The sequence below is a fragment of the Bos indicus genome, chromosome 18 (assembly GCF_029378745.1).
Source record: "Bos indicus isolate NIAB-ARS_2022 breed Sahiwal x Tharparkar chromosome 18, NIAB-ARS_B.indTharparkar_mat_pri_1.0, whole genome shotgun sequence".
NCBI classification, from domain to species: Eukaryota; Metazoa; Chordata; class Mammalia; order Artiodactyla; family Bovidae; genus Bos; species Bos indicus.
The window spans coordinates 17,277,558-17,421,736 of record NC_091777.1 but is presented as its reverse complement, the minus strand read 5'-3'; the positions used below and the strand labels follow the sequence as shown (position 1 = coordinate 17,421,736).

The window sequence follows — 144,179 nt, the reverse complement described above, 5'->3', positions numbered from 1 at the left end:
TCGAACACTTTCTAACACCATACACAAAAATAAACTCAAAATGGATTAAAGATCTAAATGTAAGACCAGAAACTATAAAACTCCTAGAGGAAAACATAGGCAGAACACTCTCTGACATAAATCATAGCAAGATCCTCTATGACCCACCTCCCAGAGTAATGGAAATAAAAGCAAACATAAACAAAGGGGACCTAATTAAACTTAGAAATTTTTCCACAATGAAGGAAACTATAAGCATGTGAAAAGGCAGCCTTCAGAATGGGAGAGAACAATAGCAAACAAAGCAACTGACAAAGAATTAATCTCCAAAATCTCTAAAACCCAGCCTACAAGCAGCTCATACAGCTCAATACCAGATGCTAATTTTTTTTAACCATCGGCTTTTGCGTCTCTTGGGTCTGAATCTTTCACCATTTTCTCTCTCTGCAGCCTCTCCTATTTTCTCTGTCACAGAAGTACACAGAACCATAGCATTCTTATAAATCCCTTTGTCCTAGTCACCATCCCGCCAGTTCTGTGATCTAGCCCCTCACTAGCGCCCCCCACCCCCATCTTCTCTCTTTATCTCTCTCTTCTGCTGACTCTTCTTCCTCCTTCCTTTCCCTGAACATTAACATTCCCTAATGCCCTTTTGTTTCTCCGTACACTCTTGTCCTTGAAACTCACTATCGCCCATGGTTTTAACTATCCCTTGTAGGTAGATGATACCCCAGAGCATATGCTTCTCTCAAGTTCCAGTCCCAAATTTCTCCTGTCCAACTGGATACCCCAGAGGCTGCTTAGCATGTCCTGTCTGCATTTAGCCTCCGTCTCCCAATCTGCTTATCATCCTGTTATCATCAAGATTCCAGGGACTCTGACTCTCCCCTCTCCCTCAACTCACATGTCCATTTTGCCACTAAGCCCCTTGGATTCACCATCACGACAGTGTTACTAATCTACTATGAGAGTCTATGAACTGGTCTTTCTATCTCCGGAGAACCCAGTCCACTCCTTCCTGCTGAGCATGCCTGGACTAATCCTTGAACAGCAGGGCTCTGATTATGTTACTCTCTGCCTCAGAACTTTGAAGGGCTCCTCCTGGTTACGGACTTTCAGCGGGGCATCCCAGGGTCTCACAATGTGAGAGATTATGGTGCTTTAATGTTTAACCTACAATAGGCTTGACCTCTTGAGATGAAGACCTGAGATGAAATCCTGAATGTGTCACTTACTAATAATGTGACCCTGGGCAAGGAGCCTCACCTCTATAAGCCTGTGTTTTCTTATCTCCAAAGGCGAATAGCATTACTTCCAATCAGCTGTCCTGACCAGTCAATCCTAAAGGAAATCAACCCTGAGTATTCACTGGAAGGACTGATGCTGAAGCTCCAATACTTTGGCCACCTGATGCGAAGAGCCAACTCATTTGAAAAGACCTGATGTTGGGAAAGATTGAGGGCAGGAGGAGAAGGGGAAGACAGAGGATGAGATGGTTGGATGGCATCTCCGATTCAATGGACATGAGTTTGAGCAGACTCTGGGAGATGGTGAAGGACTGGAAAGCCTGGCGTGCTGCAGTCCATGGGGTTGCAAAGTGTTGGACATGAATGAGCAACAACAATCTTGAGGATTAAATAAGATAATATACATAAAGCTTTTATTCTTATTCAAGTGAAACCAGGAGCTACCTGTAGCTTCAGTCATTACCGTCCCATTTAAAGACATTAGCAAAAAGCGCCTGCTGCAAACTATTTGCTCAGCAAGTCAGTGTTTTCCCAAGGTGTTAACTGACTGTGCATCTCTGGTGTTACTTTTATTGTTTAATTATTTGTTCCAGTCGCTTTTCATTATGACAAGTGACAGCATTTTCAAATGCATATATTTACTATAGAGCCAGCAGTAGCAGAGGTTAGCAAACCTTTTCTGTAAAGGGCCAGAGATTAAATATTTTAGCCTAGGTGGGCCATGTATGGTCTATGTCACAACTACTCAATTCTGTTGTGATAGCACGAAAGCAGCTATGGACCACATATAAATGTCTGGGGATAGGTGTGTCCAAAAAATCCTTTAATGGACACTGAAATGTGGATTAATATAATTTTTACATGGGCTTCCCTGGTGGCTTAGAAGGTGGTAAAGAATCTGTCTGCAACTCAGAAGAGTTGCAGGGTTCAGTCCCTGGGTGGGGAAGATCCCTCGGAGGAGGACATGGCCACCCACTGCAGCATTCTTGCCTTGAGAATCCCATGGACAGTGGAGCCAGAGGGCTACAGTTGCAATGAGTCATACATCACCGAGCAACTAAACACACAATTTTTACATGCCATTAAATATTCTTCTTCTTTCCATGTTTTCCAACCATTTTAAAAAGTAAAATCTATTCTTAGCCGATGGGCCATATAAGAACAGATAATGGGCTAGATGTGGTCTGTGGGGCCATTTGCTGACCCCTGGTACAGAGTGTTCATTACATTTAAACAATAAATGGTGAATTAACAAGAATAGTACGAAGTAAAGAAGAGTAGAGATGATATGTGGATCTGGAGAATATTCTGACAGTGGTGCAAGAATAATCTAAATTGGGGAAACACATCAATAAAAGTTTATGGCCCACAAAGACCTGGTTCAACCTAGCTGTCCAGTTCCATCTCCTCCAAGACCCAGCTAGGCCAGGCTTCTGTCTCCCACATACCCTGAACCTTCCCAAGTCCTTTGTTTTCAAATACCCTCTCTGAGTCATTTTTATTCACAGTACTTCTGACATCAAAAGTGTGGGATTTTCCCACGGCAACAACTAGATCAATTCTCCAGACACCAGCTGGATGTTCAACCCCATCATAACACTGTTCTTGGCCAGGTTCCTCTGTCCATGGGACTTCCTAGGCAAGGATACTGGAGTGGGTTGCCATTTCCTGCTCCAAGGGAACTTTTAGACCCAGGGATTGTACCCGCATCTCCTACATTGGCAGATTCTTTACCACGGAGCCACCAGGGAAGCCCTTACTTCCCATTATCAGTTTATTATAAAGGGTGTGATGAAGGATACAAAAGAACAGCCAGATGGAGGGGTACACAGGAGGAGAAATGGAATGGTCTGGAACACAGGGGCCTCTGTCAGGAACAGAGACCAAATATACAGTTCTTATTTTATCGTATCATCTCTTCCCATCATGCTCATGAAAATCATATCCTATGAGAGCCACATTAAATACCATCTGTTAAAAGCCCTCCAGTGCCTCCTCCCCCACCCCCCATAGATGTTATTTTCCCCCTTCTGCCCCTTCTTTTCATGCCCTCTTCTCTTGGTAAGAGCCTGCAGGCACCTTCATTACTGTACTTGTATTATAGTCATTTGACTGTTTATCTGACTTAAAATCAAGGTTGTTAAGGGCCTGGGACTTTATCTAGCTAGGATTGGGCAGTGCCTGGCACAAAACAGGCACTCAGGAAGCATTTATTGAATTTTGCTTCTTTGAATTGAAAATGGGATTTGACATTATTTTGGCCACTGTGTTGCTGGCATAATGGAGTGGAAGGGATTAGCTCATCCAGTTGCAGTCAGTGGAGCAGGTCTGGTGGCAAGGCCACACCCTCGGGGCACGGCTGGCAGGTGGAGAGTGGCGTTAGGTCTGTGAGGCTGCGAGGCTAGTCTGTATCAGTGAAACCTTCAGGAAGTAGGTCTGAAAAGAGAGAAAAGTAGGGCTTCCTAGAGCTTCCCACACATCCGAGAGGTTAAGCAAAGAGCCCAGAGCAATTCAATTGCTGATTGTCCTGGGCCTCCAGGGAGCCCAGGGCTGAGAAGGGCGTCCGATAGCATCACCGTGCCCCAGTTCTCCGGAGTGAATCAGGCTCTGATGCACTGGCAAAGGGCCTTCATCACGAGACCCATCTCGCAGGTTCCGTACGGACGAGCTTTGTCATTTCTCTGAGGGAATCACTGCCATTTCTCTTCCAAGCTCAAAGCAGCTCCCCCTACCCCATCTAGCCCTCATGAGATGACGATTTAAACAGCTCCAATGACCAGGTTTCAACAGGTGAGGAGAACTGAATAAACAACAGTGACCCAAATAACCTGAGTGGCACCGATGCTTTCTTGAAGCCAGTGGAAGTTTTGCCAAATTAAAGGATGTCAGGATGAGATACTATGAATATCAGTTTCCTTCTCTCTGGCAGTGGAGAGGATTAATTAAATGCTTGTGAAATGCTTTAAAAATTTAAGCTGTTAAGAATTATTGTTCTGTGTAATAGGGAAAAAATAGAATTCTTGGCTCATTAAAGCTGTAATGTTTTAAGCCTGAGTGCTTTTTCCAGGATATCTTTGAGGGCTACATTTTTATTAAAAGGAGGGGAGAAGGAGAAAGAGAAGAAATGTTTCTATAATTTGCATACACACGTGCTGGAAAAATCAACCTGATTAATCAGTGTTTCTGTTGATTAAGACATGAGCTGTGAGAAGCTGTTTCTTATTGCCTACCAAAGAGACAGTTACTAGGAATCAAGTGTTCAAACGTGCAGGGACAGTTTATCAGCAGACACGCACTTGCTTTCTCTCAATGGATTCAGGGATTCCAAGGCTGTGAGACTGAATGCATGTAAACATGGAGTTCCATGTGCTTGGATGGCCTTTTCCATCTTAACATCAGCACGAGGCAACATTCTCCTGCCTTCGCTCTGTTGGCAGATTTGCCCAGGGATGCCTTTGCTTTGTTTCCAGAGGTTCTGTGATATTCAAAAGAGCACCATCCTCAGTGGACCCTCGCCTCTCTTTCAACCCACACTGACTAAGGTCTTAGACTTCCTTTTGTGTCTGTATTGCTATTGTTGCTGCAACAAATGACCACAAATGCAATGACTTAAAACAGCAATGTAGTCTCTTACAGTTCCGATGTCAGCAGTCTAAAATCAGTCTCTCTGGGCTAAAGTCAAGGTGCTGGAAGGGCTAGTTCCTTCTGGCGGATCCAGAGGAGGATCCGCTTCCTTGCATTTCCAGCCTTCTGGAGGCCGTTTGCATTTCCTGGCTCACCCTGATCACTGCTTCCCTCCTCACACCTCCTTTTATCAGACTTTCCTGCTTGCCTCTTTCTTTAGAAGACCCTGTGATTACACAGGATGCCCCGGACAGTCCAGGATAATCTCCTCATCTCAAGACCCTTAACTCAATCATACCTAGGATAATCTCGTTATCTCAAGATCCTTAACTCCATCATACCTGCAAAGTTCCCCTCCCAACATTACAGGGCCGGGGCGGGGGAGGGGGGGAGATTGTTGCATTTGGGGGATCATTATTCTATCTACTACAGCCTCCATCTGCCGGACCCCTTCTGGTTTTTTTTTTTCCTGTCAAGTCAGGCTCTGTTCTAAATGTTTACCATGGATAATTTTCACACTCACCCTAGAAGAGGGGTTCTGTTAACTAAAGATAAGGAAACTTGGACGCAAAAAGTTAGATTACTTGCCTGGGGTCACTAATCTAGTACTCAAGCCTAAACCTCAGAGACTTTGTCCTTAAAGACTTTTATTGACTTTACTGTTTTTAATTATAAAAGTAGGGACTTTTCTGGCAGTCCAGCTTTCACTGCTGTGGCCCCAGGTTCAATTATTGATCGGGGAATTAAGTTCCTGCAAGCCACTCAGCTTGGCCAAAAAAAGAAAAAATTATAAAAGTCAAGCAATATAGGTGATTAAAAATAATTCAAATGAAAATCCTTCTCCCTCTCCTTCACCCCATCATTAGCCATATCCTAACAGTTCTTGTCAACTATAGTGTTTCCAGTAATCACCCCACACCTTAATGTTATAATATGCCTTAATTTTTCAATTAACATAGAGAGTTGTAGGTAGTTGTTCGGATAATATAATGTATACCTTTACTAATTCTTCTACAATTATTCAAATGAAAATGCTGAATTTAAAAATTCTCATAAAAGACCTCAGAGCTCTGGAGAAGAATTCATGTGTAAATACTTGAAGATCAATGTACCTTTGTTGAAATACACAGGCAAAGAGTGAAGGCCTTGGAGCCAGGTGGGCCTGATTGTCAGCTTTCACTTCACTCGTTATTATTAGGTACCCTTGGAAAAGTTACTTTTCCTCTGTATTTCAGTTTCCTTATCCATATGATCGGAGAAGGCAATGGCACTCCACTCCAGTGTTATTGCCTGGAGAATCCCAGGGACGGGGGAGCCTGGTGGGCTGCCGTCTATGGGGTTGCCCAGAGTCGGCCACGACTGAAGTGACTTAGCATATCCATATGATAAGCCCTTCATATATGTTGTTAGCTTTAAAGTAACTAACCTGTAAATTCAAGCACGTTAGGAGTCCAATAAATGCTAGTTCTTCCAAGAAAGAAGGAACAAATGTCTTCTAACAAGGAACGAAAACATATGAACTAAAAATCGTAAACAGATTTCCTAGACAGCCAAGGTTTTAGGACATGGTTCTTGTCTAGTATTTACTCATTTGCTCAGCAAAAATGTTGAGAGCTCTCTATGGCATTGTGCGAGGCCTCGATAGGGACACAATGGTGACTGTGCTGTGCCCCTCCCTGTAAAAGAAAGGCCTAGTGTATTCCTTAGCACAGAACAGGAAATCAACACAGGCGTTTTAAAAAGTCTAACTTCTGGTGACTATAAAGAAAAGATTTGGATCTGTGGAAATAAGTATGTGTGTATTGGGAGGTCAGGGGAGGCAGGGATTGTATCAAGAGGTCTGGATGGGATGGACACTAACTGCATTTCATTGATGTACGACTGATATCTGGAAAGTAATTATTCTTAATACCACTCATCCCCACAGACTGCCAGGTACTTAAAGACCTAAATGATTTTCCTGCTTCTTGCAAAATTTAGTGCCTAGCACATAACATTTTTTGTAAAGAAAGAGATTAAGGGAAAAAGTTGTGGATGAATGCACTTCCTGATCACTGAGGACCTTTCGGCAGTTAGTCCCTACCATGTTTTGGGGTATTTATGTTGTAGCTCCAATTTCTTCTCCACCTGGTTTGTTAGAATTTGTTTTGGATGCTGTTTAATACATTCACCACCCCCACACAGGCACTGACTGTCAACAGGTGTGTCTGATAAAGAAAACATTGTTTCTGCTTTGCGTTAGACATGTCTGACATGTTGGGACCTGCTTCCCTTCTCAAAGCTGATAGGAATCTAGTACTAGGGAGGCATGCTTGCCTGTTTCAAGCCAAGAAAGGCTCCTGGTTTGGCTCGCGGCAGAGCTCAGCTTGGAAGGGAATGCTAATATGTCTTCAGAGCTATCCATGTTGGTTGAATGATAAATGGGTATTAACGAGCTAACGTAAGAGAAGATATTAATAGCAATAGTTTCCTGGGCAAAAGATATCTATGATTGCCTGGAAACAAACACAGCCCATCAGTGATCCGGGAATGATGCTTTTGGCCTTGTGAACCAATCTGTACAAAAATAATTGTATTGACATTAGACACTTAGAAATGAAGTGTATTGTCTTAACTGGTTTTGCCAATTCTTATGGTGTTATCTGGAATCACATGTAATCGTGCAAAGGACAAGTTGCTTTGACTGTATGGAGGGCAGCCAGTGTGCCTTGAATAGCACTAGCACATTCATCAAGTGAGTCAGTGAACTAGTAGAGGCTTGATGGAGGAGGAGTTTGAGAAACAGACCTTCCAAAAACTTGTGGATTTCAGAGGCCCATACAGAAAGCTATCAGTTAGAGCAGGAGCAGGAAAGGGACTTAACAATGGCAGGATTTGTACTTTGGAAAAATGACTGGTGACTGGGAGAGGAGAAGGTGATGCTAAGTTGAGGCTAAGGCTTTGAGCTTTCGGGGGAGCATCTGGAAAGGTACTGTTGCATTGTATTGTTGTATTGGAGGGGCAATAATGAGTTGGGAATTTCGTATAACTGAGGACTTCCCTGGAGAAGGCGATGGCACCCCACTCCAGTACTCTTGCCTGGAAAATCCCATGTACGGAGGAGCCTGGTAGGCTGCAGTCCATGGGGGTCGCTGAGTCGGACACAACTGAGCGACTTCACTTTCACTCTTCACTTTCATGCATTGGAGAAGGAAATTCCAACCCACTCCAGTGTTCTTGCCTGGAGAATCCCAGGGACGGGGAAGCCTGGTGGGCTGCCGTCTATGGGGTCACACAGAGTCGGACACTACTGAAGCGACTTAGCAGCAGCAGCAGAGGAATTCCCTGGCCATCTGGTGGTTAGGACTCGGCGCTTGCACTGCCAGGGGCCTGGATTGGATCCCTGGTCAGGGAACTAAGATCCTGCCAGTTGAGTGGTGTTTCCAAAAAAACAAAAACTAGAAAATATATATATTATTATTATAAAATTTGAATTCATATTTCTTAAGAACATTGGTGTGCCAAAGATTTACACAGGTGCGCCTGAGTGCTCTTAATCCATAGAACAGTTTAAAACAGTCATACAAGAGAATGTGGGAGAAAGAATATGTATATGTATGGATTTTTGGCAAATTTCCATGTGAAAGAAATAATGATATCCAATTTTGAACATGACTCAGTTATTAAAAATCATGGACTAATGCAGTCAGTCAAAACACTTTCTACTTATTCCACTTGCTCCTACTTCATCTCTTGGTAAAATCTCACCAGACATCATGGAAAGAATAGTTCTTTTTGAGAAGATGTCAATAAGTTGGTCTCAGACCTATATTAAATGTCAAGTTACTGTGAATTTATATAAGATCCCCAAATCTAGATACTATGATCAGTGTCTGCTTTATTCATGATTAGCAAAGAAGAAAGTCACATCATTTCCTATCACTAAAGTCTTTATTATGGGTCACCTACAGGATTAGCACTTTACATTCCTTTGGAGCAGAGGAAATTGCCATTTGATGTGATTCAAGGGGACTAGGTAGGCTGAAATATTTTCCCCATCTGGCCTGAAAATATTTGGCACTCATCCTGAAATCCTATCAAGTAGAGGACTATTTGGGTTGGCTTTAGAATTTATAGAAATGCTTTTCTTTAGATTAACTGTCATGGAAGCAGAGTTGACTCCCTATTGAGAAAAGGATGTGTAGTTACTTCACAGTGGAGCTAATTTCCTTCCAATGTTTAAAACTTTAATAGCGCGTTCATGTCCCACCCATATCTGTCAGCCATTCATACCCTCAGTAGGAATGAACTAAACCAGATTAAGCCCCTCCCGAATCTAGATGAAATTAGTGGGGATGAAATTATTCTCATGAGCTAGTTTTGTATAAAAGGGAAAGGAGAGAAGGAAGCAGTAGTTTCAACTTTTCTATAGGAGAGCAGGTACCAACCTAGCCAAGAAAATGAAGTTCAAGAATTCCAGAAACAGAAGTTGCTTCTGACACTTCGTGAGTGAGTTGTGGCGTCTTCAGGCAACACTTTGTCCTGGGCACTCCTGCAGGTTAAAAGAATCCACAGATTTATAAGGTACTCCAGCACGGGGCCAAAGGTATTATAGTGTCATTTTTGGATGGGCAAAATGCTGTTGAATAATGGTCTAACAGGGAGAAGGGACAGGGATATGAGGGGCCAAAATTTGATTTTGGCAAAGCATGATGTTTGGAATTTTGATTGCCACAAAACAATATGCACTGTAACTTATGGGCAATTCAAAGGATTTTCAAGGATAATTTTGATTATACTTACTTTTTTTTAATGGGCAGAGTTTAAACCCTAACTCTGGTAAGCTGTGATGTCACTATATGGTAAGCCTATCTACACATTTGTATGTACCATATGTTTGTTTCATGTCTACCTCTAAAAATTAAAGAAAGGTAGAATGCTCTTCAGACTCTGATGAGACACAAATCGAATCTCAATGGGAGAGGAAGGTAAAGTTTAAAAACTGAGGGAATCTGGGAGTCTCTCTGCTCTCCCTTCTAAGAAAATACCAGGTTTTCTTTGAGACCAATGCTCTCAGCTCTCTTTATAAAGAGGTAGCTTTTGCAAAGGTAGAGAGAATTGTGTCCCACTGGCTTACATCATTCCATGTTTGCTCAGTCACTCAGTCATGTATGACTCTGCGCAGCCCCTTGGGCTGTTGCTTGCCAGGCTCCTCTGTCCATGGAACTTCCCAGGCAAGATTACTGGAGTGGGGTGCCATTTCCTACTCCAGGGGATCTTCCTGACCCAGGGATTGAGCTCGTGTCTCTTGCATCTCCTGCATTGGCCAGCTGATTCCTTACCTGTGGGTCATTTGGGAAGCCTTCCTCATTTCATCTTTTAAAAATTCATTTTATTGAAGTATAGTTGATTTACAATGTTGTGTTAATTTTTGCTGTATCGCAAAGTGATTCAGTATATATATATATATATATATATATATATATATACTTTTTCACATTATTTTCTATTATGGTTTATTATAGGATGTTGGATATAGTTCTCTGTGCTAAAAATAGGACTTTGTTGTTTATCCATTCTATATGTAATAGTTTGTACTTGCTAATTCCAAACTCCCAATCCATCCCTCCCCCTTGGCAACCACAAGTCTGTTTTCTATGTCTGTGAGTCTGTTTCCTTGATAAGTTCATTTGCGTCATATTTCAGATTCCACACTTAAGTGATATCATATGGTATTTTCTTTCTTTCTTTCTTGGCTTACCATGATAATCTCTAGGGCCATCCATGTTGCTGAGCCCTGGTGGCTCAGAGGGTAAAGCACCTGCCAAATGCAGGAGATCGGGGTTCGATCCCTAGGTCGGGAAGATCCCCTGGAGAAGGAAATGGCACCCCACTCCAGTACTCTTCCCTGGAAAATCCCATGGACGGAGGAGCCTGGTAGGCTTACAGTCCATCCATGTTGCTACAATGACATTATTTCTTTTTTATGGCTGAATAGTGTTTCATTCATACTTATCTTTTTTAGTTTATTGAATTCTATCTTAAAAGTATGTACCATATTCCATCTTGTAATGTCCAGTTTTGCCTTAATTGAATTGAAATTGACAAACCTCAAAATGACTGGTGAAAAAAAAAAAAAACCTGGGTTTTCCTCATTAATTCCCCTACTAGGCTCTGTTCTCTGTGACTCCAGAAAATCTGCTAGAACACACATCTCTGCTCCACCCTAAACAGGGGTGGGCTAAGATAGGGTGGGGTGAGGCAGGGCCAGGCCTGTGGGGAATGACCCACAACCTCCTTCCTAAGTCCTGGGCTTCTATTTCCAGCTTCTTTCTGCACATTCCCCAGGTACTTCAAACCTAAGACCTCCAAAACAAGAATTTATTTTTCTTTGTTTCCTCCCTGTCCATCACCATTTACCAAGCTAAAAATCTCAGGATAGGCTTTAGAGCAGAGCATGGAAGAAGGGCTTGGGGTTTGAATCCTGCCTCTGCCACTTAGTAGCTCTGTGACCTTAGGCAAGTTATTTGACCTCTTCATGCCTCGGTTGCCTCATATATCAAATGGGGATGCTAATGGTATTGCTTTATGGAGTTTTTGTGAGGGGTAATGAGGTAATGCATGTGACTGAAACAGAGTAGATGCTTAAGATGGTCACTAGTACAGTCTATCAGGTCACAAGAGAGTCAGACACAACTTAGTGACTAAATAACAACAAAAACTCTTCCTACTATATTTTTGTCATTATCACCAGCCTCAGCTCTTTGATCTCCACATCCTACCCTCCCTAAATCCACCTGATTGCTCTCTAGATCCAATTGTCTCTCCAAGACTCTCAACATGTCTGTTGCTAGCTCTTTGGTTCAGGCCTTTATTTCTTGCCTGGACCCAAGTGTTTTCTCTGGTCACCCTTTGCTCATTTTGGCCAGTTTTAGCCAAACTCTACCTCCCCGTCACACTGTGACTTAGACACACATTTTCCTTTTGTGATTGTCCCTTCCATATCTGACCTCAGTTTGGAAGGATTTTTCATTTTCCTCCTCCTATCTTCTAGCTGAGGCTCAGTTCCAAGTTTATTCCCGAGTAATGAATCCTTTCTTGGCCTCACTAGCTTGAGAAGTGCTGTCCATTACATAATTTGGGCACCTTGGCCCACAAAACCCAGCAGTCTCTGAATTTCATTGACTTTTTCAGCATCACTGTTTACACCACTTACCTGTAACTTGTGCCCCCAGTTCCTTCTCTTACCCCCCAGAAAAAAATTTGCAGTGGAGTTGTTTTCCATTCTAGGAATTGGGCAAGGTTTTCTTCTGAAATAGGGCTTCACTGGTGGCTCAGATAGTGAAGAACCTGCTTGCGATGCAGGAGACCAAGTTCAATCCCTGGGTTGGGAAGATTCCCTGAAGAAGGAAATGGCTACCTACTTCAGTATTCTTGCCTGGAGAATTCCATGGACAGAGGAGCCTAGTGAGCTACATACAGTCCATGGGGTGGCAAAATCGGACACGACTGAGCAACTAACTCACTTTCACCTGAAATGCCTTTCATCTTTTTCAAGTCCTGCACTTTCCAGTAAGTCACCCCCAACCCCCAACTGGTTCAGTTCAGTTCAGTCACTCAGCCATCATGTCTGACTCTTTGCGACCCCATGGACTGCAGTCAGGCTTCCCAGTCCATCACCAACTCCCAGAGCTTGCTCAAACTCGTATCCATCGAGTCAGTGATGCCATCCAACTGTCTCATCCTCGTTATCCCCTTCTCCTCCCACCTTCAATCTTTCCTAGTATCAGGGTCTTTTCCAATGAGTCCGTTCTTTGCATCAGGTGGCCAAAGTATTGGAGTTCCAGCTTCAGGATCAGTCCTTCCAATGAATATTCAGGACTGATTTCCTTTAGGATTGACTGATTTGATCTCCTTGCAGTCCAAGGGACTCTTAAGAGTCTTCTCCAACACCACAGTTCAAAAGCATCAATGCTTCAGTGCTCAGCTTTCTTTATGGTCCAATTCTCACATCCATACATGACTACTAGAAAAACCGTAACACGGACCTTTGTCAGTAAAGTTAATGTCTCTGCTGTCTAAGTTTGTCATAGCTTTTCTTCCAAGGAGCAAGTGTCTTTTAATTTCATGGCTGCAGTCACCATCTGCAGTGATATTGGAGCCCAAGAAAATAAAGTCTGTCACTGTTTCCCCATCTATTTGCCATGAAGTGTTGGGAGTGGATGCCATGATCTTCGCATTTTGAATGTTGAGTTTTAAGCCATCTTTTTCACTCTCCTCTTTCACTTTCATCAAGAGGCTCTTCAGTTCCTCTTTGCTTTCTGCCATAAGGGTGGTGTTATCTGCATATCTGAGGTTATTGAAATCTCTCCCTGCAATTGCAATTTGATTGCAGCTTGTGCTTTACCCAGTCCAGCATTTCGTATGATGTACTTGTTAAATGAACAAGGTGACAATATACAGCCTTGACATACTCCTTTCCCAATTTGGAACCATTCCATTGCTCCATGTCCAATTCTAACTGGTTAATTCCTTCTAATCCTTAAGTTCTTTACTTAGTCACCTGTCATATACCTGGCCTGTTACATACCTTCTTAGCACCAGGGACCGTCTACCACCCCCTTTTTGGTAACATTTTCCTCAGTTGTAGTCATAGATTTGTAAGACTGATGTTTTATGTTCCCCACTAGATAATATTTACATGAATGTAGGACTAGTGGCTCTGTACTCCTAGAACCCAACACTGTGTTGAAGAATGAATAAAAAATGTCTTCACTCAGTAAACTCCAAGCCCGACCAAGCAATGTATAACAGAACCTGTCAGAATTTATTGTTGAAGAAATTACTGCAGGGGCCTATATAATTCACCCAAGTTCTTCAAGTGACTTTTGGGCTTTGGGGACCAGCATATTAGTAGTATAGCTTGCGGTTAAGAACACGTGGTTTTTTACTTTCCCAACCTCAAGAAACACTGTGCTAATGGTCCTGGAGGAAGAGAGTAGCCACAAAAAGCAGGTACTAGGTTGAGAACAGAAGTATCAACAGACACAGTCTACAGATTTGTTGGGGGAAGCTGGAAATTAACAGCTTGCATTAGTACCTAAAGATATTAATAACTGTGTGCCTCTCACTTTCAAGCCGAAAGTTTTGTGTTCTCAGGGGCACTTGCATAAAAACTTCCCATCTAAAATGATTTCCTATTGATAGGAACTTGGACACAATGCGAGACTATTCCCTGGTGCTTTCTAAAGTCTCATATAAAAAGTACTTTTTGTTTTCACACAATACTATTTTTATGGAGGCTCTTACATGGAAATCCAGTTTAAGGTCTGACACTAGCCTTTGCTTTGGTATATACTTTAAGTACCCTGAATGACTTTCATTTCTTAGGAAAAGAAAACCCAGAGTCTCATTCAGCTTCCAGAAGAGGACACGGGGAAGGGCGTGCCACTACCCACTTTTCAGCTAAAATAAGCTTTTGAAACTCGTTCCGCTTTTGCTGAAGGGGCTTGGACCTCTTCCCCTTTAGGGGTGGGGGCCCAGGTCGGTGGCTAAGGCAGCCAGCCCGTTTCTTTTTCCTTTGGGAAAGAGTGGAGTTGCGAAGAGCCGGAGGAGGCGCTGTGTGAAAACAGCAAACAAAACAGGAATGGGTAGACAGCGGGGTCGCCGCGCGGGACGACCCCTTGGGCCGCGGAACAAAGCCCCGCGGGGGGCGCGCAAACCGGGTACCAGACGGGGCAGGGAAGCCCTGCTCCTCCCCAGGAGGGGACGGTTGCGGGGCATGAGCGCGATGTTCAAGTATTTGTTGGTCGCGAGGTCTTCAGTCACAGCAACTGTGCCCGCAGAGCCCGGGCGCCAACCGCCACCCTCGATACCCAGCACCTCGACCCGCGAAAGTCGCCGCCGGCTGCGCGAGCGCCTCTGCGCCTGCGCGCCCGTGGAAGCCCCGCCCCCTCCGGGCCACCGGCGCGCGGGGCCGCGCCTCCTCATGGCGGCCGCCGCAGTGTGTGGTATTTAGCGGGAGCGCGCGGCGGGCTCGAGGACGCGCGAAACGGCGGCGGCGGCGGCGGCCAGGGGGGAGCCGGGGCGGCCGTTGCGGGGCGCACTCTCGAGCGGCAGCGGCGGCCCAGAGTGTCCCGTCGGTGTTGGCACGAGGAGGCGGCGGTGGCGCTGCCCGCGGTGGCGGGGGTTGGCGGCGGCGACAGAGCGCGTTTGAGCCAGGACCGGGGTCCGAGGCGCGCTCTCCGCCCACAGGTAAGTGGGGCCCGGCCTGGAGGGAGGAGCCGGCCGCGAGGGGCTCCGCGGGAGGAGGACTTCCAGGCCCGGTCATGGCGGCGGGCGGGAAGGTCGGCCGGGCCGGGTCGCGCCGCCCGAGAGGGGGTGCGGGCAGCCCCCGGACTTGGCCGCCTTTGTCTCGGCCCGAGCCCGGCGGCCCGGCCGAGCGCCGCCCCCCGCCCCTCCCCTCCCCTGCCCGGCCCTGCCCGCGGAGGCGAGCCGGCTCGCCCCCGCCCCCGGCTCCCGGGGCCCGGCAGGCCCGCGCCGGGGGTCGGCCCCTCGCGGCCGGGCGAGGGCGGGGAAGGGCCTCCTCGCCGACCGGCCCGGCCCCCGCGCGCCTGGGAGGCGGGCCTGGCTGGGGGAGGCGCCCGGCCCTCCCTGCGCCCGGGTGCCGGCCTTTGTTGTGAAGGGTCCCGGGGTTTGCGGCCAACATGGCGGAGGTCAGCTGAGTGCGGGCAGTGGCCGGCCCTTCCCTCCGGCCCCTCCCCGCACCGGCCCGGGGGCAGGACGGGGCGACTCAGCCGTCCTTGGCCTCCCCTGCCTGCCCCCGACCCCGGGAGCGGTCGTCCCCGATTGCGCTGCGTTCTTTCCCGCTCCGGCCTGCGCTTTCATTGTGCGGTGGGAAGAATGCAGCCTCCTCCCTTGTTTATGTCGTTAGAGAGGAGATCGCGTGAACGATTTGCCAGGGAAGCTCCAGCTTTTTATTGTAAACCTTGGTTTTCCTGGGTTTCGTTTGTCGGGTAGTTTTGGGGCCTTTCTGGACGCTCCCAGATTTATTATTTAGGAATGTGGATAATCTGGGCCACAGCGTTGCGTAGGTTTTTCTTTTCCCGTTCCTGGAAAGATTGAGAATTTGCTCTGACATCCAGAGAAGTCCAGTTTGTGTGTTCGGAAAATCAGATGGTGTAGCCGATTTGTCAAAGTCGTAGAAGCCGTGAGCACGGATATAGGGCAGGGACCGGACTGCCCGTTTTTAGCTGTTGAACATTTACCATTTCTTGATAAGGGGCTGTCAAGGGTAAATTGTTAACTCTTGCAGCAGTTGAACGTTGAGAGCGCGGACTCTGAAGTCAGACTACATGCTTTGGTTCCAGTCCTGCCCCACCAGTTTGTGACCTTGGGCAAGATACTTAACCTCTCTTTCTTTAGTTGCAAAATAGGGGTAATAACAGTACCTACCTCGTAGGATTGTTGGGAGAATTGATGAGATAGTAGGTGAGGGGCTTAAGGTTTAGAGCAGTGGCAGGCCCATGGTAAGTGCTCAGTAAATGTTTGCTGCCAAGGCTGTTGTTTAATAACTAAATTTATGAGATTATTTTGGCATGTTGGATATGTTGGAACTGCAAAGGTTTTCTTTTAGTGCATTTTGTTAGTTCGTAAAAATGAAAACAAGAGGTTTAGATGATAAATGTCCAGGCATTTGAAGATGATGGCGTTGGAAAATTTCTGTAGTAAGACATCTGGGTAAGTCTTGTGTGATCTAGAACTTAATCAAATTCATGGGTCAGTTTGCTTTTGAGGTCTTAACTTAGAAAAGTGAAACAGTGAGTTTCTGAGTGTTAGGTGTCTATGGTGTCACCGTCTCGTTTGGACATTACTGAAGAGCAGAGTGTAGTGTGGTGATAAATGTAATAGTCTGGTAATTTTGTTTGGGAGATACTGGCTTAAATTGTGGAGGAGAGGATTTTGGTTAGCTGTTAGAAGTTCATGACAAGTAGATTTTGACCTCAAATGGAGTGTACAACTTGTGTAGTTTTTTTGTTCTGGGAATTAAAATATACAACAGACATTTGTGATCTGGAATAATTAGTTGCAATCCTAAAGTTGGCTTTGCCAAAATATTTTCTTTAACTCTTTCATAGAATTGCTTTGCATGACCCCTCTTGACACTTTGCAGCGTAATTGAACATTTAATAATATTTTAAGCTGAAGTACAATTTAAATGATAGATGAGGAACTTTTCAGGATAAATGTTACACAAGCTACAAATTCAGAAATTTAATTCAATTTAGTGTAATGTATTCTCTCTAAGCTTTGGGAAATTTTTACAAAATTGTTGTAGAGCAATATCTATAATTAAAAAGAACGTTAGGCTACGATTAATTGAAGTTACAAAGGAAACATCTAGCTATGGCAACAGTGACGTAATATGGAGAATAGGATTTTATTTTCAGCTTATACAGTGTTTAGAAAACAGGTCTTACATAAGGAGGGTAAACAAAGTTCAGTAAATTTGCAGAGCAACAACTTTGTATTTTGAAGGAATCAATTTACTTGGTTTCTAGAGATTGAAGTTTTTCTTGGCTTAGATCTGTTTTACAGACTTCAGTTATAATTATGAAATGTCCATATACGTCTTATAAAATGTTTTAAGTTTGGTTATTTTTGCTCTAGACCTCACTACAAACAAAATCAGTATATGAAAACCTCAGACTTCCTACCCACCCCTAAAGAAAAACCTAGGTATAAACTTTTCCTCCCTAAAAAAATCCTTAACGGTTTCTTTAAGAAAGATTTTTCTAATGCATTTTGAGTCATTTGGTTTTCCATGGCTAGAGTTTCTATTGCAAAAGGGCAGGGATTGTGGTCTTTTATTCCTATATCCTCAGTGGCTGACACTCAGTACAGACTTGTTTCCTGACCTACTACTTCTATTAATATATTCTTATGACACTCAGATTTCTTTGCTTGTGAAACCTAGACCCATGTATTTTCTTGCTCATAGGTCTTTTTTTTTTTTTTTTTAATGACTTCTTTTTAGAACAGTTTTAGGTTCACAGCAGAACTGAACAGAAAGTTCAGAGATTTCCCATATACTCTGCCCTACTCATGCATAACTTCCTCCATTATCAACATCTTCCACTACAGTGATACATTTGTTACAATTGATGTACCTACACCTTATCACTCAAAGGTTATGGTTTACATTATGGTTCACTCTTGGTGTTATGTATTACAAGTTTTGACAAATGATATGTATCCACCGTTAATAGTATCACACAGAAATAGTTTCATTGCTCTAAAAATCCTATGTGGTCTACCTGTTCATCCTCCCTCTTCCTTAACCTCTGGCAAGCACTGATCTTTTTACTGTGTCCATAGTTTTGTCCTTTACAGAGTGTTACGTAACTGGAATCATACAGTATGTGCCTCTTTCACATTGGCTGCTAGTCATGTGCATTTAAGTTTCCTTCATGTCTTTTTGCAGCTTGATAGCTTGGTTCTTTTTTAGTGCTGAGTATTACTGTATTGAGTGTACCAGTTTATCTACTCACCTACCAGAAGACATCTTAGTTGCTGCCATGTCTTAGGAATTATGAATAAAACTGCTGTCGACATCTCTGTGCAGGTTTTTGTATGGACATAAGTTTTCAACTCCTTTGGGTAGATAAATACCAGGGAGCATGATTTGCTGGATATGGTAAGAATGTTTAGTTTCTTTCTTTGTCTGTGCTGGGTCTTAGTTGCACCACGTGGGATCTGTTTAGTCACAGCATGTGAACTCTTAGTTGCAGCCTGTGGGATCTAATTCTCTGACCAGGGATCGAACTCAGGCCCCCTGCATTGGGAGCTCGGGGGTTTTAGCCACTGGAACACTAGGGAAGTCCCCGTTTAGTTTTGTAGTAAACTGCCAGACTGCCTTTCAAGTGGCTGTACCATTTTGCATTCCCACCAGCAATGAATGAGAGTTTGTTGCACCAAGTGCCCGCTAGCATTTGGTGTTTTCAGTGTCCTGGATTTTGCCATTCTAAAAGGTGTGTGGTAGTATCTTATTTTTGTTTTCAACTTGCATCTCCCTGATGACAAGTGATGTGGATCACCTTTTCATACGCTCCTTTACCATCTGTATATCTGATGAGGTGTCTGTTAAGGTCTTTTACCCATTTTTTTAATTGACATGTTCATTTTCTTGTTGAGTTTTAAGAGTTGGGCTTTATTTTGGTTAACAGTCCTTTATCAGATACGTCTTTTGCAAATGTTTTCTCCCATCGGTGGTTTATCTTCTCATTCCTTAACCGTGTCTTTCCCTGAAATTTTCCACTTTCACATACCAAGGTGCTTCCGATTTATGTATCCTGAACTAAAACCTTTGTTTCCAACCGTCCAAGGCTCTCATCTTCTGTATCAGTTAGTCATAGAGCCCTGATTTTTCTGCTCTCTGGTTATTGCCAGAGATCTGGCATTGCTTCTCTCCCTCGTTTTCACATGGGCATTCAGTCCTCTTCTACTTTCTAAGTATCTATTTGCTTTTGGTCTCTGCCTCCTCCCTTCAGCTTTCCTGCTGTCATTTGAGGGAGCTTTCTAACATAGGTGACATAAAGCCTTCAGTTTAAAGTCCCAAGTTCCTTGACACTATATAGATAGTAAGTCGACAGTCCCTCCTGAAGCTGGCTTTTGTTACTTTCCTGCCATTTTCAACTACGTACTTGCAAGGGCCTTTGCATACCACATATTCTCTTCCAGCTAAGGTCTGTAATCTCAGCTTGGACATCACTTAACTGATGTGCTCTTCCTGGATGCCCCACCTTGAATTGGGTGTCATCTCTCTGTGTTCCCATAGCACTTTCTGCCGGACCCTACTACAAGATACATTGCACGGAACTGTAATTTTTCTCTTCTGCTTTGCCTTCACAGATATAAACTGCAGTCTCTATGAGGACTTTGCCTTGATCACCCCTGTCTAGAGTTTATTACTGTTGCTGGCATGTAGTTGGTGCTCAGTAGATATTTATTGAATGGCTAATACCTTCACACTGTTTTATTATGCTCTTCTAGCCTTATCCTCCAACATTTCTTCTTTGCCATACCTGATTAAACTGGATTCTTTTTTGATTCTTGAACATTCTCCATACTTAATTAAATGTCTCTGTGCCTTTTCTCATGATTGTACCTGAAGTCCTCAGATAATCTGTCTGTGCTCCTTTGGGCAGATAACTTACCTCTCTAAGGCTTAGTTTCCATTAGCATGTGAGCATCTACTAAGCATATTGCTGCCCCTTGATCCAGTATCCTGGCAGCTAGAGGCAGTGTAGCCAAGTGGTTAAGAGCCAGAGCTGGATGTGTGTCTAGCATCTGTTACTAATTGTTTGTGACCTTAAGCTCTGCAAGAGCAGGGACAATGCCTACTGTTGCATTTAAAAGCACATTACTTAACAGAGAAAGTGCTTACATAATTAAAAAAATTAGTTGTTGAATAAGTTACTTAATTTCTCTATTACTACTTACATTCTGGTAAGGGAAGAAAGTAAAATTACAAACTGTGATATATACTATAAAGGAGAAAAGAGTAATGGTGAGAGGGAGTCTTGCTGTGAGAAATGGTGATATTTGCTGTTTAGTTGCTAGGTTGTGTCCAACTCTTGCGACCTCATGGATTGTAGTCCACCAAGATCCTCTGTCCGTGGGATTTCGCAGGCAAGAATAGTGCAGTGGGTTGCCATTTCCTTCTCCCAGGGATCTGGGAGATCTCCCCAGGATCTCCCAGGGATCAAATCTGTGTTTCCTGCATTGGCAGGCGGATTCTTTACCACTGAGCCACCTGGGAAGCCCTGCATTGCTATTTAAGCTATGTTAAAAGGATAAGGAGTTCTTTGAAGGAGAGAAGGGAGACTATGAGGTTGAAGGAGCAGCAGAAGTAAAGACCCTGAGGCAAAAATGAACATGGACTGTTCCAGGAACTGAGAAAAGAGAGTGTTGCTGGATCAAATGGATGAGGGGGAGAGAGAGGCAAGGATCAGATCCTGCAGAGTCAAAGTAAGGAATGTGAATATTAAGGGTACTGAGAAGCTATCAAAAGGTTTTAATTAAAAGAGTAACAATCTTCTTGTAAGATTGCTTTAGCTCTTTAGGGGGGCTTCGCCGGTGGCTCAGGTGGTAAAGAATCCGCCTGCCAATGCAGGAGCTGCAAGACACGTGGGTTAGGTCCCTGGGTTAGATCCCTGGGTCAGAAAGGTTCCTTGGAGATGGAAATGGCAACCCACTCCAGTATTCTTGCCTGGAAAATTCCAAGGATAGAGTAGCCTGGCAGGCTACAGTCCATGTGGTCGCAAAGAGTCAGACACGACTGAGCACAAATGCCTAGCTCTTTAGAGAATAGAAGGCCATTTCTTTGATCAGGCTTCCCTGGCGTCTCAGTAAAGAAATCTGCCTGCACTGCCGGAGACCCGGGTCCGATCCTTGGGTTGGGAAGATCCTCTGGAGAAGTAAGTGGCAACCCACTCCAGTATTCTTGCCTGGACAGGGGAGCTTGGTGGGCTGCAGTCCATGGGGTCGCAAAGAGTTGGACATGACTGCACAACTAACACATTTACTTAGATCAGGAAGCACAGTAGTTGATTATGACCTGGATTAAGGTGGTGATGGCTGTGAATATGAAGAGAAGTGGATGGATTCGAAATGTATTTTGGGGACAGAATTAACAGGGCTTACTGATGGATTAGATATGAGAGGTGAGGGAAGGAAAGAATTAGGTGGTTTCTGGCTTGAGCAACTGTGAATCATAGTGCTATTTACCAGGAATGAAAGAACTAGGAGGGGGTTCGCAGATAACAATAAAACTCAAAAAACAGAAGGACAGCAAATAAACTTGAAGTTCTGATATGTTGGATTTAAAGGTATCTGTGAGACATCCAGAATGACCAGTGAGGTAGAGGAACATCACAGAAGCCAGATGGGAGATAGTAGAGCATGCTCAGGTGTTAGGGAATGGTCCAGTAGAAAGAGTTGAGTGCGGGAGAGAGGGAAGATACAAGTGCGAAGTCCAAGGGGGTGAGAGGACACTGCCCAGAGGTCTGGGTCACTTCTTCCATTCTAAGAGGGAAGGAAGTGGCAGGTCAGCATTTGATGGCTTCTCTTGTATTTTCTAAAGGAGGTATGAGTGAAGCCATCAGTTGAGTGTTTAATTGGTTAGTGATCACTGTACTACAGCTGGTTGAAGGCATAGCAGAGAGTGAGAAACTGAGCGGAGGGCGGGAGAGAAGATTCTGTAATATGTCACCAGCTGGGACACCTGATGCTTACTGTTCTCAGGAAATTGTAGAATACCTGAAGTATTACTTCTTTGCCCCTACACTGTAAACTCTTTTGAAGACGTATAGGATAACTACGTATAGAAATGTGCTCAAGATTTTAAGGATACAACTTAACGCATTTCACACACTATTGTGACCAGCTCCCATGTATCCCATTACTTTTATTTTGATTTTTGTGGGGAGGGGGAGTAAGTCTTCTAGAACTCTAGGCTGAAAGATACAGGTAATACAGTTCATTAGGGTTCAGTTTATTCTCCAGGTTTGAACCACAGTGACCAAAATGATATTGGCAAAGATCTTTTATTAGGTTTAAGGTTGCCCAGTCGTGTTGAACTTACTTGTGGCTTTTGTTTTTGCTTATTTTGAATAGCAGGGGAGTTGGGAGCATGTGAAAATAGAAAAGAAATAGAGGAAAAATCTTTGGAGAATGAATCTATATTTATAAAGCTGGTACTAACCAGTGAGAAATATTTTCTTCGAAAATGAGAAGAATTTAATACCAGTCTTGAATTTTGTGGGAAGGATTGTACTTGTTATAGTTGTTATTGTCATAATTGACAGGCTTAGCCTAGTAATGGTTGATACAGCAAAATTGTGTTGTACACTAACTTTTGTACTTCAGTTCTTGATTCGACTAAATGAAATAATCTAATTGTTAAAAACTTGCTTTTTCCTGCCTTTGTGTTTTACCTTTTAGCTCTTTTGAGCTCAGCTAAAGTTGAGTTGTGGGTTTTTTTTGTTGTGTCAGGGTCCCTGATTTAGCTTTGTTGGGGACAGCTTTGGATATTTTGTTAATACAGATAGTTTCTGAGTTAATTTCTACAGACATTCTTTTGATTTTGCTTGGAGAGGTGATCAGATAAATTTTGTCTTTTAGAATTAACTTTTAAAGTGCTAAGTTTAAGTTTTTTTTAATATAAACTAAAATATATGTACATGTGTTTGAAATATGTAGGGTTTTAAAAATGTGAAGAGGCTGTTTTTTAAATAATTTTTCCCAATAAGTAAGTATTCATCTATTTGAGGCGTTTTAAGAAAAAAAGCAGTAGACAAAATCAACTCTTGATCTCTTAATGTTTAAATTTGTGTGTGAAATCACTAGCAGTTTGCTAGCAGTAACTTGTGGGGACACAAAATAGGCACTAAATTTAAATCCCCAAAGTAATATATATGTTTTATGGAGCATATGAGAAATATATACAGAAATGCAACCCCCACCTTCCTCATGATCATTCATAATGTGGTAATTGAAAAGTGTAACCATTGTGGACATTTTGGTGCAGTTTCTAGTCTGTGTGTGTTACACATTCTTTTAAGATACACATTTTAAAGTCAGTTTCTTTGATCTGACTTAATCATTGTAGATACTTTCCCTCTAAATGATTACTACTTGTCAGTAACTATACATGTTTGAGGGGCTTCCCTAAACTGCGTAATTCCAAATGATGAAATTTGTGTTTATACTCTGTAGTCTATATATTCTTCCATCTTAATATTTTGTGTATGTATTTGTAGTTCCTTGGTCCCAACTCTAGGCTTTGTGATTTCTGGTTCTGAACTTGACCTCCCTTCCCCCCTTTCTAATTCCTTAAGTCTTTAAACCACATTTGGCAATTTGTATGCCCTTCTCGCTTTCTGTCCCATTACATGGTGTGTATGTACATGCGTACATATATAAAAAGACAACTATCTCTTTTTTCTCTTCTAACATAAATGGGATTGTAATACATTCTGTGGGCTTTTTTTCCCTCTACCTGTTTAAACAATTTGATTCTTATATGTTAATAGGTATAAGTCTGTTTATTTAAAAGAAAAAAAAGGCAGCGTACTATTCTATTGTATGGATCATCATTTAGTCACTTTCTTCATCTAGAGCAGTTTTCAGTTTATTTGCTCTTACAAATAGAGTTGCTGTAAGCATCCATATATATACACCTTTGCCAATGTGTAAGTCATAAGATAGACTCTTGAAAGAAAAGCTAATGGATCAGAGTATACAAACTTTAAATTTTGAAACAAACTGCCAAATATTCTTAGAAACTTTCATAGTGGACATTTCCAACAGTGTAGGGAAAGGATGTTTCCGCAGATCTTAGCCAATCTTTGAAAACAAATTTATATTTGTAATGTCTTAAGTAATGCATGCAGTTTGTGACAATTCATATCAAGTTTTTGAACTTTTTCTTTTAGTCTAGCGTTTTACATGCAAAATAATTCAAAATGAAATATTCCTCTAGGCCTTTTTTTTTTTTTAAAGAAAAACTACCTGCCATATTCCTCTCTAGATGTCTTTTTCCAGAAGCAACTACTTTAACCTCTTTGAAGTGATTATATTTTATTTACGTTCATTGTCTCTAGATAACATGCTTATAATTGTTACTTCAGTATTTCAGTTTTAGGCTCTATTCCTGTTATGTGTTTAACTACCTTTCCTGCCCCTCATATGTACAGACCCTTAGCATTCCTATACTCTCCTAATTTAGTAACATCATAATTTTGTGTTTGCATTATTATGACTGTAAAAGTTACAATTTGAGCCATATAGTAAATGGTTACTTTTTCTTGGACTTATTTGTATAATTTTCCTTGTAGTTCATATTTGTCCTTTCTGCTCTGTTTTCTCTGTGTTTAATCGATTTTAACAAGTATTGCTCTATTACATCTAGCTTTGGATATTATTGCTCAGAAGTCCAAAGCTCTTCTGCTTTCTAATTTATTTATTCAGCTAACATATTTATTGAGCCTGCACTATGTGTCAGGCACTGTGGAAGTGTTTGGGACACATCATTGAACCAGACAAATTCCCATTTTCCAGGTGGTGGAGGAGGGATTACAACAACAACCATATCGCCAACAACCGTAACAGATAAGTAAATTGTATAGCCTGATAGATGGTACTACATTTTATGGACAACAATAGAGTAGAAATGGAGGAGAGCGAAGGAAGAGGAGGAGAGGCAAAGATTGATAACCATGAAGGAGCAAGGGTTAGGAAAAGGGGTCAGTGGGCAGAGTGTGGTCACTGTTTTATTTAAATAGAGGAGACTGGATAGCCCTCATTGAGAAAGAGGTATACAAGCAAAGATTAGAAGGAGGTGAGAGTCCTGTGGATATCTCGGAGAAAAGTATTTTAAGGCAGAGACCCAAAGGAGCAGCCTGCCCTTAGGGAACAAGGATACCAGTCAGCCAGTGAGGAAGGAAGAGGTGGGAAATGAAGTCAGACAGTAACGGGGACATATCATCATTGTGCTGGGTCTTGTAGACTGTTGTAGGATTTATCTTTTACCTGGATATGGGAGATTTTCATAGATTTTTTTTTTTTTTTTCCCTTATTGCTGTGCTCTGAATTGGTGGGTGGGGTGGGAGACAAGGATGGAAGCATAAAGACTGGTTAGAAGGGTATTGCAGTAATCCAGTTGAAAGATAATGATACGATAGTAGTAGAGGTGATGAGGAGTAGATGGATTCTGGATTCATTTCTCAGGGAGGTACAAAATTTCCTGGTGGTTTTACACATGTGATATGTAGAGAAGAATCAAGGATAACGTCAAGACTTTTGGAATGAGTATCTGGAAGGATGAAGTTTCCATGAAGTGAAAGGAACGCTACTGGTTGAGTATTCTGGGAGAAGATAAGGAGTTCAGTTTTGACCACCCTCCTGTAGAAATGTCTGGAGCTTCCCTGGTGGTTCAGATGGTAAAGAAGCCACCTGGAATGCAGGAGATCCAGGTTCAGTCCCTGGGTTGGAAAGATCCCCTGCAGGAGGGAACGGCAACCCATTCCAGTATTCTTGCCTGGAGAATCCTATGAACTGAGGAGTCTGGCAGACTACAGTCTGTGCGGTTGCGAAGAGTTGGACATGACTGAGTGGCTATGCACGCAAGCTGTGGGAATGTCTAGGAGACAGCTGGGTAGTTTAAGACAAATCTGAAGTTTTTTTTTGTTTTTTAATCTGGACAGAAAAATGTTGAGGTCCATGACAATATTAGTGAAATTTTAAAAACACAAGAGTGAATGAGATTACCAAAGTGAAGAAAAGTGGACCATGGACAACTTCCAATATCAAGAGTTTGGGGAGAAGAGCAGGAATCAATAAAGGAGACTGAGGAGCACCTGGTGAGGCAGGAAAACCAAGAGTGTGTAGAGTCAGTGACAGTTTACACAGCAGGAACCAGGGATCTGATGAACTCTGTCTGATGTTGGTGACAGTTCAAAACTTGCAAATTAAATACAAACAAAACTGCAAAACCAGTAAAATTCAAATTACTCTAATTTATGAAAGTATTGACTACTACGTGCAAAGTTGAAGTCTTGAAACAATATGACGTATGGAATTGACTTACGCTGTAGGTTCTTTTTGAGTTGAGCACACCAAAGTTATCCCATAAGTGTGGTCACCACGTGATGCGTTTTCTTACCAGTGTATTAGTGCTTCAGTGAAAACCATGATGTCATCTGGGCTTCACTTCATGCAAATGCATCACTTATGTATTAGGTCCCCCTCTATTTTTCTCTTTAACTTCCCGTAATTAGAGTACTGTTAGTACCAACTTGGAGCCAGTGTGACCATAACTGTAGACAGGAGCATTCAGTTACATTGCTAACAGATGGATTCAGATGATTGAGAATGTGCTAATGCTGTTTTTAAAATAACTAAACCCAAGAGAAATGTGGTACCTGCCCAGAAAATGGAATCTTAGTTTGATGAAATTTAGAGTCTAAGTTAATTCATGTGTTACATCCTTATTCAGAGTAACTAAAATGATTTGGCTACAGTTTGAGATGTGATGCTTCTGTGACCCCATGGACTGTAGCTCGCTGGGCTCCTCTGTCCATCCTTGTCTCCAGGAAAGAATACTGGAGTGGGTAGCCATTCCCTTTTCCAGGGGATCTTCCTGACCTAGGGATCAAACCCAGGTGTCCCACATTGCAGCTGGATTCTTAGCATCTGAGCCATCAGGAAAGCTTCTTTAACTATTTCAAAGGAGTGTAATTTAGTTTGAGTAAGGCTCCATGAATTTTTTAATATGGCATTTCCCCCTATATATTCCATTGTTCTATAAAGGTAGTAATACTGGATGCTTGGGGCTAGTGCACTGGGACGACCCAGAGGGATGGTATGGGGAGGGAGGAGGGAGGAGGGTTCAGGATGGGGAACACATGTATACCTGTGGTGGATTCATTTTGATATTTGGCAAAACTAATACAATTATGTAAAGTTTAAAAATAAAATTAAAAGAAAGAAAAAAGAACTGTTAATCATATAATGTATTAAGACTCTTCAGTGTGACTTTTTATCTCATTTAATTTCTTCATCTCTCAAGCTGTGTGTTCTTTTCTGTTGAGCTTAGTATCACCAACTCTTTGTAGGTTACTGCCAGTGTTGATCTGCTTTAAAATTTTTGTTCTCTGTGTATTTACCTACCATTACTTGTCAAGAAGAAAGGGAAGATGGATGGGTTGTATGTTAAAGTGTAAAACTGGGTACAAAATACAGGGAAGAATTTTGAAAACATAGTTTAACATCAAGATGGAGCAAAAGAACAAAGATCTACTGGAATGTGTGACAGTTTTACATCCTGAGAGAATATAAAGCCCAGTCAGATTAGTAAACAGTTGTATTCAAACTTACGTAACTAAATGATGCGAATGTGGCTGCTTTTATCTAGACACAGTGAGTCTTGGTGATACTGCAGAAGTGATTGTGGTGTAATTCTGACTGGTATAGTTCCAGTAATTTCAAGTGAGTTCCCCAAAATTCTCTTTAGTGATATGTGGTATGACTCTAAAAGGTTGAGCGCCTGTTTAATCTCTTCCTGCTTCTTTTATTCTTGCTGTGCAGCATGTGGAATCTTAGTTTGGTCTTAGTTTCCTGAACAGGGACTGGCCCGAGATCCTTGTAGTGGAAACTCAAGAGTCTTAACCGCTGGACTGCCAGAGAAGTACCCTGCTTCTCTTACTCTTATTTTTCTCCTCTTCTCTTCTTGATTCTTTGATTTGATTTAATGTCTAATGGCTTAATGACTGTTAGGTTATTCCACTTTAATACAAAAAATTCAAAAACAGCTACTTGATATGACTACAGATATAATGTAAAGAATTTAGGGAATTTTTTTTTTGGTCAGTTTTTATGAATATTGAAGTTTAGTTGGATGTGAAGTTGTAATATTCTGTGTAAGAGTGAGAAGATTATACATACTTTTCTTAGGGTTATTTGAAAGAAAATAAGATTCAGGGACAAAGCCAGACAGTCTGGCTCTGTTCTTATTACTACTCAATTTTTCTGATCTTCAGTTTCCTCATCTGCAAAATGGAGATACAGCCTTTATGAGTATAGACTGTATGAAGCTCCTGACATGATGCTTTACAGGTTGGTAGGTGGTCAGTTGGAAATTTCTATCATAGCAGACTTTGTTGTCGTTATCACATTTCAGACACTGTCCCAGGCTGAGGTTATGAAAATGAATACAATAGGTTGAAACAACAATTTTCAGTAAAATCTTGGGTAATCTGGGTCTTTTTAATTTGGTGATTTGTTGCATGTGTTGTTAGTAATATACCAAATGTTTCCATATACTTGATCTTAGTTAATGTCCAAAAATCTGTTTGTTTGTTTTTTAATATTTAAAAAAATTTACTTGGCTGTGCTGGGTCTTAGTTGCAACATGTGAGATCTTTGATCTTCAGGGCAGCATGTGGGTCTTCGGTTGCGACATGTGGCATCTAGTTTGACCCAAAGTCCATGGTTTACATTAATGGTTCACTCTTAGTGCTGTGGGCTTCCTGTATGACTCAATGGTAAAGAATCCACCTGGCAATGCAGGAAACTCGAGTTCAGGCCCTGGGTTGGGAAGATCTCCTGGAGGAGGAAATGGCAACCCACTCCAGTATTCTTGCCTCGGAAATCCCATGGACAGAGGAGCCTGGTGGTCTGTCTAGTTCATAGAGTCACAAAAGAGTTGGACACGACTTAGTGGCTAAAGAAACAACTTAGTGCTATATGAGTTTTGACGAATGTACCCACAACTATAGCATACAGGATCATTTCACTGCCCTCAAAATCCTTTGTGGTCCACCTGCTCATCCCCTCGCCCAGTCTCTGGCAAATACTGATTTTTGTTTTACTGCCTCCATACCTTTGCCTTTTCCAGCATGTCATATATAGTTGGAATCATGCAACGTGTAACCTTTTCAGATTGGCTCTTTTCACTTAGCAGTACATATTTAGGGTTCCTTCATATCTTTTTGTGGCGTGATAGCTCATTTTCTAAAATTTCTGAATTATATTCCATTGTATGAATGTACCACAGTTTATCCGTTCACTACAGAAAGACATCTTGGTTGCTGCCGCATCTTGGGAATTATGAATAAAGCTGCTATAAACATCTGTGTGCAGGTTTTTGTGTGGACATAAGTTTTCAACTACTTTGGGTAGATCTTGGAGATCGTAATTGCTGAATCTTATGGTATATGTATCGGAGAAGGCAATGGCACTCCACTCCAGTACTCTTGCCAGGAAAATCCCATGTGCAGAGGACCCTGGTGGGCTGATGTCTATGGGGTCACACAGAGTCGGACACGACTGAAGTGACTTAGCAGCAGCAGCAGCATGGTATATGTATAGTTTTGAATAAACTGCTAAACTGCCTTCCAAGTGGCTGTACAATTTTGCATTCCCACCAGCAATGAATCGTTGTTCCACGTGCCCATCAGCATTCGGTGTTATCAGTGTCCTGGATCTTGCCATTCTAAAAGGTGTGTGGTAGTATTTTATGTGTGCTTTAATCTGCATCTCCCGGATGACAAATGATGTGGAGCACCTTTTCATGCTCCTTGGCTATCTGTATAAATGATGAGGTGTCTGTTACAGTCTTTTGCCTACTTTTTTCCTTTTTCTTTTTTTAATTAATTCATTTTTGGCTGTGCTGGATTTTCCTTGCTTTTTGCAGGCTTTCTCTAGTTGGGTCGAGTGGTGGCTAGTCTTTGCATGGGCTTCTCACTGTGGTGGCTTCTTCTGTTGCGGAGCTTGGGCTGTAGGCCGGGGGGCTTCGGCAGCTGTGGCACGCCATTTAATTGGCATATTCATTTTCTTGTTGAGTTCTGTGCAATATTTTGGATGGCAGTCCTTTATCAGATATGTCTTCTGCAAACATTTTCTCCCAGTTTGTGGTTTGTCCTCTCATTCTCTTGACATTTTTACTTTTTAAGTCTAGGTGATGAATCTTTCCGGGTTCACGCCTTTGATTTTTCTGAAAAGTCATTGCCAAACCCAAGGTCTTCCAGATTTCTCCTGTGTTATCTTCTAGGATTTTTATAGTTTTATGTTTTACTAGGCCTGTGATTCGAGTTAATTTGTGAAAGGTGTAAGATTTGTGTCTAGATTTCTTCTTTTGTTTTGCCTGTGGATACCCAGCTGTTCCAACACCATTAGTTGAAGTCTTTTGTTTTCTTCCTTGTGTTGTTGCCTTTTGCTCCTTTGTCAAAGATAAGCATGGTGTTGTTGTAAAATATTGTTATTTAAAGTAAATTGTAAGTCTCAATTGTGAATTGAGATTCACAATTGTGAATCTCTTTAAGGTTCTATCAAGCAACAGGTGTATTTTACCGAGGAGTCATCAGGGATGAGTGAGCTCTGGTTATATACGTGCTAATCCTTCATACTGTTGTACTTGAGTTATTTATTCATTCAGGAATATTTGAGTACCTGGTCTGGATGGGCACTGTCCTAGGTGCTGGAGCTAGAAGAGAGAACACAATAAACAAAGTCTGCTTTGATGAAGCTTATATTCTGCAGAGCTTCTGAACGAGAAGTTAATGGTCAGGGAAGCTGGGAGTTCTCAAGACCCTTCGAGGGTCAAAGTTGTTTTTCATAATAATGAGACATGAAAGTAAATTGAGGTTCCCAGAGGCTTCATGACATATGGTATCTTCACAGATTAATTGCATAAAGTGAAAGTGAAAGTTGCTCAGTGGTGTCTGAGTCTTTGTGACCCCATGGACTGTAAGTCCATGGAATTCTTCAGGCCAGAATACTAGAGTGGATAGCTTTTCCCTTCTCCAGGGATCTTCCCAACCCAGGGATTGAACCCAGGTCTCCTGCATTGCAGGTGGATTCTTTACCAGCTGAGCCACAAGGGAAGCCCAAGAATACTGGAGTGGGTAGCCTATCCCTTCTCCAGAGGATCTTCCTACACAAGAATCAAACCAGGGTCTCCTGCATTGCAACTGAGCAGATATTAAATATCCAACTTTGGTTTTTCTTACTGTATCATATTAAAAAGATTTGCAAAAAACATAAAACATAGATGCTCTTCTCCCTATTATGGAAGATATTTTTCATAAACATTTAACATGTAGATTTTTACAGGTTATATAAAAAATGTGATGTTAATTTTAACATATTTAAAGTTCTTCACTTGAATTTCTAATATTGTAAAAATTAATACATATAAACCACATTGACAAAATGCTCTTTTGGGATCCTCAATTTTTTAAAACTTTAAAACAGTAAAGACAAATTTTGTCTTACATGGCCAGATAGGCTTAAAGGGCTTTAGGAGTCATGAAAGTGAAAAGTGTTAGTCACTCAATCATGTCTCTTAGTGACCCCAAGGACTCTTTGTGACCCCAAAGAGTAGCCCGTCAGGCTCCTCTGTCTATGGGATTTTTCCAGACAAGAATACTGGAGTGGGTTGCCATTTCCTTCTCCAAGGGATCTTCTTTACCCAGGGATTGAACCTGGGTCTCCCACATTGCAGGCAGACTCTTTACCGACTAAGCCACCAGGGAAGACCTTAGGAGTCAAACATAGGGTCTTTTCATCTCCACCCTTGGAAACAGTCCTAGATGTAAGTGAATGTGCTTAACTGTATTCCAGTAAAACTACTTACAAAAACAGGCAAGTGGCCTGCAGCTGTAGTTTGCCAATTACTGGTACAAAGGGTTCCTGAAACCAAAAATGTTTGAGAATTGCTGTTTTCAGCGAAAAGCTGGTATTGAGGAGGAGAGGGAAAAGGACAGAAGACAGACAATAAGTAGTAAGAAATTATTTAGCAAGTGAATTTCATATGGCAAGAGATAATATGAAGACAGTAAGAAGAGTGATCTGGTCTTTAGGAAAGGCCCCTCTAAGGTGCTGACTCTTACTCATCTTCCATCTTTTTTTATTTACTCTTTCCTGGCTACATTGGGGATCCCTCTTGTGTTGGGAGGGAAAGCAAAAGATAGTTGAATCTTACTAAACTTAAATTCAGAAAAGGTTAATTTTTCAAGTTGAATTAGAAAATGTCCAAAGAATATCTGCTTTACAGGATCTAGGAAATTATAACATTGCCCAGATTAGAACACTGACCTATTTTATATGACATTTAGCAAGTTCTTCTGTGTCATTTTTCTCTTCTGAAAATGAGAGAGTTGGTTAAGATCTTTTCCAAGTCTAAAATTTTTGTATAATGTCTGTTGGCCTAGGATGCCATTTACCACCCCTTCTAAGTCTTCCTTAGTCACATAGCTCTTCAACTCCCTTTTTTTTTTTTTTTTTTAAAACTAGCTCTGTGATCTGAAATTTATTTGAAATCCATCTTCTTTTCTATAACATGGGGGATAAATGCTTGACTTGGAAGCTCATTGAGGACAATAGCTGGTACATACAGATGCTTGTTAATGAATGTCCAGGGGAGCTGTTTTAGTGAGAATGGAAGAAAAGTCCCTTCTCTGTCTCCTTATTTATTTAGTCTGCTGTCCCTGGAACCATTTAGGTTATCGCAGTGAGAACAAAATCACTAACCAAGAGTGACGCTTCAGTGCGGGACATGAAAATTAAACATGGAAACTTTAATAGAGAGGTTAAGAAGTTCGAGAGCAGTGCAATCTGAATTTATGTGGCCATTCCAACTTCAGGGAAAGGAAAGGGAAGCAGCCTTTCGTTCCATCATACTCTGCTCCCTTGTTGGGAGGTTGAGGGTATCTAAATAATTAAATGTTTTAGCATATCAGGAGATCAGTAACCTTAGCAAAACCAAATTTATGAATAAGAACTTGAGTTCTCTTGGAATGCAGTACAAAGCAAGGATCAGAATGATGAGAAAAAATATGTAAAGACTTTTGAAGATAGATTCAGGAGAGTTAGTATCAGAATTATATGAAGAAAAGAACTGAGTAATGGTAAGAGTTAAAAAAGAACAATTAGAGGAAAGGTCCACAAAGGTGAAAGGTTTGTCTTGAGATTGAAAATACTTGCTGTTTGGCTTGTGCCCATGACATATATCTAGATGTTCTGATGAAAATTTCTTCCAAAGAGAGAGTCCTAGAAGCCACCTGTTAGGGTAGAAAAGTTACTTGCAGAGGAACAAGAATAAAAGTGAGGTTAGGTTTTTGATCTGTGTAGTTACTTATCAGAAGACAGCAGGATTTATGTAATTCTTAGGGGTAAATGGTATGACTAAAATTCTGAACTTGTGCAATTTATGCAAGAGCTTCAGATTGTTAAGATTGAGGTTTGACCTGCCTTGTTTTGGGAGATGTTTATGGTTTCATTTTTGAGGTTAATTTCATTTTGAGGTTAGATTCACTGTGAAATAAAAGTAATAAGGAAAATAGTGAAATAAAATTAGGATATAGAATTATGCTGTCCAGTGGGGCTTTCTGCAGTGACGAGGATATGGTGATAACTATTTTGCATTCCTATCAGCAGAGCTTAAGAGTTCCATCTCTTAGATATCTCACAGGATCTCATTTCTACTTTGCATTTCATCTCTTATCGCAGTTTGGTATTTAGCATAGTACCTAATGGGTTCTGGTTAAGTATTTTTGGTTTGTTTTGTTTGTTTGTTTTACTAAGTATAGAAGCCTCAAAATACAGTGATTTAGGGAGTAAAAAACAGATACTCGTTATACATTTAAGTTATAGTTTGCATTTTCCTCTCCATCTGCTGTCATCACCTTTGTTCAGACTTCTGCTTCTACGTCTTCTATCAGATCTTTTGTCCTGGACTTCCCCCACTTAAGATCGTTACTTTTATTGGATATATACATCTTATTTTGTGGCTACAACGTTTTTTGAATTATCTTCAGGAAAAGAGCTTTTAGGAAAATACTATGTACAATTTTTTAAAATTACCATTAGTAAGGTACAGTTCTGGAAACTAAAAATAGATTGCTTGATTTTTTTTTCCCCCCTTGGCATTATTGTGTTATAATGAAGTTTGATTTTTAACTTAGTGTTTTAAGCTGTTGAATTTTTAAGGAGACTTGCCATAGTTTTAATTTTGTGGTAGGCATCTTTGAGGGGGGCCATTATTTGCATGTCATGGTAACATTTGTAAACTGCAAGAAAAATGAAAGGCACGGCATTGTTGTATATTCATTAAAATGCACAGGCACAAGGTTATGATTAATCAGAGAAATTGTTCATTAGTTATTTATAATTTAGAATAGGAAAAAAGGTACCTATTGAGACTAAATTGAGACTAAAAGTTTGAATTTGTTTACTTAAGTGGTAAGTTTGTTAATGTGGCATAGCAATGGTTAAATGCTCTAAAGTTACTAAGGCTACTAAGGCAACATTAAAGGCTGATTCTAAAATGTTTTTATTTAAATTAAAGTCTATTTAAACTTTATACCAAATGGGGCCTGAGATGTAAGCTTTATTTTAGAACGGGTAAGTAATAGTGGACTCTTGATAAATTTTGGAATTTTGCTAACTTTGGATTCTGTGGGCTTGTCTTAGTGTAATGTAGTTTTTGTAAAAATTTATCTCATAAAACCAGTTTAAATAAATGTTCTACCTAGTCGAGAAATTCTACTGTATTGTGCTAAAAATTAGTTAAAATGGTAATTGCTCTTTGGTAGACATGTTTGATGGAGAAGGCAATAGCACCCCACTCCAGTACTCTTGCCTGGAGAATCCCAGGGACGGGGGAGCCTGGTGGGCTCCTGTCTATGGGGTCGCACAGAGTCGGATACGACTGAAGCGACTTAGCAGCAGCAGCAGCAGACATGTTTGATAACCTTACTAAAGCTAAAGGCATCTTTTAGAGTATACATCTGGAGCCCACAAGTTCTTGGTCTCTAACTAATTGATGACTTTAGGCCAGACAAGTTAACTTTTGGAATTCTGTAAGTGAGCACTTACATATTTTGGAATATGTACCACCTATGATATATATAACTTACCCATCTTCCTTAATCCAGACAAAAGCCATGCAAGGCTAGAAATACTGTCCCAGTTTTACAGCTGAGCAGGTGGTGAAGACTGAGTTTGAATTCAAGTGTAGATGATTCCAGCACACTTCCATTTTTACTGTCCTGACTCACTTATTCAGAGGTTTGTCTGCAGATTGATTTTTAGATGGTGGTGTAAGGATCTGGGTATGGGTTCTTTGTATATAGGTTCTTTTTGTATAGGTTCTTTGGAAGTTTGGGAAAACATTTTTTTGCTTGAGAAATGTCATCCCTTTTACTTGTTTTTACACATTTGGACTCTGTCCTAAATCTGTCTGAAGATTTTCTGCTCTAAAACATTTGAAGTCTTCTGCTCTAGAAACCTGAGACCTATCTATAATGACTGTGTATTAGAAAATTAAAACATAGATTATCATAATTTATATTTTTCAGTGAACAGACTATTTTCAGTTATATTTCTATTCCTAATGATGTTTTCTGTAGTCTAATACCAAAATGACATTGAGGTGATTGAACACACTATTAATAGGGTGGGGAAGTGATTAAGAGTTAAAATTTTATGCTGAAAATGGCCAGATTACAGCACAGGGTTCACACCCCATTCCACGTCTTGGTGCCTTTAAAGGCTGCACTAAGCATGATGTAATGACAGGTTAAACCTCTGAATGCCTGAGCTGACGCAATGCAGATTGGAGGCCCTGGACTTTATTGGGGCAAGGGTAATGCTTATTTAAAAACAAAACAAGCTACTCTGTTTAATAAGGCTGTTTAAGATGGTTTTCCTAGAGTGGGAAGAGAATAAAATCTAAATTTGGAGGTTAAAGCAGGGGTTTAATATGGTTATGTGTGCTTACTACTCTCACTAAATCTTCTCGAAGGGAAAAGGAGTTTAAGGTGCTGACGGCGGTAAAAATGGAGAAGTGAGTTACAGTTGAGATAAGGTAGTTAACGCCAGTTAAATAGTTATTGAACGAAGTAGGGAGAATGCTTTTACTTTATAAAAATCTAGCGTCCGCAGGGTTAACTGGCAGAGTATAGTGCAGAGATGCTTGTCTGGTCGCGTATTTCCCATATATTCTGTGTAGACTTTTGGGTTGAAACCATGCAAAATTGCCGATATCCTACTGTTTGGGCCTACAGAAATGGAGTGTTTCAGCTTCTAGTAAGCTGATGGCGTGTGCAGTATCGCCGGGGAGTGAGGATCGCGGGGTTTTACGCCGGGTTTTACTCGGCTGGGTGCCTGGGTGGGAGTTGCGCCCTCCTTGCCCAGGAGCCGCTTGGGAGCTGCCCCAGACAGAGTGGGGCGGAGCCTTAAGCCCCGCCCCCATACGCCGCCGCCCCGCCTCTCGCCAGCAGCGGCAGCCGCCGCCCTGTGCAGAGAGAGCCTGCGGCCCCCTGGCACTGCGTTGGCGCAGGCTTTCCAGCTGCGGGCCGGATCCTGCAGTAGTAGCTCGAGCTGGCACCGAGAGCGCACGTAGTCGACCAGTCGCCTCTACGCACCCTTCAGCCCTGTTCTTCACCGAGCTGGCAGGAGCCTAGCCGATGAATTTGGGGAAGACAGACTTCCGAGACAGACGAAGGTTTAGGGCCCAGCAGAGGACAGCTCAGCAATGGCTCCCATTTTTGGAGACGCAGGCGAATTTGAGCTCCTGGGGAGGTGTGGTCGACTCCTCTTGGAACAGGAGGGGGCATCAGTTCTCTTCTTCAGTAGCCAGTGCTTCTGAGGAGTGAATGGAGTGTATGGAGTAGGGCATGTGCATTCTTTTGAAAACTAGACCCGGGACATGTTTAGGAACAGAAGGTATCCAGGAGAGCCCTCTGTTGCAAATTGTCTTTGCTTCTGGGGGAAAGGCTATGAGCTCTTTGACTTATGACCGGAAAGTCTCCCTTACCTTTTCTGTACTCCTGGAGAGGCGTCTTGCTCACTTGTTTACCAGCATCTGGGACAAGGAAGAGAAAAGGTATTGCTATTAAGAGACTGTGTTGCTTAAACTGTGAAACGGGAAAGTTGTTTTGAGCCTCTGAGACGGACCAGGGAATTGCTGCAACAAAATTGACCTGGCAGTGATGTTCTTTTGATCAGCCGTGCTTTTCTCCGTTTAAACCAAACTTCAGGTTATGTCATGACTGCTGCAGAGCTGTCCAGACACTTCAGTCCTTGGTTCCTACTTCACGGCTGCTGTGATGTGTTTGGATTATTTTTCTGTGTGAAGATGGAGTGAGTTCCACCTTCCAAGCTTTGGGAAGTTTTAGCAGCTACTGTCCTGTAATACTTAAATTCACCAGAAATAGAAGCCATATTTTACTTGTTTTCACACTTTGAATAGGAATTTTAAGTTGTGCTTTGTACGTTTGGAAAAATAATAATGTATATTGTAATGTGAGTCTGGGCTATTGATAAATGTATAACTTTTGCTAGGTCAAAAAATTAAAACAGTAATATTTTTCTTGCTTAGTAGTTATATTATGTTGAATACAAACTGAGTTTAGTGACCAGCTGGTTTTGGTTTAGTGATTTGAAAGACATTGGCTTAGATTTTGTGCCCAGGGAATCACTTCCCAGTTATTATGTCGCTCTCTTAAATGAGCTGCATAAAATGGACCATGAAATAAGCATACATACGGAACACTTTGGCAATGCTAAGCCATTGTTTTACTAGTGACCTAAAATAAAATGCATGGATCATCATATGCAGAAAAAATCTCAGGGGTAAACTGAATTTCATGAGAGTTCCTTTATAGTGTTTTTGTTGGGCTGAACACTTTGGTTGTTTATACAGGGCTTCAGTGATGAGAATTGATTCCTGTTGTCTTAAATCCATGTGATGAGCCATGTTATGATAGAATTCTTGTGATACTTTTGTTTCCCCTTGACTCTAGAATATTTCTTTAGTGACAGTGGAATTGATCTGTTTTGGGGTTTCCTGGGGGAGAGGTTTCACTCTCAATCCCCATTTAAGGTTCCTGTCCTTGAGTAATCTATGAGTATGTGCTTGTGCTCAGTCGATCAGTACATGGGGTCTGACTCTTTGTGACTCCGTGGACTGTAGCCCACCAGGCTCCTTGGTAGATGGGAATTTCCCAGGTAAGAATACTGGAGTGAGTTACCATTTCCTCCTCCAGGGGATCTTTCCGACAGGGATCAAACCTGTGTCTTCTGCCTTGGCCGGTGGATTCTTTACCACTGAGCTGCCTGGGACGCCCTATCTATGAGTAATAGAACCCAGATTGCATTTATGTGGTCTCACTGATAACCAGCATTATTTTTTTCAACGTTAAATTCTTTCCAACAGAATAACAATTATAAATTAAGGAAACATTAATTTTTAGGAGTTGTCAAATTTTGATTCTGTAGAAATATGGCTTGTGGTTATTGAGTATATACTCTTAGGACATTAATGGACTGATTTTTTTGTCATCCCCAAGAAAGCAGCCCACTATATCCTGGGAAAAGGTGCTTGTTTTATCTTTAATTCAGCTTGACAGGTTAGTTAACATTGTTGATCATTTCTTCCAGATGGCATTTATTTCTTAAATAATGTTTAGTACTGTGCTGATGAATGCTTGAGCAACACTGGTGAACTCTATAATACAATATAAGGAATTCTTTACCTGTTGACTCTGTCCTTCACCCCTAACGTTGTGTGAGTCTCTCTGATACTGTTTATCTTTATTCTTTATCTTTTCCTGACTCTCCTTCCTCTTTGCAAATTATACCTGATTTATATTGTAGAATGGAAGTAGAACAGAATGATTTACTTCTGAATACCAGACTCACAATCTTTTAGAAGGTGGCCCTCTATTTCTCCTATATACTTCCTCACTTTTGAAGGGGGTCACAGATCAGTAGGAAACAAGATTAAGATCTAGGTGGTGTTAACATTCCATGGAGATGGATGATAGGATGGCAGGAGACTTCCTTTCCCCAAATAGATCTCTTGAGCAGATAATATTCACCATCAGAAAGAGTAATCAAAAGTCAGTACCCTGGTGATCCTTTGGATCGTGTATAACTCACTGAAGCTGTCAACAGCTGACTTAAGAATGGGGAAGAAATAGAATGAGGAGGGCAGTTGAACACAGAGAGGCAGGGGAAATTCCAGTCAAAACTGATTTCATTGAACTTAAACTATTTATACAGTGTTCCTTAGTTGTTTAGGATCCAAGTTTCTATTTTAGCATTCATTGCATGTAGTCCATTCAAGGATGATTTTTTAACATTTTTTAGAAAAAGGGAATGTGCTCTGGACCATTGTGGAAACAGAATGTACAGTGCACATATTTCATGTAATCTATGTTGTTTTAAACCCTGTTTGTTTTCCTTTATTTTGCTTACAGCAAATGTTGCACTAAACTTAAGTATTTTTGGCAAGTAAATGTTATTTATATAAAACATGTTAGAGTTGTAATTATTTTTCTCCTCCTCCTTATTCTTTATATTTGTGTTTTTTATTACAGAAATGAGCCGTCAGACTGCAACAGCATTACCTACTGGAACCTCAAAGTGTGCACCGTCCCAGAGGGTGCCTGCCCTGACGGGCACAACCGCCTCCAACAATGACTTGGCGAGTCTCTTTGAGTGTCCGGTCTGCTTCGACTATGTGTTACCACCCATTCTTCAGTGCCAGAGTGGCCATCTTGTTTGTAGCAACTGTCGCCCAAAGCTCACATGTTGTCCAACTTGCCGGGGCCCGCTGGGATCCATTCGCAACTTGGCTATGGAGAAAGTGGCCAATTCAGTACTTTTCCCTTGTAAATATGCCTCTTCTGGATGTGAGATAACTCTGCCACACACAGAAAAAGCAGACCACGAAGAGCTCTGTGAGTTTAGGCCTTATTCTTGTCCGTGCCCTGGTGCTTCCTGTAAATGGCAAGGCTCTCTGGATGCTGTCATGCCACATCTGATGCATCAGCATAAGTCCATCACAACCCTGCAGGGAGAGGACATAGTTTTTCTTGCTACAGACATTAATCTTCCTGGTGCTGTTGACTGGGTGATGATGCAGTCTTGTTTTGGCTTTCATTTCATGTTGGTCTTGGAGAAACAGGAAAAATATGATGGTCACCAGCAATTCTTCGCAATTGTACAGCTGATAGGAACACGCAAGCAAGCTGAAAATTTTGCTTATCGACTTGAGCTAAATGGTCATAGGCGGCGATTGACTTGGGAAGCCACTCCTCGCTCTATTCATGAGGGAATTGCAACAGCCATTATGAATAGTGACTGCCTAGTCTTTGACACCAGCATTGCACAGCTCTTTGCAGAAAATGGCAATTTAGGCATCAATGTAACTATTTCCATGTGTTGAAATGGCAATCAGACATTTTCTGGCCAGTGTTTAAAACCATTGCATTCAATTTCACAGAGAATAAGGCACCTGTCTGCCTACCAACCAAAAACTTGTGGTAGGTGGAAGCTAGACACATGAAGGTAAATAAAAGGAAAGGCTGTTAAATACAGGAAACAGTTGCATGTAATAACACTAATATATTTAAAAATAAGTCAACAGTAAACCACTGAAAAATAAATATATATATATATATACACCCAAGATGGGCATCTTTTGTATTAAGAAAGGAAACATTGTAAAATAATTCTGAATTTGTGTTTGTTGTAGATTGAGTGTACCGTTGAAAAATACTGGGTTCTGGTTTTTTGTGTGCCTGTGCGTGTGTGCGCGCGCGTGTGAGTGTGTTTGGGTTCTCCTTTAACCGACAAGCCATGTTGAGTGGCCTTGGGCCACCGCTTCCCTCTGTGAGTCAATGCATCGTGCTGCTGTGTGTGTATAGTTTTTCTGTGTGCATTTGCTAAGTTTTATTAATTCTAGTTTTTCATTAAATAAACTTGACTTTCTTTTCTGTAATTCAGGTTTTTCCTCACTTTTTTTTGTACCTTTTAAAGTTAGTGTCTTTTTGATATGCATAATTGTTGATGGTAAAATTTATACATGTGTTCGATACATATTTTCTTTTCCCCCATTAATCAGTTCATTAGAAATATTCTAAATTCAACTGTTTGTGAAGATATGAGTTTCAGAAAGGAAAGATAACATCAGAAGAATTATCAGAAGCTAGTTAAAGCAGCTATAAAATGGTCTCCCTCTCTTCTCCAGTTGACTCATACCTTCAAACTTATTCTTTGTAGGTTAGGGAGTACTGATTTTTTTTTTTTTTAACTACTGGGGAAAAAAAATCAGGCTCCCCCTTCCCCCCACATATCTTGGACAAATCACATATGTTTAAAATTTCTTCTTGTATTTATTGGTTTTGCAAAAGAAGGCATCGTCTCACACAGTATTTGTAATTAAAAGCAAATCATTTGTTAAAAAACAGGCAGTTTGCAAAAAAATGTTTTTGGTCTTTTATAATTCTCATTAAAAGAATATCTGGCAAATTAAAAACTCTTACGTGTCTGCTTTAGCTCTTGTTTGAAGATAAGCAAAAGAATGCGTTATGGCCTCTGTTCGGACTAGAGAATCTTGTTTTCTTACTTTCTCTAGCTTTCATTTTGGTTCTTGTAACTGTTAGGAGGCCAATTAGTTAAAATACTGATCACTCCCCACCCCCAACCCCCAGACCCCTTTAACAACGAAAAAATGAGTGTTTTACAGCCTAGTGGTTAGAGCCTGGCTTCTGCAGCCAGACTTCAGGGACCTACATGCCTATGCTGCCTTTACTCACTAATCAGCTGTGTGATGTTGCACCCCCATTTACTAGTGTGTAAAATGGGGTTAATTATGGTAGCTACCTTCAAGGGTTAAATGGGATGGATACAAGTTACCAAGGACAGTGCTCTACACTTAATAAGCACCCAACAAATGTTAGATATTCTTATTATACCTGTAAGTAGCACCATATAGTTAACTTTTGCTAGTTACCCTGAAGCACCTAGAAAGATTATGAAATTTCCCTCTGATTGGCTAGAGATCATTTTATTTTGTGCGGGTTTTATGGGTACCCTATAAGTAGAAACTGAACTGAACTGAAAGGTAGAAAGTCAATTAAAAAATAATTTGGACTTCTCCTCCCCCAACCCCTCACTCTACCACCAACTCTGGGTGTAACAGTTTACTTCTGTTAACCATTTTCAGGAAGGAAGTTTCTTTCCTACATTAGTATTATTTTTTGAACTGATTGTAATGTGTGCTTGTGTAGCCCTTTTTGTTGTAAAAGGGAGCAGATCAACCACCAGTGTATATCCATCTAGTTCAGTTCAGTCGCTCAGTCGTGTCCGACTCTTTGCGACCCCATGAATCGCAGCACACCAGGCCTCCCTGTCCATCACCAACCCCCAGAGTTTACACAAACTCTTGTCCATCGAGTCGGTGATGCCATCCATCCATCTCATCCTCTTTCGTCCCCTTCTCCTCCTGCCCCCAATCCCTCCCAGCATCAGGGTCTTTTCGAATGAGTCAGCTCTTTGCGCGAGGTGGCCAAAGTACTGGAGTTTCAGCTTTTGCATCATTCTTTCCAGGGAACACCCAGGACTGATCTCCTTTAGGATGGACTGGTTGGATCTCCTTGTAGTCCAAGGGACTCTCAAGAGTCTTCTCCAACACCACAGTTCAAAAGCATCAACTCTTCGGCACTCAGTTTTCTTCACAGTCCAACTCTCACATCCATACATGACCACTGGAAAAACCATAGCCTTGACTAGACGGACCTTTGTTAGCAAAGTAATGTCTCTGCTTTTCAATATGCTATCTAGGTTGGTCATAACTTTCCTTCCAAGGACCAAGTGTCTTTTAATTTCATGGCTGCAGTCACCATCTTCAGTGATTTTGGAGCCCAAAATAAAGTCTGACACTGTTTCCACTGTTTACCCATCTATTTGCCATGAAGTGATGGGACCAGATGCCATGATCTTAGTTTTCTGAATGTTGAGCTTTAAGCCAACTTTTTCACTCTCCTCTTTCACTTTCATCAAGAGGCTCTTTAGTTCTTCACTTTCTGCCATAAGGGTGGTATCATCTGCATATCTGAGGTTATTGATATTTCTCCTGGCAATCTTGATTCCAGCTTGTGCTTCTTCCAGCCCAGCGTTTCTCATGATGTACTCTGCATATAAGTTAAATAAGCAGGGTGACAATATACAGCCTTGATGTACTCCTTTTCCTATTTGGAACTAGTCTGTTGTTCCATGGCCAGTTCTAACTGTTGCTTCCTGACCTGCATATAGGTTTCTCAAGAGGCAGGTCAGTATTCCCATCTCTTTCAGAATTTTCCACAGTTTATTGTGATTCACAGTCAAAGGCTTTGGCATAGTCAATAAAACAGAAATAGATGTTTTCCTGGAACTCTCTTGCTTTTTCGATGATCTAGCAGGTGTTGGCAATTTGATCTCTGGTTCCTCTGCCTTTTCTAAAACCAGCTTGAACATCTGGAGGTTGACAGTTCACATACTGGTGAAGCCTGGCTTGGAGAATTTTGAGCATTACTAGCGTGTGAGATGAGTGCAATTGTGCAGTAGTTTGAGCATTCTTTCGCATTGCCTTTCTTTGGGAGTGGAATGATAACTGACCTTTTCCAGTCCTGTGGCCACTGCCGAGTTTTCCACATTTGCTGGCATATTGAGTGCAGCACTTTCACAGCATCATCTTTCAGGATTTGAAATAGCTCCACTGGAATTCCATCACCTCCACTAGCTTTGTTCGTAGTGATGCTTTCTAAGGCCCACTTGACTTCACATTCCAGGATATCTGGCTCTAGGTCAGTGATCACACCATCATGATTATCTGGGTCGTGAAGATCCTTTTTGTACAGTTCTGTGTATTCTTGCCACCTCTTCTTAATATCTTCTGCTTCTGTTAGGTCCATACCATTTCTGTCCTTTATTGAGCCCATCTTTGCATGAAATGCTCCCTTGGTATCTCTAATTTTCTTGAAGAGATCTCTAGTCTTTCCCATTCTGTTGTTTTCCTCTATTTCTTTGCATTGATCGCTGAGGAAGGCTTTCATATCTCGCCTTGCTATTCTTTGGAACTCTGCATTCAGATGCTTATATCTTTTCTTCTTTGCTTTTCGCTTCTCTTTTTTCACAGCTATTTGTAAGGCCTCCTCAGACAGCCATTTTGCTTTTTACATTTCTTTTCCACGGGGATGCTCTTGATCCTTGTCTCCTGTACAATGTCACGAACCTCTGTCCATAGTTCATCAGGCACTCTATCAGATCTAGTCCCTTAAATCTATTTCTCATTTCCACTGTATAATCATAAAGGATTTGATTTAGGTCATACCTGAATGGTCTAGTGGTTTTCCCTACTTTCTTCAATTTAAGTCTGAATTTGGCAATAAGGAGTTCATGATCTGAGCCACAGTCAGCTAGCTCCCGGTCTTGTTTTTGCTGACTGTATAGATCTTCTCTATCTTTGGCTGCCAAGAATATAATCAATCTGATTTTGGTGTTGACCATCTGGAGAAGACTCTTGAGAGTCCCTTGGACTGCAAGGAGATCCAACCAGTCCACTGTGAAGGAGATCATCCCTGGGATTTCTTTGGAAGGAATGATGCTAAAGCTAACTCCAGTACTTTGGCCACCTTATGCGAAGAGTTGACTCATTGGAAAAGACTCTGATGCTGGGAGGGGTTGGGGGCAGGAGGAGAAGGGGACGACAGAGGATGAGATGGCTGGATGGCATCACCTACTCAATGAACATGAGTTTGAGTGAACTCCGGGAGTTGGTGATGGACAGGGAGGCCTGGCGTGCTGTGATTCATGGGGTCGCAAAGAGTCGGACACGACTGAGTGACTGAACTGAACTGATCTGGTGATGTCCATGTGTAGAGTCTTCTCTTGTGTTGGTGGAAGAGGGTGTTTGCTATGACCAGTGTGTTTTCTTTGCAAAACTCTATTAGCCTTTGCCCTGCTTCATTCTGTACTCCAAGGCCAAGTTTGCCTGTTACTCCAGGTGTTTCTTGATTTCCTACTTTTGCATTCCATTCCCCTATAATGAAAAGGACATCTTTTTTGGGTGTTAGTTCTAAAAGGTTTTGTAGGTCTTTGTAGAACCATTCAACTTCAGCTTCTTCAGTGTTACTGGTTGGGGCATAGACTTGGATTACTGTAATATTGAATGGTTTGCCTTCGAAACAAACAGAGATAATTCTGTCATTTTTGAGATTGCATCCAAGTACTGCATTTCAGACTGTCTTGTTGACCATGATGGCTACTCCATTTCTTCTCAGGGATTCCTGCCCACAGTCGTAGATATCCATCTAGGTTGATTCCTCTTGGCATGAGTACTAGAAAAATGACTTTTTCTTCTCATTTAATGTATTTTTGTGGCAGTATATCATTTTACATTTTAAATATTTTAAAATGTTTTTATTGTAAAAGCAGTATATGTTTAATATATAGACTTTGGTACACACAAGAATCTGTAGTTTTATCCATTCAGAGATGATTACAGACATTTTCATTTTCCTAATTCTTTGTGTATTTACATATGTTTACACACATTTATTTTGAAATCATATAATTTGGGATCATGTAATTATGTAACTCTCTCACCCTCACACACATCACATGATCATCTAAGCATGTCCTCACTTTAGTAATCTTGGAAATACCTAATTTGGGGTAACTTTTCTGAAAATTGACTATAATTTTAGCCAGGTCCCCAGCATTGGATATTTGCTTTGTCCAGTTTGCCCAGGTAATTTTTCTGGCTAATTCTAAATAGCCTGTGAAAATTTCTAATATATTTTCCGGGTTATATTCTTTGGGGTTCTTTTTTTTACAGTTTTTTAAGGTCATGATACTGTTTTCATTGCTTTCGGGAGAAGTTTCAGTGGAAACTTATGGTAGTAAAATGAAGGGTTTTGTGTTTCATTATAACCTCAGTTCAGTTCAGTTCAGTTGCTCAGTCGTGTCCGACTCTTTGCGACCCCATGAATGGCAGCACGCCAGGCCTCCCTGTCCATCACCAGCTTCTGGAGTTCACTCAGACTCACGTCCATCGAGTCAGTGATGCCATCCAGCCATCTCATCCTCTGTTGTCCCCTTCTCCTCCTGCCCCCAATCCCTCCCAGCATCAGAGCCTTTTCCAATGAGTCAACTCTTCGCATGAGGTGGCCAAAGTACTGGAGTTTCAGCTTTAGCATCATTCCTTCCAAAGAAATCCCAGGGCTGATCTTCAGAATGGACTTTTTATAACCTCATGTTTTGCCAATTTATGCCTAAGATAAATTGCGTGTCTGCTGGTAATAAGGTTGACATTCTGATATTTGTTAACTGTATTTCTTCTTAGTAGTCTTTATATTCTTGGCCTGTAGGGATAATGAGCTCTAGAGCTCTAGTTCTTGGTTCACTTGAGATTTGATTTATGAGGTCTAACTCTTGTTCTTAAATCATCTATGTTGTAATGAATATCCTACTTTTATTGATGCCCCTACTTCTGGAATTTGATGTTTTCTTTCAGGGTACTATATAGATTGAAGTGAAGTGAAAGTCACTCAGTTGTGTCCTACTCTTTGTGACCCCATGGACTGTGTATAGTCCATGGAATTCTCTAGGCCAGAATACTGGAGTGAGTGGCGTTTCCTTTCTCCAGGGGATCTTCCCAACCCAGGGATTGAACCCAGGTCTCCTGTGTTGCATGTGGATTCTTTACCAGCTGAGCCACCAAGGAAGCCCAGTAGAGTTAAGGGGAGGTGATATTCTTTATTTTATATTCTTAAATATGAATTTACCCTGTTGAATCATGGACTAGTTTAATATATTAATGATTATTGGGGAATTTTTTCTTCTGCTCTGATTTTTTTTCTTTTCATCATATGTATGCCTAGGCCCACAATACTATAAACTTTAAACTTAAGCTAATGGCTATAAATGTTTTGGCTCGCCAGAAATCTTAGTTGTGTCCGCCTTCCCTGCAGCTCAGGAGCTCTTTATATCCAGGAACATCTGCAAATGATTCTACTAATGGTGGAATTTTATTTCATTCAGATTCTTGAGTAGAAGAATTGGTAAGTAACCCAACTGAAAAAACACTGAATCAAAACTTAAACATTCTGGGGGCCAGCCCGTGAGCGGTGCATTAGATCTAGAGTAAGATCAGAACACACAGGGTGAGAGAATGTGTGACTTACCAACTAGTACTGTAGTCATTGGCGTAGGTTACACAAGAAAGGAACAGAATGTGCCGAAAATGGACACGCTGAATGCACTGCTGGAACTTTGGTCACTCTCTCCCCACCTGCCAGTGTGCATGTTCTAAACATAAAGGATAATTTGGTGGCTCACTGCTTACAATTTTAAGCTAGTTTTGAGTTGTTTACCAAAAGAAAGTCAGTTTTATCTAAGAACAGCACCCTCCTCCAAATTCACCCACCAAAATGTAAACTGTGGGCTCTAGGTTCTAACTGCCTGGGCTTCAGTCCTGACCTCCTCCCTACCAACTGCTGTAACTTTGCTCCTAGTTCCATCTCTAGGTGTAATAAAAGGTGTAATGATGTCAGCCTCCTAAGAAAATGAGGATGGTTAAGTGTGCTGTAAAGTGCTCATCCTTATGTGTGCCATCATAGCCTCACTGTCTGCTAAAACAGACATTTTCCTTAACCTGGTACAGACTTAGGAATTTTCTTTGAAAATTACTTCTTAGGCTTTTCTAAATTTTGAAAAGAAGAAACAATGGTTATGAAAGAATACTTGGTTTTATAATAAAGGCACCTTTTGATAAGTTTGTACTGTCATGTTAAGATTAGGGTTTATCCTAAAAAAGGGTTTTAGTTCCTATTGCCTAGAAATGTACTGTTAGAATTGAGTTTAATTTAAAAATTATGATTTTTTATTACGTCCAAGAATGTTAAACACATTCTTTAGCTCATTGATAGTGCAAACCATACCTAGTGTGTTCCAAATAAGTGAATTTTCGTATCAAATAAAGTTTTCCTAGATTAAAAAAGAAACTTTTGATACAGCTGTTTTATAACATTTCAGTAGTCCTTCAATGCATTTGCCTGTTTGTGTCCCTTCAGATCCATTTAATACTCCTTGTTTTGGTGCTGTAAAATTTACTTTTTAGTAACAGTCTAGTTGTCATTGCTGTATCAACTAAGTGTTATTAAAGCAAAAAAGCATAGGATTGGATCATAAATCATCAAATTGGATCATGACTATAAAACTTTGTAGTCTTGACATTTTAAGTGGCTGGATAAAATTTTCATGATGGGCACTAAAATACAACTCATTTTTGCCAAAATAACATGAGCTTGAACAAGTTACACTTAATTAAAAAATAAAAATTCTTGATTTTTTTTTTTTTTTTTTTTACATCTAATAGTCCCAGATACAGATTTGGAAGGAGAATTGGCAAAATTAACATTCTTTGTGGCTTAGTGTCAAGTCCCTTAATTATAGGAAGGTTTTTCTCATTTCAGTGGTCAGTGAAAAAAAATAGCCTACTCTACCCTCAGCAGTCGGTTACCTCACAACATGGTAGACTTTGATAAGGTTTAAATGTGCGCCAGTCACCTAGTCCAGGGAGCTCCTGATGGTAGCCATCACTAGGTCACTGTGTTGAGATGACAGGAAGCAGAAAACCTCTGCATTTCAAGCAGCCTCCACAACTCAGATGGCACTGGAAATGGAAATGAACTTACAACTCCATTCTTGTGAAGATGATCTGTACTTTGACTAGAAAGCAAATCTTTTTTTAATATATAATTTGTGGCTAATTACAATATTGTATTGGTTTTGCCAAACATTGACATGAATCCACCACGGGTGTACATGTGTTCCCCATCCTGAACCCCGCTCCCACCTCCCTCCCCATACCATCCGTCTGGGTCACGCCAGTGCACCAGCCCCGAGCATCCTGTCTCATGCATCAAACCTGGACTGGCAATTCGTTTCATATATGATGTTATACATGTGTCAATGCCATTCTCCCAAATCATCCCACCCTCACCCTCTCCCACAGAGTCCAAAAGACTGTTCTATACATCTGTGTCTCTTTTGCTGTCTTGCATACAGGGTTATCGTTACCATCTTTCTAAATTCCATATATATGCTTTATTATACTGTATTGGTGGTTTTCTTTCTGGCTTACTTCACTCTGTATAATAGGCTCCAGTTTCATCCACCTCATTAGAACTGATTCAAATGTATTCTTTTTAATGGCTAATACTCCATTACGAATATGTGCTACAGCTTAGAAAGCAAATCTTGACTAATGTCAAGGGAAGAAAAGGAAAGAAACCTTAATTTTTTTACCTCCCCTTATTTAGAGAAATTCAGATATGTTAACTCCAGTACTTTGGCCACCTCGTGCGAAGAGTTGACTCATTGAAAAAGACTCTGATGCTGGGAGGGATTGGGGGCAGGAGAAGGGGACGACAGAGGATGAGATGGCTGGATGGCATCACCGACTCGGTGGACGTGAGTCTGAGTGAACTCTGGGAGTTGGTGATGGACAGGGAGGCCTGGTGTGCTGCAATTCATGGGGTCGCAGAGTCGGACATGACTGAGCGACTGATCTGATCTGATCTGATTTAGAGAAATTCAGATATGTTTAATATCCTTTAAATACCACTCACATAATCAGAAGACCTTAACTGTGGTCCAAGATGTGTGTTGTTCAGTTGCCAGCTCATGTCCAACTCTTCATGACTGTGGACTGAAGCTCACCAGGCTCACCATCTTTTTTTTTTTTTTGCCCAAGTTCATGTCCATTGAATCGGTGATGCCATCTAACCATCTGATCCTGTCGCCTTCTTCTCCTTCTGCCTTCAATCTTTCCCAGCATCAGGGTCTTCCAATGATGTGTAAATAGATGTTAAAAAGGATCACTTACTGTGATGGCATCTTCCACTGTATTTGCATATAGGTGATTAAAACCACTAAAGATGTCTGACATGGTTTGCAGTCAAAGAAGGCACAAAGTAAAAAGCATGTGTGCCTCAAGCAGTATAAAATTTCTTGGTTTCCAAGGCACTTAAAAGTTTTATATAGTTTTCATACTCGAAAATTTTAAAAGCCTATGCATAAAAAGCATGAGAGCGCTGGATAAGTACATTGATTAACAAGCCCTTGCCTATAGGCCTGCTGAACTGGAATTTAAGTTAGCAGTTCTCAAAAACCCAGCTGACATAAGGGATCTATGGGAAGCACAAATATCACTAGAAAGAAAAAAATGTTGGTCACTAGGGAAATGTAAATGAAAACCATGAGATGCTTCTTCATACCCTCAGGATGGTCATTACCAATAATGAAAATAGGACTTCCCTGGTGGTACAACAGGTAAGAATCTGCCTGCCAGTGCAGGGTTCGATCCCTGGTCCGAGAAGATTCCACATGCTGTGGAGCAGCTAAGCCTGTGCCGTAACTACTGAAGCCTGTGCACTTAGAGCCTGTGCTTCACAAGAGAAGCCACCGCAGTGAGAAGCCAGCACACTGCAACTGGACGAAGCCTGAGCACAGCGAAGAAGACCCAGTGCAACCAAAAATAATTCTGACAAAATAATGAAAAAAGTGCTGGCAAGATATAGAGAAATAAGAATCTTTGTGTGTTGCTGGTGGGGATGTCAAATGATGCAGCTGTGGTGGGAAACATGGGTTGGGTTCCTCAAACATCTTTCCAAAAGAACGTAAAACAGAGAAGTGCTGTGTACACCCGTTCATAGCACAACAGCCTAGAGACAGAAAAAAGATGAATGGATAAAATGTGGCATGTCCAACAATGGAATATTATTCAGTCTTAAAGATATGAAATTCTGATACATGCTACAGCATGGATAAACACATAACATGCTAAGTGAAATATGTCAGACACAAAAGAGTAGATATTTATTATATGATTCCACTTACATTCAGTTCAGTTCAGTTCAGTTCAGTCGCTCAGTCGTGTCCGACTTTGCAACCCCATGAATCGCAGCACACCAGGCCTCCCTGTCCATCACCAACTCCCGGAGTTCACTCAAACTCAGGTCCATCGAGTCTGTGATGCTATCCAGCCATCTTATCCTCTGTCGTCCCCTTCTCCTCCTGCCCCCAATTCCTCCCAGCATCAGAATCTTTTCCAATGAGTCAACTCTTCGCATGAGGTGGCCAAAGTACTGGAGTTTCAGCTTTAGCATCATTCCTGCCAAAGAACACCCAGGACTGATCTCTTTTAGGATGGACTGGTTGGATCTCCTTGCAGCCCAAGGGACTCTCAAGAGTCTTCTCCAACACCACACTTCAAAAGCATCAATTCTTCAGCGCTCAGTTTTCTTCACAGTCTAACTCTCACATCCATACATGACCACTGGAAAAACCATGGCCTTGACTAGACGGACCTTTGTTGGCAAAGTAATGTCTCTGCTTTTCCATATGCTATCTAGGTTGGTCATAACTTTTCTTCCAAGGAGTAAGCATCTTTTAGTTTCATGGCTGCAGTCACCATCTGCAGTGATTTTGGAGCCCCCAAAAATAAAGTCTGACACTGTTTCCACTGTTTCCCCATCTATTTGCCATGAAGTGATAGGACCAGATGCCATACTTAGAATAGGCAAATTCAGAGACAAAATAGTGGTTACCAGGGCCTGAGGAATGAAGGGATGTGAAGTTACTTTTTTAATGGACACAGAGTTTCAGTTTAAGATGATGAAAAAGTTTTGGATAACAGTGGTGATGATTGTACAGTAGTGTAATTAATAACCCCATATACACTTTTAAGTTAAAATGGTAAATAATTTTGCCATTAATTTTTAAACAGTAAAAGCTTAGATTTAACACAACAAACCAAAAATGATGCAAGAGAAATGGAAGGCCATACTGTTCGTTTCATACACGTACAGATTTTCTTGGTCAGCTCCTTGAGTAAGGAAAGGCATGCTCAAAGTCAGAGGGCATGTCAGAGGCCCTGCTGCTGTTAAAGGACCAGCACAAAGGTGCATGCTCAGAACCTGTGAGGAAGAATACAGAGAACTCCCACTCTGTGAAGTGTGGCACTGCTGGGTGGACCAGGCAGAGCAACGTGGGTATGGGTTAACTCCCTCTGGTTGCCGAAAACAAATTAACATAGTTTCTTTTCCTGCCTTGTAAGATGATTGAGCAGAAATAATACATTCATAGTAGTGACAAGATAGTCAATGAAATGTTTTCAGAATTCCTGGTATCTGCTACCCCTGGCCATAGTCCCAGATCTGGACTTGTCTTCTCAGAACACCTTCAGATTTTTATTACCAGGTCTGAGCACAGTATTTGGGTAATTTGTACACCTTATTCTTATCTAGGGCTTCCCTAGTGGCTCAGATGGTAAAGAATCTGCCTGCAATGCAGGAGAAAGGAGTTCGATTCCTGAGTCAGGACGATCCCCTGGAGAAGGGAATGGCAACTCACTCCAGTATTCTTGCCTGGAGAATCCCATGGACAGAGGAACCTGGTGGGCTACAGTCCATGGAGTTGCAAAGAGTTGGACACGACTGAGCAACTAACACATTCTCATCCAAGTTATTTCAAAGTATCTTTACAAGTCTGTTGTTATATTTTGTAATAATAAGATTCTAAAATCCATTACTGGCTAGAATGATGGTTAGAAATTGCTCAACATTATCTTATGTTGCATTGTAACTATCTTTACAGTAAGACTGATGAGTACAATTATTTGCATTTTAAAGGTAAGGAAAACTAAGATACAGAAAGTTCAAATACTAGTACATAGAAGTTACCCATATCCTCAGTTCAGTTCAGTCGCTCAGTCTCGTCCAACTCTTTGAGACCCCGTGGACTGCAGCATGCCAGGCTTCCCTGCCCATCACCAAATCCAGGACCTTGCTCTAACTCCTGTCCATCCAGTCAGTGATGCCATCCAACCGTCTCATCCTCTGTGGTCCCCTTCTCCTCCCGCCTTCAGCCTTTCCCAGCATCAGGGCCTTTTCCAGTATCTCCTGCCTGTCTTTTCGTGACTCCTGCCACCTCCCCTTGTTTTCCTTGTTTGCCCGCGCCAGTGCCCACTGCTGGTAGGCTTCCTCCAGTGACTTGTCTTCTCCCATGACTCAGTCCAAGACCGGTATCTCAAAAGACCCATATCCTGGACTGAGTCACCGGAGAAGACAAGTCTGCCAGGACTGGGCACTGGCACGGGCAAACAAGGAACAGAAGGGGAGGTGGCAGGAGTCAGGACACCAAGCATAGCGACCATCCCCGGATGGACGGCTGCCTCCTTCTGGATCTTTTTCCTAAGATCACAGACATTTAGGGGTGGTGTGTTTGTCATGTGAGCCAACACAGGCCACTCTGTTACTCCCCTCAGCAAGGGAGGGGCCTATATTGGGATGTGCAGACCTCGTCAGAGCTTGCTTCACTTGAATACGCTCCACAAAGACCAACAGCTGGCTACAGTCTCACCTTTGCTCAGTTCCCCTTCTGATTGCTTGAGGGTTCACTCAAGTCCATAGGTGCATCTGCTAAGGTAATGGTCTATCCCAGTGGTTCCTGACCTTGACTACACGCCAGAATCACCTGCTGGCTTAGTACAGATTGGCTCCTATCCCCCGAGTTTGATTCAGAAGGTCTGCTGATGGGTTTTGAGAGTTCACATTTCTAACAAGTTCTCAGGTAATACAGAGGCTTCTGTTTGGAACCGCAAGAAAACCACTGTTCCGTAACTTGCCAGGGACAGTAATGAGCCCATGCAAGACAAGAGTTCAAGTCCAATTTAATCAATTTATTAAATTAACATTTCTGTAATAAACACCAGCCACCACTTGAGTGAGGCTTGTTCCTGCTGTGATTACATTCACAAATCAGGGACATTCTGCTTTACCCCATTGGTGTGAATAAAATCATGTCAGTACCTTTTGGCACTTTGTAACTTAAAATTCTGTTGCGATCTGGGCTACAATTTGCTATTTAGGAGACCAGGTCTGGCCTTGACAGTAAAGCCACCGTCAAAAGCTGCATTAAGAACTTCATCCAGGCAGCTTGCTGTGATGAAACTTAAATCCTGCCGGACGTTGGCTGGGATTTCTTCAAGGTCTTTCTCATTCCTCTGAGGGATAATGACGTGCTTCAATCCCGCTCTGTGCGCTGCCAGCGCCTTGTCTTTAATTCCACCCACCTGTAAAGAGAGAAGAACGTTAGTAACGCTCATTTATGATCATCCTCAGGCCTTGAGATAAACCCCGACCCATCTTTCTTTCATTGCTATTTTAAAACATCCAAATCACCTTCCATTTCCTTAGAGCTTGAGCTGAGAAAGCCACTAAAAAGGTTAATAGTATATTGTCTACATTTCAATTAGCACCATACTAAATCCTATTAATGGAAAATTCTAAACTTTTTTTTTTGAAAATTCTTAATTTTTGACAGGTATGAGCCCCTCTTCTGTCCATGATTCCCTTTTCTATTTCTATTCCTTTCTGTACTCACATCAGAACCTTGTTTATAGGTAGCTCAGGTGTCTGAGGTCACCCCAGCTGTCTAGGCAGAGGCTCTAAAGTGAGGACCCGGGGCCTCCTGCCGACCAGGGCCAATCTGCAGTCATGAGTGAACCACGACAGAAGCAGATCCCCCCGCCCCAGTCAACTTTCGGATGACACACCGGGCTGGTATAGACCACACAGTGAGAGTCCCTGGGCCAGAAGAGCCCTACTAAGCCTCTCCTGAATTCTGCCCCCCAGAAACTAAGAGTAACTGTTGTTTTGGGGTGGTGTGTCTGCAGCAATAGGCACCACATACAGGTAACCCCTGGAGACAGCCCTTGGACGCCATCCCCACCTGCTGCACTTCTGCCATCCTACCTGTCACTCTCCTTCCAGGCTTTTTCTTTATGCTGCTGAACTACACTTTCAAGGTTCCTTCGTCAGAGAGAGTGTGAGATGAACTGAGTCCCTGAACGTATGGCAATGTCTATTCTGCGTTCACACATAACTGACAGTAAGGCTGTGTATACAAGACTTGATTAAAATCATTTTCTCTCAGGGTCTTAAAGGTGCTGTATATCTAGTGTCATCAGTGAGTAAGCTTTGTCCTTGGTGACTGGAAAGTCATGAAGATGCAACCCTTTTTCTGAGTTGGTCCTTTCAAAGTGAACACAGCCTTCAATTCTAGGAAATGCCCTGTTACTTCCTTGACCATTTGTTCTACTCCATTTTCTCAGTCTAGTTAGATGCTGGGTCTGTCAGATTGTTTTTTTCTATTTTTTTCTGAATGCTTCTTTGAGCAATTCCTAAAACCATCCTTTTAAATTCAAGAGCTTTGTCTTAGCCTCTGTTCTTGAATTATGTTTTCTCTAGGCTTGGCAGGTCTTTTTCTTAAGTGCTGCTGCTTTTCTCCATGTCTCATGTAATAATTTAAAACTGAAGACTTCCTCAGAGCTGCTGTGGCTGTCCTCCCCCGGGGTGGGAAAGCCTTTACCTGGTGCGATGTGCTCTGAGTCAGGGGACCTAGCAGAGAGCTGCTTGTTCTGTGGAGATCTCAATGAATGCCCTGGTTTTTGTTTCCCATCCCTTTCCTGTTCTGGTCTGAACCTTCTGGCTCTGAGCCAGTGCTTTTCACCAGGTTCCTGCTGGGAAGAATGTCTCTACCTCCAATCCTGTTACATCAGTTGGGATACTTCTATCTTCTAGAAGTTGGCTCAACTTCTAGAAGAAGTTCCCCACTGATTGATGGCTCCCCACTCATTTTTGACCATTAAAATTAATTCCTTCACTTAGCTTACCGTTTTGAACTAGGAAACGAAAGAGTTTATGGTTAGTAAAGCACTTGCTCATTTCCTTTTAGTAGTACAGCTAGTGTTAACCACCAAGTCACTAGAAATGCAATAGTTCTGGGGCAATGTGAAGAAAAGAGATCAACATTCCTTTTGAGTATAGAACATAAATACAGTTTAGGATATGACTTCCTGGTTGAATTAAGTTTAAAAACCCAGAGAACTGAGAGCATTTTTAGTGATCTTAATTGGTGATTCTATGACCTACTTCCACCATTACTTCATTAAAGCAGAGGTGTTCTCAGAATAAAGAACATTTCTTTTTTTCTCAGTTTGCTATCAAACCTGCCAAAACTTTAATGTAGACTGGTACTGCTACCTAATGACTTAAACCTCTAAATGATCTCTCAAGGTTTATGCGTTTTTCAGTGTTTTTATAAGTAGTTACCATATAGGCTGGAGCCCCAAAGCCTGGTATGTACAGAACTTTTTCAACATTTAGCAATTAAGAATGGTTAGTCTCTACTACAAACTTCCATCTTGTACTACTTCTTTTCTATAAAGTTTTCTATCAATCTATCAATTACAGTAATCTAAGTTATCTATAGGAGGATAGGAGGGCTCACAGGAATTTCAAAAGGTGAGAACTGGGCTTAAAGTTTAAGAACAGCTACCGTTCAGGACTGCCCTGGTGGTCTAGTGGTTAAGAATCAGCCTTCCAACGCAGGGGACACAGGTTTGATCCCTGGTCAGGGACCTGAGATCCCACACGCCACGTGAGGTGACTAAGCTTGCTGCCACAACTGTGAAGCCCACGCACTCCCCACACTCCACAACAAGGGCAGCCCAGGCGCTGCAGTGGAGACGCGCGCAGCCAAAATAAAACACACAGGCACCATCCTACTTCACACATACACTATGTATTTAACAATTCATTAACTAGAACAAAGCCTCAAATCTTCATCTAAACAGCTAATATTTCTGGTAACCAGACTGGTATTTTTTCCTGTCAGCAAGTTTTCTTTTTTAGTGGAAGGGAAAACATGGGGAAAATCGTCAGTTTTTCCTTTATTTGATCAAAATGTTAAAATCTGAACTGCAGATATAAAAAATATGTATTTAAAACTAAGCCATTCATAGGAAGATGGCAAACCACTTAATTTAGATTTTAAAATACTATTAATAAAAATTTTAAGTTAAAAAATTTAAAAACCATATAAACAGGCTTTTTCATACTTACTGGAAGAACAAGACCTCGCAGTGTGATTTCACCAGTCATGGCTACATCTGAACGCACCAGCCGCCCACTGAAAAGTGAGGCGAGACAGGTTGCTATGGTGACTCCAGCAGATGGTCCATCTTTTGTGACAGCTCCAGCTGGGAAGTGCAGATGGATGTCTGTGTTCTCAAGAAGATCAAAACTTCCAGAAGCTTTAAGAAAGGGAAAAAAGATTTTGATGTAGAAAAATTAAACCGGTTTTCTCTTTCTCTGAAAAAAGAAAATCAAAGAGATAAAAATGAATGTTTGGGGTAAATACATCCTTCAAAATATTAGTGGGCAGTATAAGTGGGGGTGTGGAAGAACAGCTTCATTCTATTCCAAGTAGAAGGAAAATCAAAACAAACTCTTGGAATCAGTTTCCAGCTCAGGTTCCAGTCAAACAGTCCTCAGCTGGGAACTAGAACTTCCACTGCAGTTCAAAAGCAAAGGTCTGTGCTTTAAGGTGTAAGTGGTCACTTAAAGCTCTCCTTTATCTCTGTTTCAGAACTGGGGGATACCTCCTGGGTCATGATCCCAAGGCTCTTCTTTACCCACAGCTTTGAGCACACCCCCCACCCCTGCCCCCACCCTGGGGCGGGCCACTCACCATTGGTCAGATGGTATTTCTTGGCATTGCTGCGGAGCCAGCTGATAGCGAGGTGGGCAGACTCCTTCATGACATTCCCCAGTTGGCCGGTCAGAGTTAATTGGCCTTCGCCATCCATCCGACTTGCCTCCACGAACATGATTTCCCCACCTAAGGGAGTCCAAGCCAAACCGATCGCCACTCCTGGTTGACTCAAACGCTCAGACACCTCGGGAGAAGGAAGGAAAATGAACAGTAAGGTCAACAAGAGCCAAATGCTTTTCAGGCTGACCTAATCACAAAGGCAGGCTCCCCCTCAGAGGACCTGAGCGTACGCTGCACCTCAAAGAACTTATTACTGCCCTCAATTTGGAGTCACACAGGCTTTCTGCCAAATCAGGAGGTTTGGCATTTATCAGAAACAGTTTTACCTTAAAGTATGTAGGAATGACTTCGATGCTTAAGCACCACATGCCCTAATTTTCAAGGAACAAACACAATCATTTTATTTACCTCAGTATTTTTATTAGGCTGCATATTTAAAAGCACTTGGTGCCAAACTTTATTTCAGGCAATCATGAAATTGCTACCCTCTTTTTAAACATGCTGTTGAGAACTGTTAGCTCCAGAGGCCAAGCGTGAAGGTATTTATTAAAACCCCTGGACTGTACTTCTCCGCCACTCATCTTTACTTTTTCCTTATTGCTGCAGAGATACTGTAAAGTGCTGGGTCTTCTCTGTGTGCTTGGAGACCCACCATGCTGCCTCACTGTCCTTTTTTTTTTTTTATCCCCAGAAGCTGTCCATATAAATCTGAACAAATCCAAGACACAGCAATCTATATTAGATCAACAAATCCGCTTAGTCCCTCGCTAGTGTTGAGAATAAGCTCTCACTGCCATCATCGTGTCACTCAACAGAGATTACGAGCCAGATCGGTTAGCACATCCAAGTTATGAAAACATAAAAAGTAACAGTTGAAAAACAATCATGTTAACTTTTACTGCACACGCTGAGCCTTCAAATTTCTTTTCCTATAGAAGCTATGCATGTTAGAGGAACTGGGCACAATATATCCACCCAGCACTAATGCAAGCATGAGATTTTTCCACTGAGAGGTAACCTTCTCTTTAAGGTGCAGCAGAGTCTATAGGATGAGTTTCCGGTTAAAGGGCTGGTTGGGGGATGCTCCATCCTTTGCCAAGGGGCTTAGATGCTGAAAATCCTGATTTTAAATGGATGTGTGAAATCATTTGAAGCTATTGGGCATTTATTTTTAATAGTGAACATAAAAGCCTACTTTCAAAGTTGGTTTTATATTTAAATTTAAATTTTATATCTGATGATAAGTCAGACACTGGCAAGGCCAGGCTGCAGTAATGGCTGAGTTGACGCTGTGCACCATGGATTCCACCTTTGCATCTGTCCTGTTCTGTATCTATTCAGGGAGAAAGATGCGAAAGGACAATGTGCAGAAGATCAGTACTATTTAAGGAAAACAGAAACAACGATTTATACAAGTGTTCACAAGGCTTGTTCTTGCTAATATAAGAGCAATTCTCTACACCTGAACGACACCTAGTGGGTGGGAACTTGCCAGGGGTTCCTGTTTTCACTTCATGGCTCTTTTCTAGGGCTGAGTGACCCGAACCAGCCCTATTATCCTCAATATACTTAATCCTGTGCTAATTTAACAGAAAAAGCCATACTGCACAGCTGTTAGCTATAAAAAGAACAATTCCCCCCTTTTAAAAATAGCTGAATCCTCAAAACTCATTTTGTTAAAATAATGTGCCCAAAGAATCAAGAGTAAGATTCATGCTGATTATCACATTGCTTCAAGAAGCCAAGCCAGTTTCCAACATGCTCCATTTACTGGAGAGTCGTGCTGCTCTGGGTAGAAGTAACTGGTATGTAGTTCACTGAAAGGCAGGAGGGTAGATAAGTACATGTGGCCAAACCAAAACCATGCAGGCTCAGAATCATGTATTCTAGCTTGATGACAAGTGTTCTAATAGTAACCTGAGAACGGGACTAGTGACAAATCTGTGTAACTCAACCACATACAGGGGTGGGGAATTGAGGCAGGAGTTGCTATCAAACCGAGAATCTCGCCACCAGGCTAGTAACACTCATCTAAGACAGTCAGGAATCCAGGGGCTTCCCTGGTGGTCCAGTGGTTAGGAATCAGCCCTCCAGTGCAGGGGACACAGGTTCGATCCCTGGTTGGGGAACTAAGACCCCACATGCTGAGGCGCCACTGGGCCCTCGCGCCTAAACTAGACAGAAGCCCACCCACCACAATGAAGAGTATAGCAATTAAGACCCCATGAAGCCCAAACCATATATATATAGTATTATATATGGGGGAAAAAAAGAAAAAGAACCTGTAACTCAAGAACTTGGAGTCATACTCTTCAAAGTCATTTGTTCTGAAATAAACAATTCTCTTAACTACCAAGCATCCATTTTCTCTGTATTTTTCCCTCAGAAATAGTGAGTAGAAGTAAATATGAATTTAAAAGATGAGAGATATGCTCTTTCTTGCTCCTGAATGCAGTTTCCCAGCCATCTTAAACTGTGTATAGAACAATTTGTATTTTATATTATTCCCTAATGAGATTCAAGACAATAATTTCAAAACTGTATCTATTGGTGCTTTGCTACCAGTTTCTAACGCCATTAATGGTTTGTAGAATCATCAATTATATTAGGTAAGACAGGCCTCAGCTTGATGCTTAGGACATTTATCCCTTTAAATGTCAAACTGGAACATGAGTGTCTCAAGTTCACTTGTCATTCACTTTCCCTTCAAACTGGTGCTTCAGTTTCCTTAATCTGTTAACTAAAGCTTGTTCAAAGAAACGGTCAGTTTCTTCTGTAACAATTCTATCAATCATGTAAATATGCAAACTGAGGAAATGTTTAAAATATTTAATAAAGTTAATGATATGATATGTCTTATAAAGTATAGTTGCATTCCTAACACTTCAGTGATAGCAGTGTTTAAGGAGCATTTGAGCATCTGCTGCTGCTGCTGCTGCTGCTGCTAAATCGCTTCAGTCGGGTCCAACTCTGCGACCCCATAGACGGCAGCCCACCAGGCTTCACTGTTCTTTCCTCTTGATTAACTCAATAGTGATATTTATTGATACTTGACTGAAATAGTAAATACACGCAACTCTTTGTGACCCTTCCAAGTCTAGACCAACATGTGCAGTTTTAACACCTGGTTAGTTACTATTGTGGCTATTGGAGGGATGAAATTTTTCCTTCATCCATCAGGGCTGTACTAGCATCTGGCTCCAGGCTCCATCACAGATCATAGGGATAGCAAACCAAAACCTCAGGGCCGTGACAGACTACCTGCCTAACCACAAAGAATAAGGGGTCACTAATCCCCCAGCACGGGGAGTGCGACAAGAGGATCTAGCCAGGGCTTGTCTACAGAGAGCCCTGCAGAGGCGAGGGCCCATGTCTGGGGTGCTGGGACAGGTGTCTGCTGGGAAGAAAAAGGCCAGGATGCCTTTTCACAGCAGAGAGGCCAGCATGTGCCAAGGACTCAAGACAGGATAATATCGTGGGCCTTCTCTCCAAAGACAAGCACGGCGCCTCACTAAACGCAAAGCCTGTGCTGTCAGACGTCTGTGGTATGTGTACAGGTTTGCCCCGTGGTGATGGTCACACCACACGACAGTTTCTTTTATAGCTCATACAGCATACTTTATGCTCCTGCCAGGGCTGTCACCACAGCAGCTCTCCATCTGCCAACTTCTGTAAAGTCTTTGGAGGAATATCTGATGTTTCTAGTTGTAAATGTGTTTCGGCAGCGTTTCGCTTGCAGGGGCCCTGGGGTCAGTCTCTGGAAGCAGTGTGACACAGCCCCGTCTGGCCCGACACCAGTGCTGCTGAGAGCCAGCCGCTTTCAGATGCTTCCAGTAAGGAAGGCCTTTCCTTGGCACAACTGACTGGTGGTGGGCCAGGCGAGTGCAGCACCGGTACAGTCTAACGGGAGTGTGGGGCACAGCAGGCCTGAATCAGAGGGGTGGAGGAGGAGTTTACTACCATGACTCTGGGCATTTCCTCAATGTTTACATACCCTGGTTATTCCTAGCAGCTGATTGTGTCTGTCTGCAAGGGAAGCACGTGGATGGAATCTCCTGGAATTCACCTGCCTTCTATTCAGGATGCTTTTTAAAATCTCCATGTCTAGTCTCTTCTCTGTATTACTGTTTTCTCTAAGGGTAGTGACATCTGGATAAGGACTTTTCATATACCACGGACGCTTTCATACTCATTATGAATGGAGTCACAAACACTCAGATGACAGATTGTCAGGATTAGCAGACTGGACCAAACAGACTCGTGGCTTGGATGACTGGTTTTCTGAGACTGAAAATCAAATGCATCCTGGAAACCCTAAAATTTATGTGTTCTTCTGACTGAGTCACCATATTTGCAATTTGTGGGATTAAGACAGCGATCCCCAGAGGTATATAGGAACTCTTCATATGTTGGTTTTTTTTGGGGGGAGGGGAGTATGAACTGCAGGATTGTATAATATTTATATAATGTATCTAATTTGTATGTATATCAATATGGAGATATATACATATATGTATATGTGTGTATCTAATCATGTGGAGGCTTCTCTTGGCTTCACTATGATGATAATGAAAGTAAGATTCTCATCTCACCCCAAAGAGGTTCACATAATCAATAAAAGTAATCATAACCAAGTTTACCATTATTGATAACAATCTCATAACTGACTAGCTCAGTAAGATTCAACAGCTGGGCCCCTCCTAAATCCTCCATATCTGGATCCAGGCCTGCTCTGAGGTGGTGATCTGAGAAGCAGTCAGGGAGAAGGAAGCCTAGGGTGCCTGCACCTGCTTCACTCTCTCCCATTTTTAAAAGCTCATAACGCAGGGAGATCTTTTATTTTTAAGTGGATTTAACTGATCTTGTTATTATATATGAAAAAGTGACTAATGATACTGTTCCTAAATTTGAAATCTAGACGAAGTTTCTCATTTGTTCAGGAACTCCTTTTTCAACCCGCCGAGAGAATTCTAAAGGAATGTAACATGAGCAGAAATGTGCCTTCCTGTCATTCCTCCTCCCTGTTAGTTTGCTAGGTCAGTGACGTTTTTTGGTACTAACATATTTTTGCAGACTCATCTTCAATAAAAGTAAAGCACAGTAGCCATGAAATTAAAAGACTCTTGCTCCTTGGAAGAAAAGTTATGACTAACCTAGACAGCATATTAAAAAGCAGAGACATTACTTTGCCAACAAAGGTCTGTCTAGTCAAAGCTATGGTTTTTCCAGTGGTCATGTATGGACGTGAGAGTGACTATAAAGAAAGCTGAGCGCCGAAGAATTGATGCTTTTGAACTGTCCTGTTGGAGAAGACTCTTGAGAGTCCCTTGGACTGCAGGGAGATCAAACCAGGCGATCCTAAAGGCAATCAGTCCTGAATATTCATTGGAAGGACTGATGCTGAAGCTGAAACTCCAAAACTTTGGCCACCTGATGTGCAGAACTGAGTCACTGGAAAGGACCCTGATGCTGGGAAAGATTAAAGGCAGGAGGAGAAGGGGACGACAGAGGATGAGATGGTTGGATGGCATCACCAACTCAATGGACATGAGTTTGAGTAAACTCCGGGAGCTGCTGATGGACAGGGAGGTCTGGTGTGCTGCAGTCCATGGGGTCACAAAGAGTCGGACACGACTGAGCAACTGAACTGAACTGAACTGAAAGTATAGTAAGGGATGGTGATGTTATTAAAGCAAATAATAATGAGGCTTATAATAAAAGTCACAGGGACTTTTACTTTTGTGACTAGGCATGGGTCTATGTGTTTTTAGGGTACACGGTGGTTGCACAAACTAGTATTTTTCATTTTTTTAGCATGTATGAGGCACTATGGTGGGCTTCCCAGACGGCACAGTGGTAAAGAGTCTGCCTGCCAATGCAGGAGACTCGGGTTCAATCCCTGGCTTGGGAAGATCCTCTGGAGAAGGAAATGGCAATCCATTCCAGTATTCTTGCCTGGGAAATCCCACGGACAGAGGAGCCTGATGGGCTACAGTCCATGGAGTCACCGAGTCGGACATGACAGCACAAATGCATCCACACAGGTACCATGGTGGGTACTTTATATCCGTTAACTCACCAAGCTCTAAAAACTGACACACAATTACTGCCTTGCATCAGATGGCGCCAGTACAGTCCCGGGGGAAGGGTTCATCCTGTGAGTGACAGGCCTCTTCCTCCTCCTGCCAAGACCCGTTTATGGTGGCTGGATTTCCCATCTTCATACTTTGCCCACTTCCTTCTATGTTCAAAACCACTCTTCTCCCTCCTGGCCACCCTGAGTCCCGCCATCATCCTAGCCATCTTCAGCAAGTACCTGAGACTCATGCAACCTGGTTTCTTTGTCTCTAAACACCCCCTTGACCCCTAAACATACTCCTCAACCTAACCCAGCCACCCTTTTCCTGGTTCTGACTGCCAAGAGCAGCCATACAGCCTCTGAAATCTGAATTCCACCACTCCCTTCCCTGACCACTCACTTTCTTATCCTTCCAGCTCACTTGTATTCAAGACCACCAACTCTATCCTCATGTTATACACCAGCTCTGTCCCAGCTTCACCACTCTCTTTGGGCACCGAGATGCCTCTGTTCCAGTGTTATCATCTCTTCCTTGGCCCTTTCTCCATCATCCGCCGCACAAGGGATCCTCATCACAGATACCGCCTCCCATAGCACTTTGCCAGAGACTCTGCTCCCGGGGTACCACCTCTCTCTCCAGCAAACTCAGTCCAACTCTATGGGATTCTTCTGATTAGCAAACAGGCTGCCATGTGTAACCCCCTCCCTCTGACCTCCATTGTCCCTTCCAGCCACCTCACTTGTGTGCGGTCCATCAGAGTCGAACTGCAGAAGGAGTTCCCGGCAACCTCCTTCTGCTCCGCATGGTCCAGACCCTCTTCACACACTCATCCCTCCCTGTGAACCTGCTCTGTCAAGGTTGCCCACACCCTCCACGCTGTCAGATCCAGGACACAGACAGCAGACACACCCGCACGCTCCTGCTTCCTGAGACAGTTTCCTCTTCAGTTTTCATGGCGGCACCGTATCCTCGTCCTGCTCTTACCTGATGGCCTGCTCCTTCTGTTTCTCTCTGCTGTGAAGGCTCCTCTTCTCCTACGTGACCCTAACTGTTCAGGGCCTCTTCCCAGGCTCCCTGCTCTTAATGCCGTATCCTTTTCCCAGGACTTTAAAACTCCTCCATTTTCTAACAACTCTGTAATTTATACCTCCCAGTCCAAAACAGAGCACCACAGTTGGTAAGAATAGAAGTGAAACTCTGAGGTAGAGCAGGTATGCCTTTATGTTACATTGCTGTACTTCAAGCCAATTCTTTTGCAGCAGAGAGGAAAGGGCAGGAGTCAACTTGGCTGCAGGGTGTTCTAGGCGAGGGGAAAGAATGCTGGATTTGAGTTGGCAGACTGGCTTCACTAACTGCACCTTCTGTGACTTTGCATGATTCATTTATCACACACAGGTTTTTCCTGTGTGTAAAATGGATGACCCCGAGCACAAAGAAAGCCCTTGTGGATAATAAAGAAATGTTCCATAAATCTTTATTTCATAGATGCAAAAGTTGGGGCAGAGGGTGATGGTCATCAGACCACTAGAGGTAGAGAAAGAAACCCCCTGCACCAGCATAAATTTTCTCAGCTATGGAAAAGATGAACAAAATGTTCCAAACTCCCAGACACCGGACCTTCTATTCTAAGATGCTATTTATAGATGGGAAAATGGCTACAGGATTCGTGTTGGTATAAGTGTTCATATGTAATAGCTCAGATGCTACAAAAAGAATAAAATCATTTTTGTAATGATATCAAACAGAGCTGTTAAGCAGTGTTTATAAAATTTCTCTTTTCTGTCCTTCGGCTCTTTCTCCATTAAAGCTCCAAGAATGTCAGCAATGTTTCCAAACCTAACAGGAGCAGATGTGGCTGGGAGAGAAGGGTCTATGCAACAGAAACAAGGAGCCATCCTTTGTTTTTATTAACTGCTCTGGTGTAAATTCCCAAAGAACAACTGACACAGACTGTTCTGAAAGCCAAGAGCAAGAAGCCCACTGGACATGCAGGAGCAGAACCTGTCTCCATCCTCACTCACAAAATCACTGGGTTTACTCGGAACAGGAAACAGCTTTCTCAACTAAGATAAGCTTTGCTCCACTTCTTTCAACACTTCAAAATTTAAATCCACAGTATCTTAAGGATTCAAATAACCAAAATAATGTTTCTGATTCTACTGTTCAGGACCGCATTTACTGTCAAATGTGCTCTGTTCTTGTAGCTGATCGCTTTGTAGAGGCTCATTAGCTAAATGATCACCTCAGAGTTTAAACAGATAAACAAGACGGCTTTGGGAACTATTTCCCCTCAGTTTTAAGATTTGAGGAAATTCATATTTACTGGGAGTGGTTTCAAATGCTGGATGGGAGACTGTCTTCTGCTTAACTTACCAGATATATTGTCTGAAATTTTTTTCCCCTTTATACAGAAAAGGTGATGGGAAAGCTTCTGAAGAAAGGTGCTAGTAAGTTCAGTAGTACATACATATTTTTCTAGTAACTGCTTCATCAATGTTTATATAAGCATCCTATGAAATACATCACCATACCTCAGTAATCACAGCTTCAAATACCTATTTCCACCCAGTTGCCTTGACTCAGTCCTGCTCCCAGGCCTTTATGGCTTGGCATCCCACTATGAGGCATGGTTAGGGGAGCAAGAACAACACAGAGCTGGACTTGCACGTGGATTTAACCTGAAAGGAACTAGTAATAACGATGGAAGAACAGATCCTGAAAGATGTCATCTGGTCTGCACTAGAGCAGCCTGAAGTTAAAGCCAGGCTCATGTCCTTAGGTATTATGTACTAGGCTGTTTCCCTACTGCCTTCTGCCAAGCCTTTGATAGCACAGAGGAAGAATCCTTAATTAAAGCACATAAATAGGAATATAGAATTTCTAAGGAGGGGTCAGAGACACTGTTCTTAAAATGGAACTGAATGAAAAGAATAAGATCAGACTGGGTTTCTAAAAGAGCACCAGGCAGGGTCTCTGAGGCTCTGCAAAAGCCATATGTATTATCACGTTGTGTTGTGTTAAGTTGCTTCAGTCACGTCTGACTCTGCAACCCCAAGGACTGTAGCCTGCCAGAATCCTCTGTCCATGGGATTCTCCAGGCAAGAATACTGTAGTGGGTCGCCATGCCCTCCTCCAGGAGATCTTCCCAACCCAGGGATCAAACCCTCATCTCTTAGGTTTCCTGCACTGGTAGGCAAGTTCTTTACCACTGGTGCCACCTGGGCAGCCCTATTATCACATTAAGTGCCAACATTTAATACTAGAGAGAAAACAATTTTCCAATCTGAAGACGAAATTCAGCCTCACCAAATAGCCAAACCTATTTCTTCCCCAATCTATCAGGCAACCAACAGAGTTAACAGGTGGGTATCAACGAAGAAACAAGAATGCTCACCTCCATTTCATACATAGGGGGCCCAAGGATGTCTTTCAGAGCATGGAAGTCAATCAAAATTGGCATTTCAGGTGGGAGGGCCAAGTCGGTAGTGTCACTGACAGGATCGGATTTTCCATCTTCTAAGAGGTGTTCTTTGCAACCTAAGGGAGAAAAGTTTACTCAAGAACACTCAGAGATGTACAGGATGAGAATTCATTATCAGCAAACATCAAACAGAAGCTCAGTGGATTTCTAGTAGTTCAGTCACCTTTATTCATGTATTGAGGCACAAAAATTCACCCTGTGTACCTGTGGAACACAACAGAAGAATCAGTCTCTCAAGAGCCCCTGAGGATGGCACAGTGCGTCGCTCTGTTCAGTTACTCTTACTTGCTTGTCCTCATCTCCCCCAGGCAGCAACCTTGCCTGTCTTCTTTTCAACCATTATATTCAGCTAAGAGCAATGCCTGGTACTACTCAACTGCTTGCCCTTAGAGGCCAGACCTCAAGGGTCAGATGCACAGATCAACGTGTACAATTCTCTGTGAAATCAACACAATTTAAACTGTTCAAGCCCTTCTTCAGAGGAGTTCCATCAGCTGTCCCATTTCTATCGGGCAACGAGAACTTGGAAATGACAGAACCCATAGAAGCAATGCCTCTTGCGTAAACATACAGCTCAACTCCAAGGTTACTATTTTCCAATAAAAACAAATATAATTGTCAGTGCCTGGTAAGAGAACATGAAGCCTGGCTTGAAACCCCTATAATAATGGACCATTTCCTTTACCTGCCTAAGAGCCCTGGTTGCTGACATCTTGTCAAAGGACTGACTCATTGTGGTTGGGATTAGACATCCGGGGAACAGGAGCCAGCTGCCCTAGAAGACCTTCTCTACTGGTCTTTGTAATTTCAATCTGAGTAAAGAAAAATGTTACTTACGTCTATAGCCAGAAACCGAAAATGAGAAGAGGTTTAAAAATGCACGAAATATCTGGCTCTATTCAGCTTCATTCCCTGCTTTACTTTTCCTTTAGTTCTGTCATAATTCTTCTAGCTCTTGTTCTGTCTCACAAAGTGTTTTAAAAACATTTTTCCTTTATTACTTTCTTTACATACACCCTTCCTTCTGGAGATGATTACTATATATATTAACATACAATACATGATAATTATAAAGTCACCTAAACATTGTATATTCCATATGTATTTATTCTAGCTTTGCTATGATCCTTCTATTCTGATACATCATGAATTTAAAAGTATTATTTTCTACTAACTCTTTTCTTTTCAAAAGTGATTACTGAATACATTTAATAATATTAGACCTTAATTTTAGACTCCAATGATAACTGGACACATCCTGGAGTGTCCCCAAAAGATGCCCGTGTCTTGCGGCCTTGTTGTAAAGTCAGGGCGAAGGCCTCTGTTGGCTTACTCTCCTGCTGGACCCTACAGGGCTCCTCTTCAAGACTGAATCGTGAGTGAAAACGGACAACAGCTCAGACTTTTTCCTACCTGCTGGCTACTTGACTTTATACAAAGAATTGAAGAGAAAACTCTGTAGACTGCAAAGTGCAATGCACACACAGTACCCCAAGTGTGGGTGTTAACTTACAGATAATCTCACAGTCCTACTTCTGCAATGTCACTTGATCTTTGGCTCAATCAGATTCTGAGAAGTCTTCCCTGATCTTTCCAACTTCTTACAGTGCTTACTTATCTGTTCCACAAAATCGAGCAATTCCTGGGTTACTCGGTGGCACGTGGGAGATTTTCTGCCTGCTGCTCTGTCTGCAGCAACATCAATGATCGAGGGTGGGAAGGCACTTAAATCTACAGTTTAGCTACACACAGATCTCAGAGCAGAACAGAAAGCAGGTGTCATTGCTTAATTAAAATTAATGCACAGAAAAAAAAGCACTACTGTCTAGGATTACCGTACACTAAAAATGAAGGGCTCTGAAACTCTAGCTGATGCCTAGAAGAGGCTGAAGTTTCTTTAGCCTGTTGTGTTTTGTGTCGGGCTTTCCTGAGATCTGATTACAGTTGCCAGTCTGGAATTCACTATCATAGGAGGAAGGAAAACTGCATGGGTGAAAGCCAATCCACATTTATGTAATCAATGCTTTGGGACATCCCATCGCTTTCCAAGTGGAGTAGTGAATTCAGTGCTTTGAGCACAGAGGGGGTGGGGGTGGGGAGAGCTACTTCTAATGCGACTAGACCTTACAATGCAAAGGATGGCCATTCACTCCAGGCTCTAGGCACAGCAGCTGGGTGATGAAAAAGCAATAACCTTAAAACTAATCTGTGCTTTGAAATGTTCCATCACGGAACACAAGCCTAGAGAACTAAAGCTTCATGTCAAGGAAATGGTGCCAGCCAATCAGGAAAGACAGGCTGGCACCAGATTTCAAGAGCCATCTGCCGCACCTTTGATGTTGTGTAGTTGCTGGGTCGTGTCTGACTCTTTTGTGACCCCATGGACTACTGCCCACCAGGCTCCTCTCGGTCCATGGGATTTTCCAGGCAAGAGTGTTGGAGTGGGTTGCCATTTCCTCCTTCTTCAGATTCCTCCTCAGGAATCTTCCCGACCCAGGGACTGAACCCGTGTCTCCTGCATTGGCAGGTGGATTCTTTACCACTGAGCCACCAGGGAAGCCCCTACTGTACCTTGCGTAACACAAAGTGAGTAAGGAAATGTATGTAAGGAAGTGTACACAGAGTGTACACTTCGATTCCTCATTAACCGTCATCTCACCAACATGCCATTCCAGGAATCAGGCCCAGGTTAGAGCTGAACCCTGAGTCCTCGAATAAGCTTTCAGTACTCAATTCAAATGCCCCGTTCTCCCTTGTCAGAAGGGATCAGCACCAAGAGAAGACAGTGGCAGAGTCCCTGGGACTCATAACTGGCCTTGCCCCAGATCACAACATTCATGCCAGATGGACTTTCTAAGGCACAGCAAACAACAAGAGGACAAGGGCCCTGTCCCACAGATCCTTCCTGCTGGAACTGCACAGTTAACTTTCTTCTATGCCCTTATCTTGGGGTAAAACAGTGGTTCTTAACACATGGGTAACAGTCACATGAAAAAATGATTATTTCACCAAGAAGCTTTTTAAAAAAATAATATTTATTTTTATTTATTTATTTGGCTTCACTGGGTCTTAGTTGCAGTGAGGATCTAGTTCCCTGACTAGGGATTGAACCCAGGTCCCCGGCACTGGGGTCTTAGCCATTGGACCACCAGGGAAGCCCAAGAAGTTTAAATTATAAAAGCCAAGTTACATTTTCTGGTTACCAAATTAAAGTAACCAATAAAGTTTAAGAAATGACAAACATTTCTTCAACATTAAAGAGAATGGAGAGATGTTCTCAAATACTACTGCTTATGGAAATATAAGTTGATTCAATCTTTCTGGAAAGCCATTTGTCAATATACTGAAAGTTCCCTAAATATTCATAATCTCACACTCAGTGATTCTATTTCTCAGGAACCTATCTTTAACTTTAAACAAATGTTTAGATAACAAATCTACTCACTGTAGCACTATTTTTAACAGCAAAAAATTGGATCCAATATAAAGATGTAACATTAGGAGCATGATTAAGTAAACTGTGGTACACCCATGGATCTAATAAAATACTATACAGTCACTAAAACTGCTAAGTGTTCTTTTTTAATAATTTTTTTCCCTAAGTGTTTTTAAGTGATGCAAGAAAAGCCTTCTCATGCCATGAATCTTACTAATATAAAAGTATATAAGAATGAAGTTATATAATCCAAAATGTTAATACAAGCTGTTCCCTGAGTTATGAGGTTAAGATTACATGATGAGATAGTCAATAAATAAAAGTCTCCAATCTTGGCTCTGGCTTCCTAGTTGGCCTTGAAAAAAGCTACTTTACCTCTCCATATCTGGTTTTCCAATCAGTAAAACCATAACTATTATAGTAACCCTTAGAGAGTTGCTGGGAGAATTTGATAATGCTAAAAGCTTTACTATGCATAAATGAAAAACTGAATTATATAGAGCAGTATTTAACACAGACTTCTAAGACCCACGTGTCTTATTCCATAGCCCATTTCACTGGAAGAAAACAAAATGCTTTCTGCACCCCAACCCCACCCAGGGTCCCACAGCCAGGGCTTTGACCACACATGACCGTAGGGGATGACATAAATTATTTTTTCTATTCTATTTAAGAAAATAGAAAAAGACACCAAGACTCAAGACTCTGCCCCATGTTTCTCATCAGTATTATCAGCCCGTCCTGAGTCTAACTCAGGACATAGCCAGGGTGGTCAGGGCATAACCAAGGGGCTGAAAGGCATGAAGGTGGCAGATAAGCAGACAGCACCAGAGGCTGAACCTGCAAGGCACAAGCTCTGCCAGCACAGCAAATGTGGACCTCGGTACAGCAAGGGCGAAACTCGACGTCACCACAGCTACTACCAAAGGATACTCTATAGCTGAGAACTCCTGGGGCGCGAGGGGTAGCGGGTGGGTGTCGGCCTTCCAAAGCAGCTGTCACCAGGACACAATCAGGTGATACTTCCCAACCACTTTTCCCATCAGAGGAACACAATTTACATAAACAAGCCCTAGCGCCAAAGAATCACTGTGGGAAGGAGGGACAATGGAAGGTCCTAGGAGAGGAGGAGGACAGGAGGAAGAACAGGGGTGTAATACCTCAGCAAAGTCCAGTAGCTTTCTTGTTTGTTTAAAAAAAAGTTTCTTACCTTTTGAACAAATCTTGCAGCAAATGGTGTCTCTGAGCAAGTGATCCAACCAAGGGAAAGTAGCAGAGGCCAGGAACAGGTACCAACACCAACCGCTTACTCCCCAGAACGTGGCAGAAAGAAAAATCCACCCTGCCACACACAGCCCCAGGTTATCTACAATCATCTTTACTCAAGACAGAACCTTGCAGGTATCACTTATTATTCTCCATATTCTGCTTAACTTGAAGCATATTCTACACTCAATAGCCCACTCTCATGAGTTCAAAAGCTACATTTTGTGGTACAGACATAAAACGAACCCCTTCTTCTAGATTATGAAAGAAAAAGCATTCATTTTCATGAATAAAGGTTTTTTTAACTCATTTGGGGTAGGGATGGGGGAGAGGATGGGGTGTACAATACTGTTGACTGCAACCAGCAATCAAGTAACAGGGGTGACTCAGACACAGAGGGTTAATTCTCCAAAGGAACAAATGCTACCCGTTCCTGTCATACTAATACGATGTCTCCAAGAACGTCCAGATCTCATTCTGAGGCTTAGCAGAATTCAGCAAGTGTCAGGAAATTCGAGTACAGGATGGAACCATGATCCATTAAAATTTAAGAACTAGGCAGAAAGTAAAAAGTCTGGTCCAATCCTTCATTTTATACTCCAGGAAAGTGATGGAAGATTGAGCAAATCTCCTGACGTCCACAGTAAATCACAGACAGCCTCAGGACTCTGGATGTCCGGTTAAGGGAGCACTTTGTTCTACCTGAAGTCGGGTTGAGGAAAGCTGCCTGTAGCTCAGGAGTTCCTTGACAAGTAGCCCGGTGGCAAATTTAGAGGTTAGATTAATTTTTCCTGACTGAAAATAATAAACTAATCTGCCATCACATACACATTCCCTTCTATGACTGTTGTCAGAAAAAACCGTGAAAGACTTAAAAAAGAGCAAAACACAGATTACTGGGCAAGCGGCCCAATGCGTCCTTCCAGGCCGTGCCTTGGTGCCTTGCAGCTATCTTCCTGTAAGCTGTAGGAAACTAACAGTAACAGAGATGATTCCTGTCCACAGAAATGAACACGTATTTTGTCCTCTCCCTTTCCCAAGAAGCTGGTTTTGCAAATTAATTTCAGCATTCCTGATCACCTATATAGATGTTTATGTTTTGAATTCTCCATGGAACCAGATCTTACTATGATTGATCTTACTGGTTCTCTCATTAATATGAGTTCATTTAAATCTTTAACATGTGTTCATTTTATATCTGTATAACAGTGATGATTTTGCCATTAAACATTATCCTTTAATACTGAACAAAAACAAATCTTTCTAAAAAGTGACCAATTCCCACAGGAGTCAACCCTTAAGCTGACATGTTTAGATTTAAAGACTTTAGGGCCTCAGACAGATACACCAAATTGCTTTAGATACAAAAACATGAACTTCCCATTTTCGGTATTCCTGATTTGGGGGAGATCTTCAGAAACATCCAGGAGAGGCACAACTGATCCTCTTTATCTCCAAGAGGCCTTGGAGTCAGACAGCTTGGATTTGTGGTCCATTTCTTACAAGTTGGTATGATTTGGGGAAACTTCCTTTTTCTGGGGGTAACTCTCTTTATTATGAGAATATGTATGTACACACTGTTGCGTTTTAGCCACTTGAACTGTACGATTTGGTGGCATTAAATACATTCACAATGTTGTTGCAGCCTTCACCACTATCTATACCTGAAAGTTTATCATCTGCATATAAACTCTGAACCCATTAAATTGTAACTTCCCATTCTTTCACTCCTACATCCAACTGGCAACCTCTATTCTACTTTTCTGTCTCAATGAATTCGCCTATCCAAGCAACTGCATATTAAGTGGACTTCTATAATATTTGTCCTTCAGGGTCTGGTTTGTTTTACTTAAGCTTAATATTTTCTAAGTCTAGTCATGTTGTAGAATATACATCAAAAATTTCCTTTTCATGGCTGAATAATATTCCATTATATGCAGATACCACATTTGGTTTATTCATCTGCTGATGGACACTTGGGGTGTTTTCATCTTTTGGCTATAGTGAATAATGCTGCCATGAACACTGCTATCATTCCTGCTTTGAACTCTTTTGGATACATACCTAAAAGTGGAATTGCCTGGTTACAAGGTAGTTCTATGTTTAACTTTCTGAAGAACTGATGGACCGTTTTCCACAGCAGCTGCACCACTTTATATTCCCATTAGCACTGCACAAATGTTTCAATTTCTCCACAACCTCACCGACGTGTGGCTTTTTATATTCCATTTTATTTCATTACAGCCATCATACTGCGTATGAAGTAATGGCTCACTGTAGTTTTCATTTGCATTTATCTAGTGACTAACAATGACAGGCATCTTTCCATGTGCTTACGGGCCATTTGCCCATTTTCTTTGGAAAAAGTGTCTATTTAAGTCCTTTGACTATTTCTGAACTGGGTTGTTTTTTGTTGGTTGAGTTGTAGGCGTTCTTTATGCATTCTGGATGTCAATCTCTTGTCAGTCACATAATTGGCAAATATTTCCTCCCATTCTATAGGTTTTTTTTTCTTACTTTCTTACGTCTTTTAACGCACTAAAGTTTTTAATTTTGATGAAGCTCAATTTACTTATTTACTTTTGTTGCCTGTTTTTTGGTTCCATATCCATGAAGTCATTGCCAAATCTAACGTCATGAAGATTTCCCCACTGTTTTATTCTGGATGCTTAATAATTTTAGCTCTTAAGTTTAGGTTACTGATCAATTTTTAGTCAACTTTTATATATAAGGTAAAGGTCCAAATTCATCCTTTTGCATGTGAATATTCAGTATTCCCAGCATCAGTTTGCTGAAAACACTTTGCTTTCCCTACTGATCTAGGCATCCTTATTAAAAATCAACTGACCACATATGTGAGCCTTTCTTTCTGTTCTATTTGTCCCTCTGGCTTATACATGTCTGTCTTTATGCCAGTACCATACCACCTAATTACTGTAGCTTTGTAGAAAGTTCAAAGTCAGGACATGTGCGTCCTATATTTTGTTCTTTTTCAAAGATTGTTTTGGCTATCTGGGGCCCACTGAAATTTCACATGAATTTGAAGACTGGCTTTTCTATTTCTCTGAGAAAGGATGTTGAAGTTTTAGAAGAAAGACTGCATTGAATCTATAGATCTCAACAATGTTAAGTCTTCCTATTCATGAACACAGGATATCCTTCCATTTACTTGGGTCTTAAAAAATTTCTTTCCATCAATGTTTTGTAGTTTCTAGCCTACCAGTCTTTTGCCTCCTTGGTGAGATTTATTCTTTAGTATTTAAGTTTTTTAGATATTACTGTAAATGGAACTGCCTTTTAAATTTCATTTTCAGACTGTTAATTTCCCTAAGCCCTTTAAGCTCCATTTCCTCATCTGAAAAGAGAGAAATGGTATGTACACTGCAAATAGTAGTTATAGGAATAATGGATACAGGATATATAGGAATAATGAAATCATAGTATAGCTTCTAAGGTTAGGCTTGGAGCTGTTCAGCCTAAATTAAAATCTGACATTTACTAGCTGTGAACCTTGGGACTTTATTTAATCTCCTGTGCCTTAGTCTTCTCATCTGTAAAATGGGCCTAAAAATAATATCTATCTTATAGGATCATTAAGAGGATTAAATGAGTAAATACATGTAAAGTGCTTAGGAAGGAGTCTAGCAAACAGCAGGAACTTTATAAATGACAGTTAGCCTTCTTGCATGAATTATCACAGAGCCTTCTAATTTGGTTTCTCTTCCTAGTTTCCTATTATTCATTTTATTCACTCTTTGTAAATGAATTTTTCAAATCACGACTCTAATTACATTATTTCCAGACTTAAATATCTTTACTAGGTTTTCATTACAAATTAAACAAATTAACTTCCAAGAGTTGCATTCAAGATCTACCATCATACAGTGTCAAATTACCTTTCTAATCAAAGCTCCCACTGGAATGCCTTTTAAACTGAAAGAGTACATAACCACCACCCATAACTCGACTAACATTTAAGGAACACAATCCAGGATAAGAAACTTCACCCTAGAGCCCCTACCTGCAAAATGTCAGATTACAGGAACTCTAATCTTACCACATCAATTCATCACAAGTGCTTCATACGAAACAGGTATTCAATTATGGTTTGCTGAATTATTCTGAATTTTCCTACTGCATTCTTTTTTTGAAAATGTTATTGGAGTACAGTTGATTTACAATGTTGTGTTAGTTTTAGGTGTATAGCACAGTGACTGCCTATAACCTTAGTAACATGTGTGGACAAAGGACAAGTCACCAAAACACTTCATCACTACTTGATTTGCCAAGAAATTACCAGATTTTTAATGCTGACTTTGTCAAGTAAATATAAAGAGTTTTAATAAATGAAAATTTACGCTGTAATACAATTATTACTGAATGATTAAATTTTTTCTTGAAAGTTGAATCCAATCACACTGGGCTCCTGAATCCCGAAGCAGAGGCAAAATGAAACTTACAGACTGGCTCAACTGTACTCGTGTGCAGAGGGCAGGATGTGTGCTACCAGGTGTGTTAACAGGAAGTTGGCAGAGGTCGTGCACGGACCAATGAATGGGAATACTGTTTACATCTCAACTCCTTAGCATACATGGGAATGTAAACATGGATCCAGACCCCATTTAGCTATAAAGGAAAAGATTTGTATGGCTGTAGTTATAAAACCAAAAAAAAAAAAAAAAAACCTGAGTAGTCTACTTTAAAAATTGAGATGTGATGCTGAGATTATAAGTGACTTTGTTATTTCTTACAAGACAGGAGAAGTATGTGCCTCAAAGCTAAACTGACCATAGATAAAAAGCATCTAAGAGCCTTCTCTTAGGAAGGCAGAAAGGGGAGAACAAAACTTCTAAAAACAATTCAGAAAAACCTGAATATCTTCAACTATATAATTTGTCTGTCAGTTTCAGGTTAATCTTTTCCAGAAAACCATCTTCCCAGCCAGAGGAAGAGTGCTGAATGCAACTGAGACTCAAGTTACTGACCCTGGCTGCCAAGGCATTTGTGCCTGCATATTTTCAATCTGTTTTTCTTTCTTTCTTTTTTTTTTAAAAAGGAACTAGTCATAATGGAGAAATCTGTGGATCAAATGCCCAGAAAAACCTTCATGCTAGCAATAAAGTCTTTCAAGCCCTTTCTGCCAATACTTTCTTCATTATTTGGGGGATCTACTAAACATTTCTATATAATAACTGTTGAGATAAAGATGGACATTATGATTGTGAACCATTTCTCATCTATTCATGAAAATAAAGAACATCAAAAAAGGTTATCTGGAAAACTTTTCCCCCCATCTATTTCAATGAATTTTGAGATGTAAATAAATGACTATTTTGTCTCAATTTACTAAAACCAAATTTTAAAAGCTACAATATTTATAATAAATCAAATGAAGCCTTCAATGATCAATTCAATGCCTCTACAGCACTTTAAAAACCAGCATTTATCCCACATCTAAATATTATTTGTTTATATCTACCTCCCCCAATGGACTACCTATTACAAATTCTCTTTCATTTCCTGCCCAGAATCCAATCTAGAACCTAGCATATCGTAAGTGTTCAGTGACTGTTAGTTGACTCATTGAATAAATCAGTGCTATACAATGGTCCAAAACATAGGACCCTAACCTTGTACCAGACAAGAGAGCTTGTATCCTGTCTCCCAGGGATTTTTTTTGTGTGTGGCATTAATAGATCTCATTTCCTGTGTCAGAGATTCAGAAAATAGTCTTGGGGAACTACTTGGATTAGCAGTTAAGAAGCGGAGACCGTCTGTAGCTTTTTTTAAAGTAGGTATTATTTTACTACCTTGTAACTTAAGGCTGGTTTTGATAATACATGTCAATGCCACCCAAAAGCCACTGCAACTTCCTACATGATTCATTAAGTGGAACAATGACTTTTTAATTCGTTGTCAATATCTGATTTTCCTGTTTCCAAATACAGTTTAAATAGCAAACATTTACTTGTCTCTTATCATATGTAACTAGGGTTTTTCCTTTATTCCAGCTTCCTGACAGTCTACATAGTAGAACAAATCTCTCTTAAACCAGGCCAGTACTGAAGAGGGAACAACCAGTGAATCAGCATAAGCATCAGAACAGAATATAGAGTATCTTCATGATACGGGAGTACATTCCAACATGACATTTTCATCTCAACATTAGAACGCCACTTGGTTTTGGATGTTTGGACACAACATACTGCCTAATATCCCTACAAATGTGAAGGATTTAGTATAGAAAGTCTTAATCTCTAAATTTAATTGGATCTTGGTTTGCAAAATCCAATTAGCTGTAACAGAACCCTACAAACTCCCAAGACTTCAGAACCACCAGCAAGCCAGGCAGGTGCCCTGGGACTGAAACTCTCTCTTAAATCTATATTCCTTAACAGTTAACCTTAGCTGTTTCTTTGACTATTAGAAAACTTTATTTGTCCTGAGTCACTAATACAGTCAAAGGAAAGATAAGCATGAACAGATGAAGAAAGACTTTACTAAAAATGCAAAAGTGAACCAAAACTTTTTGGCCCTATCTGTGCAACCTGGGTCTTTAATAAGAAATCAGCTCAAGTTTGATGATGGATATTCAACAGTACAAACTTAAATGCTGGCTTAGAAAAACCCTTCTGATAATAAAGTGTCTTAGACTATAATGACTATTGAACTGCTACAGCCTTTTAAGACAGTAAATTCTGTAAGGATGAGCAGAAATTCTCAAAGCTGCACCGTTTAAAAATTAGGAAAATGTAGACCAATTTAAATTCAGCCCCCATAGCAACACTAAAACTGGCCTGTCACACTCTGTTCAAAGACCTCTTAACATCAGATGGAGGCATTTTTTCAGAAACTGAAAATCGGACTTCTGAGTATTATTGTAACAATCTAAAATAAACAGCTCAAGCATCTGGTCTGCGGTTTTGGGTTCAGAGGCAAGCACACAAATTACTCTCTCTTTTTTGTTCTAACACTAGCCAGAAAGGAAGATACGGGATTTAGGTTAAAATGTTTGAGGATTTTTATTTGTAACTGGAACCAAGTAGTAAGAAACGACTCAATTACCCTCACTTCATTAAAAACAGCTAGCAAAGTTTTTATGTGCGAAAGCAAAACAAACAAGAACAGTATCAATCAAGTCCACCCTCATGAAAAGCTGACTAAATAAGGGTTGTTTCAGTCGTTACTAAAGAATCACTCATCTGCTTGTGGGTCTCATTAAGCTTTTCTCCCCTCAAGGCCTACCCAATTGTGCTTATCTGTTTTTGCCGCACAGCAATTTCCACTATTAACAACCCAAACCACAGGTTTCCTTTAAAACTCTAAACAAACTATTTTAATCTTCAGGAATGGGGGGGTTGTATTATCAGGAATGAAATGTATAATAACTTTCTTTAAAATAAGTTAAAAAAAAAAGTCTGTGCGAGCCAGCTTTCAAGACGGTCCCCAGCGGCCCTACCCTGTGGAGTGCCATCTCTCTACGAGGATAGGCAGGTGTGACCCACGGAGCATGGCAGAATGAGGATTATAAAAGCCTGCAGCTTCTGTTACGAGCTCTCCATTTCTTCCCTAGCACAATTCTCTCACTAACGGACGCCAGCAGCCATGTCCTAAGCCTAGCGAGAGGCCAATGTGGCGAGAAGCTGAACACCTGGCCATCAGTCAGCAAGGAACCCAGGTTGTTACGTGATGTTGTGATTTTAAGAAGTATTTCTCATCTTGATCTGACCACCACTGTGGCTCACAACCCCCAAGGCCTTTAGAATATCCTAAGTATTGACAGTGATAAAGGTATCTTTCGTTATGTGAATGAGGTGACTTCCAGGAGTACCCAGGACAGTGCTGGTGGCCAGAAGATTAGAGGGCTGGAACTTTCTTTCCCACTCCCTGATTTCTGGGGAGAGGGGCAGGGCCTGAGGTTGAAGAAGTCACCACTGGCCAATGATCTAGTTAATCACAACTAAGCAATGAAGTCTCCATAAAACCCCAAAGCAGAGCTCTTTGGTCCATCTTTGGAGAGCTTCCCTGTGCCCGTCTGCTGGGCCCCAGGCTCCGTGAGGACAGAGGCTCCTTTGTTCTGGCCCTGGCCTATGTAGTTGATTCATACTCTTTAATATCCTTTCATAGTAAACCGGTAATCTACTGGGTCAAAGGGGTCTCCTGAGTTTGGTGAGCCGTTCCAGCAAATTAATGAAGGCGGAGGAGGAGGTCGTGGCAACCTCCCGTTTGAGCCAGTTGGTCAGAAGTCCAGGTAATAACCTGGGCTTGTGACTTGTCTCTGAGTGAAGGGCAGTCTAGTGAGGCAGAGCCCTTTGTCTGTGGAACGGAACGCCGTCTCCAGATGGGTAGTGTCAGAACTGAGTTGAATTCGTGGACCCAGCTGGCGTCCCCAAACTGTCAGTGCGGGGAAGCATCCACACGTGCACTGGACTCAGGTCTGGAACCCTTTTCAGCTCACAGCCACATCAGCGAGCCTGGGGGCACATCTGCCTCGAGCTGAACCTCCGCTGGCTACAGCTTGACGAGAACCTCACAAGAGGTCTCAAGCCACAACTGCCCAGCTAAACTGCTCCTGTGTGCCAGACCCACAGATACAGTGAGATGACAAATGTTTGCTAACTTCTGGGGCACTAAGTACAACTTTTGCCTTACCAAGTTTTGGAGGAATCTGTCACACAGCACTGAACAATGTAAAAATCCAAAAGATAAAGGGACAGATCCCATTTGGACAGAAGACTGTTGCAAGAAGTCAAAGACAAAAGAACTCAGCGCAAAGTTACACAAAGCTCAGAAGTTACTTCCTGAAGACATTATTATACATAGTGTTTTCATACGGAGAAGGCAATGGCACCCCACTCCAGTACTTTTGCCTAGAAAATCCCATGGACAGAGGAGCCTGGTAGGCTGCAGTCCATGGGGTCGCTAGAGTCAGACACGACTGAGCGACTTCACTTTCACTTTTTGCTTTCATGCATTGGAGAAGGAAATGGCAACCCACTCCAGCATTCTTGCCTGGAGAATCCCGGGTACGGGGGAGCCTGGTGGGCTGCTGTCTCTGGGGTTGCACAGAGTCAGACACGACTGAAGCGACTTAGCACCAGCAGCGGCGGCAGCAGCAGCAGCAGCAGCAGTGTTTTCATAAAAGAAACCAATGACATTAGACAAGAGAATGGATATGCTTCAGATTTGGAGATGACAAGTAGTTGGGGGAAAAGAGCTGAAAAAGAATCAAAGGGACTTGTTTCTCCTGCAGGAACAGCTTCCTGTTTTGGTTACAAAGGAGCCACGCTTAAAATAACCACTGTGAAGTATGCTGAGGGCTTGAGAAGTCAATGCCAGGAAGCCACAACAAAGAGCTGAAAGCAGCTCGACAGAAGAGGATTCCTTCGGAGGAAAGGACCCAAGAAAGGCTAACGGAAAAGCCACCCTAGCAGATGAGTGGGATGTGCGGCGAGGAAGGCCCGTCGGAATGACGCTCTTCCCTGGCATCTCCCCCCGCCCCCGCCTGCCCTGGCACAGAGCAGACCCGCTGCTACAGGCAGGAAGACCCCCTCCCTCAGCCAGCACACTCCTGCCAACGGCCGGCCGAGAGTGCAGACACCTAGGAGAATTAAAGCTAAAGAAGGCAGAGAACAGTGCCATAAACTTTGAATATTTTATTTTGATGCATTTGTAAATGTGAAGTCGCCTAGAAAGGATATCAAAAATTAAGGATATTGTTATCTGCCTGCTTCCACTATATTCCATTGATTTCACTGTCCTACATATGGCAAATGTATCAGAGAACCAATACATGTTGAAATGCAACTCAGTCAAACTGCGATCCAGACTGAACTAGAGAAAACTGTCGTAGAGTTAGATCTACGGTCTAGCCAACCCGATGTTTTGTGGTCAGCAAGGGGCCCAGGGCATCTGTCATGAGGGGATAGGCATGTTTTCACTGACATTAAATCCTATTGCTTCTGACTCATACCACCCCACCACTTAACCCTTTTTCCAAACTACAGCTTCTGTTTTCCTCTGGACAGGGAAGTAGATGGCTAAGGTTATAAAGATGTGTCTGTTAACAGTTAAATAAGCAAGGCCTAGTCTTTACTGGGGAATTTTGTGAAGGGACTTACAAATTCAATCAAGAGTCAAATTAGACAGCTTACTGAGAATCCTACTCAACTGAGATTTTACAGCCATCAATCAAGTGGCCCAAATGTACAAAACCAAAGCTAAAGAGATAGGCAGTTCTTCACAGGCTTTCTTTCCTGATCCCTTTGTCTAGCACCACTATTTCTTTTCAATGTTCTCCTAGAGGTCCCTGCTAGTTCGCTAGGAAAGAACTGAAATAAAAGCTATAATGATCAGAAAAGAAAAAGTAAAACCTGACATTATTTGCATTTGTGATAGCTGATGGTGTATATGTAGGGCTTCCCTGGTGGCTCAGACGGTAAAGAATCTGCCTATATTTCAGGATACCTGGGTTCGATCCCTGAGTTGGGAAGGTCCCCTGGAGGAGGGCATGGCAACCCGCTCTAGCATCTTTGCCTGGAGAATCCCCATGGACAGAAGAGCCTGGTGGGCTACAGCTCATGGGGTTGCAAAGTCGGACACGACTGAGTGAAAATTCAAAAAAATCAGAGTTTCAATTTGGCAAGTCTGCTGGATACAAATCAATATAGTATTCTCATAGAGTAGCAACCATAAGAATTAGAAAATTAAAAATATTATCTACAATAATATACACACATAACACATACATACAAGATCAATTAACTAGGAATATATCTAAAGAAAAAATATGCAAAAGCTCACCACTACAACTATTAAAACACTTAAAAACATTTATTAAGACTTAAATAAATGAAGCTAATCATGAATTAGAAGACTTGCTAATATCAAATTATCAATTCTCCCCTAACTGATTTATAGATGCAACACAATCAAAATATCAGAAGGTGTTATTTAGCCTCCAATAAAAATAAATTTAAAAAAAAGGTGTCATTTATTTAGTGATTTACTGGTACAGAGTCACCAAGCTGATTCTAAAATTAATACAGATATTTGAGAAACCTACATACAATAGCCAAAGCAATCTTGAAGAAAAACAAAGCTGGAGGATTTACACTACTAGGCATCAAGACCAACTGAGATATAGTCATTCTTGAAACCAAGTATGATGCCAACACTGGAAATTTCATCTCAGGCCCAAAGTACCCATCTACTTACCGTAAGTCAGCTAGTTTAATTCATTTTTCCTTTAAGTGTTTATCTGAGATCTCCATAACATAACCACATACATACTGCCTGAAGTGACATTTTAAAGCTTATCCATAACAACATCCAACCCACCTCATGTTAAATCTGTTCATTTCATCTGTCTTTTTTTTCATCTAATCAATTTTTCAGATGACTTCTATGAGAATAGTTAAGAAACAAACATCTTGAGGCACATTAAGTTTAACGTAGCTTCTCCAATAAATACCACACTTTCCAAAAAAATTTTAGAATGCTCCATATTCTGAGAAACTTCATAAGCATTGGTTATAACTTGAATCCTTAGCTGGAGATAATTTTTGAGGAAGAAAATCATATAGGTATTAAATGAACATATATGGTAAAAGAGTATTTGAACAAATAGACCTAAGCTAACAAATGGACCTTTACAGAGAAACCTCCAAACTGCAAAACTGAATACATGGGATATCTGTGTCCTAGGCTAAAAGGCAGGCAAAAGTAGAATAAAACTGTAACCACAAACTTTTATCTTTTGATCCAACTAATATTGCAGAAAGGAAAAGGGCAATTTAGAACACACTAATAACATACAAAAACACAGGCAGTGCTGCTTTCATGAAATACTTCTCATACTTTATAGGTAAGTGACCGACACCATAAATACTCCTCCACTAACACAAATCAATTAGGAATCTCACTTGCCTTTTAAATTCTATTATTTGTTCTGTTTAACTGCCAGTTAAGACCTCACAAATACAAAGACAACTGTTCACAGACCAGTATTTCTGGGCCTACTCCAGAAAGTTTGTTCGATATGCTGGAGGTTTCTGCCTGTTTTTAAAGCTTGTGGCCTGAAATTACTTTTCTTCCTGGCAGTAACTCTAACACCAGTAATATTTTTAACATTAAAAATAACTCCCTCACTGAATTACTCGAAATTTCTAAAACAACTTCATACTCTAATTTTATATAAAACAATTTTATACTCTCATTTTAAATAATTCAATTTCTTAATGAGAAACTTTCATTTACTAAGCTAGCTCCATTTGAACTTGAAAACCTGACATGAAAACCTGAGATTTTTTTTTGACAGAAAATTTTCTTTTGGCTTGGTTAAGGTCATAAACATCAATTTAGAATATCTTATAATTATTTTACTAAAATCTGGAGGAGAGTCACTTACAACGTAAGACCCAGCTTGGAGTCCCGTATCTCCTAATAAGAAATACAATCAAAATCGTCGTCTCAAGAGAAAGTCCTTATCCTAATTATTCAATTGGACACGACTGAGCAACTTTCACTTTCACACTATGGGTGTCCTTGGTAGTATCTTAACCCAGATTTACTTAACTATGTATCATTTAGGATTTGTTCTGTGAATCACTGATTAAAAAAAAAACAAAAAACACCAAATAAATGTTACCATGAAACACTGTATGTTCTCACATGTTTCTCAAGCAGTTTGAATAAGTTCTTGAATATTTCTAGGTTATTTTTAAAAAGCTAATATGATCACAGACATTATTAGAAATATGCTAATAGATAAAATAAGCATTGTGTAACTATGAAAAGCTTCTTTAAACATCAAGTCCCCATTGTTGTACAGCAGAAACCAACACAACATGTAAAGCAAGTATCCTCCAATTAAAAATAAATTTAAAAAATTAATACATACTTCTGAATGTATTATTATAAGTTCCAAAAGAAACCATCAAAATCCTAAATACAATTTTCCAATTGTGTCAAGTAGATAAACTCACTTAACTCTCTGCCTTTCTATTATATCACAAACAAGAATAAAAGGACATAGGCTCAGGTGCTGGAGGCCACAGCAAAAGAGAATGTTCTAAGAATTAGAGAGGGAAACTCAGGAGGATTTAGGTGTTATATTCAGAAAGGGAAAAAAGAGAAAACTACCTCAGCTCTCCACTGTCACTGTCGGCTGCACCAGTGATGCCATTCTTGACAGGCTATCAATCACCTAGAGTACTTTTCAAAAATTCAGATTTCTGAGAATCTTCTGAACATGTGTTTATCTTTAAACTCCCCCCAAGCAAATCCTATTAAAATGACAAGTAAGGGATAAAAAAAAAAAAGGATAACCCACAAAAAGAAAAAGAAAGAAGACAAGAGATGCTGACAACATTTTGGGTAACAGCAAGTAGATGGGCAAGAAGTAATAAACATCTGGCAGGCTAGAAAAAGTAGAAACTTTAATGTCTGTGAAGGAGGTAGGTGGGGGTGCGGGGTGGTTATCCACAAAATCCTACAAAGGCTCAGGAATTTCAGGTATCCCTGAAAATATGGGTGAGATGTGGGACTAAAGACAGAACATTTTTAAAACTGTGTAAGAAATAACTGACTTCCCAGGTGGCTCAGTGGTCTCAGTGAGAAAGGCTGCCTGCAGTGCAGATGCGGGTTCAATCCCTGGGTTGGGAAGAGTCCCTGGAGAAGGAGATGTATCTCTGCTCCAGCACTGTTGCCTGGGAAATCTCATGAGCAGAGGAGCCTGGCAGGCTACAGTTCACGGCATCACAAAAGAGTCGGACACGACTTAGTAACTAAACAACAACAAGAAACAATTACAGGTTTACTCCACATAACAAGGGCACTATCCCTTACCCACAAAAGGGGGCAGCTTTACTTTTGGGAGAAATGAACCAGCAAGGCTCTAGGCACAGTGCAAGCTGGGAGGAAGCACATATGAGGAAGAGGAGGATCTGGGAAAGTCCACTTGTTGGATGGCGTCACCTACTCAATGGACATGAGTTTGAGCAAACTCCAGGAGACAGTGAAGGACAGGGAAGTCTGGCGTGCTGCAGTTCATGGGGTCACAGAGTCAGACACAACTTAGCAAACGAACAACTCTTTGGATGATATTGCTGTTAAAGGCACTGTGTTTAGCAATAGAAGGAAAAGCAGGAATGATGCTTTACTAACTCTATTCCACTGAGCTTATCACAAATTATGGTTCTTCAGCCATATTCATCAAACTTCTGTCTAGAAAGAGCTATGGAAATGGTAGGACATCTAATAAATCTCTTTACTATGAAAGAATAAAGAGATTCTCTATTCAAGTCATGTTTGTTAATGCAAATTTTGGCAACCATGCAGCAGCACAGTCTGTGGTAAGAAGTTAAAACATTTTAACTTAAATATCCATATTTCATTAATTCGAGGAATAGACCGCTTCCCTTTTTTTCCTTATCATCACCTCCACAATTATTTTTCTAACAAAAAATAATTTAAATTATATCTTAATTGTGTACCTATCAAAGAAAATGTGTGAGAAAAACAAATGATTACACATGAAGCCATTCCAGAGAATAAATATCTGCCCTTGCAGTACTTGGACAACTACGATTGTTTTTTTCTTAACTGCTATAGGAACTTTCTGTGCTGTAAATACCGAAAGACTTAACAATCTGGATCAGAAAGAAACAAGTGAACACCAGAAGCCAAACATAAAGTGTACCATCATTACAAGCTCGAGAAATGTATCCCTAAGGCATTAATACTAAGTTATTATTCCTGCCAAAACTCTGCATTCTTTGTAGAAAAGAATCCTCTTGATACAGCAACCATTAGGTTTAACTTACACACTGATGCCTTTACCAGCGGAGGAGTACGTGCCATAACTCCAAGGACCAGCCCACGCCATCCCACCACATCCAGCTTTGTTTCCCTTCACTTCCAGCCACCAAGCCTGTGGGCGCCAGATCAAGGTCACCAACCTTCTCCCTCAGCCACGTCAGGACGGTCCAACTTGGCTTCTCTGTGCTGCCCCTCGGCCACCTTCACAGCAACAGCTCGGCAAATGGCCCCCAGCTTCCTGTCCAAAGAGCGGACCCCTGCCTCTCTGGTGTACCTGTCATCAAAGGAAAAATATTTTAATTTTGGCTAAACATCACCTGTAAAAGCAGAATTAATGCGATTAACAACTATACTAAAGGAAGCGTACATTTAAAAGTTTATTACAGTTTCTTGAGTATTAACAGCCTCATCTTTAAAAATTCCTCACTATTCTTATTTCTTAAAATATTTAGAAGTAATTCCAGCTACAACTTTTCCTTTTATATAGAGTATCTCGAATTATTACCCTATACTTAAAAATGAATTATTGGCTCTTCAATTTATAGCACCAAAGTAAATTTTGCGGCACATAAAATATCATTTACTCTTGGATAGGTATAAAAGCTTTCTTACAATTTGTTGATTTAAGAAAATTCTGACAAATTTATTACATGTGAAATACTGCTGAAAGAATCAGAAAAATAGAATTTTTTCCTAACTAAAGCAAAAAATAATTTGAGACAAAGAATGGAGTCTTTACCTGGAACTGTGCTAATTACCCCATTCGGTGTATTTTCATTGTAGAGACCTTCTAAAGAAAGAAATATGCTAATGATGCAAGCAGTGTGATTCAGTGGAAAAGGTTCTAGAGCTGTCTTAAAAAACTTCCATATTAGACTCAAATTCCGTAAGCCACTTCATAATCCTTTATACTGTACAATCAATTTTGGCACCCAGCTTTGGGTGAGTTTGAACACACAACATCAGCTAGAGAATGCAGTTTTATCTGAAAAACTGCATCTGATTAGGCAGCCAAACACACAGTCAAGACTCTGGGAAGGCAGATTTTTTAAGTTCTGAGAAAAGACAAAATTCTTGGCTAAACACTCTATAAAGTAAAAAGTTTATTTCAATCAAAGGAATAGAAGGATATAGGAATAAAGTCCATATTATACACATGCATGTAATTTCAGTAAGAAAGAAAATAGGGAGGCACCTTAAAAATAAACCAACATGTAAAAACAAAAACCCAGCGTAGCTTCCTAGACAGCTATTTGATGAGCTCAGACGAAAAGGTCTGGACAAAAGATACAAGAGAAAGGCCTGAGGATGCTTTCAGAAGGATGGCGTGAACATGCAGACATGGGACCAGGAAGTTCAGAATGAACTGGAGCTTGCCAAAAATAATAAGGACATCATCAACGAGATTTTTTTTTTAGGTGTTTAGAACAATAACTGGCTAGGAACTAAGGCAGACAGTATAATATTAACCTCGACTAGAGGAAAGTAGACATATCAACCACTGGTTTGGTTTAGCATTTTTAAACCAAAAGAGGAAGAAGCACCAATGTCAAGTAAGAATTGGTTAATGTTTCCTACCCACAACTAAATGATCGTGAAGCTGCTAATTTTCAGAGGACATAAAACTAATGCACTGGATGATAATCAAGATAAAAAAAAATCAATTTGCTGCAATGGTAGCTAAAACTAACATGGATATTAAAATATATATAATTGTAAACTTCTACATTTGGGCTTTAAAAAATTCAACCCTATAAATATGGAATGAGACAGATCAAGTGAATAAGACATTCATAAGAAAAAGAACTAAGGTGTCAGTAACTATATTTACAAGAGGCAAGAAGATAACCTAAAAAAGCTAAGACTCTGAGATAGTCATAAAATAATAATAGAATAAGACTAGTGGTCTTTTTTTTTTAATTCCTTATTACTGTTTAGCTGCTAAGTCATGTCCAACTCTTTGTGATCCCATGGCCTGCCAGGCTCCTCTGTCCATGGGATTTCCCAGGCAAGAATACTGGAGTGGGTTGCCATTTCCTTCCCCACAGTGGTCTTCATATACTATGAACTGTTTAGGCTACATCAGACATACTGAGTTCTACTCTGGTGTTTATTTTAAAAGAAACACTGATATCAGAGAAATCATTCAGAAGAAGACTAATTGGGAAGGTGAAAAGTCTTGAAAGGGGGTCAAGAGGAATGGTAAGGAGAATAGGAATATTTAGTCTGAAGAAGAAAACTAGATGACTACTAAGACTCCTTCCTCTCCTCCTAAACACTGCGGGTCTATGACTACAACACAGGAAAAAATGAAAAAACTATGTCCTAATTTGGGTAGCTCATTACATACCCAAAACTTGCCTGTAGTAGTAAATACCTGTGCTGTATCTATGAATACTAAAATTGCTCAGAGAAATTTCCTAATGTTCACAGCTTTTAACAGCTGATGTTTTGAGCTAACAAGTATATAAAAAAGAAATAGTTCTCCAGGCAACAACTGGCAAATACAAATAGTGATTACTCTTTGAGTCATTAGTATTTATATCCAGATAAGCTATGAATGGATATTTTTCTCTATATTCATATTTTACAGATGGGGAAGCAATCAAAAAAGGTTAAGTAAGTTACTTGTTGAAAAGTTACCCAGAAATATCAGGCGTATTATCTGGAATAATGATATTTTTGGAAGACTCTGGCCCAGAAATCACCTACTTTATTTCCCCTGGCATTATCCACATAGTAAATCACAAGTTAAGAAAAGGAACTCCCAGGTCAGATTGAGTCTTACTGTTTCATAAGTAAATTTAAACAGACTTCCAAATAGACTTCCATAAGAAGGCTGGATTAGATCAAAAAGCAGTCCGACTAGCCAAGCTCTAAGTCAAAGTTCAAAACAGAGGGAGAAAAAAAAAAAATTAAACAGAGGGAGACTTCACTTCTCTTGAAAAAACTGCGGTTACTGGGCTGGGGCTGCATGAGGAGTCCTGGCAGCCTGACACTATTTGCCAGATGATGCAACAGACCTGCAATGCTGAGCCAGGAAAACTGTGAGAGGCTATTGTAGATAGAAATTCTCAACAGGATACATTTTCCATTCAAACATACAATCCATAAATTAGACTCAGCAGTACTCAACTCAGATAATTTATGTGCTGCTTGCTACAGGCTTAACCACTTGGTAGCTAACTTGGGAAAATACCTTCTCTGTTGTTCTGGTGTTACTTCCGAAGATAAAAACACTAAGGATTTAAAAAAATCTCTCAAAGAGAGGAAAAGAAAATCTGAACAACTTATAACAGACGTCTGAAGGACCATCTCACTTCTTAGGAGACTTCAACTTTCAAGGTTCTGGGATATAAAAAGGTGTCTTGGTATTCTCCATGTATTTGGCTGTTAATTTATCAAATTAATCCCTTACATCGTTACTGTAGAAAAGCTCCACTTTAGTGGAGTCCTTAGTTAGCTATGAAGATACTCTAAAGGCTTTCCCTGTGAATTTCTGCCTAATACAGAGCCCTGTGTAAATCAACAGTTACGGAAATGCTTGCTGGGAATCTGCTGGAGAGGGAAATGGATGCTGTGAGTTGCCAGTGAAATAGGAATCTCCTTTTCAGATCTGAACATTACTGAAGCCCCAGGATGGCTGACTAACCTGGTGATGATGTCAAGAGTAGTAACCTGAGGGATCTGAATCTGCTGAGGAGTCAGCCCATGCTGTTCCAGCTGCTTAGGGATCAAGTGCCTGTGGGCAATCTCTATCTTCTCCTCTTGTGTATACCCTGGAAAAGAAGTCATCGTGCTTTATGATTATTCACATGGCTTCCATAGTCCCAGGCTTCATTAATAAATCCAACACAGGTGCAATGGGTCTTGGATTTAGAATGGATTTAAGTATGACTTCGACTAAGATTAGAATAAAATATAATTGCCAGTCAGTAACTGCTAAAATTTCCAACTTTATCACAAACAAAACAAGCACTTACTAAATAAGCACAGTGTCTGAAAGTCTTTTGATTAAAATCACATCTCTCACGTGTATACCTGTGGCGGATTCATTTTGATATATGGCAAAATCAATCAGATCAGATCAGTCGCTCAGTCGTGTCTGACTCTTTGCGACCCCCTGAATCGCAGCACGCCAGGCCTCCCTGTCCATCACCAACTCCCGGAGTTCACCCAGACTCATGTCCATCGAGTCAGTGATGCCATCCAGCCATCTCATCCTCTGTCCTCCCCTTCTCCTCTTGCCCCCAATCCCTCCCAGCATCAGAGTCTTTTCCAATGAGTCAACCCTTCGCATGAGGTGGCCAAAGTACTGGACTTTCAGCTTTAGCATCATTCCTTCCAAGGAAATCCCAGGGCTGATCTCCTTCAGAATGGACTGCTTGGATCTCCTTGCAGTCCAAGGGACTCTCAAGAATCTTCCCCAACACCACAGTTCAAAAGCATCGATTCTTCGGCGCTCAGCCTTCTTCACAGTCCAACTCTCACATCCACACATGACCACAGGAAAAACCATAGCCTTGACTAGACGGACCTTTGTCGGCAAAGTAATGTCTCTGCTTTTGAATGTGCTATCTAGGCTGGTCATAACTTTCCTTCCAAGGAGTAAGTGTCTTTTAATTTCTTGGCTGCAGTCACCATCTGTAGTGATTTTGGAGCCCAGAAAAATAAAGTCTGACACTGTTTCCACTGTTTCTCCATCTATTTCCCATGAAGTGATGGGACTGGATGCCATGATCTTCGTTTTCTGAATGTTGAGCTTTAAGCCAACTTTTTCACTCTCCACTTTCACTTTCATCAAGAGGCTTTTGAGTTCCTCTTCACTTTCTGCCATAAGGGTGGTGTCTTCTGCATATCTGAGGTTATTGATATTTCTCCCAGCAATCTTGATTTCAGCTTGTGTTTCTTCCAGTCCAGCGTTTCTCATGATGTACTCTGCATATAAGTTAAATAAACAGGGTGACAATATACAGCCTTGACGAACTCCTTTTCCTATTTTGAACCAGTCTGTTGTTCCATGTCCAGTTCTAACTATTGCTTCCTGACCTGGATACAAATTTCTCAAGAGGCAGGTCAGGTGGTCTGGTATTCCCATCTCTTGAAGAATTTTCCACAGTTTATTGTGATCCACACAGTCAAAGGCTTTGGCATAGTCAATAAAGCAGAAATAGATGCTTTTCTGGAACTCTCTTGCTTTTTCCATGATCCAGCGGATGTTGGCAATTTGATCTCTGGTTCCTCTGCCTTTTCTAAAACCAGCTTGAACATCAGGAAGTTCACTGTTCACATATTGCTGAAGCCTGGCTTGGAGAATTTTGAGCATTACTTTACTAGCATGTGAGATGAGTGCAATTGTGCAGTAGTTTGAGCATTCTTTGGCATTGCCTTTCTTTGGGATTGGAATGAAAACTGACCTTTTCCAGTCTTGTGGCCACTGCTGAGTTTTCCAAATTTGCTGGCATATTGAGTGCAGCACTTTCACAGCATCATCTTTCAGGATTTGGAATAGCTCAACTGGAATTCCATCACCTCCACTAGCTTTGTTCATAGTGATGCTTTCTAAGGCCCACTTGACTTCACATTCCAGGATGTCTGGCTCTAGGTCAGTGATCACACCATCGTGATTATCTGGGTCGTGAAGATCTTTTTTGTACAGTTTTTCTGTGTATTCTTGCCTTCTCTTCTTAATATCTTCTGCTTCTGTTAGGTCCATACCATTTCTGTCCTTTATCGAGCCCATCTTTGCATGAAATGTTCCTTTGGTATCTCTAATTTTCTTGAAGAGATCCCTAGTCTTTCCCATTCTGTTGTTTTCCTCTATTTCTTTGCATTGATCGCCAAGGAAGGCTTTCTTATCTGTTCTTGCTATTCTTTGGAACTCTGCATTCAGATGTTTATATCTTTCCTTTTCTCCTTTGCTTTTCGCTTCTCTTCTTTTCACAGCTATTTGTAAGGCCTCCCCAGACAGCCATTTTGCTTTTTTGCATTTCTTTTCCACAGGGATGGTCTTGATCCCTGTCTCCTGTACAGTGTCACGAACCTCATTCCATAGTTGATCAGGCACTCTATCTATCAGATCTAGACCCTTAAATCTATTTCTCACTTCCACTGTATAATCATAAGGGATTTGATTTAGGTCATACCTGAATGGTCTAGTGGTTTTCCCTCCTTACTTCAATTTAAGTCTGAATTTGGCAATAAGGAGTTCATAATCTGAGCCACAGTCAGCTCCTGGTCTTGTTTTTGCTGACTGTATAGAGCTTCTCCATCTTTGGCTGCAAGGAATATAATCTGATTTCGGTGTTGACCATCTGGTGATGTCCACATGTAGAGTCTTCTCTTGTGTTGTTGGAACAGGGTGTTTGTTATGACCAGTGCATTTTCTCGGCAAAACTCAATTAGTCTTTGCCCTGCTTCATTCCGTATTCCAAGGCCAAACTTGCCTGTTATTTCAGGTGTTTCCTGACTTTCTACTTTTGCATTCCAGTCCCCTATATGAAAAGGATATCTTTTTTGGGTGTTAGTTCTAAAAGGTGTTGTAGGTCTTCATAGAACCGTTCAACTTCAGCTTCTTCAGCGTTACTGGTTGGGGCACAGACTTGGATTACTGTGATATTGAATGGTTTGCCTTGGAAACGAACAGAGATCATTCTGTCATTTTTGAGATTGCATCCAAGTACTGCATTTTGGACTCTTCTGTTGACCACGATGGCCACTCCATTTCTTCTGAGGGATTCCTGCCCGCAGTAGTAGATATAATAGTCATCTGAGTTAAATTCACTCATTCCAGTCCATTTCAGTTCGCTGATTCCTAGAATGTCGACATTCACTCTTGCCATCTCTTGTTTGACCACTTCCAATTTGCCTTGATTCATGGACCTGACATTCCAGGTTCCTATGCAGTGTTGTTCTTTATAGCATCGGACCTTGCTTCTATCACCAGTCACATCCACAGCTGGGTATTCTTTTTGCTTTGGCTCCATCCCTTCATTCTTTCTGGAGTTATTTCTCCACTGATCTCCAGTAGCATATTGGGCACCTACTGACCTGGGGAGTTTCTCTTTCAGTAAACAAATACAATACTGTAAAGTTAAAAAAGAAAAAAAAAAAAAAAAAAAAATCAACTTAGAGGCAAAAAAATGAATAAATAAATAAAATGGTATCTCTCTTAAAGAGAAAAAAAATCTCACTTTCATTAAGATAAAGATATAATTTAAATCTCCTCAATTTAAATGCAAGTTTTATTTTATTATTTAAAAGAAAAATAAAGCTATCCTTTTTCTTTAGCATAATTTTCTGCATAATTGAAAAAAACTTACAACAGTAACAACAGAGGCTTCTATTAAGACTTCAAGGGAAGAGCTGCACAGGGGCTATTTCCAGAAGTCCAACTGTAAATTTTCGCAACAAACAAAACAGAAACTACGGCGTCCCTATAAGAGTTTTTTCCTTACATGTTGGAATTACATAGATAATTTATATATTTAAAATACTTTATGGTCTTATCCACTTAAAAGTCTCAATAAGTAACAATTTACTTTCTCTTTAAGTCCTGTAAGATGAGTGTCCCCTATAATGATTGCCCCCTTTCCCTTTAACAAGCAAAAATTAAAAAGATGAATGGACAGGAATCTATCTTTTGGTATAAAAAGGAGATTAAAAACCACCATTAGAGCTAAAAGATAAGATAAGCAAACCTGAGAAGAAGGTGGCACCAATGTCCACCTCTGCAGCAGCTGTCCTGATTATTTCACTTGGTGAATATGTTAATATATCTTATGGATTTCTGCCTGAATTTGGAGTTTCCATGCAACTGGGTCTCATTAGTTATTTATTTTAGTCTTATAAATAAGCACAAAGCAATTTTAAAATAGCCCACCGTATTTTAAAACTACAGGATCCTGCAGGGTTCACAGATAACTAAGAAATTGAATTATCATTTACTTGAGAGTAAAAATATATTTCAGTTTAATATGAAATATATATTCAGATTATATTTATTGTTATCTATTTTTATTTTAAAAGATACCCACTGACATTTGATCTTTTCTAGGGAGAAGTAATTCTGGACAATTTAAATAAGGTGAAAACACTGGGATTTACTTAGTGTTAGTAACTAAAAAGGGCTTCACAGGCGGCAACAGTGGCAAAGAATCCACCGCCAAAGCAGGAAACACAAGAGACACGGGTTCTATCCCTGGGTCAGGAAGATCCCCTGGAGTAGCAAACAGCACCCCACTCCAGTATTCCTGCATGGAAAATTCCATGGGCAAAGGAGCCTGGTGGGCTACAGTCCATGGGGCCATAAAAAGTGACATGACTGAGCGACTGAACACACACACAACTTAAGGACTTTTTAAAAAACACAGTCCTGTGAAGAAGGCATGGTTAAAAAAAAAAAAAAGTATGTAAGTACTTGACAGATTCAACTAAAAAGAAGAATTTGAAAGTACTCTGTAATTTTATATAAAAATGAGGCCAGATGTAATAAAGAGAAGTCTTAGGATCTACTTCCTAATGAGAATAAATGATTAGATTTTCTAAGAGAGAGTAAAAACTTCCAAATCTGATAGACAGGAAGCTACACTGGCAATGAGATCTATTTTTGGTTTTTAGACATATACTTTGAAAAAGTAAATTATTTTATCTATAATTTTAGAAACTGCTTCAAAGAAGAATATCTTATTTTCCATAAAAATAATCAGTTTTCAATGCTAAGTTGAATCTGAAAGTGTTACAGAACATACAATGTATATTGTATAGAACATAAACACACTCTTATCTGTCATGTTTATTTTATAGATGTTAAATCTATATAAAAGCTGGTTTATATGCCAGATTCAGAACTTCTGATCAACACTGGCAAATCAATTTTTTACTCAAAATTCCATAGCTGGACCAGTTTTAAAGAATTCTGCTCAGAAAAGCAACAAATAGCCTTTTATTTAACAAAGTTTTGACTTTTGTTTACAAGGTAAGTACCTGGCACCTGAATGATCTCCATCCTGTCCAACAAGGCAGGGGGAATGCTAGCAGTGGTGTTGGCAGTAGCGATAAAAAGGACTTGGGAAAGGTCAAAGGCCACGTTTAGATAATGATCTGTGAAGTTATGGTTTTGTTCAGGATCCAACACCTGTGGGAGAACAAGAAACACTGAAACAGAGGCAGTAGTTCCAACAGAAAACCACATAAATTAAAACACACGATGATATTTCTGCTCATTACAGTTAGTTTGGGAAATATGGGGATAACATTAAAAATGGGAAACATGTTCAATGTTAAAATTCTCTTAAACATATAAAAGCACAAATAAGCAAAAATTAACCATTCAAACTTTGTTCTCAAAATCTATTAATGACTCACTATGTGGCCACAAATAAGCTACCAATCCCGCAGAACCAGTTTACCTCCTGGTAACACACCCTCTCTCAACTGCTATGAGAATATAAAGTAAATGTGTATGGTATTTTGAAATTCTAAGGTAATAGGTAAAATAATAATTAGTATGTTCCTTCTCAAACATTATCAGAAAGTCTTTAACAGTTTTTCTTTTTTCGGCTCATCATGGTAAGTAGGATCTAGTTTCCTGATCAGGAATTGAACCCATGCCCTCTGCAGTTGGAAACACGGAGTCCTAAAGACTGAACCACCAGGGAATGTTCCTGATCGTTTTTTAAAAAGCAAAATCTTCCTGTTTATAATGAGCAAAATATTACTATCCCTTGAAAATATTTTAATTGAATAAATTAGATATTTACTAATTAGATTCTTAAAATGTTGAACAACTATATATTAAGGAGACTGTATCTTCTCAGATCACTGTTCAAATGCTCCAAGTTGTAGGCACTCACAGGGGAGAGGCCTACACTGGACTTTAAAGAAGGCAACACGTGGCTTCCACGTTTTAAACTTCAATATCTTAACACTTACGCTTAGACTGGATTAGTACAGATATAAACAGGGTTAACATGCACAGTCAAAAAGGAAGTAAAATGACTTAAATACTTAAATCAATCACAATTTTTCTATATAACCAGCCTTTCCTTGCTTCTGATTCCCTTTCTAAAGTTTTACTTATTTTTAAACGTATCCACAAGTTAGTCTTAATTTGAAGCCCTTTTCTTGAAAACTCTTGAATTTTGTTAAATATTCATTGTTATTGGTAACTCAGTGTATATCTAGAATACAATTCCCAGGGAGTTCTACTATTTATATCTTCATAAGACTTAAAATAATATTAAATGTCAAGTCAAAGACAATTCTAATTATGTTCAGTATAAACTGGCTAAGTGTAATATTACTGTCTACCAATGATCTGAAAATTGCTCATCTATGTATGGCATTCTTAGTTAAACTGACTGGCTAGTTAAGTAAAAATTTCTCATTTAATGGCTGTAATTAAATTTAATACATACATGTTGGATATGTTGCCATCCAAGAGAAATAATTTTTTTCCCTTAAAATTTTAAGACACTGAGTTTTTTTAAAAGTAGGAAAATCAGTAAAGCAATGTTTTCTGGATTATGAATGAGGTCTTTTTAAAGTGTATTACTGGACACCTAGGTTAGGAGGAGAGAAAATCAGTGATGCTCAATTTGCATACCTCCATCTTTTATTAGGAAAATACAAAAAAAAACTGTAGAGTTTGAACAACATCAAAAATAATAATGATCATTAGAATGCCAGATAAGAAGCGTTTCTAGGAACCATTACTCTGATGAAACCTTAAGGTAAACTGTTGAATCCAGGGAGTGACACATTTTATAGTGAGAATTTTTCAGCTATCAAACCTCTGCTTCTTCCCCAAGCCTTGGAATGAGGGCTTCCATGGCCCAACTCACCCACATAAAGAAGCAGATTTCAGGAATGACCAGAACTGTTTTTTCTTTCTTCTCATTAAAAGTTATCTCTATGTAAACCCCAAACTATTAATTCCTACCTATGCAGAATGACTGGGAATGGAAACAGCTGTGATATGACATTGTATTCTCAGGGATGTGAAGTCAGCACAGTGATTAAACTATGGGAAGGGGTGTATGCCGAGAACTGTTCTTCAGTAACTGTTTCTGGCAAAAGAAGAACTACAGATATTTGTTAGGTAACCCAGGAATATACTCCACATATTATACATGATGAGGCAACTATCATCTCTAAGTATGATATTAATGGTATGGTGATACTTTTTAAAAGTCTGTACCTTTTAGAGGTAGATGCTAAAGTATTTATGAAAAGATATGACGTCTGGAATTTGATTCAAAATAAGTAAGAATGGGATGAAGGAGAATGGGTAGGAACAGACAAAACAAGATTGGCTATGAGGGACTTCCCTAGCAATCCAGTGGTTAAGAGTCTGCCATCCAATGCAAGGGTCACAGGTTCAATCCCTGGTCGGGGAACTAAGATCCCACATGCTGTGGGGCAACTAAGCAATGCAACTAACTACTGGTCCTGCACACTCCAGAGCCCAAGTGAGCCTGCATGCCACAACCAGAGAGCCTGCGTGCCACAACAAAGACCCAGCACAGCCAAAAAAAAACACCACCACTGGCCATGAGATGGCAATTGTTAAGGCAAGTGACAAATTTTATGGTTAATTATACTGTTTTCTCCGGAGAAGGCAATGGCACCCCATTCCAGTACTCTTGCCTGGAAAATCCCACGGATGGAGGAGCCTGGTAGGCTGCAGTCCATGGGGTCACTAAGAGTCGGACATGACTGAGCGACTTCACTTTGACTTTTCACTTTCATGCACTGGAGAAGGAAATGGCAACCCACTCCAGTGTTCTTGCCTGGAGAATCCCAGGGACAGGGGAGCCTGGTGGGCTGCCGTCTCTGGGGTCACACAGAGTCGGACACAACTGAAGCGACTTAGCAGCAGCATACTATTTTCTCAACTTTTGTTAGTTATATTTTTTTACAACAAAAGTAAAAAATAAAGTACAGTAAAATAACTAAAATCAACTCTGGAAGCCACACACAAATACTATAGAAATTAAATCAGTGATAATGACCAAGCTGAGAAAAATGTCCAGAACATAGAAAACGAAGGCAGTAAGGCTATGTAGAGGAAAGATATGGAAAAAAATAACAATATCCAATTCATACCTAATTGATGTAACTAAAGAAGAGGTCTCAGCAAATGTAATTAAAGAAATAACCAAGAAAATATTCCAGAAGACTCAACACTACAAACTGAAAAAGCCTTAGACTCCTCTGTGCAATAATAAATGACAGAACATTATTAGGATAACACCTGCAGAATTTTCACGCATAATCATGACTTCTTTAAAAAGTTTCAAAAGTATCTGACTACACAGGATACATGTAGCAACACGTAGGATACAACAGGTAACAATGTGCATGCCTGTGAAGCCACTGTCCAATTGTGACTCCATCTGTATTTTGTCTAGACCAGGGGTCATCAAAGTGGAATGTTTACAAAAGCCCCCTGAGGTGCAAGTAGAAAATATGAGTACATATATTCATCTTTATATGTCTATAAATACCAGAAAGAAATTAGTTTTTAAAATATTTACTACAAGAGTAATGCCCTCACTTGAAATACACATCACACACATATGAGATATTCTGAGAAGAGTAGAAATCCCATAACATAATGGGCTGATGTGGGAGTCCTCACTCATCTGCTTTAATTGTGATGATAGTACAACTGCAGTCCATGTTTTCCTGATTCAGTATTTTTATAGAATATAAATGGATGAATGGAGTGTTTAAAAAGATTTCTGCAACATATCATTAAAGATAATAGAGGCAAAAATGTGAACAGTAAGGAAATAACAGGAGTTGACACTTATTTCTGGAATAAGCTTTGACAGCCACAGTACAAAATAAAATAAAAACAATTACCTAATTAAAATACATCATTTTCACCAAAAATAACTGCTTAACCTTTAAAAATGTATTCTGTATGTGCCGCATGTATAAATATCTATCATTAGTACAACGGCACATATATGTTATGTTTATGTTGCGTATTTATCTTTAGTTATAGATTGACTCGTATCCCCTCAATGTATAATTGGAAAAAGGGTCTTTAAGGAGGTAATTAAGGTTAGAAAAGGCCATTAAGGGTGGGTCTCTTATCCAATATGACTGGTGTCCTTGTAAGAGAGGAAGAGATGAGGCATGCATGAGCACAGAGAAAAGGTCATCTGACAACACAGTGAGAAGGTGGCACAAGTCAGAGACCTCAGGAAAAATCAAACCTGCCAACACCTTGATTTGAGACTTCAAGCTTTAGAACTGTGAGAAAATACGTATGTTTGGTTTTTTTTTAAAGAAATCCAGTCTGTGGTATTTGTTATGGCAGCTTTAGCACACTTTGTTGTTGTTTAGTAGTGAAGTTGTGCCTCTTTGCAACCCCGTGGACTCCAGCATTCCCTGTCCTTTACTATCTCCCTGAGTTTGCTCAAACTTTTTGTTCATTGAGTTGGTGATGCCATCCAACCATCCCATTTCCTGTCATTCCCTCTCTTTCGGCTTTCAATCTTTCCCACCATCAGGGTCTTTTCCAATGAGTTGGCTCGTTACGAAAGTATTGGAGCTTCAGTTTAGGCACCAGTCCTTCCAATTAATATTTAGGGTTGATTTCCTTTAGGATTGACTGGTTTGATCTCCTTGCTATCCAAGGGAGTCCCAAGTCTTATGCAGAACCACAATTTGAAAACACCAATTCTTTGGCACTTGGCCTTCTTTATGTTCCAGCTCTCACATCTGTACATGACTACTGGAAAAATCGTAGCTTTGACTACATGGACCTTTGTTGGTAAAGTGATATCTCTGCTTTTTAATAAGCTGTTTAGGTTTGTCGCAGCTTTTCTTCCAAGAAGCAAGCATCTTTTAATTTAATGGCTGCAGCCAACATCCACAGTGATTTTGGAGCCCCAGAAAATAAAATCTGTCACTGCTTCCACTTTTTCCCCTTCTATTTCCCATGAAGTGATGGGACTGGATGCCATAATCTTAGTTTTTGAATGCTGAGTTTTAAGCCAGCTTTTTCACTCTTCTCTTTCACCCTCATCAAGAGACTCTTCAGTTCCTCTTCACTTTCTGCCTTTAGAAGGGTATCATCTGCATATCTGAGGTTCTTGATATTTCTCCTGACAATCTTGATTTCAGCTTGAGATTCACCCAGCCCAGCATTTCTCACAATGTACTCTGCATGCAAGTTATATAGGCAGGGTAACAACGTACAGCCTTATTGTACTACTTTTCCAATTTTGAATCAGTCAGTTGTTCCACGTCCAGTTCTGTTGCTTCTTGACTTGGATACAGGTTTTTCAGGAAATGGTTAAGGTGGTCTGATACTTCCATTTCTTTAAGAATTTTCCATAGTCTGCTGTGATCCACATAGTCAAAGGATTTCGTGTAGACAGTGAAACAGATTGATTATATTCTTTGCAGCCAAAGATGGAGAAGCTCTATACAGTCAGCAAAAACAAGACATGGAGCTGACTGTGGCTCAGAATGTAGGGAAAACCACTCGGTCATTCAGTTATGACCTAAATCAAATCCATTATGATTATACAGTGGAGGTGATAAATAGATTCAAGGGATTAGGTCTGGTAGACAGAATGACTGAAGAAATATCAACAGAAGTTTGTAACCCTGTACAGGAGGCAGTGACCAAAACCATCCCAGAGAAAAAGAAATCCAAGAAGGCAAAGTGATTGTCTGAAGAGGTTTTATAAATAGCTGAGGAAAACAGAGAAGTGAAAGGCAAGGGAGAAAGGAAAAGATAAGCCTAAATGAATACAGAGTTCCAAAGACTAGCAAAAAGATAAGAAATGAAAAATGCAGAGAAATAGCAGAAGACAATAGAATGGGAAAAACTAGAGATCTCTTCAAGAAAATTGTAGATATTAAGGGAACGTTTCATGCAAGGATGGACACGATAAAGGACAGAAACGGTAAGGACCTAATAGAAGCAAAAGAGATTGAGAAAAAGTGGCAAGAATACACCAAAGATCAAAAAAGGTCTTAATGACTCAGATAACCACAACAGTGTGGTCACTCATCTAGAGCCAGATATCCTGGAGTGTAAAGTCAACTGGGCATTAAGAAGCATTACTATGAACAGTTAGTGGAGGTGACAGAATTCCAGCTGAGCTATTTCAAATCCTAAAGGTTGATGTAGTTGAAGTGCTGCACTAAATATGCCAGTAAATTTGGAAAATTCAGCAGTGGCCACAGGACTGGAAAGATCAGTTTTTATTTCAATCCCAAAGAAGGGCAATGCCAGAGAATGTTCAAACTACCATACAATGGTGTTCATTTGGCCTGCTGGCAAGGTTATGCTCAAAATCTTTCAAGCTAAGTTTCAGTAGTATATGAACCAAGAAATTCCAGATGTATAAGCTGGGTTTAGAAAAGACAAAGGAACCAGAGATCACATTGCCAACACTTGGATCGTGGAGAAGGTAAGGGGATTCCAGAAAAACATCTACTTCTGCTTTACAGTTTACAAAGTGTTTTTACATGTATTCTTCTTGTTTTAATACACTGTGAGGCATGAGAAATTCTCACCCAGGATTTGGGTAGGTGGGGAGGAGGATGTCAGGGACATCCCTTGGTTCTTCCATATCTGCATCTTGCTTCACTCTACAGAACCACAGTCAATAAGAAACTGATGCTATCAGTCACTAAACCTCAGAGATAAGCACGCAACCCAGGGTGGCACTTACTTAAAGGTATCATTTGAGGTTTTTGTACTTTTAGTTTAGAATATTAATAAATCAATTGTCAAAAGAGTGACTATCAAGTTCTATGTCAGAAAATATAAATATATGTCAGCTATTCCTCATCAAACATCAATTCAACAAACATTACTGAATCGCCACAAAGTACTAGGTGAACACTTAAAACATACAGTCAAACAAACATACGGGGGCTATTCCTCTCCTCCTACTGCTTGTGAAGCTGTCTTTGGTGGACTTGTTTCACAACTCTCACAGACAGTCTGTTGGGAAAATCTAACTATCTATCAGGGAATCCACATTAAGTTCTTTTCAACAAGGTAACAGTGTGTGTCTAATGAGAGAATCTGTTATATTATCTGAAAAATGCTCCAATTCAAGTCTTCAAGTCTAAAGTCAGCATCTAACAAACGACTGAAATCTTAAATAATGTTTATTATTCTATCATTCATAGTACTGATTAGTAAACTAGTTACTGAGACAAACGAGAACTGTCTTTGAATAAAAACAAGCAAAACCAAACCAAATAAAACTCTTATCTCCAAACCCTGGGGCTTTTAAAGTGAGGTAACTATGCTTTTTATTGTCCAAAGAGGCCCCACTTCTAAGACTAAAAGAGAATGCAATTAAGAATTGGGCATAACCAGGAGTGTCCCATGCAAAACAGAAATGATGGTCTCCCTACTTGTAAGACACATCCCAGTCCATCCTGTCCTCAGGAGATTACAACAGAAAAGAATCAGGAAGCCAGAGGGAACTCAAAGCAAGGGAAAAAAAAAAAACTTTCACAAAGCAAGTTTTCCCTCAGTTTTAAAAACCAATTTGAATATTAATATTATTTTACATAAACCAGGGTAAAGAGAGGGGCAGAAGTGGTAAAATAAGGAGGACTGGTTAAAGTAAACTTAAGAAGCAGTCAGATGCCAGATCCCTTCCCCTATCCCAGTAAAGTACTGGGATTTCCTTAAGAACAGAAATCAGCAGGTCCCTGCGCAGGTGACACGGCACAGCCGAGCAGAGTACATACTCTACTGAAATCAACAGCTAAGGTGAGTGCATACATCCGGGATGCTGAATGCTTCCCCTGCTTGGCTCCCAGAGGCTGGCAGCTGGGCCTTCATTCTCAAGCCAAGAGACTTGAACAGTCTTCCCTAAGAAATGTGACCAGCCTTAAAAAAAGACCTAAAGTTATTGACACGTGAGGTTCCCTAATCAAATATATTAGTCAGATGACCTACCCTGAAAATCGTAATCAATAAACCCTCTCTCACATGCTTATAGCTTCCCATCAGCTTTTTAAAATCCTATTAAATATGAATGGGGCTTCCCTGGTGGCTCAATGGTAAAGAATCCATGCACCAAGCAGAAGACGCACATTCAATCCCTGGGTTGGGATGATCCCCTGGAGAAAGAAATGGCCACCAACTGCAGTATTCTTGCCTGGAATATCCCATGGACCGAGGAGCTTGGTGGGCTACAGTCCATGGGGTTGCCAAGAGTTGGACAGGACTTAGCAACCAACCAATCAACTAATTTTATATATGAACAGACAAAACTGTCAGACATCTAATGAAAGATTCTAATATAAAAAACAGAGACCAGAAAAAATATATGTAATGAACAGACAAATGAAGCTTTAGAGCAAAGAAAGAAAAAAATTTTCTTAATCTGTTAGTATTTTTCTCACAGAGATAAAAGGACATTTTACAACTATGTAACAAGAGCAAGATACTATAAAAAGAGCATGCAGAGAAGTTAAAAAAAAAGGGGGGGGGGTTCTCTGAAATGACAAACTCAGAGAAGGATTAAAAGATAAAGCTGAGGAAGTCTTCAGAGGAAGTAGAGCAAACCATAAAAAAAGGTGAGTAATAGGAGAGATAAGAAAATTAAAGATCTAACATCAAATTAATAGGAGTTCCCCAAAAATGAAGAAGAATCACCAACAAAAAGATTCAAGAAACTTTTGTAGAAATAAAAGGAGAGGATTTTTCAATACAAAGAGTCTTCAAAGCATCAGCAAAAATGGAAACAAAGAGACTTATGCCATGGCAGATTAGTTAATCTTCAGAACACTGGGATAAAGTGGAGATCTGAAAAGTTTTCAGAGAGTAAAACAAGTTACAAAAGTCAGAACGCAACAGCTTTGCTTCATCAACAGCAACAATGAAGACTGGAAAACAAAGGAGAAATTGTCTTTAAAAGTTTGCAGGAAAATTATTTCCACCTGGAATTCTATACCCAGTCAAACTACCAATCAAGTATGAGAGAACAATAAAGACATTTTCTGATATTCAAAGTTGAAAAATGTTTACATTCAGGCTTTCTCAGAAAGCTACTGAGGGACTAACACCAGGACAATGAGAGGATAAATCAAAAAAGAGGAAGACATGGACTACAGGAATCAGGAAACCCAACACGGAGGAGGTGAAGAGTGACCCTCGGACCACAGCTCCATGCCCAGGGTGGGAACAACCAACTTAGATTGACGGAAGACAAAAATCAATAAAACACAAAGTGTTTGAAAGTCTCCCAAAAAGAATCAGATAGTTGGTGAAAGTAAACAAAAGAAACAAGACAATCATTAACTTCAAAAAGATTTTTAAAAACACAAAAAAACACAAAGGACAGAAAAAGAAGAGTGATCATGGTTCACGTGGTTCAACTGTGAAAAGGGCTTATATAACTGTGATAGTGTAAACACTCAACAATGACTTAACAAAATCAGGATACAATTTATATTGGGAGATTGGAAGCATAGGCAGCAAACTCATCTCCTATAGAAAGGAATCCACAGATAACACCCAAACCTCTAAAATCAAGAAAGCAATAGAGCCACACTATCTCAAGAAAGACCTAAAAGTAAGAGGGTCAAAGTGCAGAAAAAGAAATAAGGTACCCCAGAGAGGAGACTTGCTTGCTGTTTTTTGTAACAATCTTAAAGAATTGCTATTCTGTAAACAACTAAACTGATAAAAAAGGAAAAAAAGAAACAAGAGGAATTATTAGAAAAAGAACAAAGAAAACCCCTCAGACATTTTAAATTATCAAATGGCTTCAGACTTTAGTTTGTATTGAAGTAATTTTCCCATGACTAAACCCACATCAGTGTATCGCATGCGTGCTGCGGCCATGTCTGACTCTGCAGCCCCATGGACTGTAGCCCACCAGGCTCCTCTGTTCATGGGACTGTCCAGGTAAGAGGACTGGTGTGGGTTGCCATGGCCTCCTCCAGGGGTTCTTCCTGATCCAGGGATCGAACCCGAGTTTCTTTTATCTCCTGCATTGGCAGGTGGGTTCTTTACCACTATCACCACCTGGAAGATCCACATGAATGTATAAGTTCCCTAAATATGATCATCTACTCTTAGCCACACTCTTCCAGTGTGAATAAAGATGGAGATCTTGTAAATCTTACCTCAAGCAGAGCTGCTGCAGGATCACCCTGCAGACTTTTTCCTAGTTTGTCCACTTCATCTAACAGGAACACTGGATTGTTTACCCCTACAGTCTTCAAGCCATTGATTATCCGGCCAGGCATGCTGCCAACATAGGTGCGCCTGCAGAAGGCAAGCCATAGATTAGCAACAGAAAGATGGCAGGAGGCAGGCACAGTATCGCTTAGAAATCAAAATTCTGGATCAGGAAGAAGTCATTTAGTTACCACAGGAGATAACTATAAATTTTAAAAGCCCTGTGATACATCAAAGAATGATCAGATTCAATTCTTATTTTCTATTTAATTCTGACTGTAAATTACCCATGATATTGGATATTTTACCACTTAGTGAAACTGAAAAAAATTATACTTTAGTCACATAGTTACAATTCTTACACTTCCAAGATGCCAAAACATCCAGAGAGCCCTATGAATTTAATTCCCATATTTTTCATAGCTTTTCCAGGCATCTTTCTGGCACTTCCCAAACCCCAGTGTAACTGCCTTTTTACAGTCTGAAAAGGCTGACTCGAGGCTGGCTAAAACATTATCACCATATTCATGGAGGAAATTAGAATGGGTTCAAAGGCCCACTCAAAATACTTGCAGACCCCACCCAAAAAAAGAGAAAAATTCCAACTTTTTTATTTTCATAGACAATAATTTGTTACACATAGTAGTAAGAGGATCTGGGACCAACAGTATTTATAGAAAAATTTCATTAATTCTGGCCTTTTGAATAAAACTGCGTTCACCCTATATACACCAACTGGCATAACCAAGCTCAGCCAGACATTTGGTTGTGCATTCAAATGTTAGAGGCTGCTTTAACATATCTGAACAAAAATCATCTACATAACTGACAGATGCAGAGCATGACACGAAATAAAAATATGTTTGTCAAACTAAAAACAGTGCCTTTTTTACAAAGCCAGCGAAACTGTATTTTAAGCAGCAATTTCCTGATTTTAATTATAACCCTCCGGCCTAAGCCATGAGAAATCAAATGCTGTTTGTGAAGAGGCATGAAAGGGTGAGAGCCTGCAAGAAAGAAACCAAGGACCAGTGGGACAGCGGCCGTATCGCATGATCGGCACAAAGCCGGCTCACGGAGCAATCCTGCCACATGACTGGTATAAAGTAGGACAGAGGAAATCGTGACCTTTGAAAAGACAAGAAAGCCTCAAGAATATCGTAGGAATGCTTTTCATCTGGGGGAGTGATTGAGGCCCTGGAACCAGATACAATAAACGCTGTCCGGTTATAATGAGGAGTTAGCATTCAAGACTTCAGAACAGGATATAGGAATCACAGGACTTGTAAGTAATAAGTTCTCTGAAATTCTCTCTCTGGAGAACTGACAGATTTGTCAGCCTTCTGTGAATAAGCAGGGAAGCAAAATTAAAAAAAAAACAAACACAAAACCTCAAAGCTCTAAGGTTCATTTCTTGCTGCATTAATTTCTTTTCCTTTCCTTACTGTTTTTGATAGGCAGATTTCAAAGCCAAGTCCTGATTCTAGACCTACAGTCATGCAGAGAAAATAATATTCTAGATAGCTGCCCTTTCTAAAGAAGCAGCAGAAATCGAAGTACCAGTTATAGTATATAAACAACTCCTCCTAGGCTTTCTACTGTTTCCCAGAACCTAGAAGATAAGGTCCAAACTCTTCAGTCTGGAATTCAGGGTTCTTCACAATCTAGTCCCCACCACCGGCTTTCCAACCACAACTGAGGTTCTATTAATACCCCTTACGCTTTTTTTTACCTTTGTTAATACGGTTGAGTTCCTGCTCTCAATACCCTCCCTGCCTATGTAAATCTCAGAGATCCTACTAAACTCTTCCTGACCACCTCTCACAAAGGGATCTTTCCAATAATGCAATGTCCGCAGCATGTACTGGCCCTGCAGTTCTCCTGATTCACACTTAAGACCTAGGTTTTACCCATGGATACCAAGCATACGGCCTCCTCTAAAGAGCCAGTGAGCACTCTGATAATGGAAAGTGGGTCTTAAAACAGATCAGATGCTGCATATAGAGTTGTAAGATCGTTTCCCAAATAGAAGCCCTTATTTGCTTAAAGACACCAGATGAATGATGCCAGGACCCAAAATATCTATGACCACTGTTAAGGTCATATAAGTCTCTGAGTACTGCTTTGCATAAATAATGTGACCCAAGCCTCAGTTCCCTCATCTGCTAAAATGGGGATAATGGCAATACCAACCTGATAAATTATATGAGATCACGAGAGACTATTATAGGTAAAGCACACAGCCCAGGGCCTGGCACACAGTAAGCTTTCAAAAGATGTAATTGTAACTGTTATTAGTAATAGCTACTTTAAGTCCACTTGTAATTTCCTGGAAAAAGATACAAAGGCAGGTGTCATTACACCTCAGTTTGGGTCCCATTTCAGTGTCTAGTCTTTTCATAGTGAAACCGAGCCCCCCAGACCAAGTTCCCTTACTGAGCTAATGATTAATCTATCCAAAACTCTATTCCTTTCTTGTCCCCTCTGACCTCAATCATGCACTAATGCAACACTGACCAACCAGAGTCAGATGACTGACTGGTGTCGATAACATCGCCAGTGTACTGAAATAGCTGTTATAAATCTCATTGTTTAACATACAACTCAGGTTGCTTCTCCAAGGCAAGGAGTCCCAAGCCATAGACCACCTGGGCAGAGAATCATAAACCAGAGACATTCAGACTCTTGAAACTACAATTAAGAAATGTCACAGAAATGTCACGCAATGATAATTAACCCCAGCCTCTTTGTTCCCCGCCTTTAGAAAAACCCCTTGCTCAAAGATCAAGTGGAACTGGATCTGAGGCTTGTCTCCCACAGGATTGCTGGGCACCCTGCAATGAACCCTTCCTTTGCTACAAACCTGCTGTCAGAGTTCGGCTTTCTGAGCCGTGGGCACATAAGCCTCAGTTACAACAGCCCCAAGAGTGTTCAATGCCCCTAGAGCTCCTCCATCACAGGTGACACCCCCAAATGTGTGCCACTAATCTAGATGTCAAACCAAGACAACTGTGATCAGAGCCTGTGAGCTACGTAAAGTATCTGTAGTGTGCTTGTGTTTTGCTAGAAGGTATGGGTAGCATGCAATTCACTGACTGAAGTTACAGAACATACTATGACTAAACCTTTGGACTAAACCTGATGCTGGGAAAGATTGAGGGCAGGAGGAGAAGGAGACGACAGAGGATGAGACGGTTGGATGGCATCACCGACTCAATGGACATGGGTTTGGGTGGACTCCGGGAGCTGGTGATAGACAGAGGCCTGGCATGCTGCGGTCCATGGGGTCGCAAAGAGTCGGACACGACTGAGCAACTGAACTGAACTGAAACCTTTGGAATATGAATAAGATGACAAAAAATGTAGCTGTAAGTGCTACACACTTACAAATATACACAAAAATGTTCTCTTTCAACAAACAAACACAAAAAATTTAAAAAACAAATTAGCATCCTGAGAAACTACAGAGGTAGGAAATAAATGATTTTATAAATTGTAACCTTTTTGAGGCAAAATACTCTCTTTCGAGGGCAAAATACTTCTTCCTTATGATACAACATCTAGAAAGCAATATAACATAACACAGGAAAGTTTGAGGACATTTTCCTTTTACTTTTCTAAGAATGTATAGCTCCAATTACTTATTATTCAGCCTGAATACATAACTATCTTGGAGTTTTTCTCAAAATTAAACTATACGCATGAACTTGAAAATATATAGATCCATAGGTGTAATTGTTACCTAGGCTTATTGTTGTAATTGTTCACAGGCTTATCAGGACAATTCAACCAGTGTATGAGATACAAAAACAAAAATGCCTACATAGTTCAAAATTTAAGTTTCAAGATTAGCATTCTTAATTTTCCCAAAAGCAATCTGTATTATACTTGAGAAAACAACTACATAAAATTACAATATCATCTACTTATAGCTGCATGGCAATCAACTATTTTACTATACTGCATCATCTCTAGATACAGTCAAATCAAATCCAACATAGTCCAAGAGGCTGGTCATTCTGTCACTGCCAAGGATATCTAAATGTTAGGAATAAGGGGTGTCTTTCCTTACTTCTTTTCCAGTATGTAGAGAGGGAGGAAAAAATGGCATTTTCCCATCAATTTTTTCATGCCTATCCAATGAAGGAGCACGTATGGGCTACAAAACAAACTATTAAAGTGATATTCACAAACAATTTAAAGTAATATAAAAAGTTTATGTTATAATGTTAAGTTGAAAGGGTAGGATGATAATTCTATTGCTTTAAAAATGGGCAAAAGCTGCCTGATGAAAATCTGGCAGGTGTGTGTGTGTATGTGTGAGTGTGTGTGTGTGTGTGTGTATCTCAAGTTGGATAAAGTAATAAAGCTAAAAGAAATCCTAATGAGCTCTTTTTAAAACAGAAAAACAGTCTTTAAGGAACTAAAAATAGTCTTTAATATAGCATGTCTAAACAAATCAAACTGTTCTGTAGCAGTCTTTCCTAAATCTTAGACAGTCATTTGCATGGATGTGCTCATCCAAAGGACTGCCCGATTTCCAAGATGTTTTAATCTTACTTGAACTCACACAGCACTTACAGAGCACTTACCATGCTTGGCACTGTGCTTGGCAGTACAGATGTACAGAGGATTAGAAAATACAAAATAATCCCTACCCTACAGAGCTCCTACTTTTACTATATTTACATTTTACCTCTACAGAAAGGTATTAGAAATGCCAGAGACCTGTATTATTTAATCATTAAGGAGCACAACAGTCCAGAGGAGAGCAAGATCATCACTGACTGCACTTATCTTAGTGGAGGAAGCCTTGGGTTGCGGCCTCAAGACAAACCTGGAAGCTTTTCGGAGGCAAAGAAGAGCTATATGCAAATACACGTTATTAAAGGAGGCTGATGAGCAAACAGTAACATGTCTGGCGTACTATGCTAAAAATATTTCAAAACCTCGCTGCTTCAGTTATTTTTCCCTTGTAGAGACTAATAATGAAACAGCTAATTTACTTAAAATCTCACTATTTCAGGTTACATATGAAAATTTATCAACGTGAAAAGCGAAAGTTCATTTTTCTTCTCAAATTGGTTAAGAATTGAGCTGAGGATTCCTTACAATGATATAGCTTTATCATCTGAACAAACAGCTAGTAAGTGACTTTCAAAGAGTTATACTCTCATCAACAACCTGAGAAATATCACAACATATATTTCACTGAGGAACAGCTAATGAGAAAAGATCATTATGCAAACATGATTTTATAAAACCTCACCCCAAAAGAAGTCACTTTATCTTTAGTGTTTATGAACTGATTTAAATTATTTATATTTAAATAATTAAATTATTTAAATTATTAAAATATAAGTCAAAAACTGCTGGGCACCGAGATTCCATGACTTATAAAAATAGACAAAAATCTCAATGGAGATACTGAGAAATATTAAATTGAAAAAAGGGGGTAGTTAATATGGAGCATAAACAAGACTGTTCTTCCTCTAATCCACCAAAACAACATGAACTTAAACAACGGGACAACGTTCAGTCAGATCACTGTTATTTTCCCAGTCTAGGATTTACATGTAAACCAAGTCTTTTTCTTCCCATCTCCCACCTCATTGTCATTTTAACTCTAAAAGAGAATATCTTAGGTTGTTTTTAAAATCAATTTCTAACTTATTAGCACCTTCCTCCACGTATCGGGCACGTCTACCAAGAGGCTGGCACTCAATGCGTGGGAAACTGGGGAAAGTGAGTAGCAGGATCAAGAGAACAAGCAAGGGAGATAAGAGAAGGCAGCTCTGTTTCTCCTTGACTATTTTAAGGCTGCTGAACAGCGGTGCCTACTCACAGGCTGAAAAACAAAACTCCGCGTGAACTCTGCTTGTGAGCATGTGACCAGGACTAAAATGCCAAGACCTGGGTGTTCCCCAAATGCCTCAGCTGTGACGCGGAGCCACTTGTTCCCACAAACCCCACCCCATGGTGGTGCTACAATCCTCTGCTGTCTCCTCTCCCCTCATCACCTCCTCCAACCAGGAACTGTCACAAGCGCATACTCTGCTCTCAACTGGCCTTCCTGTTATCCAGCACTCCCGACTCTCCACCAGCTTCTCAACAGGTTTTCAAACAGAAACTTTCTCCAGGCTTTGGTCATGTAGGGGGTGGGTGGGTAATAAGTCCCCAGTACCACAAGGCACAGATGGCCGCAGTGTTCAGCAAAACAGCTGGTACAGTGATGGCTAGGAAGTACATGTTACCAGCAAGGTGTACGGAAAAATCAGGCTTAATAGAATGATTCACAGACAAACCCGCATACCTTTTATTTGTCAGTGATCATAACCTCAACATGCACCATAAAAAAGCTTATACACAATACACAAGATTCTTTCACAAAAGATCCATAAAAAAAAAAAAAAAACTTCATTTTCTTTAGGTTCAGTTCTCTTAACAGTCACACACACAAATGTATACTCACTTGAAAAAAGAAAACAAATTTTCTATCTATCAGTTTCAGTAAAGATTTAAAACAGGGATCTGTTTAAACCCAACAATGCTCATAATAAGTGGTGAGGATTATGACCTTATATATTGCCTACCAACCAGATTTCCCAGGTGGCGCTAGTGGTAAAGAACCCGCTTGCCAATGCGCAAGATGTGTAAGACATGCAGGTTTGATCCCTGCGTCAGGAAGACCACAATCCCTGGGTCCTGAAGGGCGTGGCAACCCACTTCAGTATTCTTGCCTGGAGCAGCCCATGGACAGAGGAGCCTGGCGGGCTACAGTCCACAGAGTTGCAAAGAGTTGGACACAACTGAAGCGACTCAGCATGCATATATGCACCAACAGGCATCGTAAGGATACATTTTCCACAATTCTGCCACACAAATTACATAATGTTCCAAACAGGATATTTTAGGTACAATTTAAGAATCCGATTGAATTTTATAAAAAGTCATACTGAAGCTTATAAATCTAAACATGTCCTCCTGAGAACTGAAAATTAAAATAACGAAAGGTAATTTTTATTGAATGTTCAGTGTGTGCTGGGCACCAAGCCTTACTAAATAATCAAGACGAATGTAGAAAGAAATAAGGACAAATACCTACATGTCATGTGCCCAAGACATTAATCTTATAACAGTAACTCCACAAACTCACTCTCTAAATTTCATCAAATACTCACACAATAATGTGCCACAGATAAAAGGAAGAAATAAATGAAGACAATTCAGAGTGCAGGAATCAAGTCTCTTGCATGGAGAACACCTCCCTAAAGCTCTGTACGTACAATCTGAAGACTCGGGCCACAGATCTAGCTTCTCTAGGATAGGTCCACGATGCCAATTTCTTTACAAAAGCGAACTACAGCCTCTAGTGGCACATGAGAGAATAAGAAAATCTAGGCAACAAAAACATGATTGGAAATTGCCAGAAAGACCAACCCCGATCGATTCCTTGACCTAATCTGCAGTCCTTATTGCTTGTTTATGAAAATCTTGAAATGATTTTTCTTCAATGCATAAGAATTGTAAATAAGCAAGTAAAAGAGAATAAAAAGAACCACAGTTTCCCATCCCTGCTTAAGGATCCCAAGAATAAGGCAGATGAAAAATAAGGTGTCATGAAAGCATCATATTCTTTTTTCTCCCACAATTCAAGTTTAAACCATATTCACCAAACTGTAAACACGCATTTAAATTACCCTTGGCTACTGGTAATTGCTCAATGCTTGCATTGGCAGGCCTGCCAAAGCCCCTACTTATAACCTGCAATGCTTTTGCAATTTCAAGATCAAAGGTATGATCTTGAGGACAGAGTTTATCTTGAGTTTAATTATTTTCTATTCCAAGTTACATGCCCTCTTTTAAAAAAATTATTTTAATTGAGATATAACTGACATATTACCTTATATTAGTAGTATGTCAACGTCATATGATTTTAAGTATATAGCACCATATTTTTTTAAGCAGTTCATAATTTCTACATTCTTAAATGTTCTACGTTTTTAAATGTACTTTAACACATACACCATAGGTATGTCTTCTCACAACCTGCAGCTATGAAACAGAGGTTCATGCTTTCCCAAAGCATCTTCCAGTCTGAGCCACAGAGAATAAAACAATGAACATAACATGAAAATCTCACTCTAATAATGTCAGATTAATCAGAGACACAATTCTTATAGTTTAATGTATTTTTATGGAAAGGGTGTCAAAAATGCAAGGATAAGGCTTAATAATTTTTTCTCCTTATTACTCATTCTCACACTACAAACCAGCCTCCTTGAAAGAAAGTTTAAACTGCCAACATAATAAATTTGTTATCAAAGATTTCTTACCTCCTCCTATTTGCCTGCTATTTGCACTTACTTCTTAAACTCTAAAAAGTTATAGGTCATTATTTATGAAATGTTATAGGGCCAAAATGAATATAACGATATAATATTTAATAACTGATTTATAATTGCATTATAATGAGATTCCAGGAAAGCTGAGGCATAGACTCCCCATCCACCATCGCGAAGACATCAAGGTTAGTTGGGTATACCTTGACGGCAGAGGCAAGTAAGTACCATAAATGTCCTTTGCAATCAAGGTATCACAAAGAGCCATTTTAAGGAAAAGATCTATATTACGCATTGACTTATGAGGGGGCTCTAGAAAAGGGAGGAGAATCAGAGATTAAAGTGAGAGAGGTCTTCTACCTGTGTCCTCGAATGTCAGACTGATCACACACGCCTCCAAGCGCAATCCTGTGGAACTCTCGGCCCAGGGTCTTGGCCACTGATCTTCCCACACTTGTTTTACCAACCCCAGGAGGGCCGACAAAGCACAGAATGGGGCCCTTCAGGTTGTTTTTCAGCTGCCTGACAGCCAAGTATTCCAGCACTCTTTTCTTCAATTTTTCCATGGCATAATGATCATTATCCAGCAGAACTCGGGCTGCTCGGATGTCCAGACGGTCTGTCAAGTAACCCAACAGAAACAATCTGAGCACATGGAGCTATTCAATGGAAGAACTCCTTTTCAGACTGGCAAGAGCCAGAATAGCTTTTTGAAAAAAGAGGTGATAACAACAGGCTTGGTTTCTTCTAAATGAGTCTTCATAAAGACCTGAACTTGGTTTTCTTACATAAGTATTTATAGAAATAATAGATATTACACAATTAAAAACTCAAGGAGTTAATACTCATTCCATTTGGAATGATTTTCTATTTACACGTTATTTCTATGAAGACAAGTAGAATATTTCTACATATTCTACTTGTGCTTGTATTTGTTCTTTTTAAGTGGTTTTTTTCTTATTATTATGTTAGTTATATATGCTCATGCCAGAAAATCTGATGACACTAATAAAAAAGGATGAAAATACTCACCGGTAATCTCACTTCCCCACAGAGAGAATCACTACCTTCACTTCAGAAGTGCATTTTATTCCACATTCTGTGTGTGTGTGTGGGTGTGTACGTGCACACACACTTATATGCCTGTTTTTCAAACTAAGATTATATGAGGTCTTCAAATTTTGGAAAAATAAGTTTTTTTCACTTAAATAATATGGACATCTTTCAGTGTCAAACGTATTCTTCAGTAGCAGTTTAGTGGCTACATAATATTCCATTATTTAACTATCCATTCCCTATTGCTGAGCATTTAGGTTACCTACAAATCTTTACAGCTATAAAGTATGCTTCACTGGGCATCTCTGTAACTAAATCTCCCCATACCTCTGAAATTACTTCCTTTAGCTAATCTTCTAAAACAGAAGAGCTGGGTCAAAAAAAAATTAAGACATGAAGAACTGTCTATCTATTAAAATCTCACCAGAAATGTATGAATTAGGCCCTGTTTCCAGAGCCAAGCTTTCATCAGGTTTACTGGTGCTTTAGGATCTAAAATAATCACAGATTAAATAATAGGTCAAGTCAAAATGAATTTATCAGCTGGGTGGCAGCCAGAGGATAATCCACAACCACAAAACTGACAGTGAAAAGAAAATGGGAGAGAGAAAAACACAGAAGTCCACTCTTTCACTCAGTTATTTGGAACATGCTATGCATTTTCCTACAAGAAAAAAAAAAAAAAAATGACCTGGTTCTCAAGCTAGTCTGGTTCTCAAGCTAGTCTACAAAAATTCAGCTAAGCAATAATGTATGTAAATTAATTACAATACTACTGAATTTAGTCAGAGTCCTGGCTGAGTGATTTGGAAAGGGAAGAAAAAAATTTCTTCCCCCTCCCTGGCTTCAGAGGCCAACCAATGAATATATGAATAAATGAAACAAAGTCTCCTATTTCATGATGCTAATCCTGACACCAAAACCTACCACAGTAAAGGAAAAAACCCACTTCAGACCAATTCCACTTTGCATAGCTCTAATTATTCAAATGCTGGTAAATCAAATCTATTCAAAGAGTAATCTACAGAGTCCCAGTGGGATTTCAGTTATGCAAAGATGGTTCAATACTTAGTTATCAATATATTTATATCATGTCTAAGGGCACTTTCCAAGAAAATGTCATTTTGTATCTGAAAAGGAATTTGTTGTAATGCAACATTCACTTCTGATGAACATTTAGTAAATACAGTTACTAGCTGGGCTGGATGAAGCACAAGCTGGAATCAAGATTGCCAGGAGAAATATCAATAACCTCAGATATGCAGATGACACCACCCTAATGGCAAAAAGCAATGAGGAACTAAGAGCCTCTTGATGAAGGTGAAAGAGGAGAGTGAAAAAGCTGGCTTAAAACTCAACATTAAAAAAACTAAGATCATGGCATCTGGTCCCATCACTTCATGGCATATAGATGGGGAAAAAGTAGAAACCGTGACAGACTTTATTTTCTTTGGCTCCAAAATCACTGCAGATGCTGACTATAGCCACGAAATTAAAAGACACTTGCTCCTTGGAAGAAAAGCTATGATGAACCTAGATAGCGTATTAAAAAGCAGAGACATCACTTCGCAAATAAAGGTCTGTATAGTCAAAGCTATGGTTTCTCCAGTAGCCATTTACAGATGTGAGAGTTGGACCATAAAGAAGGCTGAGCATTCAAGAGGGAGGGAAGATATGTATACCTATGGCTGATTCATGTTGATATTTGGCAGAAACCAACACAACTCTGTAAAGCAATTATCCTTCAATTAAAAAATACATACATTAAAAAAAAAAAAAAGTCCAAGAGCCGAAGAATTGATGCTTTTTAACTAAGGTGCTGCAGAAGACTCTTCAGAGTCCTTGAACAGCAAGGAGATCAAACTAGTCAGTCCTAAAGGAAATCAACCCTGAATATTCATTGGAAGGACTGATGCTGAAGCTGAAATTCCAATACTTTGGCCACCTGATGCGAAAAGCTGACTCACTGGAAAATATTCTAATGCTGGGAAAAATTGAGGGCAGGAAGAAAAGGGGCGACAGAGGATGAGATGGTTGGATGGCATCACCAACTCAATGGACATGAGTTTGGGCAAGCTCCGGGAGATAGTGAAGGACAGGGAAGCCTGGCGTGCTGCAATCCATGGGGTCACAAAGAACTGGACAAGACTGAGCGACTGAACCACAACAACAAAACTAAGAACAGAATCCATGTACTTTAGACAATAAATGAAAACACTGAAGGAATTTCTTCTAATATGCCAAGTAAAGATAACTTTAAAAGTCAATTCTTTCAAACTTTTAGGGAAAGAAAATTTCCATGCTACTTATTGTTGTGTTATCTTTTCTATACAGGATGCATCTTTTCTGATTATTCTTTTTAACTTCTCAAAATGTATGCTTCCTACTATGAATAAAACTTACAGTTAAACATAAAAAATGTAAAACTTACTTCAACATTTATTTCTCTGTTTACAATTGTAAGATTGAAATGGTATCTACTGACTCCCTCCATTCAAGAAGGAAAATCAACAAACTTATTTCCTCCAACTCACTCCTCTTTGCTTGGGTAACTGTCTCTACTTAGGTAAGCTTCTCTTTTTGAGGATTATGAAAGACATTTTTCACGGTTTTATGATTTTACTTGTAACAAGTATTTAGGCCTAAAGTACTAGTTTAGAAGCTCAACATGACTACTTTTACACCACAAATTATCCACCTTCAGTTCTCCACTGAGACGGTGAACAATGAGAAGTGTTTTTGTGATGGGTACATGAGTGCCGTGCATCTCTAATGCTGACACACGTCCAGCAGAAACTCTGAGTTGTAAAAAAAAAAAAACAGCTCTGCTTTGTTTTCACATTTTCTTGGTTATTTCAGTAAAGAATGGGAGCTGGCACTCTGCATTCAAGTAAACATTTTGCCTTCAATTCTCTACAAGAGACACTGTATGAACCTGACAAACATTCCTAGTCAGTCATTAATTTCACTTTACAAACAGGACCAGTGTGGGAGGGGAGGAAGCTGAGGGCAACTTACTAGGTTACTAACAGCAAACAGTAAAACCTGCAATTTTATATCTTCAGGTCATTATACTGTATGCACCCTGCATGTCTTTAAGTCATTAGTTAAGCTAAATTCTAGAGCACAGAAAAACATCACCAAGAGAACACCAGCATTTCAAAACAAGACCCTTGGTGTCACCAAGTTACCTAGATGTGCTTCACATCATGCGCTAGCCCTACTGTCAAAAGAGAAAACAGGGCTGGGAAATTGTCACGACTCCATTAATGACACAAACACCTGTCCAAAACACACCAAAATGTACGGCGTTTCATCTCATGCAGATGAAATGAAAGCTCTAAAACTGCACTGTCACTTTCTCTCCCAGGTCTACACTAACAGCGCACGGGCCTTCTCCAGTCTCACAGAACAGGGCCACTGCGCTTCAAAGCAGGCGTGGCAGAGCTAGGCGCTAGAACACCATCTGAACCAAAATGGGATTTCCTAATAGTCCAGCTAGATCCAGATGGACATCAGAGCTCAAACTGGTCAGGGGACAGCCAGGGGCTAATTCAATGGGAACTCGTGCTCCCCTGCAGGCATCTTACTATGGCATTTCCAGAAAATTCTGAATTAAGAATTAAACCAAGAAATTCAGCTTCAGTTTATTTCATAAAACATCGTCAACTGGAAGGCAATAGACTGTCATGAATGTAAACATGAAGTAAATTAAGAGATAAATTTAGCAACATAGCTTTATATACAGTTGTTCAAAACCTGGAAACAACCCAAATGGCCAACAACTGTTAAATGAATAAACCAATTACTGATAGATGCAGTAACATGGATGAGCTTTAAAGTAATTATGCTAAATGAAAGAATAAAAAAAAAAGGGAGCACATATTAAATCACTCCATTTATATAAAATTTTAGCTATACACATTAATAAATCCACTAAGTGAGTCTATGAAAAAAACTAATTAAAATAGGGTTGTTTTAACCTTAATACTGCCCTAGCCTAGTTAATATAACACAAATATGCTTCATTCTAGGCCCTCTTTGAGACAAAAATGCTTTTTTTGAATTCTCAATACCAGAGAGTATGCTCCTCTGTAGATTAACGGAAAAGTATTTTTTAAGAAAAACATTTTTTAATATTAAAAATTCAGCATTCTGAAATCTAGTATGTATGGCATACCTTATATGGGGCATAAACATGTGTTTTGGGATTAACACTTCTCAAAATTTCTAGCACTGCTTTAAATGTAAGAGTTTTACTAGCCAGGAAAATATATCTGATGAATTCTCAAGATTCAACAATTCTTAAACCAAAATTAGTTCAGAGAATGAACCCACTGCTGAACTTAATAAACCTTGTACGTAAATTTAACAAGAGAGTCCAATAACAGAAACAAATGCAAATAAAATGATTCTGAAAATTCTGAAATACAACTGAGTATATTTCTTACCCCAAGAGAAAGTACATAACAAATACATTAAAAAAAAAAAAACTGGTATAAAATCCTCCTGGTAGATAAAAAAACTTTACTCAAAGATAGGAGAGATAAAAAGAAATTAAACTCTTTAAATAGTTTTAGTGGGAAAAAAACAAACTTTCAATGGTAAAACTGTTTTACTGTTATCCTGTCATTATACATAATTATTTCCTTTAGAAAACAAAAGATTTGCTGTCTCTAGTACTTATTTGGAGAAGGCAATGGCACCCCACTCCAGTATTCTTGCCTGAAAATCCCATGGATGGAGGACCCTGGTGGGCCGCAGTCCATGGGGTTGCTAAGAGTCGGACATGACTGAGCGACTTCACTTTCACTTTTCACTTCCATGCATTGGAGAAGGCAATGGCAACCCACTCCAGTACTCTTGCCTGGAAAATCCCATGGATGGAGGGGCCTGGTGGGCTGCAGTCCATGGGGTCGCTAAGAGTCAGGCACGACTGAGCTACTTCACTTTCACTTTTCACTCTCATGCATTGGAGAAGGAAATGGCAACCCACTCCAGTGTTCTTGCCTGAAGAATCCCAGGGACGGGGGAGCCTGGTGGGCTGCCGCCTATGGGGTCGCACAGAGTCGGACACGACTGAAGTGACTTCGCGGCAGCAGCAGCAGTACTTATTTGGCACTTATTGCCAACTACCTCAAAACTGTTTTGTTTTCCTATGCTCCTGGCAAAGAGTACATAAATACAAAGCTTATTGTCTGATTGACTATTGGTATCGAGAAACACATATTCACCAATTACAGAAAATCCTACCTTCTCCAGAATTAGGCAAAAGGCACTTTTACGCAGCACCCTCTTTTCCTTTACTTCCTAAAACCTATGACACAAGTTCAGTCTCTAAATAGTTTACCTCATGAACTACTATAACAGAAAGATAATCAATGGGAAATATTTCACCAGAATTTGCTCGAGCTTCCTGAGAGACAATTAGACTGCAAGAAAAGGTGTTATTTGTGCACTCACCAGTTGTACTTTTGTTCCAGGGAAGCTCCACCATAAGTTCTAAATAATTTCTAGTCAGAGCATATTCTGGCATTGACTGAGGCATTTTTTTGAGCCTGTGGGGAAAGAATACACAGCAAACCTTTCAGGAACAGAAAAATTCTGTGAAACAGAAAACCAAGCATATCTCCCTTTCTTGGTCAGATGTATCACGCATTTTTGGCTAAACAAATCTGAAAATGTTTTTATTAGGCTGGTGCTAATGTAACTGTTAGCTTCCATAACTTAGCTAAAGTAACTGGGGCTTCCCTGGTGGCTCTGACAGTAGAGAATCTGCCTGCAATGCAGGAGATCCCTGGGTAAGGAAGATCCCCTGGAGAAGGGAATGGCTACTCACTCCAGTTTTCTTGCCTGGAGAATTCCATGGACAAAGGATCCTGGCAGGCTACATCCATGGGGTCACAAAGAGTTGGACAAGACTGACAAATTTCACTTTCACTTTTCAACATAACTGTGGTTTTTGCATTGTTAACTCTGCCATTTGATATTGGAATATATTCTTAATAAATGTGGTTATGCTATACATCATTTTAATGTGCATTTCTATGTTTTTTGCTAATGACTTATTACTTGCTGTTTATTTTAGACTGGGGAAATGATGTTAGACAAAAACCAAATTCTATGATATCTTATTCAGGTTCAAAATGGGTTTTAAAGCAGCAGAGACAAGTCACAACATCAATAACGCATATGGCTCAGAAACTGCTTAATGAATGTACAGTGCAGCGGTGGTTCAAGAAATTTTGCAAAGGAGATGAGAGTTGTGAAGATGAGGAGTGCAATGACTAGCTATGGGAAGGCGATAATGACCAATTAAGAGCAATCATTGAAGCTGATCCTCTTACAACTACATAAGAAGTTGCCGAAGAACTCGACGTCAGCCATTCTATGGTCATTTAGCATTTGAATCAAATTGGAAAGGTAAAAAAGCTTGATAAGCAGATGCCTTCTGAGCTGACTGCAAATCAAAAAACTCATAGTTTTGAAACATGCAACAACTTCAAACCATTTCTCAGTAAGATTGTGATGTGCAATGAAAAGTGGATTTTAGATGACAACCAGGGATGACCAGCTCAGTAGTTGGACTGAGAAGCTCCAAAGCACTTTCCAAAGCCAAACTTGTACCAGAAAAAGGTCGCAGTCACTGTCTGGTGGTCTGCTGCGTGTCTGTTCCACTACCGCTTTCTGAATCCTGGCAAAACCACTGCATCTGAGAAGTATTCTCAGTACATCGAAGAGATGCACTGAAAACCGCAATGCCTGCAGCTGGCGCTGGTCACAGAATGGGCCCAATTCTTCTCCACAATTGCCCAACCACACAGCGCACAACCAACGCTTCCAAAGTTGAACCAATTGGGCTACAAAGTTTTGCCTCATCTGCCATATTCACCTGACCTCTCACCAACCGACTACCACTTCTTCAAGCTTCTCGACAACTTTTTGCAGGGAAAATGCTTCCAATAACCATCAAGAGGCTGAAAATGCTTTCCAAGAGTTCACTGAATCCCAAAGCACAGAGTTTAGTGCTACAGGAATAAGCAAACTTATTTCTCATTGGCAAAAATGTGTTGATTGTAATGGTTCCTATTTTGATTAATAAAGATGTGTTCTAAAACTACTATTACTTTTGCATCAACCTAATAAAAATCTAGGTAATAAAAAGATTATTTTGTTTAAACAGATACTTGCAAACTAGCACTCTGATCCTATCCTTGAAATATGTAAGGCCTTATCAATATCTGTATCTCATAGGAAGAGTCTCAAGTCAATTACCCAGTGATTTACTTAGGTGCCTAATCATGTATAATACAATAATTACATATTGTCTTGTATCAGAGAGAAAGCTCATCAGATATTTAATTAAAATAATGCACTTCCATAATATATGCAGTGCTTAATAAAGTGTTCTGTACATAATAGATGTTCTGCATTTGTTAACTAATGTCAGAGTCACTGTAAAATACCTCAATGACATTTACTTATGTTCTTAACTGTGTGTCTCAGAAGTCAAATCTGTAGTTCCTGATCATACATTTAGGTTGATTACAATCCACTCATTAAAAAAATGCAATACAGTCAGAATGTTATAAGTATGGAAAGAAAAAATTGGCTTTAACCCTGAGATTATCCAGAAAATGTGATCAACTCATGTACCCTATTCTGTCAGCAAGGTTCCCCTGTACTTTATCTTGAATGAAAGCAAAAATGATTGTCCCTGCCTCCTAAAGTTAATCTAAGGACGAAAACAGTGATGTGCAAAGAACACAATGACCGCATAAACATTATTTCTAAGTAAAGTATGGCCTTAAGACTATGAAAAGGCAATAGTGACTTGTGCCTGACAGCATCCAGTAGATGGAAAAGTTACATCACTTAGTATATTCAGCACTCAAGAAAAAGAAAATGCTCAACATGGTGTTGGTTCAGGAGTATTAAGTATTAAGAATCAGATTCTGATGGAGGAATAAAGAAGAGAAAGCACCTCACAGATCACCGCTACAACCTGAGAATTAGGAAAGCCATAAACATAAGAAATATAAGCGATAAAGAGATAACAGTGGAAAGGTAAGATGAATAGAGTGGTCCATAACTATACTAAATATAAGGGAAAGGAGAAAGATAAAAGACTATGAAATGAGAGATCAGCTTTGTAACACAAAGTAGCAGATTCACTTCCATGAGCAACAGTTTTTAACGTTAATAAGCAAATGAAAATCCTAATGAACGAACAGCTTCTACAACCTACCTTTTTATCTCTTTGACACAGACTTTGTGGGCCTGTTCCGGCATGCTGGATGTCCGTATCTTTTTCTCCAGCATGACAATGTCATCGTTATCTTCATCCTCATCCTCGTCCGCTAGAGCACCTGGGACATGTGTAATCCTTCTCATAGGCCGTATTGCGATGACCTACAAGATAAAGCAGGAATGAAAAACCGCGTGCCCAAGTAAACTGGGGACGAAGCACCGAGCGGCAGGAGACATTTTTACGGGTAGAGTCTAAAGCTTTAGGAACTGAAGTTCAGAATGATGAGGAGGAACATGAACATATGGAGGGAGCAGAATTTAAAAAGCAGATGAAGATGAGATGGACGTGTTTCTTCCATACATGCTAACACTACCAGCATGAGAAGAAAAAATTCAAGAAATTGGCTACTAGTAATGATGAAAACATCTAAGAATTGTCTCTTCTTGGGCTACTACTGCAGCCACTATTTTCTTGATATACTTAATGACTACTCATCATTTGGCAACTGAATAAATTCCATTTTCTCCCTACAATACAAAGTTTCTTTTTAACATCATTAACCTTTCAGCTACTGCCTCTATTCTCTTCATCTGTAACAAGCAGAAAAGTCTTCAGCCTTTGAAAATGTTTTAACTTATCTATGGTTTTTTCCAATTAACTATACACTATTTCGGAGAAGGCAATGGCACCCCACTCCAGTACTCTTGCCTGGAAAATCCCATGGACGGAGGCACCTGGTAGGCTGCAGTCCAGGGGGTCGTGAAGAGTCGGACACAACAGCGACTTCACTTTCACTTTTCACTTTTATGCATTGGAGAAGGAAATGGCAACCCACTCCAGTGTTCTTGCCAGGAGAATCCCAGGGACGGGGGAGCCTGGTGGGCTGCCGTCTCTGGGGTCGCGCAGAGTCGGACACAACTGAAGCGGCTTAGCAGCTTAGCAGTATACACTATTTACTTCCCTTGTGATATTCTGCTTTTCCAACAAGAGGCACTAATCACCACTTCCCCTTCCTTTCTGGTTACTTAATAATTTGTACTTTGTACTTTGACTTTTGTCTCCAGTGTGCTGAAATTGTTCCCTGAAACCCAACAAAAGTCTCCTCTGCCAAGTCAAATGGTCTTATTTAAGCTCTCCTTCTCTGTGACTCTCTGCTGCTGCTAAGTCGCTTCAGTCGTGTCCGACTCTGTGCAACCCCATAGGCGGCAGCCCACCAGGCTCCCCCGTCCCTGGGATTCTTCAGGCAAGAACACTGGAGTGGGTTGCCATTTCCTTCTCCAATGCATGAAAGTGGAAAGTGAAAGTGAAGTCGCTCAGTCGTGTCCGACTCTTAGCGACCCCATGGACTGCAACCTACCAGGCTCCTCCGTCCATGGAATTTTCCAGGCAAGAGTACTGGAATGGGGTGCCATTGCCTTCTCCACTCTACCATGTTTTAAAAACCACCTACTCTTTTGAAATTCTCAACTCATTAACATCATGAATCAACTCTAGCTGTTCCTGGAGCAAAATGATATACTGGCATTTAACTTAAAGGCCTTAGAGTTTATTTAACTTATGAAATTACCTATTTAATACAGTCAAATATAAAAGTTAAAAACATAAAACAGCAAAAATATAATTTTATAAAAACAGAAATATTAAACTAACAGTTTGCACAAATGAAAATTGAAATGTTTATAAATTAAAACAAAAAAAGTCAAGTCAAAAACTTAAAACAGTACGAAATAATTTTTAAAAAGCCAAAGTATGGCACAACACATTCAGTCAGTCCTTTTAGAAAATAATTTTGTGGTATGCTCTTAATAAATACTGTATGCAGTGGGAAAAAAAATCATACTCAAAGACAGTCGTCATGGTTATTTGTTAATTTTTAATATATTGAAAACATCACACACACAGAAAAAGAAATGGCTTAGTAAACTATCCCTTTCAATGAGTATCAAAATGAAACATGAGAAAATGTCTACATGCTTCAAAGGAAAAAAAAAAGTCCAAACATGGAGAAGGGGCAGAGGGAAACAAACTAGAATTCAAAATTTTATCAGTAACTTGGGTGAAAGAGACAACGAACTTGTTTCTTCTTTGTTCCTTTCTTTATTCCCCCAATTTTTTTCTTAAAAAAAAAAAAGAAAACAACTGAACCTTACCTCACACAGAAACAACTAAAGAACCTAAAGAAATGGGTTAAAAGGAGGATTTACCCGCTTATCATCATCTTGCTTGTGTTTTCTGGTTTTCTGAAGCAATTTCAGGCCTTCGATTTGTCTGACAAGCAGCGGTATGGTCATCTTGAACCGTTCCTCCAGACTCACAGCATCTAAAATCTGAAACGTTACAGCATCTCTCAGAAATACATGCTCCAGAAATAAGGCAGTCAAGACTCATGACTTAAACTGCTAAGTAAAAAAGATAACACCTCTCAATATTCACAGCTACACTATGGCTAACACAACCAAATTATCAGCAAGGTCATCTGACATAAATACCAGAATCGGAAAACAAAGATAAGAATAACAGTATCTTGAGTTTCTATTTAAAAGATGAAGCCAAGACATTGTTCCAAGAGCAAGAACAAAACACATTTTATGTCAAGTCTTTCCCGGGAATTATCCTCTGAAAGCCCAGATGTGTCTATGCAGGAGGTCTAAACAAATTATAGGTTCAAAAAATTTAACATTTTACATACACAAGAGCCTAGGAACATTTTAACCAACCTCCAAGAATGATTTGAGTGAGTAATGCTCTCTGGTTCCTCAGTAAAATGCCCTTGCTAAGCCCAAGCTAGGTCAGTCGGGAGAACTCCTGCGTTCTCTGCTCCTACCAGCTAAACCGAATTCTTGTGTTTAAACACAACCTATCTGCATTAGTCGCATTGGCTAGTATAATTGTTAGACTTAAGCATTAAATAAACTGACGAAATAAGGAAGGTAGTTTAATGTTCTCGGAAGAGTCAATAAAACAGATCGCTTAAAAATAGTACAAAAATAAGTGTACAGGAAAACTGTTATAGTTTGGAGAATGTGAAGTCGCTCAGTCATGTCTGACTCTTTGCAACCCCATGGACTGTAGCCCACCAGGCTCCTCCATCCATGGGATTGTCCAGGCAAGAGTACTGGAGTGGGTGGCCATTTCCTTCTCCAACAGTTTGGAGAAAAGACATTCAAATCTAAGAATCCACATTTGGATTATTTTTCAAGTGTCTTTTAAACTCATTTCACTTTAAACAAATAGAAGTTGAAAACCATAAAAAAAAAATCATAGATAACACATCATAGCTGTGGTTTCTGTAAGAAACACGAAGAATTCTAACAATGCAGACTTATTATATACAAGGGAAAGGTCACAGCTTCACATTTTTAAAAAGTCATTCTCACTTAAACTTTTTCCTAAGTTAACAAACTACCAGTACTGATAATGCAAAGGCAAGAACTGTCTGGGTACACAAAAATGTAAAGCAATCACTTTAAAGTCAATTTAAGTGTAAATGTATCTTAACTACTTCTGTGGGTCTCCAGTATCTCTTACCTGAAAGTCAAAACTTACTACCTAGATCTGAATAAGAAGTGACAAAGCAGCGTGGCATTCCGGAGGGGAACACTGACCTGGAGCTTCTCTTTGTTGCTTGTTCGGATAATTGATGTCAGAATGTCTGGTAAAGCTTCCCTTGGAAGACTATCTAAAAGACGTCTCAATTTAGCAACTGCAGGGACCGACATATCCAACATTTCAACCAACTACAAAGGGAGAAAAAAAAGTCCTTTTTAATAAAATTGGGCATTATTTGTGATTTTAAAAAATCAAATTGTCATACAGGTTTAAGTTTGGGTCACAAAGAAAGTCCTTGCTTCCGAACAATCACTGATTATTAGGGTCCAGGCATTTTTACAGGACTCAAAGGAAAAGAGAAGTATAGTTAAAATGTCGATTGGAATGAAAAGCAAAAATGGCTCAAAAGTGGGTAATAATAATGTTTATAAAAGTGTTTGTAAATCAGTGATTTTATTTTAAAAAAGTAAAATTTATAGAAAAGTTACAGTAGTATAAAGAAACTCCTTCCCCTAATAAACTCCCCCTAAATTCATCATCGGTTAACACTTTGCCACATCTGCTTTCTCTCTCCCCAACTCTACACACACACACACAACACACAAATATTGCTAAACATGTCAGAATAAACTGCAGACATCATGACCTTGTTCTTAAGAATAAGGATACGTATTCTCTTACAGAGTGTAATTATCAAATTCTGGAAATTTAACATGGCTGATTATGTTAACCAATCAGTAGCTGAAATACTGTTTTTAGTAGAACACAGGATTAGTTAAAATCTGAGCACTGACTGAATGACTTAAAAAAAAAAAAAAGAGTTCCAGGGTATAGCCTGGAGTTAAGACAGATCAAGCTCCAGGCAAACTTTCGGTAACTGTGATATTCAGTGGGGCTGTTGATAAAGCTCCCCTTGCCTTTTGCACGATGGTGGTGTAACTGTGGTGATGTTATAAAAATTCCTTGAATGTCATTATAAAATCTTAACATATTTAAAACTTTCTGTTGATTTAAAGTGGGGAGAAGTAAAGTATAAAGAAAGAAGCTATGATGCTATGTCCAAGAGAGGAACTGAGACTCAGGGATGATCACTCAGGAAAAGGAAGATAAATTCTACTTTCCCCTTAATCGCCTTCATTCCTAAATAGCATATTCACTTACTCTGGTTCTCAAACTGAAGCTTCTCTCTTCAAGTAGGTTTTTCCTTTCAGTTCTGAGAGTGGTTGTAGTTCAAAATTCTCTATGTTCCTGTTGTTCACCACACTAGAAATGTGTCCCTTCAAATGCCACATCAAGTACAAACACCACAGGCTATGAACACCTGCCCTACACACTTTCAACAGTCAATAGAGTTTATAATCAAGGCCTTTAGACACTGCCTGTCCCACACAGTTCCAGCTTAGTCACTGGGTTACATCAATAGAACACACAAGACTACATTTTGTAATATACTTCAGTAAGATCTGAAGTGAATAAAAGCATATGCTTTGGGGGTGAGGGGAGAAGCTTTCTGCTCAATCGAGAATTAAAACTCAAACCTAGAATTAAGGAGTCCAATGTTTAATGTACACCTAATGTGTGCATCCCTCCCAGAATTCTAGAGGATCGAGGTTTCAACCACATGTGAAACCATGGACTTTATCTTCCACACCAGCCACAGTGTGATCCTGACTTCTGAACCAACGTGAAATATAGTGTGCTGCCTAGATCTTCTAGTGACAAACAGCTTCTGTTCAATATTTTAACATTTAAGATTATTTAGGTTTAATAACTATCTGGTGTGGAGACACTGAAAGTTACAAGGAAAGCTCCAGAAACACTCTTTGGAAAAATTTTAGAAAGCGTTGGCTAGCATGTCCTAGAAAAACTGAGATACAAGCCCAGACAAAAGCAATTTGAAATCAATATATCACTAAATCTTCTAAGCACATACTGCCTGAACACTTCACCACTCAACAAATTTATCACATCTTATGGTAACAAAGAAACCAAAGAAAAGAGAATTTTAAGGAAACACTAAAAGCAACTCACTTGTACGGCATATTTGTAAAACTGTTCGGAGAGCTCTCCGAGCTCCTCCCTAGTCTTACAGGTATTAGGGAACTCCTCCAGCCGGTCCAACTGTTCCACCTCGGCAACAGGATACGGCTTCTCTTTCACAACCTGTATGATCTGGAAGCGGCACAGGCCTGTAATCAGCAAAGTATAGTGGGGCTTGGGCCAGTTACTGCCCACAACCTGGACTGCCAGTGCAGCTGTCCCAATCCTGAAAAACACACAGAACAGCAGCGTTACAAATGCTCAGTATGGCAGGGCAGAAACTCACCTCAAAAGGCTTGCCTTTTCTGAGAAATTCATCAAAAAGCAAAGAACATCTAAAGTGCAAATGAATTACTTCTCTATTTCATTCAGCATCCGGTGCACTGTCTGTTGGGCTTTCCTGGTGGCTCAGTGGTAAAGAATCCGCCTACCAATGAGGGGGGCTTCCCTTGTGGCTCAGCTTGTAAAGATTCTGCCTGCAATGTGGGAGACCTGGGTTCGATCCCTGGGTTGGGAAGATCCCCTGGAGAAGGGAAAGGCTACCCACTCCAGTATTCTGGCCTGGAGAATTCCATGGACTGTATAGTCCATGGGGTCACAAAGAGTCAGATATGACTGAGCGACTTTCACTTCTTTTCACCAATGAAGGAGATTTGGGTTCAATCCTTGGGTCTAGAAGATCCACTGAAAAAGGAAATGGCAACCCACTCCAGTATTCTTGCCTGGGAAATCCCATGGACAGAGGAGCCTGGCAGGACTACAGTACATGGGGTCACAAAAAGTCAGACATGACTAAACAGTAACAACAGCACGGTCTGTTAAGTCCCTACCACCTGCTATGGTGCCATCTCATTCTAATTAGATGTTTTAAGAATTAGGTAGAAATTCCTAAGCATTTGGATTATTTAAACATAAAAACGTAAAAGCTGTTGAGATTTACATAGTTTAAATTAATTTTGCCAGCTGGGAATGAGGTAATCTTTCACCAGAATATACTCTAGCATTATGAAGTCGCAAAGAGTTGGACACTACTGAGTGCGCGCGCGCGCGCGCACACACACACACACACACACACACACACACACACACTCTGCTGCTGCTGCTGCTGCTAAGTCGCTTCAGTTGTGTCCGACTCTGTGCAATCCCATAGACGGCAGCCCACCAGGCCTCCCCGTCCCTGGGATTCTCCAGGCAAGAACACTGGAGTGGGTTGCCATTTCCTTTTCCAATGCATGAAAGTGAAAAGTGAAAGCAAAGTCGCTCAGTCGTGTCCGACTCTTTGCGACCCCATGGACTGCAGCCTACCAGGCTCCTCTGTCCATGGGATTTTCCAGGCGAGAGTACTGGAGTGGGGTGCCGTTGCCTTCTCCGCGCACACACACTCTAAGTAGATTTAAATACAAACAGTATGACGTAAACCAACCAATCCCTGTTCCAACCAGTTTTCCTACTAACACCAAACCAGGTTTTTTATGTAATCAGTCTATAAAACTGCCATCAAATCTGGGAATTAACACGTATGCCCTTGAACTCTGAATTTCTAAATGTGGGGCTAAATATCAGAGGCCACACTTATTCGTGGTCTGAGGAGACTTAGTCAAATACCTAGACCTCAGGAAAGTGTAAACCTAGTTCTGAGTGGTAATCACCACACCTAACACTTGATAGAAAGTTACAAGCCTCAGCCTTAGAAAGTCATTTAAGCCTCAGCTCCTTATCATTCAATTCTGACCAAGTTGCATATAAACGAATCCACAGGAAGGAAGCCTCATCCAAACTAAGCTGCAGTAATACAAAGCAGAAAGATCAAGATTCAGAGGTGACTTCCAGATGCCATCTACAGCTAGATTTTCTCCCCTGAGCCACAGGCTAGGTTGTAACTTCAGAAAAGAAACTAAAACCAAAGTGCTCAGCGCTTTCAACACTGGACAATGGTGACACAGGAATATTAAACTCACCCATCTCAAACATACTAATGGCATAGACAAGGTGCGCATACTTTAGTGAGACTGCTCATTTCCAACTGCAGTTCATTCTTGATTCCTTCCTTGTAAATGATGCATTCTGTATATAACCTGTAACCTTTGGCTTCCCACCGCCACTCCACTCAGTTTATTCTGAGTTATGCATATATTTCCTTACCATCCTTGCAAGCATACCACGTGGACAGGGGATAAAACTTGATTTTAATAATAAGTGAAACCAAACAATCAGGAAAATAATTTGGTGGGGAGAAAAAAACATCACGTACTTCAAAAACCTGATTTTGTGTTGCAGCTGCTTTTCTTCAGTCACTAATCAAACAGTAGGTTCTATCTCCCATTCGCTGAAAACCTGCCTAACTCCCTGAGCGAGTTAGCTGGACCTAAACTAGAGACTAATGAAGACTGTAGTTCACGGCAGATGACAACCACCAAAGCTTATATAATGCAGAATGTTTACAGTTCTATTTATAAGAAACACTGACAGATAACAAACTGGATTCCCAGCCTCAGGGGTTAACAGACTAGAAACTAAAGAGAAACCAGAGGGAGATAAGACAAATCCAAAACTCTAGATTAGAAAATAAATTTAATTATTTGGGCTATGTCACTGATTAAAGGTGACATAAAAATGAGTCTTCTCACAAAGCAAATAAAAGTTTTGCTAACTGTAAAAGGAGATGTTCCAAACAGTAAAGTGATTAAGTGGAAAAAATATACAGGGGTTTTCAATGTGAATTATTTCTTACTTTAAATCACTTGTAGTTGACAACAGACCTAAACAAAAACCAAAAGGGTACATAAAAAGAATGCACCCTTTTTAAAGAAGAAACATGATGTGCAAAATAATTAGATGGCTAGAAAGAGACTATTCAGTGAAAGACATTTGGGGTAAAAGCTCTGGGAAGAAGGATGACATTTATGTTATTTAAGATTTTTTTTTTTAATGTGGACCATTTTTAAAGTCGTTATTGAATTTGTTACAATATTGCTTCTATGGTTTATGTTCCAGTTTTTTTTGGCCGGGAGGCCTGACCAGAGATCCAACCGGATTCCCCTCTAGGCACTGGAGGCAAAGTCTTAACCACTTGACTTCCAGGTAGGCCCCTAATGCTATTTTAGACAAGCTGTATTGTATGTTGGGCTCTAGGTTTTACATATAAAAATAGGTATTGAGTAAACAAAATGTTCAATTAAAACTTTCCTTCTATGATCGAACTATGATACATAAGGCTTATATCAACTTAGTCATCTTTCTAAATAATCTACTTCTATTACTATGAGCTTTATTGTCGTTTAGACGCAAAGTTAGTTAAGTTGCTCAGTTGTGTCCCACTCTTTGCGACCCCATGGACTGTAGCCCACCAGGCTCCTCCGTCCATGGGATTCTCCAGGCAAGAATACTGGAATGGGTTGCCATTTCCTTCTCCAGGGGATCTTCCCAACCCAGGGATCGAACTCAGGTCTCCCGCATTAGAGGAAGACACTCATGTCCAACTCTTTTGCAACCCTATGAACTATAGCCTGCCAGGCTCCTCTGCCCATGGGATTTCCCAGGCAAAAATACTGGAATGGGTTGCCATTTCCTTCTCCAGGGAATCTTCTGGACCCAGGGACTGAGCCCACCTCTCTGGCATCGGCAGGTGGATTCTTTACCACTGAGCCACCTGGGAAGCCCAAGCCCTTTTTTGCTGTTGGTCAGTCGCCAAGTTGTGTCCAATTCTTTGTGACCACATGGACTGCAGCACACCAGCTTTCCCTGTTCTTCCTCATCTCCCAGAGTTTGCTCAAACTCATGTCCACGAAGTTGGTGATGCTATCTAGCTATCTCATTTTCAGCAGCCCCCTTCTCCTGCCTTCGACCTTTCCTGACATCAGCATCTTTTTCAGTGAGTTGTTTCTTTGCATCAGGTGGCCAAATTATGGGAGTCTCAGCTTCAGCATCAGTCCTTCCAATGAATATTCAGGGTTAATTTCCTTTAGGATTGACTGATTTGATCTCCTTGTTGTCCAAGAGTCTCAAGAATCTTCTCCAGCACCACAATTAAAAAGCATCAGTTCTTTGGTACTCAGCCTTCTTTATGGTCCAACTCTTACATCTGTAATGACTACTGGAAAAAAACATAGCTTCGACTATACAGACCTTTGTTGACAAACTGATGTCTCTGCTTTTTAATATGCTGTCTAGGTTTGTCACAGCTTTCCTTCCAAGTAGCAAGCGTCTTTTAATTTCACGGCTGTAGTCACCATCTGCAGTGATTTCGGAGCCCAAGAAAATGAAATTTGTTGCTGTTCCACTTTGTCCCCTTCTATTTGTTATGAAATGATAGGACCAGATGCCAAGATCTTCATTTTTTTAATGCTGAGTTTTAAGCCAGCCTTTTCACTCTCCTCTATCACCCTTAAGAGGCCTTTTAGTTCCTCTTTGCCTTCTGCCATTAGAGTGGTATAATCTACATATCTGAGGTTATTGATACTTCCTCTGGCAATCTTGATTCCAGATTGTGAGTCATCCAGCCCAACATTTTACATGAAGTACTCTGCACAGAAGTTAAATATGCAGGGTGACAATATACAGGCTTGAGGCACTCCTTACCCAATTTGGAAACAAGTCCATTGTTTGATGTCCGGTTTTGTTATTTCCTGACCTGCATATAGGTTTCTCAGGAAACAAGTAAGGTGGTTTGGTACTCCAATCTCTTTTAAGAATTGACCAGTTTGTTGTGATCCACACAGTCAAAGGCTTTAGCATAATCAATAAAGCAGTAGATGTTTTTCTGAAATTCCCTTGCTTTGTCTATGAACCAATGGATGTTAGCGATTTGATCTCTGGTTCCTCTGCCTTTTCTAAACCCAGCTTGTACACCTGCAAGTTCTCGGTTCACATAGTACTGAAGTCTAGCTTGAAGGATTTTGAGCATAACCTTGCTAGAATATGAAGATAAGGATAGCTGTGGTCTATTTGCCAACCACTTGCTTTTTTCTTTTCTTTTGTTTAACTTAATTTACTTGGTCAGGCCTAAAAGTTGGCTTAAAACTCAACATTCAGAAAATGAAGATCATGGTATCTGGTCCCATCACTTCATGGGAAATAGGTGGAGAAACAGTGGAAACAGTGTCAGACTTTATTTTTTGGGGCTCCAAGATCACTGAAGATGGTGACTGCAGCCATGAAATTAAATGATGCTTACTCCTTGGAAGAAAAGTTATGACCAACCTAGATAGCATATTGAAAAGCAGAGACATTACTTCGCCAACAAAGGTCCGTCTAGTCAAGGCTATGGTTTTTCCAGTGGTCATGTATGGATGTGAGAGTTGGACTGTGAAGAAAGCTGAGCGTCAAAGAATTGATGCTTTTCCATTCTGAAGATCAGCCCTGGGATTTCTTTGGAAGGAATGATGCTAAAGCTGAAACTCCAGTACTTTGGCCACCTCATGCGAAGAGTTGACTCACTGGAAAAGACTGATGCTGGGAGAGATTGGGGGCAGGAGGAAAAGGGGACGACAGAGGATGAGATGGCTGGATGGCATCACTGACTCAATGGACGTGAGTCTGGGTGAACTCCGGGAGTTGGTGATGGACAGGGAGGCCTGGCGTGCTGCAATTCAGGGGGTTGCAAAGAGTCGGACACGACTGAGCGACTGCACTGAACTGAACTTGGCTTGTGGGATCTTACTTCTCCAACCAGAGATTGAATCTTGGGCTTCCCTTATGGCTCAGCTGGTCAAGAATCCACCTGCAATGCGAGAGACCTGAGTTCAGTCCCTGGGTTGGGAAGATCCCCTGGAGAAGGGAAAGGCTACCCACTCCAGTATTCTGGCCTAGGGAATTCCATGAACTGTATAGTCCTTGGGGTCACGAACAGTCGGACATGACTAAGTGACTTTCACATCACTTCACTTCACTTCAGAGATGAAGTATCCCAAAATGAAGAGGGACTGAGCAATCAGTACTATGAAGAAAGGAAATGCTACTCATTTAAAACAAAGACTGGAAGACTGGGAGAAGACTGCAGAGCCATCTCGAAATGTCTGAAGACACTGTGCAGGGAATGTTAAATTACTGTCCATTTTCATTAAGAAAACAATGAGCTTCTGAGGAGTCACTAAAAAGACAGTCCAATGAAGCAGGGTGGCCACGCAGGAGAGCCAAGTTCCACACTGGGGCTAATCAAAAGTAGGCAACATGCCTACACACCAACATGCAAAAAACGGACTGTACTGTTCAACATGGTTGAGGAAGTGGTTCAGCTAAGTCAACATCTGACCCTGGCACTTTAGGACAAAGAGTCTGGGGAAACAAATGATCACCGCTGTTCCTTGAAGACTGAGGCACCGTCACCTGGATGGTCTAAAGGCAGCAAGAGACAGGAGCAAAGCCCTCGCTGTGCCTCTGGGGTCCTCCTACAATCTGAAACAGCAGGTAACTGCGGAAGGGCAGATTTGCGCATTGAAACAGAACAACGTTGTAAGTAACTCAATACTTGTAATATTAAAGCTCTTTTAATTTTTAAAATAAGAGCATTTAAGGCTCAATTGGGGAAAAAAAGACACTGGAACCTAATATTAAGGAACACAGTCTACATAAATTTTTCAAGTAGCAAATAATATTTCTAGGTTAATGAGATGGTCTAGGATTCAGATGTAATGCTGAAATTCCATGAAGAATTTTCAATGTCGGTTTTCTAAATTAAATGATTAAACTTTAGCATTGCTACTCATTTAAAACAAAGGCCAAAATAAGAACAGCAAGAACCACGTTACACCTCATCTGATTATTAGTGGATAACTTCCAAGGAGGATAATTCAGATAGAATCATACCAACAAATAGTCACTCAAAACTGAAACACGACTAACTCTACTTTCAAAATTCACAGTGTATCCATGAGTAATCAAAAATATCTTTGCATGAGCACACTGGCCTCAACTAGCAATTAAGGACCTGTGCACAGAAAGCAAAAAATTATGGGACTACACAGAGGCTTAACGAGTGGGGTAATGTGTAGGAAAACCAGAATCCAACACAGTTTATCACAGTTTACTGAAACTTGAAATCTGTCAGGGGACTTCCCTGGTGGCCCAGGGGTCAAGACTCTGCCCTTCCAATACAGGGAGCGTGGGTTTGATCCCTGGTCAGGGAACTAAGATCCCACATGTGGCCAAAAAATACATAAATAAATAGAACTGTGCGGAAAGCGAATCTCTGTTTTTAAAAAGGTATCCAATTTTACTCAAGCAAAGCAAAGCAGATCAGATGGAAACCAAAATGTTTTCCATGCTTGAGAAAGGCGAGGCTTAAGGTGGCCCAACAAAGGATTGCTCTGTTTTTGTTGTTTTGTTTTAGGAGGGGAGGGGAGCTGAGGGGAGGGGAACCACATCTCTGAGAATTTGAGTAAAGCCATGGTCTCCTTTAAAAAATGTATATAATGAAAAGAATTTGGACAAAAACAAGACATTCCTAACCCTCTCAAAATCCATTAAGAGTTAAGTACACCTAATTTTAAAAGAGGTAACTGTAGATGAAAGAGGAAGGGCTCTAAACCTTAAACATCTCAAGAAGAGTTAAGGACAGGAGGCAAGAGCTTGGGAGGCTTGGTGATAACAGCATCTGTTGACAGCATAGTATATACCAGCTCTGTCCAGTAGAAATATAATGCCAACCACCTATGTAATTTGAGTAGCCACATTAGAAAAAACAGATGAAATGCTAATATTTTACTTAACTCCTAATATCCAAAATACTACCATTTCAACACTTAATCTCTATAAAATTAATCAACAAAACACTTTTCAAACTAAATTTTCAAAATTTAGTGTGTAGTGTACACTTACAGTACATTTAGGATGACCAACCATCCTGGTTCATCTGAACCAAGGGGTTTCCTGGGACACAAAAGTTTCAGTGCTAAAACCAGGACGGTCCCTGGCAACCCGGACAACTGGTCATTCTAGGATCTCAATTTGGACAAGCCACATTTCAAGCTATGCAGCTACCCACGGACAGTACTAGACCGTGTAAGCATTTATCCAGGCCAGCACAAAAAAGACCACGTGTGTGATCTCACTTCTTCATCACACACCTAAGAGGCAGATGCTGTTAGTTTCCAAATTACAGATGAAGAAAGAAATAAGCACAGGTTCCACCTGTCACCCAAAGTCACACAACTAGACAACTAGGGTCACGGTGTAGGGGAATCGGTGAGCTTGGGGTGTAGGCGGTGAGCTTGGGGTGTAGGCGGTGAGCTTGGGGTGTAGGCGGTGAGCCTGGGGTGTAGGTGGTGTAGCTTGGGGCCTAAGAGATATTGAGATATAAGAACAGAAGGGGAGACAAGGGGAAACGTGAACAGGGAAAGCCCTTTAGGAAGGAAAACAGAAGAACCGAGGGGACGAGAGAAGGCGGGGGTTGGAGGGTGGGGAAAAGACAGGGAGTGTGGAGAACAGATGGCTTCCTCAATAAAGAAACGGTGCAATATAGGCTGGGACGGGGGGAGAGAAAACGTGACGGAGCAAGTATCTCAGTCAAGAGGACAAAAGAACTGGGAAGAAGGAACAGAAAGAAGGGCGTAGGGACAGGGAAGAAAGGAAAGAAAAGAGCCGGGCGGGGAAGGTTAGGCGCACTCTTAGGAGCCTGAAGATCCGGGGGGCGGGAGGGAAATTCACAACAGATGGTGAGCAGCTAACTGTGCAGTTTTCACGACTCCGTGGGTCAAATCGTTTAACGGTCACGAGGCACTGCTGTCACCGCCTGTCTGGCACGGGAGTCGTCTGAAGAGGCGGGGGCCCCCTGCGCCCCGCGCCCCGAGGCCGGGCCGGTCCAGGAAGGACGCCGCGCCGCCGCCGCCGCCGCCGGGCCGTCCGGCCTACCTGTGCAGCGGCGGCAGGTCCTGCGCGTCGCTGGCCGGGTCGGGCGTGTTGGGGATGACGCCCAAGATGGTGCTCTGCAGCGACGTGCCCTTGAGCAGGCGGCTCCGCACCAGCTGCAGGTTGCGGGCCGAGTCCACGCTGGTGCGCATGGTGGAGCCGGGCAGCAACACTCCCTCGTGCGTGAGCAGCAGCGGGAGGCGGCTGGGGATCTGGATGGGGCTCACGGACGACATTGCGACACCCCTCCGCGCAGGGAGAGTCCCCAAGAGCCCGATGCCCGGCTTCGCGCGGCCTCCTCGGCGGCGACCCAGGCTCTGACTCGGGCGCGCTGCCGCTTCCGGTCCCACGCGCCCGCTCACCCGCCCCCAGCCTCCGCCGCCGCCGCCGCCCGGCGCCGTACAAACGCGAAGAGAAGCGCACTCCGCCCGCCGATGACCCCCGCCTCCCCGCCCTCTGTTTTCTCTGGAGTTTCATTCATAGCTGAGCTGTGTGCCCACCAATGGTCCGTGTGAATATTATCCACTTGAAATGTTTGTACCTTTCTATTCGAATTGATTTTAGATGTACAAAAATATACTAGGGAGTTTCCATGTAACTTTCACCCAGCTTCCCGTGTAACCATCTTACACAATCATGACTCGACTCTAAAAGCCAAGAAACTAATATTACTGTTACCTAATTTATGAATCTCCACAAATTTTTCCAGTTTTCTCACGTGTCCTTTTTTCTGGTCCAGGATCCCACTTTTTATTTAGATAAAATATCACCTCAATCTTTTTTCTTTTTTCCTTCAAAGCTTTGGTCTCTTATTTTGTAGAATGTCGCTCTCTTAGGGTTTATCTGATGTTTTCTCAAGATCACATTATACATTTTTGGCAGGAAGACCACAGAAGTGATGTGCCTTAGTGATACATTGACGGTGAAACATCTTACCAATGATGATTTCAACAGTGATTAGGTTCCCCACTTTAAGGTACTATTTATCTCATTATAAGTAAGAGTCTGTAGGAGTTAAGTCTACATTTATCAACTGGAATCTGTAAGAAAAAACTGCCCCATCTCCTTCATTTATTTACGTATTCTATTATTTTTTATGTTAATATGAACTCAAATATTCAATGTTTTATGGGTTATCATGCAATGATATCATGTATTTCGTTGCTCGAATTTTTTCACATTTGGCCTTTGGGAGCTCCTTCACCCCTGTGAGGAAGGTAGCACTATCTCCTTTTTATAAATGAGTAATTGAGATTCAAAAAGGGTAAACAGTTTAGTTATTCATGATTACAAGGCTATTAAATAGCAGTAGGGGAATTGAATTTGACTTGGTTTTGGCTGTAGGTTGCAGAGGGAAATTTTTCCCCAAATAAGAAGTTCAGCAAGGTTCTCAGAATCCAGGAGGGAATTGAAAGTCAAGTCAACATGCGTTTCTTGAGGGCCTGCTAGGTACAAGTTCCTTAAGCACCACTTGGCCAGAGGGACAGACCCACAGGTGGGTGAGTCTGATCCAGGAATTGTTTGTTTCTGTATGTGAAGTAGGTAAGAGAAAAGAGAAGACAGGTGTCCTAGCCGCTGTGCTGGAGACAGAAATTTGGGAACTCAGAGTCTCCTGCCTAAAGCTCTTTCTCTGTCGTGATCCCACCTTTTATTCATTCACCAAACAACTATTTTCTGAATGCCTACTATGTAATGGATGTTACTTTAGATGCTGGGGATACATCAGTGAACACAACAGACAAGCTTCCTGCTTTCATGGAGCTAACATTCTGGGAGAAGAAACAGAAAATAAGTAAGGAAAATCCTTCTGGATGGTGATATGCCCTTCAGATGGCCAGAGCAGGCCTCACTGAAGAGTTGAGCTTTGTTTGAATGGAGCCCTGAACTGCAGCCACACAGAGGTTGTGGGGTGGCTGCCAAGGGAGTGCTATTCCAGGCAGAAGGAGTGGTGATGGCAAAGGCTTTCTGACTGGGATGGATTTAGAATGTTTGTGGAGCATGCTCCTGTGATTTGCTGAGTTGGAGCCTGGTGAGGGAAGCAGGAGAGAAGTGGGTGGGGTGGGGTGGGGTGTAGAGAGCTCAGTAAGGAGTAAGGAGTGGGGGTCAGGAATCTGCTGAGGAATTTGGGTCTTACTCTGAGCTTGGGGAATACTTTTTCAGATTTAACGTTTTCAAAAGGTCATGTTAACTGCTGTGTGGAGAATGGAACACAAGTGTTTAAGGTCAGTTAGGAGCTGGTTGAAGTTGCCCAGGCAAGAGGTGATGCGGACTCAGACCAGAGCAGTATATTCAAACCATGTTTGAGTGTAGCTTCAACACAGCACGCTGATGGGACTTCCCACCAGGGAAGTAGCTAACAATCCACCTGCCAGTGCAGGGGACATGGGTTCCACCTCTGGTCTGGGAAGATTCCGTGAAACGGGCAGCGAAGCCCATTCACCGCAACTACTGAGCCAGAACACTAGAGCCTGAGCTCTGCAGTAAGAGAAGGCACCTCAGTGAGAAGCCTGCACACCACAGAAAGTAGCCTGCACTCAGCAGCAAAGCCCCAGAGCAACCATAACTAACTAACTAACTAAAATAAAAACAGAAACAGAGCATGCTGATGGATTGGACATGACAAGTGAAGGAGAAACAGTCAGGGCCTGAGCCTCGAGGGCCTCCAGAGCAGTTGTGCTGATCAGCAGGAGATCTTGGCTCCAACCAGCATGCTCTGCATTGCTCTCTGATGGCACTGGGTACCTGACACTGTGATAGGCTCTGGCGGTGAAGCAAAGATAAAAACATGCAGGACCTAGCTCCCAAAGAGCTTAGCTTTTCACCAAGACTTCTCCAAGGACAAGGGGGAATGTCCCCATTTTTTCAGAACTTCAAAAACCATCTTATAAACCTTGCAGTATATTTTCTGAACACACGTTTAATGCTTTTAACATATACTCTCCCTAACAACAACAAGCAATATGAGTGTCTAGTCACATAGTAATAGCTGGATTTATTTTAAAATACAATTGCATTCCATGCCATGGAAGGTGTGGTATGGCACCGGGTCCACATTTAAGTTGCTTACTTGATGAACACCTTCTTTCCACCCCACCCCTGAGGGATGGGGTATCTCTGTGATGGGGTGCCAGTCCCCTTGGGAAAGCAGCAAGAATCTAAATGTGAGGTCTCAAGTGACTGAGTGGCTCTCCTGGTTCCTTCTCTAACAACACTGCGTCTACTTTCTTCATTTATCTACCAAATACTTATTCCACCCTGGTGTAAAAGGCCTGAGGTAGGCAGTAAATAAATAAGCCCCCAAAGAAATGGCAATTTCAGAAAGTGATAAGTAAAGGAAATCTAATAGGAAAATGTGTAGAAAGTGCTAGAGAGAGGAGGACAAGATGAGGGAGGCAGATCTGGGAAGGTTACCCTGTGAAGGTGGTGTATAAGCTGAAATCTATGTGATGAGGAAGGCCAGGCTCTGCCGGGGAGCTAGGAGGAGCATGCCCTTGACAGACGGTAGACAAAGGCCAAGATGGGAAGGAGCTTCCCAGTTTCTGGAACAGAGATGATCAGGCGCTGGGCTGGAGGGATTCAGCAGTCGAGCAGATGGCCAGGGCCAGCAAGGGGCTCCAGGAGCTCTGAGAACTCGCCCCCAGAAAGCTTTACCCAACTCCCCAGGGAAGGGAAGGGAGAGGAACAGGAGAAATGAAGTCTAGTTCTCTCAGCTTCTTCAGGCCTGGCTTGCCGGTGCCTCTGCCCCTTGCCCTGAGCATCTCCCCTACCCTCTGCTGCCCTTCTGGCCTTGGACACTTTCCGGCTGGGAAAGTGTTCGGAACAATGAGGAAAGAAACCAGTTCTTCCAGAAAGATCACCTGCCTCCAACGGCCCTCTCCTGTCCACAGGCTGTTTCACCATGTGCAAACGGCCGTGAACTAATCCTGAGTCTAAACTAACCCTAATATTGCCTCTCCCTGGGAATGGGGGAGCACAGAGCTGGAAGTATCTGCCTCCTTCCTGGTTTATGCCCAGTCCTGACCTAGACCCCAGCCTGACCACAGTGATGGGCTTGTCACTAACTAGACTGAATAAACTTCAGCTCTGTCTTCTTCCTGAAAGGAAGTTGGGAAGCCAGGGAACTTTTCTTTTTTCTGGGATACCAAAGGAAACCCTGGAGGGAATTCCTCTGGCCAGTCAAGGAATCAGGGGTGGGCCTCATAGACATGGAAGGTGCCCCAAGCCAATATGTGACTCAGTTCCAGTTATGCTGAGAGAGCAGCTCGTGTCCTATAAGCATATCCATTATACACATTTGCATTCCCTTCATTTGCATTTGGAGAAGGCAATGGCACCCCACTCCAGTACTCTTGCCTGGAAAATCCCATGGACGGAGGAGCCTGGTAGGCAGCAGTCCGTGGGGTCGCTAAAAGTCAGACTCGACTGAGCGATTTCACTTTCACTTTTCACTTTCATGCATTGGAGAAGGAAATGGCAACCCACTCCAGTGTTCTCACCTGGAGAATCCCAGGGATGGGAGAGCCTGATGGGCTGCTGTCTATTGGGTCACACAGAGTCAGACATGACTGAAGCGACTTAGCCGCAGCAGCATTGCATTTGCTTTACTTTTCCCTGTTACTAATTTCCTGGATAACATCTATATTTCTATATGGAGTTATATCTTTGAAACCATCATGTATCTCTTTGCAGGTGTATACAAATAAACCAGATTGGCAAATCATACTATAACTGAAAGGTGAGAAAAAAAAAATCTAATTTCTGTATTAGTGCTCCAAGAATCTGGTCTTCCTCATGAGTCCCTACTTGCCAGTTAACTAGGAGAACATAAATGTTTAGGCTCACTGTTTTAAAATACTGGTTTATGAGGACTAATTGTCAAATTTTCAGGAATTTTGAGAGCCCAGTTGTTAAATACAAATAGTATTTAAATTATTAAACTTACAATTAATTATATCAAAGACAAAGATAATGCTCAAAAATCTATCACTTCCTAATTATTTCACTATATTTACTTTTTATACTTTTAAGTTTATTTACATCTACTGTAGATAGGGGCTTCCCAGGTGGCACTAGTGGTAAAGAGCCCACCTGCCAATGCAGGAGTCGTAAGAGACACAGGTTCTATCCCTGGGTTGGGAAGATCCTCTGGGGGAGGGCTCAGCAACCAAGTCCAGTATTCTTGCCTAGAGAATCCCCATGGAGAGAGGAGCCTGGTGGGCTGCAGTCCATAGGGCTGCAAAGAGTCAGATACCTCTACTTAGCATGCACACCCACTGTATTTGTACATAGAAATACTGTACAGTGATTTCTTAATGCGCTTCTCTTCCCAACATGTTGGTAGCTTGAAATCATCCTTGATGGGAGGACTTTTACCACAAAAATCAGCAAAGGCTACATATCTGGATTTGTTTTTATTATTTTATTGATTGCCTAGGCTTAAGAAATAAATGCAGGAAATGTTAATAATTCAGATTAACAAGTGTATTGCCTGTAGGCATTACATTGTGAACAGCACAAAAAATGAGAAAATCCTCTTTCGGTATCTGGAAACTCTTCAGCAGTTACATGGGTTATTGGCAAATGAGTGAAGATGCAACCAACATAGTCTTGGATGCTTCAATTCCCTCTTACTTGTTAACATAAAGCACAATGTCAAGTTACAGTTGTGTTGGAACTACATTCACTCACCAGTTGCAATCACAGGTTAGTTGTAGATGCACACGTTTACCAGCACACCATTGACAACACTAAGACAGTCCCTTGCCAGGGTGCATGACTTGCAATCTAGAATTTACTTCCTCCCCCTCCCCCATCCCAGTCCCTCCACTGAGCACCTTTGTGTCTTAGTAAATAAACTGTAAGCCAGTATACCATGGTTCTACCCCCAGGGCTTCCTTCCACTGAATCATGCCAATTTCAC

At 40.8% G+C, this 144,179-nt stretch overlaps 2 protein-coding genes across 4 annotated transcripts; one reads left to right on the top strand and one right to left on the bottom strand.

The window, feature by feature from the left end:
* The first annotated feature begins 14,925 nt into the window (after nucleotides 1-14,925).
* SIAH1 (siah E3 ubiquitin protein ligase 1) lies at nucleotides 14,926-41,718 on the top strand. 3 transcript variants are annotated; one of them, XM_070770522.1, is made up of 2 exons: nucleotides 14,926-15,083; nucleotides 39,776-41,181. In XM_070770522.1, the coding sequence occupies exon 2, from the start codon at nucleotides 39,778-39,780 to the stop codon at nucleotides 40,624-40,626; it is 849 nt and encodes a 282-aa protein (XP_070626623.1). In that variant the 5' UTR covers nucleotides 14,926-15,083; nucleotides 39,776-39,777; the 3' UTR covers nucleotides 40,627-41,181. The 3 variants fall into 3 exon arrangements, with proteins under 3 accessions (XP_070626623.1, XP_019835248.1, XP_019835250.1); XM_019979689.2 differs by lacking the exon at nucleotides 14,926-15,083 and adding an exon at nucleotides 31,523-37,278 and having other exon boundaries at nucleotides 39,776-41,718; XM_019979691.2 differs by lacking the exon at nucleotides 14,926-15,083 and adding an exon at nucleotides 37,294-37,535.
* A 12,228-nt stretch (nucleotides 41,719-53,946) lies between these two features.
* LONP2 (lon peptidase 2, peroxisomal) lies at nucleotides 53,947-138,596 on the bottom strand. The gene is made up of 15 exons (XM_019979324.2): nucleotides 138,263-138,596; nucleotides 129,407-129,641; nucleotides 127,432-127,563; nucleotides 126,031-126,153; nucleotides 123,824-123,987; nucleotides 121,039-121,133; nucleotides 114,880-115,138; nucleotides 106,123-106,264; nucleotides 95,974-96,124; nucleotides 90,641-90,767; nucleotides 87,129-87,262; nucleotides 67,380-67,522; nucleotides 57,822-58,029; nucleotides 57,194-57,384; nucleotides 53,947-54,360 (listed from the first exon to the last, which is right to left on the bottom strand). Exons 1-15 carry the CDS (start codon nucleotides 138,493-138,495, stop codon nucleotides 54,139-54,141), a joined length of 2,559 nt encoding a protein of 852 aa, XP_019834883.2. The 5' UTR covers nucleotides 138,496-138,596; the 3' UTR covers nucleotides 53,947-54,138.
* Nucleotides 138,597-144,179: the final 5,583 nt, after the last annotated feature.

Coding starts and splice junctions, on each gene's coding strand:
- LONP2 (XM_019979324.2), bottom strand. CDS start 138,495: ATGTCGTCCGTGAGCCCCATCCAGATCCCCAGCCGCCTCCCGCTGCTG. Junction 127,564..129,406: donor TTTACAAATATGCCGTACAA/GTGAGTTGCTTT, acceptor CTCCCTTTGTAG/TTGGTTGAAATGTTGGATAT. Junction 54,361..57,193: donor TGCGAGGTCTTGTTCTTCCA/GTAAGTATGAAA, acceptor CTCTCTTTACAG/GTGGGTGGAATTAAAGACAA.
- SIAH1 (XM_019979689.2), top strand. CDS start 37,188: ATGACCGGAAAGTCTCCCTTACCTTTTCTGTACTCCTGGAGAGGCGTC. Junction 37,279..39,775: donor TGGGACAAGGAAGAGAAAAG/GTATTGCTATTA, acceptor TTTTTATTACAG/AAATGAGCCGTCAGACTGCA.